This window comes from Mus musculus, chromosome 12 (assembly GCF_000001635.26).
Source record: "Mus musculus strain C57BL/6J chromosome 12, GRCm38.p6 C57BL/6J".
In the NCBI taxonomy this organism is placed as follows: domain Eukaryota; kingdom Metazoa; phylum Chordata; class Mammalia; order Rodentia; family Muridae; genus Mus; species Mus musculus.
The window spans coordinates 31231326-31375504 of NC_000078.6; the positions used below are offsets into that span (position 1 = coordinate 31231326).

At 44.2% G+C, this 144179-nt stretch overlaps 2 protein-coding genes, 1 long non-coding RNA gene, 1 other non-coding gene and 1 pseudogene across 6 annotated transcripts; 2 read left to right on the forward strand and 3 right to left on the reverse strand.

Annotated features, from left to right (window-relative positions):
• Positions 1-9444: 9444 nt before the first annotated feature.
• On the forward strand, positions 9445-9654 carry Gm6993 (annotated as a pseudogene).
• Positions 9655-27310: 17656 nt separating this feature from the next.
• On the reverse strand, positions 27311-33767 carry Gm32899. The gene is made up of 2 exons (XR_381427.4): positions 33685-33767; positions 27311-27531 (listed from the first exon to the last, which is right to left on the reverse strand). It is a non-coding gene; the product is annotated as a predicted gene, 32899 (long non-coding RNA).
• On the reverse strand, positions 27608-27737 carry Gm24613. The gene has a single exon (XR_003950328.1). It is a non-coding gene; the product is annotated as a small nucleolar RNA SNORA65 (small nucleolar RNA).
• Positions 33768-33820: 53 nt separating the features above from the next.
• On the forward strand, positions 33821-98319 carry Lamb1 (laminin B1). Of its 3 annotated transcripts, none has more exons than XM_006514992.3 (34): positions 33821-33837; positions 34155-34276; positions 35366-35541; positions 37732-37867; positions 41105-41178; positions 47137-47325; positions 47411-47474; positions 51232-51434; positions 54301-54421; positions 56091-56279; positions 56554-56733; positions 56878-56990; positions 58017-58096; positions 66301-66436; positions 67488-67646; positions 68599-68726; positions 68882-69005; positions 69681-69885; positions 71237-71380; positions 71579-71810; positions 73265-73428; positions 74442-74666; positions 75650-75864; positions 76625-76721; positions 86939-87308; positions 88594-88778; positions 89573-89814; positions 92137-92340; positions 92851-92995; positions 94845-95052; positions 95243-95384; positions 96320-96496; positions 97785-97944; positions 98032-98319. In XM_006514992.3, the coding sequence occupies exons 2-34, from the start codon at positions 34240-34242 to the stop codon at positions 98166-98168; spliced, it is 5361 nt and encodes a 1786-aa protein (XP_006515055.2). In that variant the 5' UTR covers positions 33821-33837; positions 34155-34239; the 3' UTR covers positions 98169-98319. The 3 variants fall into 3 exon arrangements, with proteins under 3 accessions (XP_006515055.2, XP_006515056.1, NP_032508.3); XM_006514993.1 differs by lacking the exon at positions 33821-33837 and adding an exon at positions 33914-34019; NM_008482.3 differs by lacking the exon at positions 33821-33837 and having other exon boundaries at positions 33968-34276.
• Positions 98320-100236: 1917 nt separating this feature from the next.
• Dld (dihydrolipoamide dehydrogenase) lies at positions 100237-120146 on the reverse strand. Its single transcript, NM_007861.5, has 14 exons — positions 119976-120146; positions 118272-118350; positions 113498-113577; positions 112050-112118; positions 111419-111488; positions 110053-110153; positions 109539-109682; positions 108955-109056; positions 104141-104331; positions 103288-103458; positions 102542-102731; positions 102100-102237; positions 101014-101103; positions 100237-100917 (listed from the first exon to the last, which is right to left on the reverse strand). Exons 1-14 carry the CDS (start codon positions 120012-120014, stop codon positions 100852-100854), a joined length of 1530 nt encoding a protein of 509 aa, NP_031887.2. The 5' UTR covers positions 120015-120146; the 3' UTR covers positions 100237-100851.
• Between the last annotated feature and the right edge of the window lie 24033 nt (positions 120147-144179).

A 144179-nucleotide genomic window follows, 5' to 3' on the forward strand; every position in this document is an offset into this window, starting at 1 on the left:
AATTAGGGCTCACAATACCAAAGTAGCCCCCAAACCTAAACTGAAATGTCATAGAAATGGTCCTGGTTGGTTAGTGTCCTCAGATGCCTGACAGTGGCAGGCAGAGATGTCCTCTGAAGGACCTTGAACCAAATCTCTAAGAATCAAAGGTATAGAGTATGACCACTCAACAAAACACAGGATACAGTCAGATTTGCAAAACAATTAAACAAGAACTATAGATATAGTCAGTGGGGGGAAAGAATCAAACATAAATGTTCACTAATGTTGTATGGGAAAATGTGGATGCCAATGTATCAAATATAATCTTTATTCAAACAATGGATACATTAAATTGATAAAAATGAATAAACTAGAAATATATATGTATATATATATTCATTCATCGATATGCATAAACATATAAATATATATTTAAAAATATTCATTTTACCCATTTTATGCATGTGTGTCCATTGTGTGGGCATGTGCAATTGTGCATGAGGGTGTACATGCACATGCATGCACATACATGTGGAAGCCAGAGGTTGATACCACTCATCTTCCTCAATCACTTTCCCTTTAACCTCTCTCACAAGAACTCACGGATTCTGCTATGCTGGCTGACCTGTGTAAATTCTAGTGGTCTTCCTGTCTTTACCTCCCCAGCAGAGATTATAGCCACACAAAGCTTTAAACGTAAATGCTAAAAATCCAAACTCTGGCCCTCGAGCTGAATGAACCCCCCACCCCACTCAACCTACCACACAAGCATAGTTGTGAATTAAAATGTTATACAAAGTGTCCAACATTATATTTTGCATAGCATTACAACTTCTGGCCTGGTGTGGTGGTACACACCTTTAATCAGGAGGCAGGGGAAGGTAGATCTCTGTGTTTGAGACCAGCCTGGTCTACAGAGTAAGTCCCAGGACAGCCAGCCAGATAGAATGCAACTGTATCTCAAAACAAAACAAGCAAAAAAGAAAAAGAATACTTCTAAGTACACAATATGGTTAGGAATCCTGCCCAGTCTAATGCTGCAGGAGTACGGAAGAATGACAAGAATGTAATTCAGCAAAGGGGCTGGCTGCCTTGGGGTGGGGAAGCAGGAGATAAGGTGGGAGCCCCTCTCCTGGGGTTTGTCTCTTTGTCAGAGCTATATTCCTAAGCTGGCTAGTGGGGACAGATATTTGTCCTGGCTTTTGTTGTTGTTGTTGGTTGTTTGGTTGGGTTTTGTTTGTTTGTTTTGTTTTTTAATGCTTTGGTATAAAATGGCTTTGTTTGGTTGCTTTGGTTCATAAAGAGATTTAATTTTCTTCTGACCTTTAACCCAAGAACAGGTTAGAACTCAAGCCATGAAGATGAAGACTCAGATGGACTTAGCAAAGTCCGAAAACCAACCACCAGCCAACCAAACCACCACCACCACCAGCAGCAACAACAAAAATGAGCAGAGAGAGCTCAGAGAAAATGGAGTCTCCCTGGGGTGGACCATGTGGGACAGGAAGCAGGAGCAAGCCAGCAGGGTGAAGGTTCAGGCTGAATCTACTGCTTGTTGGCTGCAGGCACTAAAAAGTTCATTGCTTACCAATGTCACCAGGACCCACACTGCCTTTTTGCTGTCTAATCCTTTAACTCCAGATCCTTGGGCCATTACCCCAAATTTCCTTTATTGCTGATTCACACTAAGTGGTCTATGTTCATAGGTTGCTAGTATAGGGAGGATCTTGTGGGCTGGAAAACAACAGCCTCTGACCAAGCCTTTTGGGATGTTTCCTTCCCACCCTCCTGTCCTAGTATGCTTAATGGTGTTCTAGTCACATAGTCCATCTGACCCAGTTTTCCTAAAGTGCATACTTCAGTACTTTGTGTTATTAATCTACATTGTGTGCATCTGCCCTTTGACTCAATCCCACAGCATATAATAATAAGACTGTAAAGGAAAGTCACCCACCGAAGAGCAGATCCAGTTACAAGCATTAGAGTGAGTTAATTAGCTGCCTGTGGAAAGTGTCCAGTCATTTAGGTTGCTGAAAGAACCTATCAACTCACCTTCTTAGTAGGGAATCTTTGGTTGGCTGTGTGAATACGGTAACCTACACAAAAGGAAAAATGTTGGGGGTTTTATAACCGGTCTGTTCCCTTGCTTAGAATTCCTAACACGCGGGATAAACTTTCCATTGCCTGAGGAGCTGGGAACATTTGCTACATTGTTACAAAATAGAATCGAGAAAGGGGCTTTCAGATCACCTGCTTCCCAGCTCCATCCTCTGTACCGAACTCAGCCTTCATTCATCTTCTTGCCTCTAGGTTATAGCTGTGCACCCCTCAAACTCAGGGTCGGCCAAGTGTGCGGTGTGCACAGGCTTATATCAAAGATGTCTCCTGGAATTGCAGCAGAGCTACATGCCGCCTGCTCCCTGCCTTCCTTCCTGTCTCCCACCTTCCCACAGTTCTTTTACCATTTGCCAACCAAATAGTATATCCTGCTGCTGCTAAGCCTTCATTGTTCCCTCCTTCAACCTGGACTCGCAACTGATTATAGAACTGAACCAGAGACTGGCCAAGCATTCTGTGTTCTTCCACTATAAAATACTGAAGGACACAAACAACTGGAGCCCAATCGATGGCGCTTCAATATGCAATAAAAATCAATATTTTATAACTAAAACATTTACTTTAACTAAAGCTGGATTTTTTCCCCCAAAACTGTTTTTTAAAAGTATACAAATAAAAGCACTCTTAGAAAACACAAGAGACCAGAAAACATCTGTGTTCTGGACTACTGTCTCATCTAAGTAATAGGAGACTCTCCATGCGCCAGACAAGTTTTATAAGTCCTTTCTGATGATGGGGTATGGCTCTGTTACAGGAGTTTGCTGAGCTGAAAAATCAGTATGCTCTTCAACATAAGACAAGCTCTATGGAGCTGACCAAAAAAAAACAAAAACAAAAAAAACAAAAAAAAAAAAACTTATGAAGAGTGAGACAGCTTAAAGATGCTTCGGAGAGAATGGCTAGAGATACAGAGGACAAGATACGGAGGATAACAGGTACCTAGCCTTTCACCCACACTCCAATCTGATGGTAAGTAACATTGTAATATCCTATCCTATCTCTCTGCTAAAACTTACATTTATTTAAATTTATCATTAACATGACTTCGCCTCAGATAAGTCCACTGAGGAGTAAAGTGTGCATTCATCTTGTGTTTGAAAGGCTGTAAAGTCTTCCTGTCCTTGCCACCATCAGAAAGCAGCAGCCATGGCCCCGGGCTACCCCATGGCTGTGGACTGCTTAACAGGGGCCACAAGGTGACAAAGAACATCAGCAAGCCAGCACTGCAGGTGCCTCACCTAGCACACCAAGTCTGTGCAGGACATGATTCGGGAGGTGTGCGGCTTTGCGCCCTACGAGTGACCCGCCATGTTGTTGCTCAAAGTGTCCAAGAACAAGCACTCAAGTTCATCAAGAAGAGGGTGGGCGCACACATCCGCGCCAAGAGAACGTGGGAGGAGCTGAGCCACGTGCTGGCAGCCATGAGGAAGGCGAAGGCCATGAAGGATTGATGCACACACTCCCCTCCCCCACACCCCCCAACGATCCTTCTGTACAAAAAGAAAAAGAAAAAAAAAAGAGCTGTAAATTAATGAGCCTCTTGCATGGGTTTATGTGGTAAGACTTGAATAAGAACCTGCCTTGATTGGTCAGAACTGCAATTCACATGGGTCTCTTTAAAATGTCCTTTCTTCAACTTAGTATTCCCAGCTAGAGTTGAGACATCTCAAGATTTGTTTGCTCGTGAGGTCAGAGACATCACTGAACATGTTACAAAGCACAGGGCAGGACAAGGACTGGAAACGGAGCCCAGTAGACTGCTGGCTAAGCATGTTAGAAGCCCCGGTCCAATGTCCAGCACTGCATAAAACAGCTGTACCATGTAGGGTAGAAGCCGAAGGATCCCAAGTGCAAGATCATCCTTGGCTACATGGCAAATGTGAGGCTAGGCTGGCATCCAAACAAACAAAACACAGGGAAACTCCTCAAAGCAGACAGTGATGCTGACGGTGCCCGTAGCAGTGAGGCTGGGACACCCAATGGTCTCACCTATTATGATTATTTTCTTTCTTATGGGAAAATAAAAGGGTGGAGGAGTATCTATTTTGCTTTTCAAATGATCTTAGGCATGAATCACCTAACAGAGTATAACAGAAGGAATTATACTTTTCTGGAAAAAAGATTTTGATGAAAATGGAAACCTTAATTAATGTATGTAGATGATAGTAAGTAGTAAGCACACAATGAATGAACAGAAGAGAGCAGGGCTGTGGGCATGGTTCCGGCAAGTGTCTCTTAACTAAGAGTGATGATTCAAGGTCAGATCCTGAGCATCCACGGAAAGCCAGGCACAGAGAGTGTGCCTGCAACCGGAAGTGGGAGGGGGCAGCCTAGACAGCTCTTTAAGTTCAGGGTCAGTAAGTGAACTTGTTGAAAACAACAATATTAGTAAATAACAAAAGAAGAGACCTGATGGAGACATCTATCCTTCACAGCTATGTGTACGCCAACACACACACACACACACACCACAGAGATACCTATGCAAAGGAAGGAGACAGAATCTTCTTTTCCATACTGATAGCCATGATTTTTCCCGGTAGTCCTAGAATACTTGAAGAAAGAAAAAAAACAATCAAATGAGTACAGTGTACTGTTTGTACTCGTGGTCGTGTTTATTGTCTCCCCAAACTTTAAAACTAACAATAGTTTTGCCGGATGAGCAACTCTCAAAATATTAAATTAGATAGGACTCCTTTATTTTAAATGCATGTTTATTACAGAGTGAGGATTATAGCCACTTACATCATTGCTACAACACAGATAAAATTAAAATGCACCATAAGTGTGGGGTGAAACTAGGGGAAAACTAAGGAATACTAAGCTATTAGCATTAATTATTTTAGGTGAAGTGGACTGACATTTACATTTATAGAGTTGTCTGAAATGCAGTGTTTCTGTTTTTTTGTTTTGTTTTGTTTTGTTTTGTTTTGTCTTTAACCATTTCAGCAGTTTCCTAAAATGTTTTCAAAGCAAACGGTAGGAAAGGCTCAAGAAGGCAGGCAGGGTCAATCGAGGAGACATTGTACCTTACATTGTAGCCAATACCATGAAAGTCAGCTCAGATGTCCTCAGACCTTAGTCCTCACTACTAAGGCAGAAACATGTGAGGCATACTTCTGTCTATGTTTCATGTCCAAATTGCTTCCTTTCATCTGTATTGGCAGACGTTTGCAGTTCAGGAAATGAGGCTGGAAGAGAAACTTAAACTAGTGCCCCCTCCCACCCCCCACCCCCAGCATCTAAGGGTCTCAAACTTCTCGGGGACCTGAGACAACACATTCCACTTCCTTTTCTTTTTTTCTTTAAGGCAGCTTATACAGCTCAACAAAAAATAGGAAAATAGAGGAGAGATTTTTCCTGTCTTTCCCATCCTGGGATTAGAGAAGGGCTCACGAGTCTCTTAGAAGCAGATGTTTTCAGGGCTGCAGCCAGTCCCGGCAAGAGACGGAAGGCATGCTCGCCATTATCCTAGGTGAGACGCTTAAAACTGAGTCATCACTGTTTCACTACTCACTGCATAGCAACAGCCCAAGGTTGCCTGCTTAAAACAGCAGCGGTGTCTCTTTTGCCAGTGGGATGCCTGGGTTGTTCTGCAGGAGCCATCTGGAGTACATGAATAGATCAGCCAATGGATCAGAGGACCAGTCAGGGGCTGACCTAAAATCCAAGCGTGACTGGTTCGTGATCCCCTGAGGGTGAGCACAGAAGATGTAGAGCTACAGGCCCCCAGGCCCAGCAACACCATTATCCCCGCTTCCCCTGGTCAAGGCAACTCCTAAAGGCAACCCAGGTTTTAAGAGGCTAAGAGTGGGAAAGAAAAATAGATTCCACATCTTCTCGAAAGCTCTACATTTTTGTTGCCTATATTTATGTATTTGTGCATGCCTGTGGAGGCAGGAGAGGTATGTGTGCCACAGGGTGCATGTGGAGGTCAGAGGACAACTTTCGGGAATCAGTTCTCTCCTACCATGTGCTGGCAAGTGCCTCTGTGGGCTGAGTCATCTTGCTGGTTGTGTGTTGGGACTATGAAGGTTATAAAAGAACCCAGGGAACTGGATAATGGAGCCCTGTGAACCCTGGTATTTCAGGAAGAGCTAGGGCTGAGAGAGAAAAGAGCTGCCGGGTGCTGAATGGGGGTGGAGGCTGCGTGCTGGTCTCAGTATGACCCCCTAGCCAGCACAGTCCTCCAGCTGGATGAGCGCATACACAGAGGTAGAGGAAGCTGGATGGTGTCATCATGGAGGTTGGCTTTCACACTGAACAAGATGGAGACTGGATCTGATAGGGGGATAAACGGTAGCCTGCTCAATCAGGTCGAAGTACCCGGTGAAAACTCAGGGGTGTCTTTTCAAACATTGTTTGAAAGGGTCTAGTCCCCTTTTAACTCCAAATGACCTACTCTGGAGAGTGTCTAGTGACAGAGCACTCAGTACTTGCACGCCAGCTTCTTGGTCTTGAGTAGCAGTGGCTACCATTCTTTTTTATATTCAGACAAAAATCTTCCTTCAGCAAACGTTCACCTGCTGCTCTTCAATTGATTTCTTCGGGATGAGAGAGATCATGTTCACTCTGGTTTCTAAGCTGCCTTTTTAAGTACTTGCAACAGCACTCCGTCTCAGGCTAGGGATCTTTTTTCTCTCCACAGGAAACATCATGACAGCATTTGTTCAGAGAACAGTTTCCGATGCTTCAGTAGCCGGTTCCACATGCTAGTCTGACAGTCACTCCAAACTTGTCTAGTCTTGGGTGTTCTCTGAACAATGAAGCGAGGACATTTACTGTCTTGCTTTTGGAAGGTCTACTTCTACCTACAGTTGGCATCCATTGCTGTCTATACTTCCTGTATCCCTTATTCTGTAGGTTCTCCATTAAGGTTTATTAGAATTCCCAAGTAATTGTTGAGTGAAGAATAAGTGAATTCATAGATGGGTAGATGGATGGATCAATTGATAATAAATTGATCGATGAGTATGACTACATTTGAAAAAAAAAAAAAAGTCAGGGTTCCAGGACTTCCACACCAGTAGGACATTTCTCAAAAATTGAAAATGTCTAAAGTTCACATGTTCACTATTAAGTTAAAGTAGTAAAAACATGGGGCTGGTGAGATGGCTCAGTGGGTAAGAGCACCTGACTGCTCTTCTGAAGGTCCGAAGTTCAAATCCCAGCAACCACATGGTGGCTCACAACCACCCGAGATCCTGATGCCATCTTCTGGTGCATCTGAAGACAGCTACAGTGTACTTACATTAAATAAATAAATAAATAAATAAATAAATAAATAAATCTTTTTTAAAAAAGTAGTAAAAACATAACACTTTAATTTGGAAAAACAGCAACAAGCGACATGGGCCTTTCATTTCTTTGTGTGTGTGTGTGTGTGTGTGTGTGTGTGTGTGTGTGTGTGTGTGTATTTGAGTGAAGATACTGTCGCTGTCTTCAGACACACCAGAAGAGGGCATCAGATTCCATTGTGAACCACCATGTGGGTGCTGGGAATTGAACTCAGGACCTTTGGAAGAGCAGTCAGTGCTCTTAACAGCTGAGCCATCTCTCCAGCCCCCGGGCCTTTCCTTTCTAAACTGTGGTTCTGAGTACTCTGTCTCCTCCCTCAGGGTGTCCAGGTGACACTGCACAGGAGACTGGAAGGATGAGAGTTCAGAATGGGTGGGGTCTGCAGGACCCTGGTCCAGCTGGGAGAGTGTGTGCTGGGGGTGGGGTTGGGGACTGGCTTCTCTGAGGAATTCGGTGTTCCAGCTCTAGCTCTCTTAGACAATATTCAGTGAAACAGCTCGTGGGCATACTCTTTGGGGTGATGAAAGGCTATATCTGAACCTTGGAGGGTGGGAAGCAGTTTTCAGGGTGAATGTAAAACCATTGGCTAGAGTTTAAAGTACTGTGAATGCCTCATTTGCATGGAGAGTTATTTCAGGAATCCCAGATACTTGTTGGACCAGTTCTTGGGGGTGCAGAGGGAGTTGAACCTGTAGGTTTGCCAAGGACTGTGTGACATTCGTCAGGTAGAAGGTGGGGTGTCTGGCTCCCCACATCAGGCAGAGAAGAGGAAGACCCTCTAAGAAAAGGGAGTCATCCATTTTGTGCCAAGCTCAGAGGAGCTATCCAGGTGGACATGATAGACCAAGACCTTAAGTATCGAGGTGCAACGCTAATCAACTCGAACCATAAATGGCATCTTTAAATGCCTTTTGATACAAAAATTTTAGACTAAAATGTCAGTTTTCTCTGATTTATGGTATGAAAAATTTTGAGAAGTCTGCTGTAAAAACATTTTATTATACCCACTGAACCAAAACACATCACGAAGAGACACACAGATCTGTGTTTATAATGATAAAACCCAGGAAGGGCCTATGAAGCAGGCATACATCACTCTTTCCATCTTCTTGAAAGATGGAAACTCTGAAGAGTCAGAAAAGAAGATAGAAATGTGGGTTCTGAGCAGACAAAAGGCTGACCTACCGAGACAACTGGGAAATCAGGTTGTCGCCATCAGAAATGACACTGTTGAGAAAGGAAACATGTCACCTGCTATAATTAGGCAAAGTCCAGGTGCAAGAGCTTGTGACTGTGCCTCTGGCTTCCTGAGCACAAGCCTGAGAGCTGTGGCGGGGCACAGAGGTCAACCTCCTCCCTGTCCCCACCTGGACTGCTCAGCGTGGCTGGAGGAAAAGACTGTCAGAGCAAAGTCATATCAATGTCATTTCATGACAGAAGGAGACAAAGAGTGAGGTGGTCTCTGGCTTCCAAAACCTTCTTCTCTGCCTTCTTTTCTTTTCCATAACTTAAAATAATTGGTTCATCTGCCAAGTAAAACTCTAAGTAAATTCTCTGTTTACCAATAGTCACTGCCATTAAGTGAATATAACATTAAGTAATGATGTTTAATGCTAGGAAGAAACACATGCCCTGGCATGCACTGACTTGTGTAGTTTTCTGTTTATTCGGATTTGCTTTTTACTGCTAAAACTTTAATCTAAATTAAATGCATGAGATTCAAAAATCTACCTCGAATCACACTTCCCTATTCACTAATCCTCTCAACAAGAGGATTCCATTTTCTCCAAAAAGGCACTGGGGCAATATTTTAAGAACATAAATACTGAACTACTTTTCGGAATTTTATATACATATATATACATATACATACATATATATATATATATATATATATATATATATATATATATATATATATATAATCTGCTGCTTTAAAATGAAGAGTAGCAATCCTGTTCTTATTGGTTAGTATAAAAGATTGGACTGGAGGAGGTGAGCAGGTCATGGGCCAGCCTCACGCTGCTGCAGCACCACAGGAGGCACATGGCGGGCATGGCAGTTCGAGCATGGAAGCTGATGTCCTGGCTCGACTACCAGTACCTGCTGGTCACTGTGCTCTACATGCTGGAACCTCCAGTGCAAACTGTGTTCAATCCGATGCTGGTTTCTGTTGTTGTGGCACTGTATACCAGCTACGTCTTCGTGCCCCAGAACAGCATGACAATACTGCATTACCTTGAAGTTGTACAGTGACAAAGATGTGACCAGGATCCAGAGGTTCCTGGGGAAGATCCACCTTGTGAAGTTGGAATGAGACCTCATCAGATTTGTTGCTGCTCGACAGATGTCAACATAACCAACCTCAAAAATACAAAGACTAAAAACTTCCAGAGTAGGACAGGAAAAAAATTGTCCTGGCTCATGTGTTATGTTCTTTCTTTTTGATTTTAACAGATGCTCTTATATAGTAGCTCTTATCTATTTAACATTGTAGTCATTTGTACTTTGCTATCAGTATTTTCTTAACCTTTGTGACTGTTTCAATATTATTCAGTGAAAGCTTTTCTTATGTAACTTTGGGTACATTTTAATTGCCTTCTATTTTTAAAACCTAAGGTCAATAGTTGAGTTAATTTTACTGTTCTTGCTATTATATGTCATATACATCTGGCTGGATATATTTCTACTTTTGACCAAAGTTTTGTAAGAAACAATACAGAATTTGGGGATGGGAGGGAGGATACTTTGAGAACTACTTACAAAAGATTCATCTGCAAACTTGAACTCAGGAGTATAGTTTTAGCTCCAACAGTGTTTGCACTAAAACTATTGAAATGTTTCTTAGTAATGAAAAAGTAAAGATCTTGCTAACATTAATTAATACAATGAACACTTTGCCTTTTAGGTATTAAATTCTTATGTGGATTTATTTCCAACCAACTTTGATGATTCCTGTGAGGGTGAGTGATTGGTGGTGGTCTTGTGTGATGCTAAGGTACACTGTGGAGCTTTTCATAGAAGGCTTATCAGTTCCCCACGAGGCAATACTGACAGTGTATATACTTCAGAGTCAATTTGATGAGTGTAACAGCTGCTATGAAATGCAATTGCACATTGTGATATGATACCGTGAGACGAATTGTTCAGAATCATAGCCAAGAGAAATGTAAACTTGCTTTAAAATCCTTTCACTCTTTGTATTTTTTAAAAGTTTTTTATTCTTTAGATGTAAAATGACTACTTAATTTTTTATGTAAACTCATTAAATTCAAAGAAAAATGTAAAAAAAAAAAAGATGGGACTTTCTCATGTTACAGTGAGTCTATGGTTTCACACTCTTTATGATTTTTTGCATGTCGGATCTGTAACAAAGCCCAGCAGTTCTGCTTGGGCATGTAGCCCTTCAGAGGGATTAGCATAGGCAGTTTGCTCTCAAGTTAATATATGCCAACATGGACATATGTAGGAAGACAGCTGGAGCCGTTACTACTAAGGACTGACTTATAAAAATGGGACTTAAAAACCTAACAAGGGTCTTTGAGAACACTAATAACTATGGAAATTGTTAGACTGTAGGCGATGAAGGAAAACTGCATAATCTGTTTTAGGGTCTGTGGATCCTAAAGAACAGATGGAAAGCTGTCTACAGAAAGGACTACCCAGAAATTTCTCTTCAAGTCTACGTTGTAGAGCTTCCCTATCCGGCATTGGGATCTACAAGCCTCCACTGAAAGATTGTGCAAAACTGGCCCAGAGAGTCAAAAAGTATGACTGCCATGAAGTCTGATTTTAATCTTCTCCCTTCCCCACCCTTCTCCCTCTCCCTCTCCCTCCTCTCCCTCTCTTTTTGTCTCAGTTAGGATTTCTATTGCTGTGATGAAACACTATGATCAAAGGAAGCCAGGACAGGAACTCAAGCCAGGCAGGAACCTGGAGGCAGACGCTGATGCAGAGACCATGAAGGGATGCTGATGACGGCCTTGCTCTTCATGGCTCGCTCAGCCTGCCTTCTTATAGAACCCAGGACCACCAACCCAGGGTGACTCCACCCACAATGGGCTGGGCCCTCCCCTATGAATAACTAAGAAAACACCGCCTACCCCCAAAAAGAAAGAAAATGTCCTTCAGCCACATCTTATGGAGGCATTTTCTCAACTGAGGACCCTTCCTCAGCGATGATGCTAGCTCGTGCTCAGTGTTGATTGGAGTGGGGATCGTGTGCAACCGCGATGCATGTAGAGGTCAGAGGCAACCTCAGATGCTGATCTTCACTTCCCTTTGCTCGAGTCAGAATCTCACTACTACCAGGCTAGCTGGCCTGTGAGTCTCCTGGATTCTCCTGTTTCTGTCTCCCACCTCACCACAGGAGCACTGGGTTGCAGACCCACAGTATCTGGATTTACATGGCTCTAGGGGTCCAGACTGGTCTTCACTCTCACATGGCAAGTGCTTAACCCACTGAGCCATCACCCCAGATCTAAGTTGGTTTGGGTTTTGGTTTTGTTTTTTGTTTTTTGTTTTTTTTTTTTTTTTTTTTTTTGCTTGGTTTTTTGTTTGTTTGAAGATAGGGTTTCTTGCAGCCTAGCTAGCCTTGCGTCTTGCTATATAGCCAAAGATGACCTTGAGCTTCTGATCATCCTGCCTCTACCTCCAGAATTCTGGAATTACAAGTCTGTGCCACCACATCCATGTGGCTTGTGGACACAACACAGAGCTTTGTGCATGCTGGGCAAAAACACTCTGCCAAGTGAGCAAGATCCTCGAACCTCAAAAAAAAAAATCCATATTCTTTACTCCAGTGGTAAGGATGGAATCCACTCTAGCGTTCTCATTAGGACACCTACCTTCACATTGGTATCCCATTATAGACAAGGTGATAAGCATTTTTATTTTAAAAACAGTTCATTTGCAGTGGCACTCTTCAATTATCCTGATTTTACAGGGATCAAAGTCTACATGAGAATCGGTCAGAGTATGGGAAGGGTTAAAGAGTTTCTGTTTGCTAAATGACAAAACTACATAGTAGCCGTGGAGTTTTGCAAAGAGAGCAACAACCTGATGATTGACACCAGAGGCTGATCTCTGACTTCCCCACCCACTCACACACTTGTGCATACCTACACATGCATGCACCTGCGCACACATAAACACACCCACAAATGGTCTTAAGGAGGAGGATAAATCAGAACAAAGAATAGTGATGCATGTGTTTGGAAATGCCACAGTAAAACCCATTGCTTGATATGCTAACTTGAGTAAAAACAATCTTAAATAGAGGGGTGACAGTTTTGTAGATAATCCACTACAATATTCTGTATATTAAAAATGAAAAGAAGTCAATTAAATATTATGTTGCTGCCTATTGGGTTTTTAGTTGTGAGAAGGAATCAACTGAAAGGATTTAATAGCACACAAAGCCGAAGAAATGGCTAAAGAAAGTGTAGCCAAGGAAAACTGTGCATCTGGGAATATGGCCAAGGTCATACCAGGCCACCAAAGATGGTGTCCTGGCTTCTCGCTGTCTTCTCAGTAACTTAGAGCTGCTTGGGCCACTCATGTCACTGTTTTCTAACTGCACATTCTTGAGTATCCAGTTGGCTGAGCCTCCATCTGTGCCCTGGTGGCTCTTCTGGCTTTCATGGCAAAAAGGAATATTGCTTCCACCCATCTTTGGAATCCTCCAAAGAAAGATTTAATGGATGCCTGACACCTACAAATTTACAAATATCATTGGGGCATGATGGTATCACCTTTAATTCCAAGTACGAGGAAGGTAGGGGGACAGAGCAGGCAGGTCTCTGTGAGTTCAAGGTCAGCCTGATCTATAAGACAGGTTCCATAATCAGTGTGTGGGGGTGAATATATATATATATATATATATATATATATATATATATATATATATATAATTTCCCCTTAAAGTCCATCTGTTTGACTTCTAAATAAATTCTTATGCCATTTTCACTTTTAAAATAAATAAATGCTCCCATCTTCTTCCCACCATAGCAGATGTAGAAAAGCCTCAGTTCAGCATGGATCTGGGATCTCCTGTGTTCTAGCTTGCTTCTCTCTTGCTGTAATAAATGTCATGCCCAGATGCAACTTGGGGAGGCAGGGGGTGGTTTGGTTTACACTTCAAGGTGACAACCCATCACTGACGGAAGCCATGGCAGGGACTCAAGCAGGAGCAGAGGCATCCCCGAGGGCACGTGGGTCAAATCTTGGTCCCCAGCTATGGCAATGTTAGGAGTTGGTGAAATCTTTATGAAATGGGTCACAGTTGGAAAAAGTAAAGTCTGGGAGTGGAAATGGGACAAGCCCTTGGAGGACATACCCAAAGCCAGACCTTCCTTGTCTTTTTCTTTTCTTCTGGCTTCCCTAAGGTCAATAATCCTATGCCATGCATTCTGCCGTGATGCACCGAGCCACCACATCCCCAAAGCAATAGGGCAAAGCAGCCATGTGAGCAAAAGGGGCTTTTCTTCCTTTTAAGTTTTTTTATCTCTAGCATTTCATTAGAGTAGCAGAAAACTGATTAACATACACCTATATACTATAAACTATTAACTGGCAATATGGTTAACATATATTTTAATCCTTCTACAAAATAAGTTACTCTCATTGATATGCATACATTGTCTTTGTCTCTACTTCAAGTATTCTAATAGTCTCCTAATTTTGACAGAAAAAAAAAATTTTTTTTCTCCTACACTGGAGGTCTGATGGGATTAACACAGAGATGTCTAGACAGATTCTGAGCTTGTTGGACCAGGAATGAATGAGATGTAGGATGGGATAGCCAAGGTCCAAGTAGTAGCCAGATTCAAGGTCACTGAAACTGACAGGTACAGTAGCAGGAACAAGCAATGATGCTGAACATGGAAGGTATAGGAGAATGTTCTATGACCTTGGGAGCTCACAGGCCATGGGAGGACTGGTAAATATGCAGGACCCCTGTTACGAAGGCCAGGGAAAAGTATGCAACCCAGCTCGTCACATCAGAAATTCCACATGAAGATCAGGAAACAAGTTCCCCAAGAGACAGCCGAGCCCCTCAGGATGACTCTGCCTGTTGTAGGTTAGAAACCTATCCAGGCAGAGTAGTGAAGAGCCAGGTGGCAACAACCAGGCAAAGTTACTATAGTGACACAATGGCATAGCGGGAGACCAGGACACATTGTGTGGTGTGTTTGTGTTTGTGTGTGTGTGTGTGTGTGTGTGTGTGTGTGTGTGTGTGTGGAGAGAGGGAGAGGGGGGGGAAAGGGGAGGATGGTGGTTGCATGCAGCCTCGCATAGACTCTGCCCAGCCTCCCAGCAGGAACGAAAGGACCCAGCTGGGAACTTTGCATATACAGCAAGTTACAAAGTTACAAAGGTGTGAGCAGACTGGTGAGAAGCCCTTGGGCTCCTCCTGTAGCATCCTGGAACTAGCACCAGGCAGGGAGAGCATCAGAGAGAAGGGCTTTGACTAAAAAGCTTTAGACTGACTATCTGGAGGAAAGCCACTTATCAGGAGATGGATGGGGTCTTTGGTCAGTGGATGCTGCCAGCTGTGATGATTCAGGAGGAGTTCTTGGTACATAAACACACTGGGGTAGGGATGCTCTCTCTTGCTGAGTCTCTTACAGACTGACCCTTCCATGCAGATCAGCCTTCCTGGGCAGAGAGCAGGACTAGGGAGAAAAGAGACTCCGTGACTCATGGGTTAAATCTCCCTTGGACACTGCAGGCTTGTATGTGAGAGGGAACATGCCTCCCACTCAAGCTGCATGATTTGATCTCTTGAAAAGCCAGAGCAGCATCTTCATGCGTACGATGTTAGGGGCCTCAGATCCTCTTCACTCTTCCCTGTTTCGGGGGAGGGAAGGATGGTGGACCTAGGGCGAGGCAATCTGTACAAATCCTGCCCCTGAAGCAGAGGCTCTGCATTTCCTTCAGCTGTAAAATCCTATCTAGTCCCCTTCCCAGGGTGACTGAGCTAATTCGTGTGATAGGCTTTGGGGAGAATGAGGAGGTCTGAGCTCCTCAGCCATCAAGATTGTTACACTGTGTATGGAACTCACACCCAGAGTAGCAGACTGCCTGACCTATTGTTCTCATAGTCCCTGACTCTATCTCTCCAGTCTAACAAACCAGCCCACATAGAAAAAGCCCTGGAAAACCACAGCCACTGCATTCAACTAGTGTAATTAATGAAAGCCTCTAACCCTCTCCATTGTCCTGGCTGACGTGTCTAAGCAGATAGTAAGCTCCAGGATAGCCCAGGGTATGTGTTCAGTCACGTTTTTCGGTCCTCCATAGAAGTGAGATCAGCACAGAGCACTCTAAAGCAATGGTAATCATTTAGAGAAATTGATCACAAATTGATGCAAGCCAAGCTGGCCTCAGACTGTCAATGAACAAAAGTACAGTTGACTGTCACACGAAACTGGTCATCTTACGAGTTAGTCCCTCTAAAAGTGTACACTGAGAGCTATAAAGACCTTTCTCTCAGCATTCAGAGACAGTGTGTCAAATGTGTATGAAATGTGTAAGACAAGAAAATTTCCGGGCTGGTGAGATGGCTCAGCGGGTAAGAGCACTGACTGCTCTTCCAAAAAAGGTCCTGAGTTCAAATCCCAGCAACCACATGGTGGCTCAAAAAACCATCCATAACGAGATCTGACTCCCTCTTCTGGAGTGTCTGAAGACAGCTACAGTGTACTTACATATAATAAATAAATAAATAAATAAATAAATAAATAAATAAACCTTTTTTAAAAAAAGAACATTTCCTCATCACAATAACTATAATTTCTTATAACAAAATTTTAAAACTTTTGCATCCCTTTGTGTCCAAGAAATTTTTACACAACCCTAGGGATATAGGTCCATAGACAGTTACAAAAATATAAACATTTACTGATAATAAATCTTAGCAAAATTAATATTAAAATACTACTTTTGTATGCATATAATCTTACTATTTATTAGAAATAAAAGCAAATTTATATAGACAATAATATTCCCTTTCGCATAAAGAACTAAACGGGAGCTTGAGGGATGATGGCTCAGTGATTAAAGCACTTGCCACTGGAGCATGACAGACTGAGTTTGGGTCTGCAGAACCCACAGAGAAATCTAACCACAGTAATGCAGGCATGTGCAGGCCCAGCAGATGAGAGAGACAACAAGGGCAGAGTGGCTGGAAACTCAGCAGCCTGGTATATACACCAATGAGCAAGAGAGACCTGTATCCCACTAGATAGATAGGTAGATAGATAAGTAGGTAAGTAGATTGATTGATGAATAGATAGATAGATTGATAAATAGATAGATGGAATTTGAAAATGTCCTTTATCCTGGGGCAGGGGATGTGAATCAGTGTACTTGCCTACAATGTGCAGATCCTGGGCTCAATTTCAACTACTACGCACCTGCAAAATCATGATGACGATGACACTATCACAACAATACTGTTTTTCTTGTAACTCCTTCTAGTTCCCAACCAAGCCCAACCACGTTCTTATCTTGCTCCTTTTCCTTTTGCTTCCCAGATCTAGCCTCTTCCCATAGCACCGGGGTCATCCTCCACTGCTCTGTATGTTAAGTTAAACACGCTGTTGCTGTTTTCCAGTCCATTTGACCATAAATTAGAGAGAGCTGCTCCCTGGGGAAGGTCATGGCCTCAGACAGGCTCCAGCTGTACTTCCTGGGCTGAGTTTATTGAGCCAAAAGGATGGAGAGCTGTTGCTTTCCATTCTAGCAGCCTCCATCCTGGAAACAGATTGCCCTACCCAGCAAAGAACAAGAAAATTCAAGGGCACATCTAAAAACATTTATAAATATAAGGGCTTATATTTACACATAATTATAGGATCTAATGTAAAATTTACATATGCATAAATCTGATATGCAAGCCTCTCAGTAGACTTTAGCCAGCAAATGTTTGGTCAAGTCTCTGTGTGCATCGGCTATGGGTACACACTCCTTTTTGAACCACTCCTCCAAAAAAAAAAAAAAAAATGATAAGATGCTTTCTCGTTCCTATTCACTGGACAGCTAATCAGACTTCTTTGCAGCCCTAATTCTGCCGAGTTGTGGGAGTAAAGAACTTGAGAAGCCTAGCAACCGAAGGCCTCACAGGCATCACCTGACACAGCTTTGAACTTCAGGTTCACACTCCCTAGGAGGCCTCGGCTAAAGAAAGTGATCTTAAGGCCGGCCACAACTTCTGCAACAGAAAGCAGCACCCGCTGGTCCGTCGGCACTGAGCGAGTATCTCTCTACTGGAGAAAACCTGATCCTACATGTCATCTCTTACTTTACTCACTGAATGGTAAGAGGTCCGCTCAAGAGCCTTTGCTTCTCTAGGAACCTGTCTCTCGGCTTACCCTGCCACCCTCAGCGACACAGTTGACTCTACCAAGCATGCTTAATCGGAATGCAGAGCTTCTGACCAGAGAAACCAAGTGCTTGCCTTGTGATTGGGTCATCCTGGGATGACTGTAACAGGCAGGTCTTAAGGTTCCACCTCACAAATGCAAAAGGCTAGTGGACACAAAGGCTGCGCGTTATCCTCCCTGGACAGGTGACCACTGACTGATGAAGCATAGTACATACATTGCATTCCAAAGTTCACTCCAGACATCCTGCCCACGGCACCAACAGTGTAAAAAAAAAAAAAAAAAAAAAAAATCTAAGCGTTAGTACAGTTAAATTGTTTATCTCCTTTGAGGTGCTGGGGATAAAACAGTTTTCATGCAGGCTTTTGAGCCTCTGCTCCCAACAGTGAACACTAAGATTTTTAGCTCACAACACATTCACAGTGTGGGAGAAAGAACCCTTAAAAATCTAGTGGCAGAGGGCTGGAGAGATAGCTCACTGAGAGTACTGGCTGCTCTTGCAAAGGACCCAGGTTTGGTTCCCAGTGTCCACATGGCCTCTCACAACTGTTTGTGACTTTGGTTCAAGGAAATCCCATGCCCTCTTCTGGCCTCCTCAGTCATTGGGCATGTGTGCGGTGCACCTTCATACTGTGGTGTTTTGAATGAAAATGCCCCCCACAGGCTCAGAGGGAGTGGCATTATTTAAAAGGTTTAGGATGTGTGGCTTGGTTGGAAAAGGTATGGTCTTGTTGGAGAAAGTATGTCACTGGGGGTGGCTTTGTGTTTCAAATGCTTAAGCCAGATCCAGTAGCTCGCACCCTCCCTTCTCTCCTCTCTCTCTCTCTCTCTCTCTCTCTCTCTCTCTCTCTCTCTCTCTCCTCTCTCTCTCTCTCTCTCTCTCTCTCTCTCTCTCTCTCTCTCTCTCTCTGCCTCTCAAGGTCCTCTCCAGCACCATGTCTGCCTGCATGCCGCCATGCTTCCCTGCTCGACACCATGGACTAAGCCTCTGAACTGTAAGCCAGCTCCAATTTCATGCTTTCCTTTATAAGTGATTAGAGACATTTCCTATTTGTGTGCTGTTGTTTTCTGAAGAAGGGCATGTTCTTAGCCGGGGTCCCACACACAGCTGGGCAGTGGTAACAAGGGCGTTGTAGTGGGATAGAATGTTACTTTGTTTAATGTTACTTTGTATCCCTGCTCCTAGGACCACACAACACTGCTTTTCTTTCCTTCCTTCCTCTCTCTTTTATTATTACTACTTCATGTGTGTCCACCCATGGTGTGTGTGTGTGTGTGTGTGTGTGTGTGTGTGTGTGTGCGCGCGCACGCATGTGGGCAAGCACACCTGTCAGGACACACCTCTGAGAGACAGTCCTTCCTTCTACCTTATGTGGGCTGTGGGGGTTGAGTTGAGGTCACCAGGTTCATAGGGTGAATGCTTTTCCCTGCGAGGCATCTTGGAGGTCTCCCACTGGAGTCTTCTTTCTTCTTTCAAGACAGCCTGAGCTTTTAACTGGCCTTGGACTCTAGTAAACAGACCCAGAGACATACAGCAGGTTGTTTTCTTTATGTAACTGACCGATGTTGTAAGTTAAATAACGTGATAAATTTCACAGAAAGTAATCTATTTTAACTTTAATATGTATCTCTCTCTTGCTCTCTCTCTCTCCTTCTTGCTCTCTCCCCCCCCCCTTTCTCCCTCTCCTCCTCCCCTCCCCCTCTGTGTATTAACGCCATGTATGTGTGATACCCAAGGAGGGCAGAAGAAGGTACCAGATCCCCTGGAGCCAGAAGTACTGGTGATTGTGAAACACCTGACATGAGACTGGGAACCAAACTTAGGTCCTCTGAAGATCAACAAGGACTCTTTACCACTGAGCCATCTCAAGAAAAGAGAAAGGGAAATACTAGCTAACCAAACAAAAATACTTTGTCTTTGAAATGTAATTGAATAAAATTGTATATTCTTTTGAGATCAGTATGTCTTTTGAGAACATGTAAACATACATACATTTTTAGTTTATTAAACACATTTCACAAAATTATTTTAAAATTTTAAAATATTTAAAATGTAAAAGCAATATTCCATGTTGCTTTTAAAAATAGGATTCCATTTATAACTAACAAGAAGGCAAAATTGTAAGTATCAAGTTTTATGTTACTTGTATTTATGCATTTATTTAATAAAATCTATTTGATTGTGCAGGAAAACCACACATACACACATACATATACACATTCACACACAATTACTAAGAAAAGTACTTGGTTAAGAACAGCAGCTCTGAAGACGAAAGGATGAACTATCCAGAGACTACCCCACTGGGGGATCCATCCCATAATCAGCCACCAAACCCAGACAATATTGCATATGCCAGGAAGATTTTGCTGAAGGGACCCTGTTATAGCTGTCTCGTATGAGGCTATGTCAGAAGTGGCAAATACTGAAGTGGATGCTCACAGTCATATATAAGATGGAACACAGGGCCCCCAATGGAGGAGCTAGAGAAAGCACCCAAGAAGCTGAAGGGGTCTGCAACCCTATAGGTGGAACAACAATATGAACTAACCAGTACCCCCAGAGCTCGTGTTTCTAGCTGCATATGTAGCAGAATATGGCCTAGTCGGCCATCATTGGGAAGAGAGGCCCCTTGGTCTTGCCCAGTACAGGGGAATGCCAGGGCCAAGTAGTGGGAGTGGGTGGGTAGGGGAGCAGGGCAGAGGGAGGATATAGGGAACTTTTGGGATAGCATTTGATATGTATATAAAGAAAATATCTAATAAAAAAAGACAAAAGGCACAAGTTTTAGCAAGTCTTGATGTCAAAATAACATTTTAAATATTTAATACATATATTAAAATAAATATAGCTTAAAAAAAAAAAGAACAGCAGCTCTGGCTGGGCATAGCGGCACATGCCTTTAATCCCAGTACTGAGAAGGCAGAGGCAGGTGGATTTCTGTGAGTTTGAGACCATCCTCGTCCACAGAGTGAGTTCCAGGACAGCCAGAGCTATACAGAGAAACCCTGTCTCCAAAAGCAGACACACAAATGAGAAAGGACAGCAGCTCTGTATCGTGTACACAAATCTCTAGGACCCCAGCAGGAATCCAGATTGTGACTCTGTGAGAGAATTCAACTCTTGAGTCTCAGTCTCTTGAGCCAACTAAAGGTATCCCTTTCCTCTGATCTCTCCGGAAAGAACTAGATGTAGACTTTAACTGGAGCCTGTAAATCTGACAGCCAGGCCAGTGTTTGGGAATTCCAGAGATTTGTGCCATGGGAAGAAACTCAAAGCTTGGGAAAGCTGTATAAACACTCTCTATCTAGATAAACAGCTGGGGATCTTTATGACATCCAGGTTCAGCTTTGTGTTGGTCTTGCCGCACCATGACTCATTTAAGGAAGGCAAATTGTGAATGGGAAAGACAGCGCAGCCAGGATTGAGAGGACAGCTGCTTTCACTGGAAACAGAAAGTTAACAGGTTTTATAAGTCAGCATGAAAAGCAACCTCTTTACACGTGACTGACCTAGGTATTGTGGTAAATATTATTTGAGGGTTTCTACCCCACCTTAGATCATTCGGTTCCCAAATAAAAGATGCAAAACCTTTATATTTATAAAAAGCCTTAAAGCACTAGAGCTGGTCAGATATCAGCCTTCTGTGCTATTTTTGTCTACTTCCCTGTCAATAACACCGAGATATCATTTGCCATGTTCTACCTGGGCCACTCCTGCTCCAACAGGCTGGCTCTCATGGCCTTGTGCTCACCATCCACCTTAGCAAAAGTGACGCCTTCCTTTTTCCTCTGCTCTCTTGTGGTCTCTGCCTCGACCCCCAGCCTAGGAACCAAAGCCTGCCTCTCTTCTGCCCAGCTACAGGCAGGCAGCTTTATTTAACCAAAGGTTTAAATTAAGGAGCAAGGTTTCCACAACAAAGGCTGGCCTTCATGAGAATTTACTCATCTTGAGGTAACTAGCTAGACCTTGGGATACAGATTTTAACATTACAATACAAAGCAACTGACCAAAGTCTACACCTAGGTTTGGGGATTTTATGTGTATATTTACTTTATCATGCTGGAGGTAAACCCAAGACTTCGTGCATGCCAAACAAGTGTTCCACCCCGGATTACACCCCTAGCTCCAAACCTGAGATTGAGAATAATCACGTTTCCTCCGTTGTATTTGTCTTCTGTTCAGATGGCTGTGGTACTGGCTATAGAGCAGATTATTGCAATGTATAGATGTTTCTACACCTTATTTCCTTAACAAAATAGAAAACCTATTAACTTACCTTGGGGAAGCAATGCTAATATACAAGCAACATGAAAGATTTGAATATTTACGGCAACATATTTCCCAGAACAGGAGAAAAATCTGTCTCTACTCTACCACGTCTTTCTATATTTTGACTGGAATATAAGGCAAAGCATTTAGTTATCAAAAATAAATCATAGCTATGTTTACATTGCATTCAAACCAAAGCAGACCATAATACTCCATACTCAAACTCAAGTTTTTATTAAAAGAAGAAAAGAAAGAAAATAAAAGTATTGGCATTTTTAAAGGTACACCAGCAAGTTTTATTTCTTCTTTAACTTTACCTGGCCAGAAGACAGACTCTTCTTTCAGATGTGAACTCTCTCAATATGTCAAAGTCAACCTCACTTCTAAATATAAATGGTCATTTCTAAGCCAACACTAGAGGGAACTTCTTTAAGTTTGAAATAAAACACCATTAGAACATTTTCACTGCAGAAAAAAAATTAGGAAGTCAGGAAAAATAAGCAGGTATCATTCAATATTGGGGGACGATATAGAAAATTTAGGGGTGGTGTAAGTTTTTGGCTTATTTGCCATGTTTTTTTTACGTGTTTTTGTCTGTATGTGCCACCTGTATGTGAGTTCCTGTGGTGGCAAGGAGAGGGCATCTGATCCCCTGTAGTTACATCTGATGCTGGGAACAGAACTTGGGTCTTTTGGAAGAGTACTCTGCTTGACTGTTGACCCATTTCTCCAACCCCACACGTGGTTATCTTTAATCAACCACGAGTTAAGGATTTTTCCACAATTGAAAGCTATTTCTCTTTTTAAAGAAAACAGGTCTCATATTTCTAGGCCACTGTTGAGTATCCTATTATGTAGTTATTTGATATGAGCCACTAATGATGGACAGCTTGAATTAGTTCCAGTTTTTCTGTACTGAAACAACATTGTAGGCGTAATCTGGTGCGTTGTTTTCCCAATCAGATTTAAAGCATTTTAAACTAATATGTATTTCAGATTGCCTTCCTGGGAAGCATAGTTCAGTCTTGTGGTTTATGCTGTTGTCCTTGCGAATCTCATTACAGACACCGCAGCTAGTGCCTGGGGACACTGACTTACCATTCACCTGCTACAACTTGAGCTTCTGATATGACCAGGACGTCATTACCTGTTAGTAGCTTTCGTGGAGCCTATGTTCCCTTCATTACAGTACCGAGTCATCATTGAACAAATGTATGTTGAGTTCACAGTTTACACATTAGCAGCTCATGTATCTTGACCAGAGCAAACAATCTGTCTTTCATGTATCCTATGACATGAAGTGAATCTGCTCTATGCATTAAAAACTATTCCCGTGTATTGCTATGATGTGTTCTGGGGAAAGACTCATCTGTCAAAGGCTTCTCCAAAAACTTAATGGCCATAGCCATTAAGGCACTTATTTCCTCATCCCGAATGCTTTCAACAAATACCCGATAAGCATCTCTCAGGCCGCAGCCCTGTGTACAGCACTGTCTATTCTAAGATGCTCTCAGGGCACTTAAAACATAACACACAGGAAAACCGTATTCATACAATACCTGGTAAGTCGGCAGATCCTCACTGTGCAGCTGTAGTGCTCCTGTGCTAGCGCCAGGGACATCACAGCGAGCAACAGAGGTTAAGACTCCCGGATTTATGGTTCATCTGTTCTAGAACTGCCCAGAACATTTCCCTCCAATGAGCACGTGACCAGGTCCTTACTCTGCTTGGTGTAGGACTGAGCAGCTCCTGCACGTGAACAGCCAAACAGCCATCAGTGCTAGGCTGGCTGTGACATAAGGAGAAACTGGCTAGGCAAGAAAGAAGGCAGTTCACAAGGAAGGGTTGGGAAGAGTGGAAGCAGGGTTCTAGTTTTGCAAGCAGTGAATACTACTCGCCATAATGGAAGGTAAATCTGGGTGGGAGGGGAGGCCGATACATGGGGAATGTGGAGACCTCAGGGAGATTAAGAAACGGCCTGCACCCTGATGAAGGAATCTGAACTTTGTACCGTTTCACAGATAAGGAGGCTGATGTGCCTGGACGTGAGGGCACTTCTTAGTGACTGATGCCTTTTAATTCCATGGGTCTTTGGATCTGTATTTCAGAGTAAGAACTTAGCCTACTTCCTTCAAAGAAGAACAGATATTTCTACTTCAAAACAGACTTTCTTGTTAGAACTTTTCTTTGATTTTTACCAATTCAGACAAATACATTCTCCCTGCTTAAAAACGAAATTGCAAGGGAAAGGCCTCGACACTTAATGGGTCTCTTTTATCATCACGTTTTTGTATAAATGTTTGTTTTTAATTCACTAGTCATGTCCTTGCCTAACATGCATGAAATCCTAGGTTTGGAAACAATATTTACTTTCTAACATTACTTTTTAAGATGGTAATCTTCGCCTTGAGCCATTGTTTATTTTCCCAGTAATATACACACTAACGTAAATCTGGTCTTGCTTATGAGTAGACCCTCTGCCACTGTATATAGCAAAGTTACTGGTGCTGAAGAAATGGCTCCTAAGCAATGCTAGCTGGGCCACTTACTGTAGACCTATGATGCTAGCAAGGTCGGCAGAGCTTCCAAAGCTAAAGATCAGCCAAATAGAGATGACGTCACACTCTTGGGTCAGGGGAGGGACCTCTTTGTAGATGATTGGATTCTGGGCTGACCACACTTGATGATCTCTAAACAGAACCACTTAGAAGTCAGTGAGTCCCGAACCCTCACTAGAGTGGAGGAATTTTGTTAGCTATGGTGAAGAGAACCAGCATGCCCAGCGTCATCCTGGGATAGCAGAAGGCCAATATATGAAACAGCACCTAATCCTGAAGTGAAACACAGGAGTGACTGTTTTCTGATGTGATAAAAATGCATCCACTGGGCCGGGCTGGGCTGGGCTTCCTCGGTCTGATTAGCAGCCTTAGCAAGAACAAGCAGGGTACCTGTGAGGGATTTCCTGAGGGATAGACCTTTCTTTCAGGTGAACTGTGGTTAGTCTTGACTCGCCTAGATGGCTACGGACATTGAGGTGGGAAAGGACACAGGACTACCCATGACTGAGAAAGGACACGGCATCTACTAACATTTCCATCACTTCAGAAACACAATGGGGGCCAAGATCCTCTTCTCCCAGGTAACAATTTCTAGACTGGGAATTAGAATGTGTTCCATGAGAAGCCACAAATACTTAGCACAGTGTTCATCTTGCCAATGAGATCCAGTTCCTGAATGAGCCTAGGTAATAATTAACAACCCGGAGCTCCACATGGGTCTAATCTACTCTCTGGGTTACAAACCTGTCACGTTGAGCCTCCAGGACAAAGACATGCCCTGAGCCCAACCAGTTTAAACCATAGGCAGGGTTTTTTTTTTTTTTTTTTTTTCTTTTTAAATTCTGTTTGCATTTCTTAGTACTTACCCTGTGCAGTTGGAGCTGTGGGGAGCTGGGGAGGGGAGGACTCAGGTGCTTATGGGAAGCCGGGCCTTGGCTTTTCAAGTAAAGACAGAATCTGGATTAAAATGCAGAGTTAAAGAAAAATACAAACTTTAAATACAGGAAATATGAAACTGCAGCTTCCTCTCCTCTGGCTTTTATTGGGTTTCTGAATCTTACAGAACTGGGAAAGACAGGCCACATCAACCAGAATAAAAATTTTGGAAATGGCCCTTAAAATAAAAATCTAGGTGGATTGTTTTAAAAGATAGCATCACTAAACTTCATCTTAAGTTGCTTTTGCCCTCTACAAAACCTAGCATCCGACATGGAATTAATACTCAGCTGCCTGCTCGATTTCCTGAGGATGTTTTTCAGTAAACATGGTGAGTTTCTTTTGAATAAAAGCAAAGATAGAACCTAGGGACCTTGAAGGCAGGGTTGATAGTTGTATTCACGTCTTAAGTGCTCAGCTGGCTACATTTATGTTAATCCTGCTATGAATCTATTTTAAAGTTGTTCTTAAAAGAGCTTCCTCCAGCTATCCAGCCCCACCTTAGACATCAGACCCTGTGACTTATCTCTAAAGAGCCAGCTCAGCAACCAGGTGCCCAAATCCACAACCAAAGAGGAAACAGAGAACCGAAGAAACTCGCCCCCCATTAATAGGGTTTCTATGGTGTTCTTGGTAAACATAAGATTAGAACTTTCAGCTGGGGTTGGGGGTGATAGAATCTACTGTTAGGTAGAAGATGTGAAGGTGGGCTGGAGAGATGGCTCAGCTTGTGGTGCAATCAGGAAAACAGGAGTTCAGACCTCAGGATCCACATTTCCAATTTCCAGCCAACTCCAGCCCATCCCTGTAACCTCAGCCCTGTGGAGAGCTAAGGCAGGGGAATTGCTAGGGCCTGATAATTTCCGGCCTAGCAAGAAAAATGTTAGCTCTGAGCTGGGGGGGGGGGGGAGGGAGGAAGAGAGAGAGAGAGAGAGAGAGAGAGAGAGAGAGAGAGAGAGAGAGAGAGAGAGAGAGAGAGACTTTGCCTCAAATTAGCAGGCAGAGAGTGCTGGAGGGGGTAGCAGCTTCTTCTACTCTCTACAATGTAGAATCTACATGGACACACAGGGTCCAGTACTAGCACACATACTGCACACTCACACAGATGCATCAATCAATCAATCAATCCTTCTTTTTCTTTTTTTTTAATTAATTTATTTTTTTGCATTTCATATGTTATCCCCCCACCCCATCCACCCTCCGACTTTTCCACATCCCATACCTCCTCCCCACTCCTCTGTCTCCACGTGGATGTCCCCACTCCCCACTCTACCTGACCTCTAAACTCCCAGGGGTCTGCAGTCCCTTGAGGGTTAGGTGCATCATCTCTGAATGAACAGGAAATCCTCTACTGTGTGTGTGTTGGGGGCCTCATATCAGCTGATGTTTGCTGCCTGTTTGGTGGTCTAGTGTTTGAGAGATCTTGGGGGTTCCAGATTAATTAAGACTTTTGGCCCTCCTACAGGATTGCCCTCTCCTCAACTTCTTTCAGCCTTCCCTAATTCAACAACAGGGTCAGCTGCTTCTGTCCATTGGTTGGGTGCAAATATCTTCATCTGACTCAGCTGCTTGTTGGATATTTCAGAGGGCAGTCATGATAGGTCCCTTTTTGTGAGTGCTTCATAGCCTCAGTAATAGTGTTAGGCCTTGGGACCTCCCCTTGAGCTGGATCCCACTTTGGGACTATCACTGGACTTTCTTTTTATTTATTTATTTATTTATTTATTTTTTTTATCAGATAGTCTTTTATTGAAATATTTTCTTGTTGCTTCTTAACTAGCTGGGCACTCCACTGCACCACTGTTGATGTCATCTATGATGTCATGAGGGTGGCGGCCATCCACATTGCAGCCCACAGACTGTGCAGTACCCAGGATCTCCTTGATAGTTTCAGAAAGTTCTCTAGCCAAAGACCGGTGTCTCATCTGCCGGGCAATGTTGGCAATCTCATCAAAAGTAATGTTCCCACTGTGTTTAACTGCAGAAAGAAAGCACAGGGCCTTTTACAGCTTCCCCTGTCTTCTGAGATCATGGTTCCATTTTACCTATCGCTAGGTTGTTCCCATGCTTTCGGCACAGAGCCATCCACATGTAGGACAGCCCTGTTTCCTAAAAGCTGGGGCTTACTGTCAGCTCACCACTGGATTGCACCAGCCAACAATACTGGTCAGGTGCAGTGGCGGGTGGCTGGTTATTTATTTTTTTAAGACTTATTTATTTTACATTTGTGAGTACACTGTCACTATCTTCAGACACACACCAGAAGAGGGCATCAGAACCCATTACAGATGGTTGTGGGCCACCGTGTGGTTGCTGGGAATTGAACTCAGAACCTCCGGAAGAGCTAGCTATCAGTGGTCTTAACCACTGAGCCATCTCTCCAGCCCCCATTCAATCTTTTTTTTTGAAAAACAAAAATAAAAGAAAATTACTCTGGACTGGGTCTTGCCATCTTCTTGTAAGTGAAACGCAATGGGTATGTAGACTTACCAAAGCCCTCAAAGCTTAGATGGAATCTGCAGCTACTTCAGTGGCTGGTTTAAAGAAAGCAAGCTGCCGAAATCTTAAGCTAAGACCAAATTTATTTGTCACTCCCCCGTTATACATCCAAACATATTACTCAGCCTAGGGAATACATCTGGCTTAGGTACAGCGAAATCATGACACTTCAAGGTGGTCCTAAAGCTACACCTGCTTCCTTCTGTGTTAACCCAAGCTCAAGCAGCCTCCTCCATTGCAGGCTGACAGCCACAAAACTCTAAGTTACAGGGACTAAGAGGCAGTTTCTTCCCAGGAATTCACACACACACACACACACACAATCTCAGTCACTGCAAAAATGTGAGCATCACAGCCATCTCTGAGCCACTCACGGGAAGGAGGGAGGTGGTAATGGCTGACCACCATTGCCACCATTGGAACATTTAGGTTGGAATGGAGAGTACTAGTCCCTCATGGCAATCCAAGGGAAGTTACTAGAGGAATCGACTTAATACAAACACAAGCACAAACAACAGCTTCTACTATAAAGTCTATCGCACTGTGTACCATGACCCCCTGGTGTAGTTTCCCTATGACAGAGGGTAACAGTAATGTGCCTGTGTGTCTTTAAGCAGTGAAAACAAAAGGCTATTCAATTTTATTTATTCATCTGACAAATGATATTCAATATCTATAATACACTAGAACCCTTTCCCTAATGGGAAAGCAAAGTTGGACAAAGTACAGACATAGTCTTCAAAGAGTTATGGGGGACACGACCATTTAGTACAGAACTGTGGAGTGCTGATCTACATAGTATACAGGGGGCAGAGTGCTTACTTTTCTGTTCCTGTGATGAAATACCATGACCAAGGAAAAAGGAGTTTATTTTGGCTTAGGGTTCCAGAGGGATAAGAGTTTGTCACGGTGGGGACCTCGGCAACGAGCAGCAGGCATGGCCGTAGGATCAGGAAGCTGAGAAATCACATCTTCAAACCCAATCAGGAAGTAGAGAGGGGGAACTGGAAGTGGGATAATGTGCTTATAGCCACCTGTCACCTCATGTCTTTCTACCTGTCCACTTTGTTCCTAGAAATAATGATTCTGAGACTTCTCACACATGAATAAACGCTTAGACAAAAGCTTTGGCTCTATTCCCTGACTAGATCATATCTCAATGATCTATTTTATTCTCTTCTCAGCATGCCACGTGGCTGGTCATCTTCTTCTCAGTTTCACGTGTTTGTCTCCTCCTCAGAGTTTGGGGCAAATCTCCTTCACATCTGATTCTATTCCCAGAAACCCTCTCTGTACCACAACTTCCATTTTCATCTTTGTATTTTCTGTCTAAGCTGATAGGCCAACAGCATTTTATTGACAGGTGATGCTTCCATACAGTACAAGAGATTCTCTCTTCAGGGTGAGGCTATGGGATCGCAAGAGATATATTTGCTCCTGCAAGACCATACTTTCAAAACTTCTCCCGACAGGATCAACTGGGGACCCAGGGTTCAAATGCTTAAGTCTATGGAAGCCATTCTTATTCAAAACACTTTAAGGGGTATGCACAAAGGTACTCTGAGACACCCAACTCTTGCCTTCCAAAGCAGCAACACATTCAGGAACTGAGGAAGTTGTAGGAGCACAATACACAAGAACTGGTTTGTATGTGAAATCTGGTATTCCTGCAATGAACTAAGTCAGGTAGTGTTGGTTTTGTTTTTTCCCTTAATCAGCTAAAGTGGTATTATTCATATTATTTTCTTGTAAAAGCAGACATATAAGACTTAAGAGCCGAGCGGTGGTGGCGCACACCTTTAATCCCAGCACTCGGGAGGCAGAGGCAGGCGGATTTCTGAGTCGGAGGCCAGCCTGGTCTACAAAGTGAGTTCCAGGACAGCCAGGGCTACACAGTGTGTGTGTGTGTGTAAGGAGGGGGGTTCAATTCTGAATCTCCAGAAATACACTTCAATCTAATTTTCAAAGTAGCCAAAATCCAAATACTTTTCTAAAGAACAAGCTTATGTAAATAGTCAGGTTCTCCGATCTAAAGATCAAAGCCTTGAATGCAAAGTCCTCGCTGCCTCACTGTTCATCAGAATGTAAGATGATGCACACTTGGCATTTAAATCCTGGGAAATGAGATGACCTGGAAAGTGGTTCTGGGTGGAAGTGTTTCAAGTGGGAATAATACGTGCCTCCAGGAGATACCTGCCCCATATTTTCTCAGACATAATAGGCAATAATCTGCAATCCCACCTGCCCATTCCAAATCGGAGAGTTCTCCAGGGTGGGTATGAATGAAAGTGTAGCTGGCCAGAGTGAAGCCCTGAGCAGGCTGATTACCAAGATAGCCACTCCTCCCAAACTTGCAACATTTTCAGGAAAAAAAAAATGAAGTTGTATATACTTTATTAAGCTGCAAGAATTTGTTCATGTGTAAAATTCGAAAGTATTCCTAAAATGAACTCAATAGGGCAGGGACGTCCTCCTACTAGAAACAAATTCATAGTAGGTAACTAGACATATATGAATTAAGGATGTTTTTACAACAGAGACTAGTCTTAACTTTGATTCAAACCCTGCTTACTGAGCACCTCTCTGGTGGACCTGGTGGTGTGCTGGCCAGTGTCTGGGTGGGTGGGGGAAAATGTGGTGCTTGTCCTTGCTTCATTGTCTCCTGGGAGAGATAAGCGCATAAGCACATAGTTGGAGCATTGGGTCACAAACACTGCATCTGGCTTAATGCTGGAAGAGGGAAAGGCTGTGCAAAAAGCCAAGTGGACGTGCAACTCCGTCACCATAGAGGGCACATGAGTAGTCATGAGGACACACACTATAGCTTTTAAACAAGAGAATGATATGATGAAGGCTATGATTCTGAAGACTCCTGAGAGTCCTGGGGAGGAGCTAACTGGAGAGGACAGGATCTGGAAATAAGAATGCCAGGGCTGGGGGTGGGGGGCTGGGGAGGCAGCTAGATGCTAGGAAATCAGAGCAGGACCTCATGGTCAGGTCAAAGGAGTTGCTGAAGGAGATGTATCCATGATTTGCGAGCTGGGCTGGCTTCATTGACATGTTATTTATACCCTCTGCTGTCACTGTCATTATTAACAATAACGGAGTTCCAAGTTTGTTTCCCTGCTAATCACACCAGGACACATGAAAGTCCCCGGCTTTCTAGGTAAGGGGTGAACCACGGCACCAATACTCCAAATGACAGTTAACTCATCTTGTTGTCTGAGGGTGGGTGGAAGGATGAGCTCGGTTGTGCATCAATTTTACGTGCCTGTTCATAAGCAAAGTGGAGCCACTTGGTGGCCTGTTAGAAAGTTCTGAGTCAGATAAAGGATACAGATGTGGACAGAGAGGAGGACAAGGGCAGTTGGTGGAGCCCCTGGATGTGGATGACCGTGTGTGAATGGAGGCAAATAGAGAAGATATGACCTTGGGGAACACTGGTGTTTACCGGATCAGAGATGGCAAAGAGAAATAGAAAAGGTCAAATCCTGGGAGAAGCATCCGAATTGTGTCCTGGGCGCCCGGACGGAGGAGTCTCAAAGAGGGAGGGTGTGGTCATTTGAAGCATATGTCCCTACAGGGACAAAGAGGACCATGGCGTGGGTGTGTGAGTGTGTGTGTGTGTGTGTGTGTGTGTACACTGCACTGCACTGCACTGCATTCAGCTGAACAAGCTAAGAGCCATGGTAGAGATGGAAGCAGGCAGGATTGTGGTGGGGCAGAGGTGGAGCTGTGAGGAAGCAGAAACCCTAAGGACAAGAGCCTGGGCTACAGAGAGGAAGGAATGGAAGACAGGGGCTGCACGGTGCTCCAGGGCTCCTTTCACGGCTAGTTAAGATGAAAGAGATCCAGCAGCTTTTTATATGAGCATGTTGCTCTTAGCAGAGAAGAGGAGGCAAGTCTGAGGTGGGCTCAGTGAGCTCCAGATTCAACGAGACACTGTCTCAATAAATAAGGAGGATAACGGAGAAAGATACCAGATGTCAACCGATGGCCCCCACGCACATGCGTCACACGCAAGCGCAAAAACCCTTATTTAGTTTTTGTTTTTAGTAGTGTTGGTTCCTGTGAGCGAGGTGGTCAGGAAAGCAGCCAGTCTCTTGAGAGTGTTGAAGGTGGCTGACCCTTTATAAAGAGAGAGTTCACTGACCAGGGGCAGGGGGCCAGCAGGACTTGTCTGCTACTGTAGCAAAAGCCAGTCTCAGAAAAGAGGAGTTGTGGGCTGGAGAGATGGCATTGTGGTTAAGAGCACTGACTGCCCTTCCAGAGGTCATGAGTTCAATTCCCAACAACCACATGGTGGCTCACAACCATCTGTAATGGGATCCAATGCCCTCTTCTGGTGTGCCTGAAGATAGCAACAATGCACTCATATACATAAAATAAATAAATCTTTAAAAAAAAAAAACCACCAAAGTGTTAAAGAAAGGAAGGAAGGAAGGAAGGAAGAAAAGAGGAGTTGAATGTCACCTGCAACTTGGGTAGATGTAAACCAATATAAAACTTTAGTTCATGGCCCTAAAGGTTGAGCAAGGAGCATAGGTTGGCATTATATTATTAGACACCCATTGCAGAATGAAACCCTTTCGACTGTAGGGTACTCTCAATCCCTGCAGGCTGTGCAGCCAGCCGTTGGGAATCCCAAGCATCTGCGGGGCCAAATACTGGAGAAACTGCATCGGGGCAAGGGCTGATTTGGAGAATAATTAACACAGGTTTCTAAACTCCAAGAACAGCGAACTCTATGGTCTAATGATTATAAACTTCCCTAGGCCCAATTTCGTTTCAGCTGAGTTAAAAACTGACCAATCAGCCGCTTAATCCCTTCTCCTTGTGATGGCTGGAAAGCAATCACACCTGACTAGTCTAACAGCTGACTTAAGCTCCCTCATTCCAGGGTCAGACTAAGGAACACTTAAGGCAGACAAGTTGGGCTCTTACAAAGGTTTGGGGTCTGTGGTCCCCAAGCTCTTTTTCCTTTCTAAGGTTTCCCCAGTGACAGAGACCTTCTGTTTACCCCCACTTAACCTTGAAGCGCTATGAGAGGCTTCCTTAGAGCACCCCCCCATTTCCCCTCCCTGCGTGCTTAAGGTGGTTGCAGGATTCTGTTTGTAGTGTGGAGAAGGGTGTCTCATCAAAAATCTCCAACTTCCTGGCTGTGTCAACCCTTCCACCGTGAAGTGGGAAAAGGAATTCAAGAAATTACCCGGGATCAGGTAACACAGGTTATTTTGTGTATATTTTAACAGAAGAGAATTCAGAGCTATAACCCCCTGGGTACCAGAGATTATAGGTACGTCCCGAATAAATTCGTGCGCAAAGAATGTGCAGCCACTGGTGTCCTTCCTATGAAATAGGAAGACACCACACATGTAGCACCCACCCACGCAAAGCTCTAGCTCTTTGATCCTGAGTCGTGGTGTAAGGATGCTTATAGGAGCTCAAGTTCCTAAGAGCCAGACAGGTTGACCCTTTTTCTAAGGGCTTAACCTAGCTCACCTCCCTCTAGCGCTAGTTGCCAGAGTTCCTAGCCTTGGGCACATTTCGTGACTCACTTCTTATAAACGTAAATGTATAAGTCCGCGGTAGGTCCTACCGGCCCCCTTTGCCGGCCGATCTACACACCTACCTCCGGGACCAGCCCCGACGCATCCCTCCCCAGCTTGCTCCACTTGGGAAGCGCGCCCAGAAACGGACCCGCCAGCCCACGCTGGGAACTCAAGTACCAATGCCCTACAGCTTCAGCAGACGCTGCCTTAAAACAAAAGAGGCGCCTGGGGAGGTGGGACCTGGACCTCAACCCCCACCCCTAGCCAACTTGCTGTCCTCCGCCCCCTCCGCCCCCGCTCTCCATGTGCGCATGAGCAGAGACGCCTCCCTCGGTTCCTCCCTAGGCGAAACTTTCTAATTCCCTTCTTTGGGCCGGTGGGCTGCCAGGAGCGGGTTGAGCGCTCGCCCAGCCGGGTGAGGAGAACAAAGTAGTTAAGCGACTTGACCCCCTTCCTGGGCCCAGCCCCCGCTTCCGTGGGAGCGGCAGGAAATGGAAGGGCCCCTCTCCTCTCTCCCAACATTTGCCTTTTCTCCCCGCTACCTCTCCAGAAAGGAAGACCCGAAGAAAAGACAGGCAGCTTGCCTGCTGCGTCCTCCTTCCCGTGCCGCGTCCCCTCGTCTGCGAGGACTGGACATGGGGCTGCTCCAGGTGTTCGCCTTTGGTGTCCTAGGTAACTCAGTAAGGGTTGGGGGGAGGGGTGTGCTCCGGCATTAGGGAAGAAAACCCCCAAACCGGTTTGCCCCCGCTTTGAAGGCAGTTTTGGGGGATCGGGGGAGAGAGAGTGGTTGGAAATGACGCCGTGAGATCGCCACCGCTCTCGCTTCGGTGGTGGCCAGGGACCGCGCACGCGGAGCTCCGCGGACCCGCATCCACTGGGTTCTGCGCACAGAGCTCGCGCTCCTGCAGGTTTCCGAGGTGATCGCTCCAGGGCTTTGCACCTTTTACCAGTTAAACGCTGTTTCCCCACTGCGGAAGGCAGGCTCCCTGCTGTGGCTGGGCAGACTGCGGAGGGTCCTGGAAAAACCAATTACGCACAAAAGTGTCGGGGCCCAGAGCAGGCTTCGACTTGGGAACAGATTGGAGCCATGTGGCTTTAATTAACCATCCTTGTTTGTCTCGGGGTGGCACCATGAACAGTTGGGCCGGGTGCTTTGCTGGAATGGCGAAGCGTTGAAGCCACTACAGAGACACACCAGTCGTCTCTAGCTCAGGGCTTCTGTGGCAAACGCGGTGCCTCACCCGGCGCAATCGCCGGTGACCCTGGCGCGTGCACGCGGACATATTTTTGTGCCCCCCCCCCGCCCCCAGACTAACCACACTCACACCGAGGATGCGCGCACTGCCATGTGCACGCGGGTTTTCATTAGCGGGTGTGCAGCGCTTGGCAGGGTCAACCTCACTGCGCCCTGGTCCAGGCACTTCGAAGTGACCGGATCACTCTGTCCACCTTTCATAGAGGGGTAGATCAGAGTAGACAAAAAAGTCAGTTGTATTTTCTGGGTGCTGCGCTCAGCTGACTGCTAGTCAAACCTAATGACGATTCTGAGTCTTTTTTTTTTCTTTCATCCTTCTGTCTTTTCCTTGTCCCAGCTTTCCAGGCCTTTTCTGCGCCTATCTCTCCACCGTGTTTTTTCTATGTAGTCTCCTTTCTTTTTAATCCTCTCTGTCTGCCCCTCCTGCTGTTTTCTTTTGCCCTGGCTTGTCGGTTGCTTTTTTTTTTTTTCTTTCTTCCTAACCTTGTTGCTTTTCTTTTCTGTAGCCCTATGGGGCACCCGAGTGTGCGCTCAGGAACCGGAGTTCAGCTATGGCTGCGCAGAAGGCAGCTGCTACCCTGCCACTGGCGACCTTCTCATCGGCCGAGCGCAAAAGCTCTCCGTGACTTCGACATGTGGACTGCACAAACCAGAGCCCTACTGTATTGTTAGCCACCTGCAGGTAAGACACGAGTCTAGAGAATGCATTGTGGGCTGCATCCTCCTCCTGGCCGATCAAAGGGGCTTGCCCAGGAGACTCCACATCCTGCTGTCAATCCAGATAGGAAGTACAACCAGCAGAGGAGCCCCGGGATGAAGCCAGTAGCTCAGTCCCAATCTCCATTTGCACAGTCGCACCCGCCAAACATTTCCTGCCACCTAACACCACCATCAGTAGGAGAAGCCCGGGGCTGCAGATGAGCTTAGCCTCTGTCCTGTGCCCTGTACGGTCCCCTGTATTTTATTCTGTTGTTATTTATACTGTTTGATCAAACCCTTTTGAAATTGTGTATTGTAGATGGTTCAGTTCTCTTCTTGCATTGTTGGTGTTGGGTTTCCATCTTTGGCTTGAGTATAAGGACGCCCCAAGCGCTGAAGTCTTTTCGAGGTGATTCAGTCAGGATCAGACATACTTCCTTACTGAAAAATGCCCTGGTTGTCATGGCATCATCATAGTGGAAGACGGAAATGAAATTAATGAGGGGCATATGCTTCTAAAAGTGGTCTCAGGTTTTAGATTTCATTGGCCATGTTTAGATAAGAGCTAATGTGAGTTTTATCTCCACCACCGTCCTCCCACCACCCCTACCTCACTCTCCGGGGAAAAATAAAAAGAGGCTGGAAATGGAATGGGGCCTCTGACAGTAACAGGTGTTAGTCTGTGGGTGACCTGGGCTTTGCACATGTAATATAATGGCGTCACAACATGGCCAAGTGGATTCCACTCCTTTGCTTCCAGGTTTATCCAGAGCTGTCTAGACTGCTTCCTCCTGATTAGAGGGAGGCTATAATTAAACTTTTTTTTTTTTTGTAGTTCTGGTAATTGTTCTTCAGAACAAGTTTCCTTGACTACAAGTTAATGAAGGCAATTCATGTTACCTTTTCTAATGTTAGCATTTTCATTTCTCCTAAAATGTCTTGCTAACATTTACTTCAGAGGTCAGAGTGCTCTCTGTCCGTGAGTCACCAGATCCTGAAATCAGCTTCGTCCACAGTGAAAACTTCACTTAAAAGCAAGGAGCGCCAGACTCCCCTGTTTGTATGATTAGCTGTGACACTGTAGAATGCTTGTCTGAGATCTCAGGATCTCCCCTCTCTGTGAAACACTGAGGAGTAGAGAATGAAAACATGGTACTGTAGTTCCTGATCCCTTTGTACCCCAGCCCTGACTGCCCCAGGGGTCCTGCCCCATCCCCCATCTTTTGGTGAGAAGTTAATTAAATAGATGCAAATGTTAAAGTACAGTCTATATTGGCATTGTATTATCTCTGACTAAATTCTGATTATAAGATGTGCATTGGTCTGTAGCTATTTCATGCTTAACATCATTTTTAGATGTAAAAATAATCAGTATTCTAGAAAATGTAGGCACAGAGCCAAGCTCCAAATGAGAACAGAAGTCCTAAGTGTTGTTTTTGGTTCACTGTGACATGCTGTGAAGAGGAGAGATCTTACCCTAGAGTGGCTGTGGCTCCCATTTAGAAAAAAAGAAAACAAGAAATGAATTTACTTCTATGGAAACCAAAGTCTGTCCTCATTCTAGCCTGTGCTCATGTGGGATCCTCAGAAGTGCCCTCCGTTCATGGTGATCCCAGCACAGGACTTCCTGCCCCAGATACTCTGAGCAGTTTGCAGGTCAGCCTGCTCCCCATCCACCATCCTTGGATAAAGCAGAAGCTAAGAACCTGGTCCTTCAGGATGCGTTTGTTCATCTATGGTTCCTGCCTCACGTAGGCTTTAGAAAATCAGGCAGACAGTTTTGGGTTTTGTTCTTGTTTTTGTTTTCCTTTCCTTTCCTTTTGCACTATGTCAGCAAAAACTCTCCGTTACCTCTTTTGCATGTGACTTCTGAGGAAGCTGCACACAGAGATCAAGATGTAAGCGGAGACATTTAATTTTGATTAAATTAGTAGCTTATGGAAACAATGCCCTATTTTACTCTTGATCTTAAGTTGCAAGAAAGGAAGAAATAGTTTTCTGGATCATTTTGGACAGTTCAGTAAGTTTAAAAGTGAGAAATAGGCCATATATTATATAATTTTTCCACATTCATCTTTCTTGAAGGTGGTCGTCTGTTTTCTGTTCTGTGGATTTAATGACTTTTTTTTAAATGACATTGTTTCATGGACCCATGCTACTGTTGTGCTTTTAGGAGGACAAGAAATGCTTCATATGTGACTCCCGAGACCCTTATCACGAGACCCTCAACCCCGACAGCCATCTCATTGAGAACGTGGTCACCACATTTGCTCCAAACCGCCTTAAGATCTGGTGGCAATCGGAAAATGGTACGTGATGCCTGTGGGAGCACGTTCCTTGGAGTGTGCCTGGGAACTGGGAAGAAGGTCACATGGGTATTTGTGACTGTGATTCGCTTCTTGGTTCTCTGATTAGAGCCCTTGACAGAATTACTGTCTGGAACACTCATCTTGCTCAGTTAAATCTGACCCTCCGTCCTGGAGTTTGTGCCCTGTTAGGAAGCAGCCTTTGATGCTAGACCAAAGGAGTTTGCGTAGGCCTCACCCTGTGGGGGCTTCTGGGGACTGTGTGTGTGCTGAAGGGAGTCAGGGGAGAGAGAGAGAGAGAGAGGAGCGAGCATGGGAAAGCTACACACCTCAGGCCTGTCACAGGCCTGTCACCTTTTTTTTTTTCTTGTTACCAGCCCTCAAGGAAGGGGGTGGATAACAAAAACAATGCATAGCCCCTCCCCCACCTTCCAGCCACAGAAGATTCATGAAACAACTGATAGTCCCATAAAATAAGAACTGTGACAAAACTGGGCAGCTTGCCTCCTTGTTTAGCAGTGTTGTGAGTGTAGCCTATGCAAATCAAACAATCAGATATGATAATGTTGCTAGAAAACCATGGCTATGTGAAATCTAGGGAACAAAGGTACAGTTGGTGAACCGGTTACTTAATTCTGTAGCTTGGATCTTAGTAGTTTTTTTTTTTTTTTAAAAACAACTTGTTGCTTTATATGAAACACAGGTTGGCTTCAAACTTGAAACCCTCCTACCTCAGTCTTAAAATTGGATTCCCAACCTGAGACTGCCATGCATGCCGGACTTCATTACATCCTCTTATTTTTAAAATTATAGGAGCCCTTGTACTGAACGTAAGCTTCCATAAACAACCTGGAAACGGCTAGATCTGCTCATTAGGTGTCATGTATCTTTGGCTGGCACTTGTCATTTTCCCACCCTGTTATGAGGAATTCCTTTATGGCTTTCAGTAACTGGCAGGTTTTTTTACAAGGACTCGGATTCTAGTCTAGTTTATTGGTCAGTCTTTTTTTTTTTTTTTTTTTTTTTTAAATATTTTCTTTTCTTTTTTTTTAAGGTTTATTTATTATTATACATAGGCACACTGTAGCTGACTTCAGATGCACCAGAAGAGGGCGTCAGATCTCATTACGGGTGGTTGTGGGCCACCATGTGGCTGCTGGGAATTGAACTCAGGACCTTTGAAAGAGCAGTAACTGCTCTTAACCGCGGAGCCATCTCACCAGCCCCTGTTGGTCAGTCTTAAGACTCCTATTGGATACAAACTTTGCCTGAGAGAGAGATGGGCCCTCTGGAAGCATGTGGCTAACTTTTCAGAATTGGTAGTTTCTACAAGGGAGTACACTGGCGTGGTTCCTTGTGAAAGAGGACTGCCCACCTGAGTCACAGAGGTCTGCAGAAACAGCTTCAGCCTTTTCGTGAGCAGAGTCTAGGCGCTCTTCTCGACCTCTCACGCTCTGGAGCGATCCCTGCAATGAAGTAGAAATACATTGCATTGCTTCCGGGACATTGGGAGGGTGGCCCCATTTTAGCTAAAAAATGTTAAAATGGTTTTCGATGTGGTTAAAGGTTTTCTTAATGATGTCAGGAGTTCATTCATTTCAATAGCTTTGAGGGGAACAAAGGGACCCAGATGCCGGAAAGATTTTGCAAACAGTGGGGCCTGAGCTCTGTCACAGAGAGAAGATGAGATTAGACAGATGGGGTTTGGCATCCAGAAAGTCACCCATTGTTACTATACCTTGTCATCTCGGTTGTCTGATAGCTCACAATGGAAGACTCTCTGTGATTCTGAAGTTATCTCCTTTCTGTGTGTTGGGCGGGAGCTGGGCGGTTAGAGGGTGAGGTTGAACCCAAGGCCTCGGGCTCAGGGCCTGGCCTGGAATCCTCAGTGACTTTTCACTCACTCTTAGATATGACAAGTCACACACCATAAAATAATCTTGGTCTCTTCTCTGTGGATTTTGTTTCTTCCCATAAATAAGAGGAAAACCCCAAACCACCCTACTTTATCAGGCTGTGAATCTGAAAGGAATGCGCTTTGGGGATACCGGTCGCAGTGCCTTTGTTACAGGAATGTTGCTAGTCTTGCTTTGTGCTTTACCTGGTTTCATTATTTCTCTCTTAGTTCTGAACAAACATCACAGGTTTTCAAAAGCCTAGAAGAGGAAAAACGTATAGTTGCTCAGCTAATACTTCACTCAAAAGGAACTGCCCAGCGTGGTTTTGTCCGACGGTTCTTTTTAGCGAGTTAGATAAGGCTCATTGCTATGATTGCCCGTGTTTTTCTTTAGCATTCCAACTAACTCATATCCGTTCCAGTGACCACTTTTTCCCCCTCGGTCGGCTTGGCCATTTTCCAGCAGGCAAGTTTATTTCAAAAGGTCCTACTGACTTCCTGAGAATATACCAGCTGTAGCATGATTCATTCTGACACATTCCTGTCTTCCAGACTTCTTTGCTTGGGAGGATGGGCCCCGGGGGCATCTCCTTACAGGGACTGTAGATCAGTCCTCTTAAGCCAGGGCGGCTTCTGCGGGGTCTCTGGGGGGTTAGGGGAGGAGCCTCTTCTCCCTGGAATTCCAGTGGCTTTTTTAGTGTGTTCAAGTGGGTCTCTGACCCTCAGGGCACCATGCACCGTACAGCTTTGTTTGTGCAGGCTTTTCCCCTGGAAGGGGAGAAGTTTGTGTTTGTTCAGGGACAGGCTGAGTTATCTGATGGGTTCTTTGCCTCAGAGGCAGAAGTGTATAGTGGAAGGTCGCTTGCTTGCACCAAGGATGAGTTTCCCTGACTTGGCACGCGTCACCAGGTGTGATGCTCACCTGCTTTCTTTGCTGTCAGTTGGGGGGCGGGGGACATGTAATTATTTGTATTTCTTCTGTGTCTTTGCAGACTGACCCCCTACTGTGCACTGCAAGTGTGTGTTGGGGGAGGGGGTGCCTTTGGCTTGGAGGGTTGGGGGCAGTGGGTGTGGCTTCCCGAGCAAGCAGTATTGAGAGGGGCCTTCTGCCAGATGTCTGCGGCAGTGAACAGATCCAGTAAGCAGAACTCCAGAGTGATTTATGGAGAACTAAAGAAGTGCAAAGGATGCCCCCTCCAGCCCCACCCTCACACTAATAACTTCAACTCCAGTTTTAAGACACAAGGGGAAACTTGTATGAGGGGTTTGAGGACCATTTAAGAAGCTGTTCAGAGGTGTTCCCCGTTGGTCTCACCATTTCCTTTACTGCTGTAAAAATGCAGGTGTGGAGAACGTGACCATCCAACTGGACCTGGAAGCAGAATTCCATTTCACTCATCTCATCATGACCTTCAAGGTAAGGAATCCATGCTGTCTCGGATGCAGGCTCCAGAGCTGGGCGACTGCCACGTCCAGAGACAATGTTTCTTATGAGTTGGCCTAAATGAGAACTTAAATGTTAATTGTTGTCCTAAGTTGGGATAATTGTGTCCCTTTCAAAACAGGGACATGATAACTGCCCTTCACATGTGCTAGCTTAAGTAGATTCTTCATCCTAATTTATCTATAAACTTTTAATTAGAGACCCCTTTCTTTCTCCCATTGAGAAAGGCAGCACTTGACTCCCTTCCAAACCACGATAAAACATTTGCAGAGTGCATCTCCGATCCTTCATGGTTAGAGTCTACGGCTGAATTTGGTAACTGAAAACAAAGTAATGTTTCAAGTCTTAGGTTCCAAGATTTTGCCAAAACTGGGGGAAGAGTTTTACAGTTTCTAAAGAAAAATGCATGCCTTTTTGAATGCAGTTTTTTTTTCCCCCTCTCCATTTTTCTTTTCAAGATGTAGAATGACTCTAGGACTAGGGAATGTCTCTATACAAAGTGCCTTTGTTGCTGAAGCAGCTGCCTGAAAATGACAGGCTTCACATGGCTCAAAGTACACGTTGGCACACACAAAACTCATGATTTAATTATTGCTCCCCAGATGAAGATCACCTTTGGGTAGTTTTCAGTTGGAGTTGGGGACTTGCTGGCATCCTCTCAGATTAGGAAAAGGGGCGGAGGATCAGTTTACCTTGCTGGCAAGGAACCATGGAAATCTCGCTTCTGTCTGGTACCCAAGTATGAGAAGCAGAGGAGGAGCAAGGGCAGGCGTGGGAGTCAGAATGCAACTAGGAGGGGCATCAAGCTCTGTGGTTCCCAGGCCTCTGTACCTCACCCCTTTGCTGTCCCCCAGTGGTCCACTGTGACTGATGGGGCAGGCAGGGTGATGGAGACACCAAATGCAGCAGACAGTGGTTGGATAAGGGCTATTACTAGCTTATCAGGGACTCCTTGCTGCCTGCGGTCTCCATTCATGGGCCACACTACACCTTAGTGGTTAAATTTAAACTCTGTCCCACATGAAGATGTCATTTTTATGTTTTGTGACCTTTAAAATATTTACAGTCCTCTTTATTGATGTTCGTGGCACCATCTTACTTTGGAGAGAGCATCTGCTACACAGACATGGATGGCTCTGAGTTCATTTATGCTCAAAATCCTTAGAGTGCATATTCTGTGGAATAGTGGGCCAGAGATGAGATTCTGTTCTACACCTAGGTGCTGAAGGTTAGTCTGAGAAGGTGCTGAGGTGTGGACTGTAGGTACAGGATGTGGACCTCAGCATGAAGGACAAGGTTCATCCTTCCAGGTTCCAGCTTCTGTGAGACAGCAGGACCCACGCCAGAGCCGCGTTTGCCATGCTCTGGGCCGGCTAGTCTGTTAGCTTGTATTGTGAGAAGACTTTTCCTTGGGAAACAAAACACGTTCATCTACTCATACCCCAGATAGGAAACCCCTGACAGACCAAAGTACCCGTGCTGATGCTACCAGAATCCAGCGCATTGGTGAACCAGTGAGTTTTATTGGAGTTACAGGAATTGATGGGAAAGTAACAGTTACTTATAGAAATGTGGGTGAGGGGTTACTTACAGGAGCAGAAATGACTCAGATAGTTGCAACTCCAAGGCCCACTTCAGCATTGATGACAGCTCACAAAAGCTGGGAAACCTGGAACCCTCTGCACAGCCTGCAGGCCACTGAACAGGTTAGAGAGCGTCCTTTCTGTGTGCCTCGGTTGATCTAAACCTCTTTCAGGCAGCTCAGCTAATTACTGCTTGTCTCATAGTTGGTTCTGTCTGAGAGTTTTCTTTGCTGCTTGGCTTGCTCCTCTCAGCTTATATTTGGGACCTAGAGAATCTGGTCAGTTTCAGGGACTTCCTGGAGCTGTTTTGAGTTGTTTCCCTTCCTGCTCAAGGAGCTTCCTTCAGGATGGAATCTTTAGTTTAAATCTTGGGAGGAAAGTATTACATAACAGCCTGGCATAAGGAAGAAACTTCAGGAGCGGAGACCAATCGTACCCTTTACCTGGGCCAGGAGGGGTGAGAAAGATTTCAGAGGGAAGATATAAAGGAAAACTGCCATTGGTCTGAGAACAGTGACCTTTGCTGTGCTCTTTGGGCAAGGCTTGTTCAATAAGTACTGCATCCACTTGTTTCAAGGTCAGGGAGGTGAAGAAAGTAAGTATGGAGAAGCAGGTCCCAGTCAGCAGGACCTCAACTCTTTGCTGAGGAGTGGGAACTTCATAGGCAGTAGGGAGCCACAGACTTGGAGGTCACAAAAATAATTTTGCAAGGAAACCCGCCATGATGGCACCAAGCCCGAACTTCAGAAGTTGGGTCTCGGTGGGTTCAAGACCAGCCTGATCTATATAGCAAGTTCCAGGCTAGACTGAGATACATAACCACAACGGGTTTTGTTTTTGTTTATTTTATTTTATTTTATTTTATTTTATTTTATTTTTGAGCTGTAGATTACAGGGCATTTTAAATTTCCAAATGTCAGGAGCTCACCGGTCCTTGGAACACTTGACTGTGTATCCACATGCTTCTATACCCCACAACGCTTTGCCCTGGCTGCTCTGAGAACCGCTGCAGAGAAGAGGAGGCCCCTACTTCCTGCGAATGGTTGCTTGGGTGCTTTAGAATCTGAGGCTGACCTTGAAGTGGAGAAGGCGCGGAGGCAGGTCAGGGGAAGGAAAGGGTTGTGTCCAGGATAGCCGGGAAGTTGAAGTCCTTAGGAAGATGTGGGTCTCCCTAGCAGTACTGTAAAGGAAAGCGGGGACAAAGATGAAGAGCTCATGTTTATCCTCAACCACTCTGGCTGTGGAGGTGGCTGCTTACGAGGTGGATTAGCTTGTTTATATGCATGTGCCAGTATGTTGTTGTTATAGACAGATGTTTCCAGTCTCTCCTGGTTATTATGCGTTCAGCGGTCCCTGTGCAGCCCTAGAAGGGGCCCGAGAAGGTTGGTGACTAAGTACGGCGGTGGGAGTGGGGAGAGGCTTCCGTCCTTTAGGTGAAGTGTGTGGTTCCGGTTTCCAGCAGCTTCTTAACTCCACAGGAAATTGGATGACTGGGCAGGGTCCCTTGGGATTTAGAAGTTTCCAGAAAGTGAGAGACAAGGCAGCACAGCCAGGACAAGCAAGCTTCTGTGTGTTTCTTCTCTGCTGTCTAAGGATGCGGAGATATCTGACTAGGTGTGCCCCGCCCAAGCCTCTTAGGCCTTCCCAACTGGGAGCGTGGCCTCATGGGATTGGCCATGCCTGCACACCTGCCAGTCCAGGTTCCGATGGTCAGAGCAGCTTCTCCGTTCCCCTTCTAAAATCCTTAGTCTACAGTTCTCTGCAGTTTGATAGAAACATCGTTTTCTTCTGCCTTGCCTCCGTCAGGCAGGGTTATCAAGGATGCTAGCAAGTAGGTTAGCAGATTTTTGCTAGTTCCCAACATCAGGCTCTGTAAAAGCTCTGTCTGCCAAGTGATGATCTTACTTAATTCAGGAATTCATATTTACTTAAGCTCTGTTTTCTAGGCTGGCTGAACTTTCCTTTGACTTTTCTCCACGGCAATCTGGCTTCCTCTTCCTAAAGTGCGCACAGCATGTTCATGGCTGGGAAGCATCTGCCCGTGGCCCATTTCCATCTGCATTCTTTCTTACGTTTTACTCTTGACTGTGTCCTTCATGGCCTCCTGAAGTCCTCGGTGTGTTTTGAGGGGTTTGTCTTGTTCCTATTCCTCCCCAACCTTCTGCCTGTTCGCTTTTCTGCTTAGGCCACTGGCTGGGGAGGAGGAAGGTACGCATGCGTGAGCACACACTCGGAGCTGAAGCGAAAGGTGGTGACTGTTGCCGGCTCCTGTTCTCCCGTGTCCAGCCTGTTGGGCATTTTCCTAGAGTGCTGGCCTTTCTCTTGCCATTGGCTTTGTTGGAGGAAATTCAAGTATTAAGTGATCGCAGTGACTCCCAAATCCACACTGCAAAGCTGAATGCCATGCCCACATATGGCTGCCCTCAAACGAGGTTGAGAGGCTCGCTGCTCGTGCCATTTTCAGCCCAGCCACCCGTGCTTTGGGGCCTATCTGCTTCTCCTCTAAGATCTAATAGATCGAGTGTATGTAACTCAGTGCAGTGTGCTGTCACTAACAGGACAGTAGACTTCATCTCTCTCTGTCCATGTTATACCTTTAGAGTGTGAGACCTTCTTCATCTTTTCTTTGGTTCCTCTGCTTCTTGTCATCTTCCATGTTTAATGACAGTGCTGTCAGAGTTATTTTCTATGTATAAGCTTTCATTTTGTTAGGTCCCATAAATCTTTTAGTGTTCTCACTTATATGGCAAAAAGGCAAAGAAAGTCTGTTAGCATGTCAAACAGTAATGCCCCCCTGTGCTGCACTGGGCATTGAACCTGGGGCCACCCAGAGCTGAATCCCCAGCCCGAGATCCAGTTTGATGTCATCCCTCTGAAATAGTCTCTGGTTTTTGTTTTTCCTTTAAAACTACTTACTTTTGTGGTACAGTATGCATATCAGTATTCCCCATTCTTATGTGTACCACTCAGTGATGTTAGACATACTCAGGATAGCGCAAGACTATCACTGCTGTCAGTTTCCAGAACTTTGTCATCACCCTAGATAGGAACTTGAACTAGTCACTAAATAGTCACCCCTGCTGTCTCACCCCTCTTCCCCATGACCCCTTTCCATTCCCATCTAAAACCCTAGGTGTTTCATATACATGAAATCATAATATTTGAAAATGTATATGGCTTATTTCACTTAGCACAGTGCCTTCAAGGTCCTTGTATGTTACAGAGAGTATGGCATCCCTTCCTTTTGCAGCTAAATTAGTCTATTGTATTTATCACATTTAGTTCTTTCATTAATTTATCTACTTATTCACTTTATATCCCATTATACAACCCCTCCTTCCAGCCCTACCACAGTTCCTGCCCCCTTTCTTCCCTCACCTTCTCTGAGAAGGCAGAACCCCCACCCCCCACCCCCAATCACTCTCCCATCCCCACCCTTGGTACATCAAGTCTCTATAGGACTAGGTGCATCCTCTCCCACTGAGGTCAGACAAGGCAGCCCAGTTGGGGAATGGGTTCCACAGGCAGGCAACAACTTGAGGGAGAGCCCCTATTCCAGTTGTTGGGGGACCCACATGAAGACCAAGCTGCACATCTGTTACCTGTGGGGGTGGGGCAGGAAATCTAGGTCCAGCCCATGCTTGCTCTTTGGTGGATGGTTCAGTCTCTGGGATCCAGAGGGTCCAGGTTTGTCAACTCTGTTGGTCTTCCCGTAGAGTCCCTGTCCCCTTCAGGTCCCTCAATCCTTCCCCCAACTCTTCCACAAGACTCCCAAGCTCGTCATTTGACTGTGGGTCTCTGTGCTTATTCCATTGGCTGCTGGGTGGAGCCCAGAGGACAGTTACTCTAGGCTCACATTGTGTTCTTTACCAGCTAATAGGCACTTTGGCTGTTGCCATTCTTGGGCTAGTGTGAGTAATGCTGCTTGTTTTCTCACATTTCCTGTGATGGTACTGTGGTGCTTGACATATTATTGTACAATGACTATGATTTTTATGTGTGTGTGCTCCTTATTAAACTGTGTGTAGCATATGGATGTTATATAAGCCACAGGCTATATCATCTATGGAATGATTAAATGAAGAAGTGAGAAAGCAAGCATTCAAAATTAGTTCTCTCCTGGGCATGGTGGTTAATATACCCAAGTGTGTTTGCTACAAGGGCCTGTTTATAATCAGCTTCAAGAAGGAACAGTTTACTGGTCTACCAGGTGGTTGCTACAAGTGCGGCCTTTCAAGAACAGTCTCCACAGAAATACCAAGCACACAGTCAGCTTAGGCACACAGGAGGGACAAAAGGACAGAGTAGCAAGCAGAACCATGGAATGAGACTTTCCTCCTGCTTTTAGACATTCCGCCCAGCCGCCATGCTGATCGAGCGGTCTTCTGACTTTGGGAAGGCTTGGGGCGTGTACAGATACTTCGCCTACGACTGTGAGAGCTCGTTCCCAGGCATTTCAACTGGACCCATGAAGAAAGTGGATGACATCATCTGTGACTCTCGATATTCTGACATTGAGCCCTCGACAGAAGGAGAGGTTTGTATGCCTCTGATTGAGTTCTCTACTTGCTAGTCTGCCTTTTGATCATTGCAAAAATACCAACCCTCTGATCTATTTTTAGGTAATATTTCGTGCTTTAGATCCTGCTTTCAAAATTGAAGACCCTTATAGTCCAAGGATACAGAGTGAGTTTGTTTTGAAATACATGCTTTGGTGGGAAACAGTACTTACGGAGGGTCTCATCCTACCCAGTGCTGTGTGGCCCGATATCTTGATACTCAGTCCTACATACACCTAGATCTTCTTCCTTTCTTTGTGGTCTTCCAAAAAAAAAAACCCACTTCAAATTACCAGTAATCAGGCTTCACTGATAAGAAACACATTTTGACTATGTCAGCAGAACTCCAAAAATCAGACTGACCATGCCACCTTCTGTTTTTGATGCTCAGTATATAAATTAGAGTACAGATTAAACTGCTGTAATCAAACACCCCCTAAATATAGCTTCTGGAATAAAATAGATGTTTCTTTTGCTTGTATGAAGTCAGCATGAGGGATGTTTAATTGTATGTCTGTGGGTATTTTACCTGTATGTATGCGTACCATGTTCATGCCTCATGCTCTCGTAGGCCAGAGGAGGGCATCTGATCCCCTGGACATTGGAATTATAGAGAGTTGTGAGCCACTGTGTAGCCTGGAAATCAAACCCAGGTCCTCTGGAAGAGTGGCCAGTGCTTTTAACCACTTAGCCATCTCTCCAGCACTTGGAAGGATTCTCAAAGAAGAACTACAGCTCAGTTGCCATAGTTAGTCGCACTGTATAAAATACAAGATGCTATCCAGTTAGATTTGAGTGACAGATGAATAACATGTTCTTTTTTAGTACCCTTGTAACATTTTAACTGGCACAAGTATACCCCATCTAGTATTTATGGTTTTATGGTTAGTATGATTTTTTTTTATTGTATGCTATTTAGGACTGACACTAAAACTGAGGGTTTATCATTAATTCTGTTTAATTGAGCATCCTTTATTACTTACTGAATCCGACAGTCCTAGCTATGAAACTCTACCTCTTCCTAGGATTGTCTACACTAGCAGAATTACCACACTGTCGCTGCCCTAATTCTGATCTGTAGCGGTCAAGAATAAAGATAAGGCTTGGAGGTTGTCATATCACTTCTGTGCATTGCTATAATTAGTCTCCTAGCTAGAGAACAGAAGATACTTGGGAAATATCTCTGGCAAGATGGCCTGTGCTCTGCTAAAACTCTTGGCAAGAGCTCTTATCCACAGGCGATGGGAAACAACCAATACTGAGAAAAATCCGAAGTGCCATCGTGACAAGGAGATGTAGCAAGGTGAGGCCCATGTAGGCTTTTGATGGGTGAGAACACCGAGTGCAGAGTCGTGCATACCAGGTGATGGGGCAGTGAAATGGCAGGTGATTCTGGAGCTCATCTGATACAGTTCTTAGTTCAGGGGCTGGAGAGATGGCTCAGCCCTTGAAGGCTAGGCTCACAACAGTTCTTAGTTCAGTGCTCTCTTTGCTGTTCAACAGTTGCTTGTTACTGCAGGACTACTTGTAAATAAATCTCAGGAAGCAGAAGCAAGCTCAATGGCTTTCAAGTCAGACCAAGTTTAAACTGGGACTCTTGTCATAATGTAGCTCCATGACCTGGTGACTTAAAACTTTTCCATTCCCTCTTCCCCCATCTTGACCTGGAGACAGAAATACCAACCTGAGGGTTGCTTGAAGGAAAACAGGTCGTATAAACGAGCAGCCCAGTGTGCAATTGGGTGAAGCTCTGGGTACTGGTGATGTTGACTCTGCCAACAGCTACAGCTTAGGGCTTGCATTGAGACTGTCCTGTCAGAGTGAAAGCCATAGTGTCAGGGTGCCGGAGGGAGCTAGCCTCCCTTGTTCGGCCTTGCTATGAGGTTGCAATCAGTCCGAGTAGAGACACGTCTGGTTTTTGTTGGTCTTTGTCGGCTGTGTGCAGCCCTATTTTTAACCAAGGTCTCATGGAACTTCCACACTTGCAACATGGGAGATAAAAGTAGAAGAAAACCCAGGGGATGTTTACAGAGAACAACTTACATTAATTTTAGTGTGGCCCAAACTATTCAGGGTCTATAGTTCATTCATTCATTCTGTTGTAAAAACAATTTTTAATGGCATGTCTCTGCCGACTCTGAACAAGCCACGAGGCTGTTTCTGTAGGTCTCAAAAACTGGTAGTGAAAGATACCCACATTGGCTCCAGGACAAATGGCACTGGAGTCCCTCACAGGGCTCACCTGCTCTGCAGGTGAAGTGTGTGGTACCAGGAATGTATTCAGTTCATGGCCTTACATTTCCCTGGCTTTTGTTGTTTGGTGGCATCTGGAGACCTGTTTCTAGGAACTGCCCATGTTAGCTGATCACGCCTTTGATTTACTTAGTAATCAAGGGAACAGAATTTCTATGGCTGGGACCTTGGAGACTCACTTCAAAGGGATGTGCCTCTTAGAAGAGCAGGCAGCCTGAGGCTCTGTTGTTGCTCCTTATGTCGGGAGAGAGTGGGGAGCTCTTTGCTCCTTGGAGGACTCTATGAAGTTCAAGGGTTTCCAAATACTCCAGCTGCCCTCCACGTTTGTTTTGCAGCCTCTAGTCAATAGTACTCTCTGTGCCGGAGAGGTTTGCAGATGTTGCTGTGACAGCTGCCATTCAGAGCAAGATTGTGGGTTCTTTGTTTTGTATTTGATTTTTACAAAGAGCCTAAGTTTAATGCATGGACTCTCCCTTTCCAGCCCCAGCCATTTCTATAGTCTTCATTGTAAACTGTGCACGTGTTAGAACTGTTTGACGTGTTCATTTGGCGTCTGAAACAACCTGACGTACTGGGCTGCTCCCGTTCTGCCTTGTATCCTAAGCTGACAATATGCATTAGCACAAACACAGTTCAGGTTGGCAGGCGATTTCAGAATTCAGAGAGCAATGAGAAGCAGGCAGGTGGGCTGACCAGATCTGGTGGGGTTCACTTCAGTAGAAGCTGCTTGGCTATTAAGGAAAAACCACCTGAGTAGCAGGTTGATTGGCCCTTGGTCTATTTAGTTATATAGAATGTGTCCGACATCTCCTCAAATAAGCTTAGACCTACAGACCTGGGGAGGAGGAGAAAAGCGTAAAAGAGGACAAACTGATTATTAAGAAACTGTTATGTAGAAGAAACAATGTGCCTGGCAACCTAGAACTAAGCCCCTTTGTCTTCATGTCGCTATACTGAATTAATAAATATGAAAATGTTTTGCAAAAATATGTAGACTACAATGTTGCTTAAAACTTGCTTGAAAGAGGCAGTTGTGAATTGGAGAGGGATCTGGGGAGACTAGGGAAAAGATGGGGTGAGGAAAGGGAGGGATAATAGAAATACAGTACACATTTATGCTGTTTTTAAAAAGTACTGTAAGACAAGCTTGGTTGAGACTTTCTTCCCCTACAAAGGTAGCTTTTCTCTATTGTTAAATCTGTTCCTGTAACTTGTATTTAAGTTGAAGGAACTTTCAAAAAGTGTTTTCTCATTCAAAAATAAACCCAACTGCTCTGTTACAGTTAGGATTGGCACTCAGGATAAATATCCTTTTCTACCTGAAAATAATTTCTGACTTTGACAGCAGGGGCTGTGGGAGCCAGAAGGTCTGGAGTATTTTAGACTAAGGGGCCGTGGGTTCTGGAACTCCGTGGTCGTGACTAATCTGAGGAGATAGTGGTGGCCTTCCCTGTTTCTGGAGGCTGTCGCCCTGTGCTAATCTTACATTCATCATCTAGTTCATTCAGGAGGGGCAAAGTTTACTTGGGCCTCTGCCATTTGTCCAGTCCTTCACCTAAAAGAAAGAACGTAGAATTGCTACAGCATGCTTGTCTGTCTGATCAGACCTTTCCTCTTGGTGACCTCTGTAGATCTATTAAAAATCACCAACTTGAGAATCAAGTTTGTGAAACTGCACACCTTGGGGGATAACCTTTTGGACTCCAGAATGGAAATCCGAGAGAAGTACTATTACGCTGTTTATGATATGGTGGTTCGAGGGAACTGCTTCTGCTATGGCCACGCCAGTGAATGCGCCCCTGTGGATGGAGTCAATGAAGAAGTGGAAGGAATGGTAAGTGTCTGGGGAGAGCTTGTACTGGAGATCTGGAATGCAAGGCAAAAAAACCAAAAAAAAAAAAAAACAAAACAAAACAAAAAAAAAAACAAAAAACTTGTCCTTAAAGCCTGTCACAGTATTTTTTTTTTTAGGGGTTTTAATTTACCAAAATAGACTTTGCTTTTTGCGACCTGTTGGTGGTTGAATGCAGATTTTCCTCTCTTGGAGAGTTGCTTAGGTCATGAGAATGTGTCCTGAGACTGCTAGTTTCTTAGATCCTGAATTCGTTTTTGGACTTTATTGGGACAGGCTGGCTGTTGTTGACGTATTTTATTTGCCAAGGATTAAAAAGTTGTCTAAATAACAATCCAGACTGTATTTCCAGTAAGAAAGATTAAGAACCACAAGTATCCAGTCTTCATGCTAGCAAGAGCAAGGTGGCCTCAGCCCAGAGAGACTGGAAGTTGTAATAACCCTGACCCAGAGTCGTCACTTAGAGACCAAATGGAGTTTTCTTTCTGTCCTCTCTGTAGACTTTCTTTCTTTGCCATTTTCACATTGTTTGCACATCAACTGTTTCGAAATGTGAGATTTCACTTCCTTGCCAACTGTTTGACGTACTGCTAGTAACCGTTAACTGCCAACTGCTAGCAATGTGCTGCTAACACAACTACTAGGTTTTGTCTAGTGGTTGACAACAAACTAGAGTCCCCTGGAAAGAGTGAACCTCCATCAAGGGATTGCCTCATCACATAGACCTGTAGGCAAGCCTGGGGGGCATTTTCTTGATTGGTGGTTGATGTGCGGAGGGCCTAGCTCACTGTGGGAGGTGCCACCTGTGGGCAGGTGATCTAAAGAAGGCAAGCTGAATGAGCCGCGAGACTCAAGCAGCATTCCTTCATGAACTCTGCTTGAGCTCCTGACCTGACATCCCTTGGTGATAGACTGTGACTTGGAAATGTAAGCCAGATAAACCCTTTCCTTTTCCCAAGTTGGTTTTGGTCAGAACAACAGAGACGTGAGCTATAGCAATTAGAGAAGCAAGGGTATTATACTCTAATCTACTTAAGTGGCTGCCAGAAAAATTCCTCGAACCCTTAGGAATTTAATACCAGACAGAATTCTGGAGCTCACAGGACTCTGCCAACCTTGAAAAAGACCTAAAAGTTAGTGGTTAGTAAATGAGTAACTAGTGGTGGGCATTGAAACCCAGTCCCTACCTCTGCCTCAAGCACCTCCCCATAGTCTCAGAGCCTCTCTGGGTGACAAGTATACCTTGCTTATTTGCTATCTGTCTCTTCAAGACTTGTTAGTCTTTGTCCAAAAGGGTGCAAGATCCAAACACTCTGCCCTTCTAAAACCTCTGCCCACCCCTTTCCTCCAGCTGAAAGTCTTCATGGGTAAACAAGTTGGCTTTTTAACAGCCTGGAGGGAGGGATGTGTTTCTAATCAGTACATCTTTCTGAGAATTCCAGACAGACTTGACTTTGCAGCGTAGCAAAACCTTTGTGACCTGACACCAAGCCATTCTCAGATGCTGGGTGTCTTGTGTGGGCTGGGAGACTGTCTGCTCTTCAATTCAGCATGACGGCTGGCCAAGAAAGGATTTTGAACTCCACCTAAGTGCACTCCTGTCAAGGCAGGTGCAGGAGAGGAGGGACCTGTCTGTCCTGTTCCCGAATTCCAGGCAGTAGAAATGAGGGTTAAGGTGGAGGGCTTATGTATGTGCGCGCTTGCTTGGTAGAAGTGACGTACTGCAAGGGTCTTCAGCACAACTTGCCACAAAAGGACATGCAGTAGTGTACCTTAGGTCTTAAAGAAAAATTAATTTGTGTCTTTCTCATAGTTCCATATCTTTACTTGAAGGAAAACAGATGGTAGATGGTTTTAAAAAATGGTTTTACTTATGGTTAAGAAAAATTAAGAGCTGGGATTAAAGGGGAGAAAAAGCAGAAACCTTTCAAGGAAAATGATGGCTTGGCGCAGAGGAGCGCGCACATTCGTTAGAGCCTGTTCTCGCAGAGCAGTGCGTGCTGAGTGCTCCACTAAGACCTACAGGTTTCTAGTACAGTAGCTTTCAGAGGTTATTCTTAAATATTACTACACTTTGAAATCCCTTTATTCTGTGTGTATGTGTGTCCTCACACATGTGCGACTGAGTTTGTATGGAGGTCAGAGCATAACCTGAAAGAGTCAGCTTCTCCTAGCCACATAGGAATCGAATGTGGGTATTCAGGGCAGTAGTTTTTGTTGTGGTAGTTGTTGTAATTCTTAAATAATTACTTGTAAATTATTTATTTTAGATTATAATTTATCTCACTTCACTCTTTGCCTCCTTCTAAAACCTTCTCGCTCTCTTAAATATGTAGCCTCTTTTTTTCATTAATTGTAGTTACATTTGTGAATGTGTGTATATGTATACATACACGTGTGTGTGTGTGTATCTATCTATGTATGTATATTCCCAAGTGCCTGAGTACAGCCTGCTCAGTCTGTACACTGTTAACTTGCCTGTGTGTTTTCAGGACTGATCATTTGGCATTGGATAACCAGTTAGTGTGTCCTTCCCTGGGGAACACCAGTTTCTCCTGTTGTCAGCGTTCCTTAGTTGCCTGCAGTCCTTTAAAAAGGGAATTCTTAAGTTGTTAATTTTGCTCATTCGATTCTTTGCATTGATATTCAGTTACGTGCCCATTACGTCATAGAAACTATCCTGGAAACAAGGATGATAGCCATCAACTTATATGGCTAGAACTTGCTCAGTTGGGGCTGAGGATAAAGCCAGTCCTCACCGTGAGGAGGGCCTATCGTCGGCTGACTGGAGAAAGGGTGGCCATTCGTAGCTTCTGACTGGGCCCGTGCTGGTTGGTTACCTTCCCAGGTTCACGGGCACTGCATGTGCAGACACAACACCAAAGGCCTGAACTGTGAGCTGTGCATGGATTTCTACCACGATTTGCCGTGGAGACCTGCTGAAGGCCGGAACAGCAACGCCTGCAAAAGTAAGTTGTCAGTGGGAGGGCTGCTGGAGGCCGGGGTTCCAGGCTCCGTTTCCTGGGGAGCTGCGGTCTGCAATTGCACTCTTTGCAGAAGGGAGGAGGATTGTGTCGTTCTCCTGGCTGTGTCTGTTCCAGAGCTGTAATATGTATGCACTGAGGCCAAGTTAAAAAAAAAAATTAGTATGTTTGGCATTGACTCGGGGAAATGGCAACGGGGTGTCCATGATGTTATATCTGCCTTTAAGACAAGAGGACGACAGGGCAACTGAACGGCAGATACGGTGCCTTTCATGCACTGAAGGCTTGGTCCCCAGCTGGTAGCACTATTGAGAAGTAATTGGGTCCCCAAGACAGTCACTCGATCAGTGGGTTAGTTCACTGATGACTGGCTGACTAGGTTAGTGGGTTAGTTCACTGATGGGTTCCTAGATAACTGGTTGTCTAGATTAGGCCTACTTGGAGGAGGTGCTTCTCAGAGGTGGGCCTTTGATGTTGCTTCTTGTTCCCAACCCTTTCTGATTGTTCTTCTGCTTCCTGGCTGCGGTTCCATGCCTTTCTGCCATCACATTCTGCCTTAGCGCAGAGCCAGCAGTGAGAGCTAGCCAGCTGTGGAGTCTAACCTCTCAAAACTGTGACCCCAAGGAAACCCTCCTTGAAGTCATATTCCTCAAGTGTTTTGTCACAGGGAGGGAAGAAGTCTGGCTCATTGTTAAGCTGCCCATGTGCCTGGAGTACAGGATATGTCACCTGCCTGTCACTGTCATCCCCCCCGACATCCTGTCATAGTCTTCAAATACGAAACCCCAAAAGGCTTCTCTAGGAATACATCAACCTGCAGAGTAGAGAGGATGTCAATCAGTTTCTACCCTGGGCGGGGCCAAAGCTACCTTCAGGGGAGTGGCATCCCTCCTAGCCAAGTAAATCAACATAAAGCAGGAAGGATCCATCAGACCGAGGTCACTTGGCTGTGCTGTTTCAGATCTGTGGGAAAGCAGAAGCATCATAGAAGAAGATAGCAGGGTAAAGCAGGGAGACAGAGCTTTCAGAGGTCACCCCAAGGACCTACTCTCTCCAGCCAGACCACACCTCCTACTTACCACCATCTTCCAGTAAGGCCTTTATGAGTCCATCAGGGGACTAAGCAACCCATGGACCAGGGCCTGCATGATCCCATCATTTCCCAACCAAGTCTTTTACACATGAACCTCATCCTGATTGGGGATTTTGTCCAAGAGTTTCCCGTTTATGATAACAGTATTTGTTTATTTATTTGGATTTTTGAGACAGGGTTTCTCTGTGTAGCGCTGCCTGTCTGCCCTGGCTAGTTACTCCATAGATCACATTGGCCCCAGACTCACAGATCTACCAGCATCTGCCTCCCGAGTGCTAGGATAAAGAGTGTGAGTCACCACGGTCCAGCCTAGCAATATCTGTTTATTATATAGAGTCCACGTTTTAAAAGTTGCTAACCTGATTTGAGGTCTTCGTCAGGATCAACGAGAAAGGCCAAGCCCTGTCTCATCACCAGAGGCTTCTTGCTGTTTGACTCACACACACACACACACACACACACACACACGCTCTGTTCAGTGAGCTTCCTTCCCGCCACATCTGCCCTGCATTGGTAGACAGGTTTTAAATTCTTGTTCTTGACTTTGGTCTTGTCACACAGAATGTAACTGCAATGAACATTCCAGCTCGTGTCACTTTGACATGGCAGTCTTCCTGGCTACTGGCAACGTCAGCGGGGGAGTGTGTGATAACTGTCAGCACAACACCATGGGGCGCAACTGTGAACAGTGCAAACCGTTCTACTTCCAGCACCCTGAGAGGGACATCCGGGACCCCAATCTCTGTGAACGTACGTCGGGAAGTGCCGCCATTCTTGGGGCTTGCCTTCTTCACTTCTCACGCAGGATAGTTTGTTGTTAGCATCCTTCTCTTGGAGCACAGGCTCTGAGCAGCGTAGCCTGTGTTGTAGCTAACTGCTGTTTGGGATACTGGGAGGGGCATTTTCTTGCTAGCTGGGTCTTCAGTTCTCTTGCACTGGATTTGGAAGGTAGAAGAGAGCATACGTGTTTGTGCAAAAGACAGCCTAATGTCTAGTGTGTGTAACCTGGACTTGTTCTTCCCAGCATGTACCTGTGACCCAGCTGGTTCTGAGAATGGCGGGATCTGTGATGGGTACACTGATTTTTCTGTGGGTCTCATTGCTGGTCAGTGTCGGTGCAAATTGCACGTGGAGGGAGAGCGCTGTGATGTTTGTAAAGAAGGCTTCTACGACTTAAGTGCTGAAGACCCGTATGGTTGTAAATGTAAGTCTGTGTGGGGAATTCTCGCAGGGATGCAGTTCCCATTGATGCTGCAATTCTAAGGCTAAACCTCAGCTTTGGACTAACTCACTCGGTTTGTGTTTCTTTGCTTCCTTTTGTTTTGTTTTGTTTTGTTTTTTCATATAGCATGTGCTTGCAATCCTCTGGGAACAATTCCTGGTGGGAATCCTTGTGATTCTGAGACTGGCTACTGCTACTGTAAGCGCCTGGTGACAGGACAGCGCTGTGACCAGTGCCTGGTAGGTAATCCTGATCTCTGCAGATGAGAAGGTAGTGACTCTGACATGTTTGTTTTGTTTTTGAGGTAGGGTCTCAGTATGTAGCCAAGGCTGGCTTTGAACCCACAATCCTCCCGACCCTGCCATCCAGGCCCTTGTATGTGCATACCCCATACCTGGCAGATGAGGAATGTCTTTCCCATTTTTATTTTTTAACCCATAATTTTTACTTTTACATTTTAATGTTAAGGAGAAAAGTCAAAATGAGGGATTCTAGTGAATCATTTGACAAACTGCAATGAATGCTGCTTATGAAGACAAGTGAACAAGTCTGTCTTTTTTTTAATGGCATTGCTAACAGCTGGGTAAGGACATGAGTTAGGACTTGTTAGCTTCGAACAGAAACAGGTCAACTTACACTGTGAAAAGTGTTTCAGAGAGGTGTCTCAGGAACTACTAAAAATGTAATATTCCTAAGCTAGTGACCTCACTTCTAAGGCTCCTCATGAGATCCTCAGAGAACTGGACAAAGGGGCATTCCTGATAGACTCATTGCACCCTTATTAATTATGGCAGGAAACTGTAATCGATAGTGGGGAAAATGGTTGCCTAAAGTTGGGGATTTCCATACAATGTGATATTCAGTTGTGGAAAATGACATTAATGCAAAGAAGTGTTTACTTCATTGCATTTACAAACAAAACAGACTCGAGGTGTGAATAACACTTTATGTAGGAAAAAATTTCATCAAGACAGACAAAAATTTGGAGGAAGCACACCAATAATACTGGCCGTAATTGTTCTTTCTGCCAGAGCCACTTGAATGAGGAAAACCGATCCCTGTCTGCTCACTCCGAGCCAGGCAGGCCTTTCTTTCATGTGGCACAAAGCTGAGTTTCTTTAGTAAGATTATTCCTACTCCGGGTCTGTTCCCTTGGTTGGAAGAAATACTTGGGCTAATCCAGGCAGGCTGCAGCTTGTTCTTTGCTGAGTCTCTTGTACAGCCAGAGGAGCCGTCCTTTACACGATTCATCTTCTGATCTGCAGCCGCAGCACTGGGGTTTAAGCAATGATTTGGATGGGTGTCGACCTTGTGACTGTGACCTTGGAGGGGCGCTGAACAATAGGTAAGTGGAACGTCATTTGAACTCTGACCCAGGCGCCAAGAGTTCAGGAAGTCTAAGGTTTTGTAGTCCTTTAAGAAAGTCTTTTCATCTTTGGCTTGAGTACCTGCCAATCATTTTTCTTGATGATTTCCAGGGTCGGTGATAGGCTGGGAGAGTGAGTTTTGAAATCTTATATGTTGGCCCAGAGATGGCTCAGTGGTTGCAGAGGACCCGAGTTTGGTTCCCAGCACCCACATAACTGCCTATAATTCAAGCTCCAGGCTCCAGTGTCCTCTTCTGGCCTCCATGGGACCTACACTCATATGTGCATGCACACACATAGACACAACACACATGTACATAATTAAAAACCTCAAAAAAGGATGATTTATTTATGTATTTATTTGCTGTGAACCATATTTAATAGAACTATAGAAATAGAATGAAGGTATGTTGATGTTAGAAATGTGGCAGAAGTTTACATTTGAAGATAGAATTAAGAAAGGCCCATACAATAAAAGCAGAATATAATCAAGTTAGCAACAACTGTTTATTGATAGTCTCTGTTTCTTGTGATATGACCAGTGCGTTTTTGTTTGTTTGTTTGTTTTTTGGAAGTTAAGTTCTATGTATCATTTGCTTATTGTTTCATATCTTGTTTTGTTTTTTTTTATCTAGGAAATTTGTCTTGTTTTTTGTTTTGTTTTGTTTTTAAATAACCCTGTTAGTTTTGTAGTTTTATTTCTACATATCTCTTAAAGTATGGAAGCCACGCCTGGCCACAGTTTACAGAAGAATAGTTTGGCCAGTTCACAGAGCTGTAAACTGAAATGCAAACACATTTATTTCCTGTTCTCTTTTCCACGTTTCTCCTAGAAGCGCCACTATGAGCAGCTTCCTGTTGCTCACTGAAACTTACTAGGAGAGTGGAGTATGCCTGTTGAAAATTAGTGTTGTTTTCTTCTCATCAGCTTTTGAATGATGTTAGGCTTTATCTGTTGTTTTTTTTTTTTTTCTTTTTCTTTTTTTCCGTGTGTATGTTGTGTGCATACATGTGCACATGTGTGTGGCAGCCTGAGGTTTGACACCGGGAGTCTTCCATGAGCACTCTCCCGCTTCATCTCCTGAGACGTGCACTCCCGTCAAACCCAGAGCTCACCTACGTGGCTAGTCAGTCCCCTTAGCCAGCTCGCCCAGAACCCCCTGTCTCCCACTCAGGAGGCGAGGATCCCAGGTAGGTTGCCACACACTGACAATAGGTTCTGGAGATGCAAATTCATGTCCTCTCGCACAGGACAGAGCCCTGTGCTTCTGTTTTAATAGACAATTTCAAAGAGAAAACCAGCCCGTGATTTTCTACTTGCCTTTATTTTCATTGTGTCCACAAGTGTGCACACACCGCAGCACACATGTGAAGGTCAGAAGACAACTGAGGGAGTTGAGTCTCTGACTCCAGTGTGGTGCTCAGGTCATCAGACAGGGTGGCCTGTCCTTTAACCTGTGGAACGATCATAGGTTAAACATGTTACCAGAAACTTGCAAGGTTTCCATTTGTAAAACCTTTGTCTTACACTCATCCACATCTCTGTTTGCTATAGTGTTCGTATCTGTCAGGTGGGAAAACACTTGGTAATTTCCATCTTCCCTTTTTAAATGTGCTTCAGTGAAGCTCTCTGAAGACATGTCTTGATGAGTTATCAGTGATGAAACTGCTGAGCCAAATAGCATGCATGGTTTCATTTTCAGAGAGTGTCCTATTGTTCCAGACAGATTAAAGCAGCTGATTTCCCTTCTGTCTGTCACAGAAGCACTGGCTCCCCTGGCCCCAGCCTCGGCTAGTAGCAGCAATTGTTTCTCATTAATTTAATAGATGGAAAATAGATTCTCATTTGGTTGTGAGAATCTTTTCATTTTTTTTTCTTTATAACTTAAATCGGTTCACAAGTGTTCACAAGGTTTACACATTATTTTTAGTTCTTGAAATATGCTAGTGTTCTTGGAATTGATAAAACGTGTGAATCACTATGGAAATATATAATATGTGTTTAGCCGGTTGTTCTATGTCGTGGGAGTTGAGTTAACCACAATTGAGTCCAAAAAGAACTCTGGTCTCTGTCACTGGATCAGACTCAACATCTGGTGGGGAGAGTGTCAGTGACTGCAGGGACAGCTGTTTCCCTGTCCCCTCAGTCTTCCCTTAGAGAACATGCTGATTGTTTGAGCAACCTTGGTGTGCTCAGAACTTGACTCTCTGACAAGTTCATCTCCAACCTCATCGTCTGCTAGGAAGGCTTGAGACATGAGATCTCAAGAAGGTGTTCTCTGTGGTCTCTTTATTTGGGTTTGTTCTGTTTCAGAGTGTACTGGGGATGCAGTATGGCCTATGGCCTCTGGAGTACTCTTTTCTTAGAAACTCCTGAAGGGGAAGCAACTGAGATGATTTGATTCCATAGGTGTAGGGAAGGCAGGCTCTGGTCCACCAGTGTGCAATCCTGTCTCCTCCACTCGCAGCTGTCAGCCCAAGTCCTTCCTGAACAGATAGAAGTGGCCACCATAATTCAGGAATGCCTGGTGTTCCTTTATCCTTCATGGTCTCTGTTTCCTTGCTTTTTTCTCTATTGCACATACACTTCTGGTCTTGGTCTTCACTCTGGCCCATCTCAAACACCAGAGTATGTTCATCAAAAAACTCTTAGTGAGACCTTGAAAGCAGATGGTCCCCTGAGCTAGCAAGAGTGACAAGACTCACTGTTCTGTTGGGGCAGGGTGGGGGGCGGGGTTCCGCCTTTATAGATAGATACCTTCCAGCCCCGCAGCCCTACAGAGTCCTGTGGCAGTCACTTTCAGGAGTTGCTTAGGCTTGTCACTTAAACTCTGCACACACGTGTGTAGGTCAGAAGATAAGAGGGCAGTCTTCAGTATGCCGTGTCTCTCCCTCCACCATTAAGATCCTAGAAATGGATTTCAGATCAACAGGCACTCTACCCACTGATCCATATGACCAGCCGCCCCTCTCCCTTTTCTGTGGACACATAATACTGAATAAAGGTAGATTGAGTAAAAGAACTTGAGAAGCAAAAGGGTTTTAAGATGTAGTAACTATGTACATACTTCTTAGGTGAAGCATCTCTATGACTCAAACACCCTCTGGTTACTTTAACTAGGGGCAGAATCAAGTAAAAGATGCTTTAAGACATTTTGTACAGCTAGCCAAGTAGGATTTGAGTTGTACAGTAAAGACTTAGTCATCCATGGCTAGTAAGTAATGTTGACAATCTGAATTTTTAACTATTTCAAGAACTAAGATCTAATTGTTTTAAGTGATCTAACCAAAGCCAGGTTAATGAATTTTTGTCCAGACTGTTTGCTTTAATGAATGAATAAGCACTAGTGGCAATGGTTGCTAGACAAACAGAACTTTAAAATATCTCTGTAACATCCTTCCAAATGTTCTAGGTTAAATGTTGGTCCTTGGGTCAACCCTGGGCATCTGGCCTGTGGCCTGCTATGTCTTGGCAAGAGCTCAGAGCTATAGTTTCCGTCCTCCGTTGTGTCTTAGAAGGTGTATGCTATTTTAAGTTCTCAACATTGCCCTGATGTTCTTTTACATTTATTTATATTGCTCCGTGTCTACCGTGGCACCAGCTCTGTGAGGCGTGCAGACGCTCCATCAGCGGGGGTGTGTCTGTGTGTGTGTGTGTGTGTGTGATGAAATTTACCAACTGTGAAGCTAGAGCAGAGGTTACTAGACACTTTCCTCAGCTCACTAAATAACTGCGGTCTATCTAGCTTTTCGTTAGGTGCTGTGAGGGATGGACACTAAGGTTTAGGATAGCCTGCCTTCCTGTAAGGAAGCATAGTTGCGGTGGAGATGATGCTACCCAGAAGAGTGGGTAGTGTGGTCTCCCAGGTGAACCAGCTCTTGTTTGGAATCAATCGTGAAGGAGATAAAGGTGTTAAATACAGCCGTTGGCTCTGACCAATGTTGCTTTTTAATACTTTAAAAGTTTTCATTGTTAATAGAGAAAAGCTGGACTTGAACTCTTCCCGCGCATTCATTTGTAACTGAAAGCAATTATGTTTCCATTAGAACTTTTAAATGTCTGCATTTGTGAGAAATCTGTGCTAACTAATCTTAGCCTTGACCTATTGGGAAACCGAGAGACTGTATTAGTTTTTGATTGCTGCCAGAACAAATAACCACACTTTAGTGGCTGAAAACAGCATAGATTATCTTGCGGCTGGGTGGGGCAGCTGTCTCTAGATTACAGGCACACGCTGGTGTACTGCACTGCTTTCGAAGGACAATAGGGGCGAAGGTTTCCTGCTTATTCAGGTTTCGGGTGGTTTCCTTAAAGTTGCAGAGTGATCCTATTTTCTGCTGGATGTAACAGAAAGGCAAGGCTGTTCCCAGCCTCTAAAGGCATCCACATTCCATGATTCACGACCCCCTTCAAGCTCTTTCCTCAAAGCCATGACACCAGAGCTTTCTAACCCACTTCTCTGAGCCCATGTGGCTGGACTGAGTCCACCTAGATAATCCACGACCGTGTCACATCTATTTCAGGCTTCCTGCCCTTCATCATATCTGCAACGTGCTTTTTGCCATGTGAGGTCACGGACCAGCAGGTCCCTGGGAAGATAAACGTGGCTCAGAGCCTTCATTTTCTCTTATGTCATCTTTGTTACTGAGTGAACAAATAGACTCTATTTAGGTTACAGGAAAACTTGTCATGGGAGTGTGAAAACCCATATAGTGTTTCTGACAGGTGATGTTTGTTTGTTTTAATATAGACTAGTAAAGAATTTGGGAATGAGTTTTGAAAGCAGAATAAGGTTGATAGCCTTTTAGCTGGGAGGAAAAAGGGTAAAGGCAGGGACTGGTGAGCCAGAGGGTAAAAAGGTTAAGGGGTGGGGAAGGGTAGGTCATAGGGTAAAGGTTAAGGGTCAAATTTTTCTACTTCTTTGCTCTCCTCATTCACATCTTTCCCCTGCACATGAGAAACATCCTCCAAGCTTCAGGGCCACATCATCTAGGAAGCCTCCCTTAATCTTCTCCATCAGACACCCAGAGTGCTTTGCTCCTGGCTACATCTTGTCTTAGTTAATTGCTTCATTGCTTCTCTTCCCAATTAACTTCTAAGTTGAGGAGTGAGACATTCCTCGCTGCTCCACCCCATATTATTTACCCATAAATAATGGCCCCACCCAATGAACGCAGGGGTTGATTCAGAAGCAAATTAGAATGGAGTCAGAGCATGGGGCACCCATGCCAGCACGTAGTTTCCAGGGACAATATTTGTTCAGTAAATATTTGCTGAAGAGTACGGGGAGTGTGGCTCGTCTGAAAGCACAGGGCCGTGCCAGGAAGACTAGCAGCTGTTCTACAGAGCATGGGCTGTGGTGGAGCTGCAGCAAGCCAGGCAGACGCATCGTCCCTGGCATGACTAGGTGCAGAGAAACACTCGTGGGGCCTGTGGAGGCAGGGCCGTGGGGAGGCAGGCTGGGTAGTGATGGTTAGCATGGGAGAGCTCGGTGTAGAAAGATTTAGAATATGGTGGTATCATGACCTAAGAGAGGAGGCTGCTAAGTGCAGGGACATCTATCTTGAGATAAGACTTACATGTTTGGTTTGAGAAAGAAGTGTTATCTCACACCATGAGAAAGGATTTAAGCTCTGAGTGTTTAAGAAAGAAGGAGAAGGTGGTGCAAGTGAGGGAAGGAGCCGAGGCTGGAATTGCATAAGTGGAATTACAGCAGTTGGGCTCCTGAGCTGTAAGGATGAAGAACATCTGTGCGGAGACGGAGACAGCCCGGGGAGGCTCCGGAGACAGGAGTGTGGAATTGAAGCTCTGCTTGTCAGTAGCGGTGATTCCACTCTGTCACGAGTCTTTGTGATCAGCCACAGAGCTGCGAGAAGCAAGGTCTTTCTAGATCTTTCCTTGCGATCGTGTCTTCCTGGGATCGTTGTTCATTTAGAATTGTGCAGCCCAGAAACAGTCTCGTCTGTTCTCATCGATTTTTTTTTTTTTTTTCTAATGAGAGTGGGAGCTAGTGGCCTTTGGTGGTTCATGTCGTTCCTCGGGACACATCTGCAGTAGAGGAAGAGGGTCAATATGTATGCTGCAGTGTCTGGTGACTGGATTTCTGAAGAGTTGTTGGTGGCCAGAAGTGCTGGATCCTAATTAGAACAGGCTTTCCTTTCCTGGGAACTGGTTCTGTGGCTTTAAGAACTCCTAGTCCTGCGGGGTAATGACTTGTGGTGCAAGGGAGGGTGTCCACTGGCCGGTGACAGCTGGGTGAGATGTTTCAAGCAAGCTGGGGCCTGTTCTATGCTGGAGCTGCAGCTTGCCTGAGGCTTGAGGTCCCCTAAACTTTGGGAGTGGGCTTAAGTAAGGCTATAAATCACATTTTGACTTTTACTGCAGTGGAAATGGATGCCTGAAGCCAGGTGTGGGATTCGGTCTGAAATCCCAACAGGCAGGCTGAGGTAGGAAGATGATGGTGACTTCCAGACCAGCATGAGCCATTTTCTGAGACTCCCATCTTAAGGAAAATAAAACCAACAAGAGGATGCCCATCTTTGGGTTTCATCTGACTTATAAAATACTAGCATGGGAAGAATCAAAGAAATATAGAAACAAAAAACAAAAGCAACAACAAAACAAAAAAAGAAATATAGCAAAGGAAAACATAAATATATCAGTTTATACAGATAAATTTATTATCTAAAATAATAATATATTGTAAGAATTTATCTACCTTAATCTCTATTTTTTTCTAACTTTCCTTCATTCATTTGTCCACCCACTGGGCATACTCCCTGCATAGAGCACTAGGCTTGGGTGGATGTGGGCAGTTAGGCGTGAAAGCCCAGCCCCAGCCCTGAGGTTTCCAGTCCAGCTGCTGGTTAGAGATCTGCTAATGATTAAGATAAGGGAGAAAAAAAGCAACTGGGTTTTATATGCAAGTAAGGAAGAATCACATTCTCAGAACGAGTGGTAGGAGGAAACTAAGCCTTCTAGAAGTTGGTCTAGGCTCCGAGTAGGACCAGAAGGCTCAGTGCCTTCACTTTAGGGAAGTGGCAGGCTTCGTTGTAAATAGTAAGCCTACAGAAGTCAGTGGCACACACAGAAAGCTTGAATTGTGGACTGGACACTGTTGGTCAGGAAATAAATACCACAGCAGGAAAGTTGAATCTGTAGACACTCTGCTAGGATAGAGAGGTCATCCAGGCTAAAGGGACAGTCCGAGCCAAGGGAGGAGTCACAGTCACTAGTGCATTGAAAGTTGCAAGCCCTGCAGCTTGGTTGGTGAGGTCTGGGTTGACAAGGGTGAGATTTGAAGGTATAGCCCACCTGTGCATTGTGTCAGGAAATAACATCCTTAGTGCTTCCTAGAAGGGCAGTGAGGGGTAGACATGTGAAGGTGTTGTATTGAGGTTCGGTATTTGACAAGAATACCAATTAGAAAACTGGCCTTTGCTGACCGAGAGAACATAGCATGTCCAGTGGAGGGGAGGAACGCAGAAGTTGGTTCTTGGTGACTCAGTGTGGGGTGGGATGTCCTCAGCCCAGTGGAGAACACAGGAGGGAGGGAGACCTCTTTGGATCCATTGTTTTGAGGACTGCTGAGTCAAAGATGCCCATCAGGGAGTTGGGTATTCAGATACAAAAGGAATTGTAATTAAAAGCAGAAGTGGCCTAGGAAGATGTCTGGGTGGTTAATAGCACCGGCTCTTCTAGAGGAGCTGGGTTCAATTCCCACATGGCAGCTCACAGCTGTCTAAACTGCAGTCTCAGGGAATCCAATGCTCTCTGCTGGCCTTCTCCAGGACCAGGGATGCATGTGGTACGAACATACATGCAGGCAGAACAGCCATATATATGCATAAGATAAAGGAACAACAGCAACAACAAAGCAAAACAGCGTTTAAGATTCCAAAGCAAACAGTTTTGCAGTGTCTGCAGAAAGTGTTGATGTGGTGTAGCTGGAGCCTAAGGGAAGAGAGGAGAGTGAAAGTCCAGGCCACACAACACTCAGGATGATGTGTTAGTCAAATTTGGGATTTGTTTACAGATATTATTTTCCCCTGCATACTTTATTGTTTGAATGAAATATGAAAATATTGGCCCATGACAAGCCCAATAGTAAACTCAGAAGGACTTGTAGTGGGTTCGTCTGTGCCTACCGTAAGCCCTAATGAGCGCTTGCCTCCTCCTCAGCTGCTCCGAGGACTCCGGCCAGTGCTCCTGCCTGCCCCACATGATTGGGCGGCAGTGTAACGAGGTGGAGTCCGGTTACTACTTCACCACCCTGGACCACTACATCTACGAAGCCGAGGAAGCCAATCTGGGGCCTGTAAGTAGGGGAGCTTCCGACAGCTTGGTGGAGCAGCACTTTGGGGGTAGGGGGGGAGGGCAGGCTGTCAGGGGATACAAGTGCTTCATAAAGATGTCACTTAAGTATTCTTTTAGATCTTGTCAGCACGGAAATAAGGGTGAAGACATGCTGTGGTATTTAAATGTGAGTTGATCTGGAATACACAGGGAGACTTTGGAGAGTTCTCTAATAAGGCTTTTGGTTGGTGTGTCTATAAGAATAAGAATTTTCTATTCTTCTCTGTATTTGTGCTCCAGAGTAATTGTAGATCTGACATCCTTTAGACCCAGATATACTTTGCTTACCACCCCAAACTTTACTGATGTTAATGTATGCCTGGTCCTTACGCTTAACTGAAGCTTAACCGAAGCACAGCTGCCGTGGAGACTTTTTCCCACGTGACATGTTGACCTGATCATCCTCACAGCATAACTTCTGACTTGCAATAAGGAAGAAAGAAACTGCCAGAACTCTTAAAGTCCTAGGCTGCCATCCCCTGATACTCTGTAGTCACCAGTTCCTGGGCATGTTCACAGAGAGTGCCTCTTGGTGAGGACTTGGTGGTGGCCAATAACTGTGAATATTCTACCAGAGTGGACTTATCATTAATTAGGGAGGACTCACCAGCATATCACACTGCTTTTGTGTACTTGGCAAGAGGGAGGAGGAGAAAGAAGGGACTGCCCAGGACACTGCACTAGATGCTGGAGTATCTTACCACTTCCAGACATGCTCAGAAGCCAATGCGGTTTTTTTCCCCTTTGTTTAGCCACTGGTATGTCATGGAAGGTACATCCCAGACTTTCGGCTTCCATCTCCAATGTTCCGAGATGACTCCAACAACAAATGTAAAAGCAAACCAATTACTTGTGTTTTCGAGAGGAAAGAGTAACAAACCTAAAGACTTACTATCTTCAGGGAGTTTGCAGCTAGGAGACAGAAATGGTTTTGAATCTTTGGACTTTGGCTGTGAGGTGTAGGTGAATTCCATTTCGTACAAAGAATAACTAGTGTCCTCTTGTCCCCCCAGGGAGTCATTGTGGTGGAAAGGCAGTACATTCAGGACCGCATTCCTTCCTGGACAGGACCTGGGTTCGTCCGGGTGCCTGAAGGGGCTTATTTGGAGTTTTTCATTGACAACATACCGTATTCCATGGAGTATGAAATCCTGATTCGCTATGAGCCACAGGTGAAGAAAGCCATCAATATGCATCATGGTGGAAGGGGGGGGGGGGTTCAAGGGATTGTAACTAGAAAAACACTACTCCCAATAGCTTCTAGAACATTCTGTGAAGACAAGTTTGCATTGAAATAGATAACAGCCACTGTTTTCTCTAACCTCCTCCATGCAACTTTTTGAATCCAGCTTCTTATTCAGCAGTCTCCTGTTAGGCCCCTAACCTGGCTGAGTTACGGAGGTAATGATGCTGTATCAAAAGCTTTCCTCCCCCTGAACATCGCTGCCCAATGACTGTTCCCCCTAGTGTAGTAAAAGGCCAAAAGTGACATTATAACAGAAAAAAGTGGCACTGGGAGAGTCATGTACAGGGCACGGAGCCAGAGCTTCTAGAATATTCCCTAAAGACCCAGATGCAGGGCAGGAGTGGGAATTCCCAGATCTAGGCTTATTATGATGAGTGGGAATTTTTGTTAACTGGTTTTTGTTTAGTTTTGTGTTTTTCTTTAGGGACAGGGTCTTGCTTTGTATCTGAGGCTAACCTTGAACTCAAATCCTGCCTCATTCTCTTGAGTGCCGGGATTAGAGATGTATACGAAGCGCAATAGCCCCTAAGGAGAGTTTTGATCAACTGATCCAAAGGGAAGAAAGGAGATGTGAAGAGGGGTTTGCTGAGAATCACTCTTAGTGCCAGATACAGGAAATGGCCAGAGCTGCTCTTGGAGAAAGGACCAGGGTCAGAAAAGGCTGTCTTGAGCAGGAGGTGGTCCTTCCGTGAGCCTTACCGGGAGGAAGCAGGTGTTAGTCGGGTCTGCAGCTGGGTAGTAACAGAGGAAGCGTTAGGGATGGAAAGCAAACTGTCTGCTTTCTAATGACTCAGTCACTGTGGAGAGGTCCTCCCAGTTGGACTGACCACAGTGGGCTCGCACAGATACTCCTTTTGATTCTTTGTTTCCTGTTCTAGCTGCCGGACCACTGGGAGAAAGCTGTCATCACTGTACAGCGGCCGGGGAAGATTCCAGCCAGCAGCCGATGTGGTAACACCGTTCCCGATGATGACAACCAGGTGGTGTCCTTGTCACCGGGCTCAAGGTCAGTCGATGGGGTCTTAGAGACTGAGTCACTGGCTATGGAAGGCCCTCTGTTGGACGATCACCATAAGCTCTTGTTTTTTCTTCCTGTTGCTATTCTTGGGAGCTTAAACTTTGCTTTTTTTTTTCTTGTGTTTCTCCCTTGTCTGGGGGCAGATACGTTGTCCTCCCTCGCCCCGTGTGCTTTGAGAAGGGAATGAACTACACGGTGAGGTTGGAGCTGCCCCAGTATACGGCATCGGGCAGTGACGTGGAGAGCCCTTACACGTTCATCGACTCGGTGAGTACCAGGCTCCTGTCAGTCAGAGCCTAGTAGAAAGTACCGAGCTGCCACCCCAGTATTGTGTGGAGGGACAGAGCTGGGCAGGGAGGCAGAATGGGCCCTCTCTGCCTCTAGAGCTTCTTTGTCAATAGCAATAGGGTGAAAGTTCAGATCCCATTTCCTGGTGAAAATCCTTGCCCAGAACCCACCAGTCCTTGAATGTGAAAACCTACCAATTCCTGAGCATAAAAGTCCTACCAATCCTCACCGTGGAAATCTCTTCCCCCCAAATCCCTATATAAGCCTGTCTCCTACCCCGTTACCTGCTGCTTCTCCCCATAGCAGAGGCAGCCACCTTTTGGCTCCCTTTCCTTCAGAGTTGTGAACAGCTTCCTCTGGGTAGCCTTTCCCTCTCAGAGCTAGAACACTTACAATAGGGTTCTACTTTTCTGGGTAGGTTGTGTTCAAACCACTTCCCCACAGATCCGTGAACCTCTTCAGCAACAGTTGTTTCAAATCCCCCCAAGCAGTATGAAATCTGTCTCAATATTTTCTGGACAGAGTATGTATGACTGGGAAGGGTTCTCTAAGTCAGGAGTGTCATTAGCTTCTCTTCCCAGCGCAGAAGGCTGTTGTATGGTTTTGGCATGGGCACATCCATGGGATCATTGTGTTATTCTCATTCACTCGTAGCTTGTTCTCATGCCCTACTGTAAATCGCTGGACATCTTCACTGTTGGCGGCTCAGGCGATGGGGAGGTCACCAATAGTGCCTGGGAAACCTTCCAGCGCTACAGGTGTCTGGAGAACAGCAGGAGTGTGGTAAAAACACCCATGACAGATGTCTGCAGAAACATTATCTTCAGCATTTCTGCCTTGATTCACCAGACGGGCCTTGGTAGGTATTGCTTGAGCCACTGCAGAGGCTACAGTTAGAGTGTAGTTACAGAGCCAGTGTTTCTGACACCAGGAGGTACAGTGAGTGGGGTACAAACCTGTACTTCCTGCGAGGCAGCTTGAGGACATGAGATCTTAACCAAGTTTGCCTTTATTATTATAAATGTTTTAGTTGGCCTTTTAATCTCAGTACCCAAGACAGAGGCAGGCAGATATCTGTGAGTTTGAAACCAGCCTGGGTCTGCATAACAAGTTCCATCCAGGACTTTATAGTAGATAGAACTTTGTTGTGAAAAATAAAACAACATGGAATCCTCATTAAAGAAATTCACAAAGAGGGGACCGTGATGTGGTTTAGCATACACGCTGTTCTTGTAGAGGTCCCAAGTTCCGTTCCCAGCACCCACACCGGGTCGCTCACAGTCGCCTGTAACTCCATTTCCCAGGCATCCAGCAGCCCTGCCTCCATGGGCCCTAAACTCATGGTGTTCTTAGCCATACCAACATACACATAATTAAAAATAATAAATCTTAAGTGTACACGTGAGAGGTGTTGGGTTTTATAGAAAGATAGGAGGGAAGGAATATGTTTAGTGTAGGTACTGTAAGGTGTTGGGGAAGAGGGTGCCTCTGCGGTCCGTGCGAAGGCATCCCTTCCCCCTGAGGGATCAGCCACGGGATGGCATAGAATAGAATAGAGTTTATTCAGGGAATGGGAAAGGGGAGTTGAGGTGGTAGAGACAGAGAAAGGCAGAGAGAGTAGAGGAGTAGAGGCTGGCCATGAGTGCGTGGGGAAGGGGGGAAGGGAATGGAGAGAGAAGGGGAGCTGGAGCAAGAGGTCAGAGCGAGAGAGCAAGAGAGAGAGAGGAGGGGGCGAGCAGCCTCTTTTACAGTGAATCAGGCACACCTTGCTGTTGCCAGGTAACTGTGGGGCGAAGCCTAGACTAAATGCCAACAAGAGGTAACTAGACACACTGTATGAGGATGTAGCCTGTCTGTAGGCTGTGAACATTGAGGACTGAGAGTCCGGGAAGCATCAGCTAATGGAAAGTTTTCTCTAGGAAAGATCAGACCAGCTTCAAAGGTCACAGGAGTTTAATGTCATCAGAGAGTTGAGTTCTGGAGCTAAGGGGAGAAAACTGTAATGACTTCCTGCCTAGAAAAGCGCTTTGATCTGCCAGGGCAGCTGGTTGGTTCTCTCCCAGTCAGCACAGGGGTGATGTGTTTAAACCGAACTTTTCTGAGCCAGAGTAGGGAAAGGGTCAGGGCGTGTTGAGGGAGAGACAGGGCCAGTTGCAAGGAGGTGCGATGTTCTGCTCCTGCAGTCAGCCTAACTGCTCTCTTCCCTGCAGCTTGTGAATGTGACCCCCAGGGATCTCTGAGTTCTGTGTGTGACCCCAATGGTGGCCAGTGCCAGTGCCGTCCTAATGTGGTTGGAAGAACCTGCAACAGGTGTGCCCCGGGCACCTTTGGCTTTGGCCCCAACGGATGCAAACGTAGGTGTTATCGGAGACTTTGTAATGAATTCCTGTGATGGTCCCCGGGGGGGGGGGGGGGGGGGGATTCCCTGGCTTTCAAAAGCAGAATTCTGCTCCGAACCGGATGGCATGAGCCCTGAGGCACAGTGAATGTGGCTGGGCACAGGTGACGGCACGTCTGTCTAGCTAATGAGTTTTTGTTTGCTTTGTCTGCAGCTTGTGACTGCCATCTGCAAGGGTCTGCCAGTGCCTTCTGCGATGCGATCACTGGCCAGTGCCACTGTTTCCAGGGCATCTATGCTCGGCAGTGTGACCGATGTCTCCCTGGGTATTGGGGCTTTCCCAGCTGCCAGCCCTGCCAGTGTAATGGTCATGCTCTAGACTGTGACACAGTGACAGGGGAGTGTCTGAGCTGTCAGGACTACACCACGGGCCACAACTGCGAAAGGTATGTGGGCACCACCTCGGGAAAGTCAAGATAATAGAGTAGGCATGTTGACTCGTGGGACAGAGGCAAGAGTATCGGGAGTTTGAGGCTATCCTAAGCTACATAATAAGGACTTGTCTCAGAAAGAGAAAAAAAAAAGAGAGAATGACATCATCTTTGGCGAAGTAAACATTATCCTAGAAACCACAGAATTAATCTCCTGAAGACTCCAAATAGCGCTTTCATTTTTGACTACCCCAGCATTTTCTAAAAGCTTACTCATTTATCCAGTACGTATGTGCATACCTGGCTGTGCCAAGCTCTGCTTTGGTGCTAGAGATTCAGCAAAGCACAGCCACCTACAGTCTGCCCTTTGGGAGTTGCCCTGCAATCCAGCCTTGGACCCAGGAAACCCCCACACTGGTGCTTTCTGGCTTGGATGAGAGTTAAGAAATCTTCTTGTCTAGTTCGGGTTAAAGCAGAACCCTCATCCAAGTTGGACTAGTCACTTTAAAAATGGCTTTGTTATTGAAAACATTGTATGCACCCAGTTTCCTGGAGACATAAAATGTGCAAAGTAACGCAGGTCTCCTGTTGGCAAATGTTAATTTAATAGTTACCATGGATACAAAACACCACCCTAGGTGGATTTTAAGACAAGGACGTGGGGTGTGCCTTCAGTGATGCAAGCGGTTTCTCTCAGTTCATTTGTAACGTGTGAAAGTGCGTGCTGCCTTACATTGTCCGTTACAGACTGAGAAAGACTTATTCTAGGGCCTGCTTTATGGGGTAAGAGTTATTATACTGCCCAAAATAAAGATAAATAAATACCCTCTCCCTCAAAAAACTGGATGTGATATCGTATTGGTTAGAGTTTTGAAAGCTACTAATATCCATCTTCTCTGCCCAGGTTTGGAACTCAGGGGTCACATCTGTAAAGAGCATTCCTAGCAGCTGTGTTGGGTAAAAGCTAGATAGCAGCATGGCTTAAACCTGTGGCCATGAGCTTGCTAACATAGTGTGTCTCCTCTACTTCCCTCATTTATCATACTCATGAACAGGCTAAGGAGAATAAGCCATGTAAACAGAAACCGATGTCCTTAAGGCAAAGAGAACGTAAAGTCAGAGGCCCAGGGCAGGTAGGCAGGCTGTAGCACAGTGAGGTCCACGTGGAAAGTTACTTTCTGAGGGACAGTCAAGGAGAGCGTCACACTAATTCAGAGGTGTCACCCTAAATGCATGGACTTGCAAGCATCTCCCACAGAAGCCAACATCAGCATCACCAGGAATCTTGCTAGTCAGAAGATTTGGTAGAGGAACCCAGCAAACCTATTGAAACAAGTCTTTTGTGGGATTCTAACTAAAAGTTAAGAATGGTGGTTGTTCATGAAGAATCACGTCCTCCAGCAGAAGAGAGTTTCTGAGCCTTTTCTTATGACTGGGCCATGGCTCATTGTGTCCTACACCCATGGCAGGTGCCTGGCTGGCTACTACGGTGATCCCATCATTGGGTCAGGAGACCACTGTCGCCCTTGCCCTTGTCCTGATGGTCCTGACAGTGGACGACAGTTTGCCAGGAGCTGTTATCAAGACCCCGTCACTCTCCAGCTTGCGTGTGTTTGTGATCCTGGGTACATTGGTAAGTCATGCACTTAAGAAGCAAAGAGGCAGGAGACGATGTGTCTCTGAGTTCACTGTTAGGAAAAGATGAAGAGCAAACCAGTTAAATTCACATAAAACTTAAGGGACTCACGACGATCTTGCCCTTTACCTGGTAGCACGTGGGGGCAGAGTCGGTCCTTAGATATAGAAGATAATGGAGTTAAAGCAACAGGATCACCAGCATTTGAGCGCATGATTCTCCTTAGGAATAATTTCTCACTTTTAAATACAAGTAAAATTAATTTCCTTTTAAATTTTTTCTTCTTATAACCTGACCTCTAGCAAATGTCTGGGAGCTACGAGGTGGCCCTGCGCTAGGCTAAAGAAAAGACCATATGGACAATTGCCAAGAACAGGAAGGGTCATAGCTGAGCACATCCTGCCATGTATACTCAGTTATCTGCTAATAGTCAGTGAAGTCAGCCATTTGTGTGTGCGCGTGCGTGCATGCGTGTGTGTGTGTGTGTGTGTGTGTGTGTGTGGTGTGCGCGTGTCTGTGGGGGTGGGTGGGAGTGGGAGGGTCCTTTATTCTAGCCATGAAGCCGCTGATCGACTGCTAGATTGGCTATGCACAGCCCGAGAAATACTTCATGCATGTATGTGATTTTAGGGTTTCTTAGGAAACTGGCTCAGCCCTGAGGAGCTCAGTTTCCTGGCTGTTCCCAAAGGATTCTTCCGTTTGTGTCTAACGCTTGGGTTAGGGTTCTAACACCCAATTACACATACATGATCACATCTCTGTTTAGCTCCTAGCCTACTCCACCCAATATGACTAGAAGCTAAGGGTCTCCCACCCATTGGGCTGCAGCCTCTAAGGCTACCATAGCAGTGTCGGGGAGCACAGAACACTTTTCCCTCACAGCGAGAAGCTGTCCCTCCTCACTGAGATCACAGACACGGGACTTAAAGGAGTGAGTCAGTCCTTGGTTGCCCCAGGACTGAAATGCAGCGGACTATCTGAACATTTTGCTTGGTTTTATCTTCCCTTAGGCTCCAGATGTGATGACTGTGCCTCTGGATTTTTTGGCAATCCCTCAGACTTTGGGGGTTCATGTCAACCATGTCAGTGCCACCACAACATTGACACTACCGATCCAGAAGCCTGTGACAAGGAGACGGGACGATGCCTCAAGTGCCTGTACCACACAGAAGGGGACCATTGCCAGCTCTGCCAGTATGGGTACTACGGCGATGCTCTTCGGCAAGACTGTAGAAGTAAGACGCACACTACGGCGGTTCTCACCCCACCCCCACCCCCACCCCCTCCTCCTCTTATCAGGATTTTGTTGTTGGAGTGCTTATTTCACAGGGAGAAGCCCTTGTTCAGTGAGGCAAAATGACACATTCAACAGATGAAAGATGAGACTGAATTTTTTTTTTTTAATCTCTAAATCCTCATTCTCTGAGCAAGACAAGTCTCAAGATGTGGCTCTGTGCCAGGGGAAATTGTGGCTGTCATCAAGATAAATGCCAGGCAATAGAGGGCATGGAGATGTGTTCTTCCCACGTGCTTGCCAACTGGGGGGTTCTTAGAGACCTGGATTCCCACTGTGGGTGGCTTCGCCTCTCTGGTGTCATTGGTGGAATCCAGCCTCTCTCCTCAGGCAGAGACAGAAATAACAATGGTAAAAGCTTTCTTCCAGACCTTATTACCTCTGTCTTATCAGGAGATCAGCCAAGCTTTCTGGCTGCGAAGCCCATAGGCCTCTGCTTTTATTTATAAACATGTGGAATGTTGGGGACTCGCAGGACTGGATTCCTTAAAGTCTTTTTAGCTGATAGAGTTTCTGGCTCCTGCTTCTGACATAAGGCTGTGCTTGCTTCCTGCTAGGAGTTTAAAAATCACTGGATGTCTCAGTTTGCATTGGTGCGTTTTTTTTATAATTTCCAGTTAAATTTTGAAATTTTGAAATGACTCCCATTTGAGTCTGTGTGTCATGAAAACACACAAGCAAGCAAAGTCGGCCATAGCTTGTGCGAACATGTCCCCTGTCCGGGAAGCGCCAGATGCACAGTGTGTATCATGAGAACTTCTAAAGGATGGTAATTTTAGTGTTTTTACTTCCATTTTTTTCTTGCACGTCAACATTGAGATTTAGGGAAGGAAAGGTCTTGGCTGTTTAGATGGCGCTAACTTCTGCGTGCTGTGTATCCGTGATGTGACCAGACTTGAATATGATGATGTTGTTCTATTTCAGAGTGTGTCTGCAATTACCTGGGCACGGTGAAGGAACATTGTAATGGCTCTGACTGCCACTGTGACAAAGCCACTGGTCAGTGCTCGTGCCTTCCCAATGTGATCGGGCAGAACTGTGACCGGTGTGCGCCCAACACCTGGCAGCTGGCTAGCGGGACTGGCTGCGGGCCCTGCAATTGCAATGCTGCGCATTCCTTTGGGCCATCCTGCAACGAGGTGAGGGGCTGTGGCCAGGGGATGCCTCTGAGAGGCTCAGGTACAGCTAGCCCATCTGGTGACTGTCCCATTTGGAGGAAGGCCAGAGTGTAGACTGGCTGTTAGTCCTTGCTTGTCCTTCTTGGCTGAGGCAATATGTTGTGCACAGAACCCTCATTTAACCCATTCATAGCATTTCAGTACAGTGTCCAGCCATGGATGCAGACTCAAATGTCATTTTTTTCCCTTTTCTGACCCTCAAATCAAATAGCTCTTATAGTCGCTCAGCTCGGAAGAAACTACATAGCCGCCGGGCGTGGTGGCGCACGCCTTTAATCCCAGCACTTGGGAGGCAGAGACAGGCGGATTTCTGAGTCTGAGGCCAGCCTGGTCTACAAAGTGAGTTCCAGGACAGCCAGGGCTATACAGAGAAACCCTGTCCCGAAACCACCTCCCCCACCCCCACCCTCCCCCCCAAAAAAATTACATAGCCATTTTCAGGATTGCTGACCCAGGCTAACGTGCCAGAGTGAGATAAGCCAGGGGTGGTCTAGGATTGATGTCAATCTCTGAAACTAAGGTTGAAGATGCAGAGATGCTACTGTGCCAGAGACTATTCCAAGCCCCTTGTAAGAGAACAGCTAGGAGGTGCTGGTGTGGCACCCTCCCCCGTCTACATCACAGGCGCCCAGGTTCCACGTCTGCCATGTAACTGGGTTGGGGCAAGTTACAGCTGGCTTCTCCACGGAGACCACCTGACAGGTCTGTGTTTGGACTGCAGTTCACAGGGCAGTGCCAGTGCATGCCGGGCTTTGGAGGCCGAACCTGCAGCGAGTGCCAGGAGCTCTTCTGGGGAGACCCTGATGTGGAATGCCGAGGTGAGGCCAGGCTCCATGCTGATGCTTTGGTTGGGTGGGCCTTAGGTCCACAGGGCTTTGGGTAGACTCTATAAAGTGTAGTCAAAATGACATCACACATTCATGCTTTTTTTTTGAGGGGTGTGGCCAGAACTTTTAATCTAGCCTTGTGGATAAATGTGTCTACTAAACAGAGGATGTGCTCAATTCTTCAGCCTCACACCAAGCAGGCATTTGTCTTGGCACACAAACAGGCAGGGACATGTGCACATCCTCTAGTGTACACAGACACTTTTTGTTTGTTTGTTTGTTTGTTTGTTTTTGAGATAGGGTTTCTCTGTGTAGCCCTGGCTGTCCTGGAGCCCACTTTGTAGACCAGGCTGGCCTCAAACTCAGAAATCCGCCTGCCTCTGCCTCCCAAGTGCTGGGAAACAGACACTTTTTATAGTCATTGTCAGCAAAGTGGAGCTATGTGGTCATGCCAGCCAATTGATTTGTTTCTTTCTCTGAACTATGTACTGTGGGCGGCTTCCTTGGTCATACATGTACAGATACGGTCATACATGTACAGATACGGTTCCTCGTTAAGTTCAGCCTGTTACACAACTCAAGCAGACTCTGACAACAGGGTGCTAATACAGTGTTCACTCCAGAGACTTGGGGTGGGGGTGTGATACAGAGCCTTGGGTGAAGTGGATATGGCTGGGGTTCCAAGTCTTAATTTTTGATGCAATTTAAACCCAGATTCTCATTTAGGCTGATAGAAAGGGGACTTTTTGTAATATTTCTGCTGGGTGTGCCTGTAAATGCTAACACATAGGAGTCTGAAGTAGGAAAGGCAGAAGTTCTGGGCCAGGCTGGTCAACATAGCAAGAACCTATCTTAAAAAGCAAAAGCAAACAAGCAGCCCAACTACTAAACCCCATGAGTTATAAGAATTGCTTAATTTTTATACTGATACCGTCACTTTCACCAGGCAATTGATTTTATAAGCTGCTTAAACTATCTCCCATCCATCTCGCCCTTTTTCTTCCCTATTTTTAAGCATATCTTTGGGTAAATATTTCCTATGGTTCCTTACATTCTCCTTGGTATGTTTTTCTTCTAGGTCCTTGTTTAACTCAAAATATAAGAATAGCCTTTTCCTCTCTTGGCTACAATAACAAGAAATAAGAGGTCTCCAGTCTGTCGCTAGCTCGTTCAGCAGCCGACAGGAGCTGGAGCCTTAGCAGCAGGAGAGGGAAATGGTGGCTGGGACCTGAACAAATTAAATTGCTTCTGCTTTTGATTTTTTTCAGTGAGGCTTTGCAGAGGGTTTGAATGGACATCTTAGGTCACAGTCTGTTTCACACAGGAATGATGTATTGCACCCATCGATAAGTGCATTTCCTGTGATAGGTCTTTAATCCAGATGTGGTTTCCTGGGAAGGTTCGACTTTCCACTTCCATTAGCAGGGCCTGAAAGTTGTAGGACCAGCCACTCTAACCTGCCCAGCCACCTGTTCCCTGTGTATTTCCTTTTCCCCTTTAAGATAACCAGACTCATAAACTAGAAAGGTCATTATGCTGGGGTGGTCCCAGTGGCTGCAGTGCACCAGGAAGGCAAACAAATGGAGTGACCCATGGCAGAGAGTGGGCTTATGGGGCCAGCTGCCTGATTTCAATTCATGCGGAGCCTCCACATCAGGAGAAGAGAGTCCTGGCTCTTTTGCCTGCATGCACCTCTCTCAATATGGTTTTCATCTTTCTTCTTCTCTAGTTCTGCATGGATATACACATCTTATACATGTATAGTTTTCAATATAATACACATAGAGTTTGCTTCTACAAGTTTAATCTCAGATCTTTCCACAATTTCACCCTGAGATTCCCACCCCTTCAGCCCAACACTAAAAAGTTTTCAAAGACTGATAGGACCTGAATGTAGAGATTCTATCTCTCCTTGCTTCCTCCTAAACCATCCCATCATTCCACCCTCTTTTTCAGACGTTTCCTGAAGTATTAAGGTGTAGGGTAAAAGTCCTTGATCTGCCTGTCTACATTTGGCAGTTTGGTTATAAAATGTCACACTTTCTTGAACATTAAGGTCTATACGGTCTTGAACATTAAGGTTTCTCCTCAGTCTCTGAGACTAGACAGGGAAGGGGAAGGGGGTTAGAAATTTGTAGAAGGGAGAACTTAGCTTGACCACCGTGATGGCTTGGCTGCTGCTAGTACTTGGTGTCCGGGAGCTGAAAATCGTGTTCTAAAGAGCATAGGCCCCATTCAGGCAGGCCTTTAAACAAGAGTCTATTAGGCCCCCAATGCTGTTGAGACTCTGTGAAAAATGCTCAGACTTTACAAAGCCCCCAAAGAGAAGACTGGAAAGTGTAGGGTTGGGAAAGGGATTCATCGCTAGCCCTGGGGCTATGTGTGGCCTGGGTGTTGACAAGGCTGAGGACAGGGACTGCTACAGAATAAGACATAGCTCAGGGTTCTGTTTGTACTGGAATGTTTGACAATAGGAGGACCCCAGAGGGCAGCAAGGACAAGAAGTGCCCCCGGGAGTTAAAAACCACACTCTTCTGGTTGAATCGCCAGATATATTTTCAGTTGAAATGTTTGTTGGAGGGCACAAATACAGACTTTCTGCTGCCAAGAAACAGTGTGCTTATAGAAAGACTAAGGTCATAACCAAGTAGTCTCCTTATGGGAAAGAAATGTAGTTATGTGAAAGACAAATGCTCGGAGCTTCCAGCGTACAAACGGTTGAATGTTGCAATTGTCCAGGCAGCGTGGGGCTCTTGGCCTATTGTGCCAAGTCTGAACAAGCCCACCACTGTGCTGGGATGGAAAGTCTCATATAGCCAGTGCTGAACGAGCTGGTTCAGTCTACGGCCTGAAGCTTTGTTCCGTGCCCTGCAGGGGTTGGGGTCACAGGAGGAATCTTTCTGTCCATTCATTGATGGCAGAGGGAAGACCGCAGTGCCTGTGTAGGGCCACAGGCTCCCTGAAAGGTCAATGGCTTTCTGCTTGGCAGAAGTGCAATGTCAAGGCGTAGGTGAGGGCTTGGGGTGGTGGGCTGGGGGACTCTGTACCTCAGCACTTGCCTCCCATATGGGAGGACCCATTTCTCAACACCACACGAAAGAGAGGGGGGGGGAGGGGGGAGAGAGGAGAGAAGAAAGGAAGGAAGAAAGGAAGGGAAAGGAAAGAAATGCCATACGTTCCTTGCCTCCATATTCATCTTTAGAATGCCCACATTCTTTTCTTGGGGTTGACATTTCTTCCACAATGGCTCCCCTTCCTGCTCCATCTGCTCTTTTGAGATAAGAATTCATGTAGGCCAGGCTGGCCTCGAACTCCTTACCCTCAAGTTTTGACTTCCCAAGTACTAGAGTTACAGGCGTACACTGTCAAGCCCAGCCAGTTGTCTTTTTACTGTTATTTCCATTGTGACTCAGGAAATCAGACTACATTGGAGCTTTTAGAGAACTCTGACTTTAGTTAACAAAAAGTCCTATATAATCCTAATAACATTAATAAAGTTTTACCCTTGACAAAATAAGCCAGTTTAAGCCGAATTAAAAGTATAAAAGCAGGTTTATTGGGGGCAGCTCTTGGGCGAGCTCACTGGTCTCAGAAAATGAGGCCAGGAAAATTACCATGCAGACTGGAGAGAAAGACACAGAGACAGCACGGTAGAGAAGAGGGGGTTGGGGTATCTGGAGTAGCAGGAGGGGCCTTTTATCCACAGCACACACATCTGGCACACCAAGAGGCCATGGATGACATGAGCAGTTGCTAGGTCCCTGAGGGCAGGCCAGTGGAGTTGGTTGTATACTGAAAAGGTTAGGTGTCCTGTGGAACCTAACAGGCATGTGACCCACAGAGTGTGAGCTTTGTATTCATCTCCTGATAGGTTGTCTATGGTGCCTTTGATGTTCCAGTGCCCGTCTCGATAGTTGGGACAGGCAGGACCCAGCAAAGCCTAGCGTGTGGACTCTCCATCTCCACTTAAAAGCTCGTGGAGCAGAGGCAGGATGGGGGCCGAATCCACTGTCCTTCAGCTTTCGTTACAGAACTGAACTTTTATTGCCAAGGCCGACAACAGGAAGGGACAGGAATGTCAGAAAAATGTAAGCTGCATCTAAGAGGATGAACGTATTAAGATTCCCTTCCTATCAAAGCAGCTTTTAATATTGGGGGCTGCTATGGCACACATAAAGTGAATGAAAAAAGGAAATAAAAAGGAAAGCACGCAAATGCACCGAGGTGTGGTGGAGGAGGAAGTTCATTTTAGATAAAAGGGAGCGAGGAGGCAGAGACATCTAGAAGAGTCCATTGTGGTCGTGACCCTGAGCCATGCAGGGAAAGGCAGGGAAGAAAAGAGAGAGGGAAACCAGGTTTGGCAGCTAGGAGGCCAAAGGTACCAAAAGGGCAGATCACCAAGATGGCTGGGTTGTACGGGGAAGAGCCTGTGGGGGAAAGGCAGCAGAAAGTGGGGTGTGCCAGCCATATCCTGTGACAGTAAGAACTGAGGGATGCTGGAAGAACCTGGAGGCCAGGTCCCCTGTGGTATGCCACATGGGCACCTCAGCCATTTGTCCCAGATTTGAACCTAATAACAAGGAGGTCAGTGGACGGCTTAGAGGAGTCTGTTCAGTCCTTCGTTCATGCGACTTCTGGCTATTAAACTTGTGGTCAGCTCTGTATTCCTGTCCTTTAGTGAGATAGGAGTTTTCATGCAAACTCTTTGCAAGCAAGCCTTTGGCCTTGTGGCATGGGCTGGGCCATGGTAGGAAGTTGGAGCCACAGGTAACCCACGACCTCATTTTCACATTGCATCATTTCTGTGTTCAAAACCAGAGTTCAGTTTCCAAGCACGAAGGTGAACAACAGTCTTATTAGGTGTGCAGTCGAAAGTGAGTAGGCGAGACCTGATGGTATACACTTGGAGGCAAAGACATGAGGCTGAGGAACTCAAGACCACTCTTCACTACATAATGAGTTTAGACTAACTGGGCTCCATGAGACCTTATCTCAAAGGCACTTCTTCCTAAACCAGAAGCACTTAATGGGTTATTTGGGGAAAACGGGGCATGTAAATTTTCAGAGAGTCTTTTTAGTACTGATCACTTCTTAGGTATATACATAGTCTTAATTTTATGGATGACAACAAATAACCTGTGCAGATGAATGTAGCCTCCTCATCACTGCTGACAGATGTCAGGCTCAGAGGGTACGTAGCTTGCCCAGAGCCGTGCCTCTGAGGAGAGCGGAACTAGGGCCCTTGCTCTTGCCTCGTGCCTGGTGTTCCTGTTGGCAGCTGGCAATGAAAGAGAGAAAATGACTGTCCTCACCAGAGGGCAGGAACACCAGCCAGGTCATAGTATGCCAGGAGAAGGACCCTAGGAGACAATTTTAGCTTGAGTCATGAGGAGGTTCAGTTTTCCCAGATACTGAGAAGTCTTAATGCCAAGTTGGTGAGGGTGGCCTCTGTATAGTGGGCAGGGGAGACCCAGAGGAAAGGGGACGCTGTGAGGAAGCAAGAACCTCACATGTATGTCTAGCAACGGCCATGTAGGTGAATTCCCATTGTGAGCGCAGTGGGCTAGGGTTTTCTCTGGGTTTCAAAGGTACTGAAGTTGAGGCAATATTGTTTGTAAATTTACAGAAAAATTTAAAAATCAGAATAAAAAAAAACCCTTAGTGATAGAACAAAAACATATTTAGAAATAATAAGAGAGTTGGGTTTTTGTTGTTAATGGTATTTACTAGTTTTTAATACATACATGATTAACACTTTTTGCATTTTTTAATAATGGCCAGTTGGGTTACACGCACACACACATACACACACACACCTCAAATGTAAGACAGATTACATCCTTTGGGCTGGGCAGGTTTTATTCCCGGAACATTGAGACCTTAGCCATGGCAGCAGCTACCACGTCATCCAGGGCCATCCACCACACGTTCTTTTGGCACATTCTCAGCAGCTTAGTCTTTCTCCCTGTGATAGCAGAGAATGCTGCGGTAGTAGTTGCCAGCTTATACATGTTCTCAGCAGAGAACATGTGAGAGAACATGTCATCTAAAACGTGTAGCAAAATCTGTGGAAAGCAAAAACTGCTAGATGACATTCCTTCTCATGGTGCAAAACGATCCTTGTTTTGTGGGCTGTGTGAGCATCTCTCACTTCTTCAGTAGTGACAGATCTGCAGTGGATCTGCTTCCAGTGAAGGTGTGCATCTGTGTTTCCTCTGTGGCCCCGCCCCTTGTCAAAGGAGATATAGCTGTTAACTGGTTATGGACAAAGTCAGCATGGCTGAAATAGCTACAGACAGCAGATACCTGTGCAGTTTAAATTCTTCTCCCGTCAAGACTGTGGGCCACTGTAGTTCTAAATGTGTCTTAACACTGTTTAATCCCGTACGCAGTACTACACAAGCGTAAGCAATCGACAGAGTTATTTTAGGAGTCAGACTTAAAGAGCAGTCATTTGAGCAATAGCAGATCCTACCTAGAAGTGCAGACCTCATCCGCTGTCTGCCACTTAGAGGACCATGTCTGCATGTTCCTCAAATAGGCTTTTGTGGTTTGCTTGTTTTTAAGAGCAGCCAGGTCAGATGTATAATGGGTGAGACCCCCTGTGACTAGTTGACATGATACAGCCTATCTTTCATGCGTCATCACCTTCCATGAATCCACCTTCAGGTCTCTTTACATCATTCATCCTATCTGGATGAAAGGTTGCCCTCTCCGGTGTCCAGTTTGTCATAACGTTTTATGTACTCTTTGGGGTAGACACAAGTGTGTGCATGCATGTGGAAAGGGGCAACCTTCACTGCCCTCTCTCGGGCACTGTCTACCTTGTTTTTTGAGACAGGATTTCTCATTGACCTGGAGCTCACCATCAGTCTCTAGGTGCTGCCATTTCTGCCTCCACGGGCTGAGTTATAGCCTCTGCCATCACTCTGAACTTTTTTTTAGGGACCAAAAGTTGGACCCTCATGTTTATGCAGCAAGTACTTTACCTAATACACTTTCTCTCTGCCACCCTGGAGCACTTCTTAAGCCTCTACAGAGTATCACACCTCTGTGTGGTGTGTATGGATTCTGTGTGGTTTCCTTTTAAAGGCCCTTGAAGGTATCCAGACAGGGGTAAAACTCAGATAATCTGAAATTTATCTTACAGGTGATCCGTTAGCATGTTTCATATGGTCCCCCCAACATCCTACATGGTGTAGTCTTTTCATGAAAATTCAAAGAGGCAGCATGTATTCTTTCTACATACAGGAATAGAGATGTCCCATGTGCATCTTTAGCTGTGTTGGGAAATGCCAACCAATTTCTCTCTAAGGGCCGGTAGTTGAACTCCATTTACTAGGAGATCAGTCAACTGTTCAGAAACAAGAATTCTTAATGAAACTAGAGCCTGAAATGTCAACTGTTTGAATATAGCCATCATTTAGTGCATATTTGGTGGTGTCTCTGGCAGTTCCTCTCTTTGTTACTTAGTTTTGGACATCTGAGAAATACCCGTAACACTCTTATGTGTGCCTCTGGCCTGGGCTGTGACTTATTTACCATCAGCAAAGGACTTTCCCAGATGATATGCATCCTTGATGAGAAGTTGGATTTCTTGTAGACTAGGGGATGATGGTAGTCATCTGTTCATTGGTCTCTTCCTCTCTACTCAAGACTTTTGATTCTGTAATTTAAACATTTTCTTTACCTGCTCAGAATTAAAGGCTCTAACTACTTTTTTTTCAGTAGAAACTTTCTGTTGTAGCAGCTGCACTGTCACCAGCCCATCCAAAGGCCACCATTCATATGGCTCCTTTAACACGAGGTCATTTTGCTTCTTGTGTTTTGTTTTACAGTTCCAGGTCGTTTTGAGCTTGGGAGACAACTGCATGTTACCAAGTGAAATAAACTTGTTCTTAAACCTTAACAGCACCAGCTCTCTAGCCACAGTGTCATCTGAGCTCTTCCTGTTCACTTGAAAAGCTGACAGAGACTTGGCCAGGCCTTTCCCTGATTTCTCTGAGTTGTCACTACACATTCCCCTACAGTCTCCCACTGTGAAAATGATGTAAAGTGAAGCTTGGCCTTTGCAGTCCTCTGTGACTTTAACAAGCTGCTTGCCACCCCCACCCCCGGGGTGGCCTGGCTGGCCTGGAACTCAGCTATCTGTCGGCTGGGATTAAAGGGCTGTACCCATTACGCTTGGCTGAAATCGCTTCTTCATCTTCCGAGGGAAGAGAAGCTCACAGAGTGACTCCGGCATGAGATGCTTTTTTGAGGAACAGAGAACAAATGGTCCACAGATCATTCACAGCTTCAGTGACTTCTGGCTTGATAAGTCATTGCCCTCCAAAAACAGTAACAACAAAAAAGTTCTTGCTAGAAAAGTTGTGACTGGGGGTTGTTGGTTTAATTTTGAAATCCTAAAGTTTCGTTCTGAAACATGGACACACCCAGGAAAAGTGCGTTTCACAGTCCTGACGGTTACTAGAATGAGCTAAACTTTAAATTTTGAACAAGTTATTACTGGAAAATATACCAAAATAAGACCAAAACAAACACACACTCTCTTTCTGCCTTTATCCAGTGGAAATGTGATCAGGTACCTTGGAGCAGGAGACCACCAAACATGTAGGGACGGCAGGGACAAGGGAAGTGACTGAGACGTGTGTGTACCGGGTGGGAGCTTCCTTTCCTTGCCCTAGGACATAGGGGTTTGGGGAGAGACAAGATTTATAGCCTCCATCCATAGTTGTTCTAACTGTGGGGCTGGGTTCCTTAACCTTGTTGTTAAAGGTGATAGACAGGTAAGTGAGCAATGTAAAGCCCCCGTGGCAAGTGTCAGTCAAACCCTTCAGGCTTAGGTTGGAGATAAGTGGCTTGGGACTGATCCTGGATGATGTTCTAGGAGAAAACATTTAGGTGGCAAAGCATAGCTATTGATGTAGCAAAGGTTGGGTTTTGTGCTTTGTCACAGAGGCACTGTCACTTTAGCTGGCTATTTCTCATACTGACATATGCATACTGATAGGTGAAATGCCTCTTGAATGCTTATAGGTGATGTTAGGAGCTCATTTGGTAAAGGCTATTGAACTCCCGAATATAAGTTAATGTTTTGCTTGGTGCCATGTAGAAAAATGTTTTAAGATAGCTGTGCCTTGACCCTGGGAGTCCATGCTCTGCCTAGGGAAACAAGAGGGAAAGTTTGTCTTATGTTCACACCTTTACCCAGAATGGGCCAGAGATGCATGTAGAGACACCCTTTGTTGTTCAAACTCTACAAATTCTGGGAAAAGGCAAGTACTGATGGAAAGATGGTTCTCACCTGTGGGTCAGAAGTCTAAGCAGGGGTGAGAGGCATACGGATTGTAAGCAATTTCCGTCAGCTGTTGGCCAGAAGTGCTAGTTTTTCCCTGTGCCAGGCAGGACTTTACCTTTTGCCATTTTTGCCTCTGGGTAAGGTACCAGCAACATTGAGCCAGTCATAGACAAACTGACTTCCAGCGGTTTCCAAGATTCCTGCAGTCTCGTCTGACATTTCCATGAGTCGGCTGCTTATACTGTGAGGGTATTTAGATGCAAGGTGTATTGTCTGTGGTGGGAGCTTTTAAACCAGGAATTTTGATTTCTTCATATTTCCTTGAGATTTGGTTTTCTGTTGATCTTCCCAAGCACAAGGTACTTTGCTTGGTACTTTGCTTGGTACTCTGCTTGGTGAGCAGGTGGCTTGACTAGCTAGGTGCCGGTCCTTTAGGATGTATCTGCTGGCAAAGGATGCAGTCTGAACCATCTAGACTGCCTTGTTATGTGGGAGCTCAGATTTGGAAGCAGAGGTGGGATGGAGGCCAAGATGGGCTCTGGAGATGCAGAGTACTAAATCATTTCCTGGCTGTGAGACTCTGAGCAGGTCATATAATGTCTCTACCTTGGTTTCTACTCCACAGAAATAGTGTTAACTATTTTGCCCAGACACAGGGATGGTGTGAAGGTTGAATAATGTTACATACATGTTACACATACGCAATGCTTGCCACAAAAGAAGTGGTTAACAAGGCTTATCTACTGACTTTTTAAATTACCATTACTCTTAAGGAAGGGTCAGTGGGTTAGCATACTAGGGCAAGCCACTTGAAGCTCTAACAGTGATTTGGGGATATTAAATGCCAGATTTTGTCACTGAAGCTTGTGATGTCGTCAGTCAACTAGCATTTCTGTTTCCCTTCCAGCCTGTGACTGTGATCCCAGGGGCATTGAGACACCTCAGTGTGACCAGTCCACGGGCCAGTGTGTCTGTGTGGAGGGTGTAGAGGGTCCTCGCTGCGACAAGTGCACCAGAGGTTACTCGGGGGTCTTTCCTGACTGCACACCCTGCCACCAGTGCTTTGCTCTCTGGGATGCTATCATTGGTGAGCTGACCAACAGGACCCACAAATTCCTGGAGAAAGCCAAGGCTCTGAAAATCAGTGGTGTGATTGGTCCCTACCGAGAGACCGTGGACTCTGTAGAGAAGAAAGTCAATGAGATAAAAGACATCCTGGCCCAGAGCCCAGCAGCGGAACCACTGAAAAACATTGGCATTCTCTTCGAGGAGGCAGAGTAAGTAGTTAATGAGCCAAAAATCACTCACGAAGGCTTTTCAGTATTTGAAGAGCAAAGATTTCCTGGAGCGGTACGTCTGCTAGGTTTTCTAGTCTGTTACAGGCTTTGGGCCCCTTGTTTATCTACAGTGTTGTCTGTGAGCAGGGTAGATTGAGGCTCAGTGCTTGCAGCTGGACTGGACTTGAGGCAGAAGATCCATAGAGTCTCAGCTTTGCCATGTGTAAGGCTTTGAATTTGAGTGGCACATTGATTCCTGGCTCGCTCTTGCCATTGCCCTACAGCGTAATGCAAGGATAACACACTACCAGTTAAAGCCCTGAGAGTACGTCAAGTCCTAGGTTTACTTCAATCCAGTAAAAAATATTAAATGTATAGTAAAAATTGTTGATCTGTCCATGGATAGGCAGTAGGCACGTGCCTGCGATGGTGTTCACTTAGTGGAGGACAGGACAGCTTGCGAAGTCTTTTCCATCTACCGTGTGGGTTCTGGGGATCAAACGAGGTCATCATCAGACTTAGCAGCAAATAGCTTTTTACCTGCTGAGTCACCTCACAGGCTCTAGATAGATAATGATAATTTTATTACTTGTTTGTTTATTTCATTGTTTTGAAGACAGGATTTCTTTGTGTAGACCAGCCTGGCCTCAAACTCAAGAGATTCTGCCTGCCTGTGCTTCCCAAGTGCTGGGATTAAAGGCTTGTGCCACCACCCGCAGCCTGGACATTATTCTTAATTGTAATATTTTTGAGATCTGAAAAGAAATGAAAGCCTTTTTTGAATCAGTTCATTAATAAAAGTGAAACTCTGGGGAAAAACCATCACCAGGAAAGCCACTGCGTATATTCAGTGCCACCAAATCCTGTAACCCTTTTTAGTGCCTGTTCTCTGTGTTGGGTCACTCGTGGCATCCTCTCAACTTAAGGAGCATTAAATATGTGATGTGTGTCTGTATATTTGTATGTCGGGGGCTTACTGCAGCTGCCTACATTCAGAGCTGGTAGCCTGCACTCACCCTTGTTCATTTTATATCAGAGGCTTAAACTCCCCCCCCCCCCCCCCCACACACACACAAAGAGCTGAGGGTTCACTGGTATTTTTCTTCAGAGTATTTGAAGAAAAGGTGTTCGCTTCCGTTGTCTCTTTAGGAAGAAAGCTGAAACACAGGAGTATAACTGAAGTATAGTCTGAAGGTAGAGAGTGAGAGATTGTGCTAGTGGAGAACCCACAAGTAAGACTGACAGTGTGGGCCAGTTTTAGGTAAGCTTGCTTTTCTTTCCACAGGAAACTAACCAAAGATGTCACAGAAAAGATGGCGCAGGTAGAAGTGAAATTAACTGATACAGCTTCACAGAGTAACAGCACAGCTGGAGAGCTCGGCGCACTGCAGGCAGAAGCAGAGAGCCTTGACAAGACCGTGAAGGAGCTGGCAGAACAGCTGGAGTTTATCAAAAACTCCGATATTCAGGGTGAGAAATCTCAAACCTGGATAATAAATGACCCTGTATCTACCCACTTAATACTTTCTAAAAACAAACAAAAAAGTGTTCTAACAGTTTTAAATCTTTATTAATTGAGTCTTTGGCACAAGTGGGGCTTAAAGTTCTTGGTTTTCCAGTACGGGACCTGGGGACAAGACATAGTAGAGGCCCTACTGCATTAAAATGTGGTCCGTTTCTCAGTTTAACTCCCTGGCCTGTCCTTAGCCTCTGTGGCTACTAAAATATTGTTAATTCTGCAAGTCCTTTTGCATCTGAGATTACTGCTTACTTAGTAACTCAAAAATATTTTAATAATCAATAATGCAGGCTATATCATACCCTCCCCCAAAAGCAAAGGTGACATATGTTAATGACACAATTCCACAGTAGTCATTTTGTTTTACTAGGTCCCTATAGCCAAAATGTACTGTGTTCTTTATGTGTGTAATAATTGTTTGAATGGACCCAAGTAGATAAAGAGAAACAGTCACCTGGACACCTCCAGGCTCCCTGACACCAGGATTTAGATATTTGCCTAAATACAGAAATGGTGTGTGCATGATGGCTTGACTTCTTTCACACCAGTGCTTGACCAGGGGCTGATGGGACAGAAGAGATTTACTGTTCGTAACATGGAAACTCTGCTTCCCTCCAGATTTCTTTTCCCCTTGAATCCTAAAGCCAGTATAAATCAGGGCTATCAGATACCAAAAATGGGCACTGTTTGGGGAGGACCCAGGGACAAGGAGGTTAACTGTGGGCAATTTCGCTTCCTGTCCCAGGCGCCTTGGATAGCATCACCAAGTATTTCCAGATGTCTCTTGAGGCAGAGAAGCGGGTGAATGCCTCCACCACAGACCCCAACAGCACTGTGGAGCAGTCTGCCCTCACGCGAGACAGAGTAGAAGATCTGATGTTGGAGCGAGAGTCTCCGTTCAAGGAGCAGCAGGAGGAACAGGCACGCCTCCTGGACGAACTGGCCGGCAAACTGCAAAGTCTCGACCTGTCGGCTGTTGCACAGATGGTGAGGCTTGGCGTTTGCTCTCATTAGCTCTGGGTTTTTTGTTTGTTTTTTGTTTTTATAAAGAGACAAAGAAAACAGACACCTTCTGCCTTGCTCCAGTATTGCTGTTCGTAATCCTGTAGGGGTGACTCCTGAGCTCAAGGTGCTGGGCTCCACTGTCAGTTAGCCGTGATCAAGGCATGGGGAACAGAGCATGTGTGTGTCTCCCTGCCTGCTCCTGCCTCAACTGTTCCTCTGGGCAGCCCCTCCCCCACCTCCTGTATCTGCTGAGGGACTTGACTTCTGAAACTAGATCCTTTTTATAGTGTGGCCTTCAAAACAAAACAAAAACAAACAAAACAACAACAAAAAAAAAAAACAAGAAAAAACCTTGCTTGTTTTGCTTTGAACTGCAACATCCAAGTGGAAGAATTTAAAATTGTTCAGGGACAGAACCTTTTTCCATCGGTGTTTGCTAAAATGTTCCTTTGTTCCAGTAATATTACCTGGTAAAGCTTAAGGTCTGAGCTGGCCTCAAAGAGCAGATTAATTTCTTAGAAGCTTTTAAAAAGTAACTCTGGAGCCAGGTGAAATTGAGTAGTGAGTTTAATGAAAACCAGGCAGAAGGCCAAAAGGAAACCAAGCCAGGTTTCCCTGTGGTTTTCCTCTTCTTTTTCATGGGAGGAAACCTGAGACAACTGAGATATATTTTTATATATACACCAACATTATCTTCTAGTTTTTCTCAGCCTAGACAGAGGAATCTTTAAGAGTCAGGTGGGAAGAAAACTGGCAAAGACACTCATTTTATGGCCCTGGGCCCTAGGTACCTTGGATAGTAGCACCAAGTATTTTCAGGTCTCTCTCAAGACATAAGAGGGTGACTGCCTCCACTGTAGACCCCAGCAGCACCGGAGAGCAGCAGTCCCCACTCCTGTAGCAGCCATGTGTACTGGAGACAGGAAAACCCTTAACCATTCTGTACCTGCCATCGCCCCTCTTGCCCACGTCTGCAGTCAGAAACAGACAAGCGTGTCACCCATCCTGAACTGTGGTCAGTTTTTTTGGACACCTGCAAAGTTTAGGGGTTGGTATTATCTTCTGCTTTCAACAGAGTGGATCTTAAAGAGTGGGTGGAAATGGGTGTGGAGTGGCGGCACCCTCTCTGTGCAGGCTTTTTTTGTAAGACGTGGCTTAATGGTTTTTTTTTTCTCACTGTTTTTGTTTCAGTTATCCTGTGATTATTTCTGTAGGTTCTCAGCTGCCATCTTCTTGTGAATTGACTTTTTCCTCTTTGTGTTCCTCAGTACTTCCTGATCTTCACTGAGGAAAGCTCAGCTGTGCTGGCTCTCTGTCCTTGTTCATGTTTGTTGAAACAGAGCACATCCAGTGTGCTTGCCAGAGAGCTCGTAGAAAGCACTCCTAAGACTTTTAAGTTCGCATCTTGAGTGGGCTCTTTTTCTGCCGTAACACATAGAAGACAATTATTCCAACATGCTTATGGGCTGTAAACCATTATTGTGGCTATTAACATATTTGGGATTATAGGTACTTTACAAACATTTGAGCCAAAAGAGTTCACAGCATCTCTACTAAAAATACCGTCTTTAAAATGATACTTTTATGTTGGGGGTAGTCTGGTAACTGCTTTCCATTGCAGTACATCCTGCTTGTCTCAGTACAGTTTTCATAAAGTGCTAAGTATAACTTAGTTCCTGCACAACTCTTTCCGTATCACACAGAATGCCTGTAATTTCCCTGTTTGCATCTGTATTTCATAGTCATGTGCTATGATCTTTAGGAAGTTTCTGCTAAGGAAAAAGGACTGAGTGCTCACTAGCTGGATGGGGTGGTTGAGGGAACTTGAGATCTATTCCCCTGTGTTCACGCAAACTGTTCTTTCCCATCTGAAGTGTTCTAGCACTTTCCCTACTCAAATCCTACCCTCCAGCTTCCCTGTCTGTATTAAGTTCTCAGCTTTTCTCAATACACCTCCCCGACCGATGATGCAAGCTATGTCCAGGTTACATGCCAGATAGCAGGCCAAAATCACCAGAGTACTTGTTGCTGAGTCTAAACCAGCCAGGACGCTGAATTGGCAGAACTTGAGAAAGATCTGAGTTTGGGTAGATGGTATTGGAGATTAAAGTTCAGTGGGGGCGAGCTGGGTGGTTCACGCATCTCTGCACACTCTCTATTCCTGTTCATGTTTGTTGAAACAAAGCAGATCTAGTGTGCTGTACACTTTTTATGTGTCCTGTCCACCTTTGTCCTCTGGGCCACCCAGCCATTCTGTTGCTGACTTACCCGGAACCCCCGTTCCCAACCCTTGGCTTATTTCAGACCTGTGGAACACCTCCAGGGGCTGACTGTTCTGAAAGTGAATGTGGTGGCCCCAACTGCAGAACTGACGAAGGAGAGAAGAAGTGTGGGGGGCCTGGCTGTGGTGGTCTGGTCACTGTGGCCCACAGTGCTTGGCAGAAAGCCATGGATTTTGACCGTGATGTCCTGAGTGCCCTGGCTGAAGTCGAACAGCTCTCCAAGATGGTGAGTCAGTGGATGGCCTCAGGTTTCGCTGTTTGTTGGCTTGCAGTTGTAGGGAGGGTCTGAAAAGGAGTCAGTTCCACATCACTAAATTCACTGTCCAGTGTAAAGCTGATGTTTCTGTGTGGTCAAAAAGGTGATGGTGAGGTTCTTAATCACTTAATCAGACCGGGAATTTGCTTTCTCTCCATGGGAATAGCATGTATGTTAGGAGAAAGCAGCGTAAATCTTAGATAAGCCATATGCGTGAACAAAGTTGAGCACGGTTCTAGAGTGACATTCTCCTCAGTCCACAAGCTGTTTTAGAGCCAAAACACAGCTTTGAACACATTTCAAACGCTAGCCCTAAGAATATTGAACAGGAATGTGCATATTGAGTGCTTAAGTCTACATAAAAGCATCATATTTTAACAGACAAATTTGCTTCTAAGTTTGTTGCCATCAGCTTGTTTGACCCTGCTTTAGAGAGAGCAAGCTGGTTTCATAGATGGCTTATTTATTCTTCATGTTTAGGTCTCTGAAGCAAAAGTGAGAGCAGATGAGGCGAAGCAGAATGCGCAGGATGTCCTGTTAAAAACAAATGCTACCAAAGAAAAAGTGGACAAGAGCAACGAGGACCTGCGGAACCTCATCAAGCAGATCAGAAACTTCCTGACTGGTCAGTGGTGGCTCGGTTTTACTTGGACTTTCAGACATTGGTTCCTGTGAGATTCTGTTTGAGAGGCCAGAATTCCTGTCTGAGTTGTAGGTAAAATAAGTTTCTGGCAAGAAATAAAGTAACGGAAGAAGTTCAGCTTCATTTCAAGCTGAACGTGTAAGTGCGTGCCTGCAACCCTAGAACTTGAAAGGTAGAAGCAGCGTCAGTGATAAAAAGACGAGAGGAGACCTAGCCTGCCTTAAGGAAAACAATATGTGTGTGCATGTACGTGTACAAAGGTGCCCAGAGATGCCAGCGGGATGTCAGATCCGCTGAAGCTGTCCAATTGAATGCTGAGCTCCAAACTCTGGCTCTCTGATAGGGCTTGAAGCTAAGCCCTCTCTTTATTTAGCTCTTCCTTTCTTGAAGTATATGCTGTGATTTACCTTCCAAATGTTCTGCACTGCTGTACCTGCTGGGGCTCCTAAGCAGCCTCTCTAGAAGTGAAAACATTTGCTCTGAAAACTGAATTAGAATTTCTGTCTTGAGGACCTTGAAGGTGGTCTTCCTTTGGCAGTGCCCCCAAGGCAGAACCTAGCAGTTGGCATTTTCTGTGGAGAAATCTCTAGAATCTGGTTCAAATTTTAAGTTTTGATTATAGTACATGTTCTATCAATATGGATATTACTGGTGTAAAACACAGAAAACTCCCAACTGAATTAGAATTAAGAATTTATATCACACTGGGCAGTGGTGGTGCACACCTTTAATCCTAGCACTTGGGAGGCAGAGGCAGGTGGATTTTTGAGTTCGAGGCCAGCCTGGTCTACAGAATGAGTTCCAGGACAGCCAGGGCTACACAGAGAAACCCTGTTTTGAAAAACAAACAAAAAATTTAAATCACATAACAAGTCCAAAAGTAGTGTAAGTTCATGGGACTTTGCCTCTCCCTCTTTTGCCATATTAAGCCTATCAACTTCATTCCTGAGACAGCCCCATCATAAGTTACAGTCTGACATGGTAACAGTGGCTGATGAGGAAGAAGACGACCCCTCCCTCCCTACTCTTTTGCTAGCCCCTTTTTAGGAGGATAGAACCCTTTAGGCATTCCCATGCATCTCGGGCCAGGAATGAGTCACGGTCCATACATAGATGGCACTGAAAGTGGAACGTGCCTATAGAAATGGGCAGACAACGATTTAGTGCTTATGATTTATCTTGTCTGACTTTCAGATAGATATTCTGTTGACAGAAAGTAGAAATGACTAATAAAAACTGTTTTCCAGTGACAACTGGAAACAAGATGCGGAAGCCGTGACGTAACCATATATTTTACCCCGTTTAAGTGCTCTGGGGTCCATATTTATGTTCTTAGTCAAAAAATGAAAACACCATGGAGAGATCTGAGCTCCAGAGGTTTGCTGATGATGTTGTCTTGGCTCTTATAGCATTTAGTCCCTTCCAGAGTTCTCATAACTGGTAAGGAATATTGATACCTTTTTCCTTTTTGAGATAGGGTTTCTATGCAGTCCTAGTTATTCTCATTCACTTTGTAGACCAGGCTAGCCTTGGTCTGGGACAGTGTATATCAACCTCACTAAGTGTAAAGGTTTTTCTTCCCTTGCCGCCCCAGCTGTAAATGCTGGGCTCTTGTCTTCCATAACCTGAAACCACAGCTATACACATACAATATGCTGTCTGCCCTCTCTCCAGCCTGAAATGTTCTTCAAAACCTGCTTGGTTCCCAAACTCTGCTGGCATCTACTTCTCCATGAGAGGGGCTTGTCTCTAGCAAGGGTATGTCTCTTGAAGTGGCAGGTGCTTGCCATGCAGCTGAGTGAACCAGCTCTGTGGTCTTTGCTTTTCACAGAGGATAGTGCTGATCTAGACAGTATTGAAGCAGTTGCTAATGAAGTACTGAAAATGGAAATGCCTAGCACGCCACAGCAGTTACAGAACCTAACAGAAGACATTCGGGAGCGAGTTGAAACCCTCTCTCAAGTAGAGGTTATTTTGCAGCAGAGTGCAGCTGACATTGCCAGAGCTGAGCTGTTGCTTGAGGAAGCTAAGAGAGCAAGGTATCTGAATATACACCTTGGCAATCCAGAGCTGAGGGGTGGGGTGAGATCTGCTGTAACGAGCACACTGTAAGAGACTTCTTTATCTAATAAAGGGTCTTTCAAGTGGATATGCTTTCAAAGGAAATGCTGGTTTTCCAGTGGAAAAAATGGTTTCATGTTAAAAGCAGTTGTTTGTTCTTCTGCTCAGCAAAAGTGCAACAGATGTTAAAGTCACTGCAGACATGGTGAAGGAAGCATTAGAAGAAGCAGAAAAGGCCCAGGTTGCAGCAGAGAAGGCGATTAAACAAGCTGATGAGGATATCCAAGGAACCCAAAACCTGCTAACATCGGTAAGGCACTCGAGCTGGGCTGTATAGGGGGACACACATCGATTCCCTGTAACACTGCAAATTATCCCTTTAAATAAGTCAGAACTGTTTCTCTTGGCACAGGTGTTTTTCCCTCCTTTAAAATGTGTCACAAATTAAGCACTGTTGCTTAAACAATTTTATTAATTTTAATTATGTACATTTTTTCCAAGTTAATGTTACACTTAAGAAACTGAGAATCTTTGGTTTGATTTACAAATGTTGTCCTGTGTCCCTACCAACATTAGCTTTGATAAACGTTTTGCTAGTCAGTCAGTTTTGTGGAACATACATATCCCTGAAGCTCAGTTTTAGGGGAAACTAAGACAGTGTTGTCCTCCCAAGGAGACCAACTACAGGCATTTACCAGTTGCCCAGCTATCTTTTTCCTCTGGGGTGCCTTGCTATTTCTAGTATCCTGAGTCTTCACATCTTCAAGCTAATGCCCCATCACTACCAGAATCTTAACACCGAGCTGACAGGACTATCTAAAAAGATGGCTGGAGTTGCCAGTTTCCTCGTCCACATAATTTGCAAATCCTCCTCACAGCTGGCTCACTTGTGAATGTTCTTAAGCTAAACACAGCTGCGATCAGCAGAAAGTATGATGTGTGACGCAGAGTAACTGAAGCTGGGTAACTTCATCTCACCCAGCGCTTCTCAACATTCCTAATGCTGCGGCCCTTTAATACAGTTCGTGTTGTGGTGACCCTGAACCATAGAATTATTTTGTTGCTACGTCATAACTGTAGTTTTGCTAGTTATGAAACTATCTGACATGCAGCGCACTGGTTTAGAACCCCTCCTAAGCTGTCCCAATGCTGTCCGTGCGTCTGAGCTCGTGCGGACGAGCGTAGCAGCCTCCCTGCCCCTGCCCCTGCCCCTGTACTAATGGATGATTAACATTATACCGTTAGATTGAATCTGAAACGGCAGCTTCTGAGGAAACCCTGACCAACGCCTCCCAGCGCATCAGCAAGCTTGAGAGGAACGTGGAAGAGCTTAAGCGTAAAGCTGCCCAGAACTCTGGGGAGGCAGAATATATCGAAAAAGTAGTATATTCTGTAAAACAGAATGCAGACGATGTTAAGAAGGTAAGTAGATCTTTGCAACTTCATAGCTAAGGTGGTAAAACGGTAATTAAGTTTTTTTCCTTACCTTCCTTGACATTAATAAGATACAAACAGCCCAATGACCTATTTTAAAACAGAAGTCTTTTGGATAAATGAGTAAAGAATGGAATATGGGATAAAACTGTAAACATAGGCCCTTAGATCTCTACATGGGTATGAGTTTAGAAGAATGAATTATATCTGGGGTGTGCTCTAAAAGTATACACTAGTTATTTCTGTACTGTAGGTTCAGAGAGGACTTTTTGACATGGCAGTTAGCCACCCATTTGAGAATAATTTAAAGACAGGATGGGAAAAGCTTAAGAGTCCCTTACACAGAGTAGCTAGTAGGAAATCAAATTGCTACCTTTTCTCTCTCCTTAGAAGGTGATGTATTTAGCAAATTTATGTTTCACATATATATTTCATTTCTAAATTTACTTCCAGAGACTGCTTGTTAAACTTGGAAGTGAAGTTAGGAATGTTAAATCTGGCATGTAACCTAATTCTGATTTCTTCCAATTGGAGAAGGAAAAAAAAAAAGTTGCCAGGCAGTGGTGGCCCACGCCTTTAATCCCAGCACTTGGGAGGCAGAAGCAGGCAGATTTCTGATTTCGAGGACAGCCAGGGCTACACAGACAGAAAGGAGAGGGGAGGGGTGGAGAGAAGGGAAGGAGGGAAGAAAGAAAAACAAAGAAAAAGGAAGGAAAGAAAGAAAAGAAGGAAAAGTAATACTTTATAGCTTCCCAGTATAACATAAAAATAATTTCAGTGCACCTGAATTGGGAAGACAGGCAAACCTAAGAGAAATTCTTGCCAGGTCAGACTACTCTTTCCTGATCTTGGTTCTGTACAGTCTGAAGGCACAAATCTCCCAGACATTTTCATGGCACTGAGAAAAATGACACTATTAAAAATATCAAAGCTCTATATGGGGGGGGGGGGGGGGGGAAGCGGTGACCAGGCTGGCCTCAGACTCAGATCTCCCTCCTGCTCCTTAAATCTGGAATGCTGGAATGCCCAGATTTAAGTGTGTACACAACTAGCATCACCTTGTTTTATGTGTAGGCTACAGTGCGGACTTATAATTCCTAATTTTTCTTGCATTGTAAATTTTAAAAACAACTTAATATGAAGCCCAAGTACTTTGATATTCCTCTTTGATAAGAAGCTTGCTTGTCCGGAAAAAAGAACTGTCTTTCATCTAGGGCTCTTGAATGTAATTACTGACATACCCGTTTCATCTTTCTGTCTTAAACTCTATCTGCAGACTCTAGATGGCGAACTTGATGAAAAGTATAAGAAGGTAGAAAGTTTAATTGCCCAAAAAACTGAAGAGTCAGCAGATGCCAGGAGGAAAGCTGAGCTGCTACAAAATGAAGCAAAAACACTCTTGGCTCAAGCTAACAGCAAGCTCCAGCTGTTGGAAGGTAGGTCTTTTCTTCCCACTTACAGTTTTATAAAGGTGAAGGCTATAAGCAGTTCATACTTAACTTTACTTTTATTTCTCTCCACAGACTTAGAAAGAAAATATGAGGACAATCAAAAATACTTAGAAGATAAAGCTCAAGAATTGGTGCGACTGGAAGGAGAGGTTCGCTCCCTCCTTAAGGACATAAGTGAGAAAGTTGCGGTTTACAGCACCTGCTTATAACAGGAAGGGGCTGTAGAGGGGCTCGGTGACCAAGGTAAACCACACGCGCAAACCGAGGCAGTCATCTACAAATAACCCATCATCTATTTAATGTTTTTAACCACCTACTTTTGTATGGAGTTAAATAAAAGACATTGGTTTTGTATAAACATCCTATGTTTCTTTTATTGTTACTGTCTCTGTGGAGATGAACTTGTGAAACACTTTAGACAACACTAATTTCTCTTATGTGTATGAACAAGCTAAAAACACTCACCCATTTGTTAAGGTCAAAACGTTCCTCCAAAACTATATTCCTTTTAACCCCCCAGTGGGTATCCTAGGTAGACGTTAAGTAGGGAGGATATAGGGCTGCTTATGCCATTTCTAAGAACCCCAGCTTCTACATTTTATCATTTAGAATAGGGCCAGGGTTACTGATGGGCAAATTTTGGTGACTTAGGCCAGTGTAGGGAAACGTGATGTTCACGCCCATGGAGCAAAGCTACTCACACACACAATTTACACTCTTAGCTTTTATAGTATACTTTGGGTATATGCTAGGTTGTATCACTGACACAGCTAACTGAGGGGGGAACAGCCTGGCCTTTTTACACATTCTTAGATAGCCGTCAAGCCCCAATACTCAACACAGGTGTAAATGAAGCTGACCAGAAATAAACAGCTATAATTAAAACACGGCAACTTCTAATCTAAAGCAACTACTTCTCCCTTTTCCCTAAGAATCTGAGTACATACCAAGACCACCACACTGCTATGCTTGCAAAGACACTCCTCCCATCGCTTTCCCACAAAGCCCTTCCTTTTTTATATATAGTAAACTCAGTGACTAGGATCGCTCCTACAAGCTCCTTGCATATATCTCTACTCTCATACTTGATGAGAACCCTTCAGTTGCTGGGTTTGTGTAGCTATATAACTAGGAGATCATAAAATTGTTTTACTATTTCTAAATTCCAAACTTCCCAGAGAGGAGGGGGCATGCTTGAGACTTAAATCAACCATCACCCAACCTAAATTGACATTTTAGATTAAAAAATACAGTCTTCACTTCCACTAATGACACATTAGCACATACAGCACCAACTCTCCTGTTAATTGCAAATTGGGAACAACAAAAAACCAAAAACCATAAAGGTACTGAAAAGTAAACAACTTAGACTTGAGGCATAAGACAAAGGAACAATTTCAGCTGCAAACTGTTAAAAACAGTTTGGAGTTGAGCCAATTTAACTGATTTTTAAAAATTGTAGAGAGCCAGGCGTGGTGGCGCACACCTTTAATCCCAGCACTTGGGAGGCAGAGACAGGCGGATTTCTGAGTTCGAGGCCAGCCTGGTCTACAAAGTGAGTTCCAGGACAGCCAGGGCTATACAGAGAAACCCTGTCTCGAGAAAAACCAACCCCCCCCCCCCCCAAATTGTAGAGAGAAATTAATTATTTCTAGAAGCAACTAGAAGCAACAGTAAAGCCTCTGAATGTCACTGTCTTTCATGTCTTTACAGATAATTAAATGTTTAGCCTGTACTTCACATAACAATACTGGTAGAATCAATATTATCCCCACTTGGCTTAAAACTGTATCCTTTAAGTTGCAGTCAAGTGAATACCTTTTCTTTGTATATTTTTAAGTAGTTATCAATTTAGGAGGTATTCAATAAATCTGAAATGAAAAACTTAGATGTAACATAAAGTACTAGTGTTTAGTTCATTGCCTTTGTTGAGATACTCAGTCATTTTAACATTTAGACGTTCAATAACATCAATAAATATAAATTGTAGCACTCTTAAAAAATGGCCATTTACTAAGATTAAAAACATTACTAAGCCAAGGAGATCCACATGGAAACTACAGCACACAAGAGCTTCGCTTACCCCTTCAGCACAGGCTAAAGCACAGGTTAGTAGTTACTGTAAAGGAAATGAAAGGGCAGTGACCACACCAACAACTTAGTACTGTTGGACAGTGTGAACACTCAGTGCTGCAGATGCGACAATTCAAAATAAAAGGTAATCGGAGGTAGTGAGAATTAGGACAATCTTAGTATGCACTCAGAATAACCAGTAAATTAATATTTAAGACATGTTTATTTTGGTGTCTTCATTCCCTGGTATAATCATGAGTCTCCATTTAATACTTCTGTAGACAAAAATCTTCACTTAGGTAACATGTATTTCTACCTCTTAAACTGCCAGCAATTTGGAAGTTAAATAAATGAGAGAAAATCATTTTTATTTACATAAGTTGTTTGTACATATTTGAATCTTGTTCTAGTCATTGACTCGTTTCCAATATGAAAACCAAATTTAAAGTAAGTTTGCCAGTCTTCTTCAAGTTGTTCACACATATTTTCCAGCTCCTTCCTGTCAACAGATTCACCTCCACTAAATTAGAGGTAAAATCTATTAGTGCTAATTCAGTGAAGTTGAATCTCGTAGACAGTATGAAAACAGGTCAAAACTTTCCAGGATTCTTCTATATGTAGTTTTCTGTTTGCATTAATGCACTGGAACAAGATACGTGAAATATAGGTACATGGTTATTCCATTCTGTTCAAACCTACTAAAGATCTCCCAGAAGTTTCATAATTTCATCCTGCAAATTCTTGGAACTGGAAGATTATCCTGTTCAAAAATGTAATGTTGACAAAAGCTTCCAGATTTTAAGAAAAACAATCTTCTAATTAAAAGTTGATTGGTTTTCCAAAAGCTGCAGCCAAGTTTGCTTCTCTAAAAGCCTCTGATAAGGTCTGCAAGGGAAAACAATTCACAATTAAACATGAGTAGTTACAGATCAAAAGAAAACGGGGGTAGCCATTAAGCCTGTGTGTATTGGTAATAATTACCGGATGCGCATGGCAGACTCGAGCTATATCTTCACAGGAAGCACCATATTCCAATGCCAGGGCCGCCTCGTTCACCATTTCTCCAGCACCCTTGAAATGAAAAATTGTTTTTAAGGCAAAAGTAACTCCATGCTATGATTTAAAAAAAAAAAAAAAATCTGGCTTTTTCACAGTTTTTGTCTAAACCTCTATTATCACAACAGTTGAAGAAATCAGAAAAGTTTCCCAGTCAAGAAAACCCTAGGAGAAAGTCTGACAGGAGAAGCTTGAGCTCTGAAGCCACTTTGCTATTTTTATGTGTGTATGCTTGTCTGAAAAACAGCACCTCTCCCACAATGCTGTCAAAGTAAATATGAACAGTAAGTTTTAAGTCATAACAAGTGTCACAGGAAGAACTGTTAACTTTACTGTTGTACCATACAGCAGGGAAATAGACTTCAGACTCAGTGATGTCTAAGTCTTTCCTCAGGAGGCGACAAAAGTCTGGAAGCAGAGTGGTTACACCAAGAGCACACTATGCACGTGTCCAGGCCCCAAACTGCAAATGAAGCCTGGCCTACTAGGAAAAGGAGAGTGGGGCAGGAGAGATGGCACTGGCTGCTCTCGCAGAGGACCCAGGTTTGGCTCCCAGCAACCACATGGTAGCTCACAACTCTAGTCTCAGTGGATCCAAAGCTTTTTCCTAGCCTCTGTGGGCACTTTATGCACGTTGTGCACAAACATGAATGTAGGCAAACACCCATACACATAAAATAAAAATTTTAAAAGTTAATGAGCGAAGAAGAGCAGAAAGATGAGGTGAGAAAGGCAGGGAGGGCAGAGCACAGTGAGAGGGGTCAGCAAGGCTTCATCCCACCAGTCTGAGGTGTCAAACATCACTCGTGCACTAGTGGTGAACAGGCAGTATGCAAGTAGGTGATATGGCAGGCAAGACTGCAAGTGCTGTTGTGGTACCTGGCTAAGAGCAATGCACAAAACTCTCACTCAAATCAGCAATAGCAGAATAGAGACAACAAGTGTACCAAATTCAATCTATGAAATGATTCCCAGAGACCTTACTGAGGTTCCTCTGACTGTGATACTTACTGGTCCTAGAATATGTGCTCCCAGCACTCTATCTGTTGACTTATGTCCAAGAATCTTCACCATGCCATCTGTGTCAGCATTTGTTTTAGCTCTGCTGTTTGCAGCAAAGGGGAATTTTCCAATTTTGAACTCAATACCCTGGGGAGAACATAAATGAGAGCATATATTAAGCATTCTGTAAGTTTGTTCGCATTAGTGAAACCATCTCCCAAATGTTAAGGAAGAAAACCCCCTGCAAGTAACTGTTCAGGGCACACAGAATAAAATTTAGTGTAGGAAGAAATGTAAGCAAATATAAATGCCATTTGGCTGGATTCCAAAGCCAAATATACATAAGCTCTAATGTTCTACAGAGTTACCAAAGGCAAAGATATGCTTTCTAGTGACCGGTGCCATTAGTTTAAGCCCATGATGGAGTAAAGCTGCCCACCCTTAGGATTACCTCTTCTTTCAACTGTTCTTCCGATTTGCCAACCCAAGCAACCTCGGGGTGTGTGTAAATCACTGATGGCACACAATTATAATCAATGTGCACAGCACCGCCGGCCATCCCTTCAACACAGATGATGCCTTCATCTTCTGCTTTGTGAGCCAACATTGGACCAGCGACCACATCTCCAATAGCATAGATACTACCAGGAAAAGGAAACACACAGCAAAGGAAATTTAGTTATACCACAGAAGCATAGTCTAACTATGGTTAGTCACCAAAAGGTACAGTCAATCCAATCAGCTCTTTAGACACCAGAGCTAAGTATCTAATCTTTGAGCCATAAAAATTCAATTACTTATATTTAATTTACACAGTCTTATTTTCAAAACAGTATCTAAAATAAATTTATAATTATTGAAAATGCCCAACACTCTCAAGCCTGAGAGAGCTATGAGGATCACTAGAGTCTAGTTCAAGACTAGCCTAGACCACAGAGCAAAATTTCATCTCTAAATAAGATAGTTGAATAGCAAATAAAACATTTTCAACTAAGATATTAGTAATTTGAAAGGATTAATACAGTCTTTACTACTATCACTTTTACAACCTTGATCAAATTACTAGGGAAGAAATGCTAGTTATTCCTTTACAATATACCCGCCTCACCATGGGTCTGTTTTTATCTTTAGAGAGAGCCAAAAATATCATGCACATAACATTTTTAAAAAGAAAACATAGGTAATCATTCAACTTACTTTGGAATTTTAGTTTGAAATCTGTTATTGACTGGAATTCTACCTTTGGGATCTAGTTCAATTCCAAGCTCTTCTAGTCCCAAATTCTGAGTAAAGGGCCGCCGACCAATGCAAACCAAGAGTACATCACAAGTGATAACTTCAGCTTTACCACCAGAAGCAGCTTCGACACTGAATAACAAACAGTGTTAACTGTAAACACATACCTGCATCAACAGCTGAAAGGAGCCATGGCATTTCTAGTGTCTTTATTTCATTATACACACAAGTCATGCAAATTCTTAAAAGTTTATTCTTAAAATCTCATAAAACCAGGCAGTGTAACACAGAGGTAAGAACATAGTCTCATGGCTGAAGATGGAGCTTAGTGGTAGAAAACTTGCTTAGCATGCATGACAACTTTAGGGTTTTGTCCCCAGGACCTCAAAATAAACCAAAGATCTCAGAAAGATTCCATGTTCAAGCCTCTTACCAACTGTCTGATTGTGAAGTTACTTTGTTAAATTAGGTAAATATTTAAGGAGTATCAGATACATGTTATTAATTTAAGTAAACCATCATCAAACTCCCCATGTTCTAACAATGCTAAATGAAAATTTCTAAACACAAGGGACTTTAAATTTTATGAATATATGTATAATGAAAATTATCACAAAGAAATGATCTGATTAAATTTTGCATCAACTAATTCATAAATTTTAACTGGCTAATTTGATGGGCAATACTGTGTACTACGAAGCGTTAAGATAATTCTGAATTATAAAAAGTTTACACGACATTTACTAATCTGACAAGTAAGTACCTTTTGAGATAAGCAAGGATGATTTGCCAAAAACAAATGTATCATACTTACGACACATCAATTTTTCCATCTGACTTCTTGGTGGCACCAGTAACTTTTGTATTCAGTTTAAACTTAAATCCTTGCCTCTGAAGTATACGTTGAAAATTTTTTGATATCTCCATGTCAATTCCAATTCCACCCACATGACCCAAAAATTCAACTGCTGTCACATCTGCACCAAGTCTTTGCCAAACTGAACCCTAAAATTAATTTTTAAGAAAAGTAAATCACCTAAGTTTCCATAGCAACATTTACTAATGATCTCAAATATTGTAATATTTAGGGGGAGTTCTAGGGCTTAAAAGGAAACCCGTTTAGGATTATCTATTAGTTATCTATTCCACATTTACTTACTATAAGCCAGATCCATTGTGAATCATTAGGCATTTGTTACTAAACAATAAAATCTGGTGTCCCTGGGAACTTTACAATATGGTAGAGGAAGTCAACTGCCAATACATAAATTTCATGCTGGAAGATCATAAAGAGCTATAAGGAAGAAGAGAAAACAGATCCAGGGCCACCTTAGATAGCATGACTGCACAAGGCTTCCTTCCGTCTATGTAACATTTACATGGGAGAGTGAAGGAAACCAACTATAGCACTGACTGAGAGAAGAGTGTCTAAGGCAGAGGAGAAGTACATGGGTCCTAAGATTAAAGAAGTATGATGTTGATCTTGCCCTGGCTTCAGCTGTAAAGCCAGGACCTGCCCTGAACCTGGACTAATGAATCTCTCAGCCTTCATCACAGCAGCCTCTTTGTACAGTAGATGGTGACTAACACAGAAATACTGTACAGAAAAAATGAGAGGCTATGGTGCACCCAACTCTAAACTTATAGCACATCCCTTCCCCCAAGGCTCAGCAATCATTGCAGAAATTGGGACAGGAAGATTGTAAGAGCCATCAAACATTCATAGCAAAACAGTATTTGCTGACATGGCAGGGCAGTGCACACAAGGAACTCCTATCATAGTGGCTGTGACTGCATGTATAAGACCTGTACAAGATTAAGACCACCATCATCTTCGCATGGACATGGAGGGGCTGATAAAATCCCACCCCTAGATGAGAAGTTGCTGCAGAGGTTAAGTTTTCTACAGGAATGGAGTACCAAAAAAGCTATCCATGCTCCAGGAGATGGCCTTCACCCATGCACACAGCACTAAAGGGACTCAGTGAGTTTAGAGAGAATACACGAAGGTGACAGGGAAAGTGGTGGGAGGGACAGAGGAAAATCTGGAGTGGAGAGAATGGAGGGTGGATGTTATGAAAATATAAGTGTGTAAGAAAGTCTCAATTAAAAAAAAGAAATCTGAATAAGCCATTAAAAAAAAGATAAAGCAGATGGTAGATGTAAATCCTGCATGAGACGGGAAAGAAAAGAAGGTGACGGTGTGTGTGTGTGTGTGTGTGTGTGCGTGTGTGTGTGTGCGTGTGCGCGTGGGGTGTGCGTGTGTGCTCACAAGAAGGTAACTGGGTGTGTGTGTAGAGACATGTATGTGTGTAGAGACGTACGTGCATGTGTGTGTGTGTGTCTGTATATGTGGGTGTGCGTGTGCACATGCGCGTGCGTGTGTGTGCGTGTGCTCACAAGAAGGCTTTCTGACATAAATAGAAGCATGTGTCTGCAAGAAAATGCACCTGAGAATGTGACCCAGGTATAAACAGAGGCATGTTCAACTATAAATCAAAAGGAAAATAAACAGAAACTCAGGTGGCAGAGGCAGGAAGTCTGTTTAAGGCCAGACTAATCTACATAGCAAGTTCTAGGCCAGTCAGGGCTATATGAGACCTTCTCTCAAAAAAAAAAAAAAAAAAAAAAAAGGGGGGAGTGAGAGAATAGCAGGTAGAAAGCAGACCAAGTTTAAAGAAAGAAAAGAAACAAACGGGGCTGGCGAGATGGCTCAGTGGTTAAGAGTGCCGACTGCTCTTCCAAAGGTCCCGAGTTCAAATCCCAGCAACCACATGGTGGCTCACAACCATCTGTAACGAAATCTGATGCTCTCTTCTGGAGTATCTGAGGACAGCTACAGTGTACTTACATATAATAAATAAATAAATCTTTAAAAAAAAAAAAAACAAACACCACAGAACTGAGTCACTGAGAAGGCAGAAAAACACGTTATGAAGTACAAAGAAGAGGTGAAGCCGTCACTCTTAGGGAAGACGTTACTCCCAGTAGCAGGAAGAACAACAACAGGAGAACTGTGAGACAAAGTGCTTTCAAGTCTGGAGCATGAGCATGAGGTGAGGAGTCCTGTCCAGCCCACGCTTTTTCCTGCCCGTTACTCAGGAAGTCATGTAAGGGTAGGAGAGACAGCGTGCCAGTAAGGTAGAGCACAAGCGAGGAAGTAAGTGGCCATGGCAGAGGCTAGTACTCAGCTAGGGAAACAAAGGCTCTTCAGCCAGGCTGACACCAATCCGAAGGGTCTACTTTCCTGCAGGCACAGGTATCACCCAGGGGATCGCAGAGGAAGACTATTTTTCAGTATGTCAAGGGTTATCGATAAAAAAGAGAGACCAGTTTCAATGCTCAGAAATGATGAGAAAACAAAGATGCAGACTATAAAACAAAGGGCATACTAAAGACTAATGATTTACCTAAATAAGTTATGTTAGAAGAAAAGGTGTTATCTGTTATTACTGGCAGTTTTAAGCAAAACTCAACGACTGACCTGATATGTTATACCAAAACAACAACAACAACAGCAACAAAACAAATAGAAGTAGGTTTTCTGTTTTGTTTTAAGACTCATTTTATTTTACATAAATGGGTGTTTGCCTGAATGGATGTCTGGGCACCACGTACATGCCCGGTGTCCTCAGAAGCAAGAAGAGGGCACAGACTCTCTAGAACTGGAGCAATAGATAGTTGAAAGTCACCATATGGGTGCTGGGAACTGAACCTAGCTCTTCTGCAAGAGGTACTCTTGTGCTCTTAAGCACTGAGCTATCTCTCCCTTTTGAGATGGCTACCTGAAACCTTCCCAATCTTGTCCTTTTGAGTCCCTGATAAAATAGTATGTGCTGCTAACCATTAAGCTATCCCTCTAGCCTCCAAGAAGAAGTTGTAAGTCCCTTTCAATCACAGAGCAGCAAGAAAAGGAAAATCCAGGGGTCTGGAGAATTGACAAATGGGACCTCATAAAATTGCAAAGCTTCTGTAAGGCAAAAGACACCGTCAATAAGACAAAAAGGCCACCAACAGATTAGGAAAGGATCTTTACCAATCCTAAGTCAGATATGGAACTAATATCCAATATTTATAAATATATATAAAAAGAACTCAAGAAGATGGAATCCAGAAAATCAAATAACCCTATTAAAAAATGGGGTACATCGCCGGGCGTGGTGGCGCACGTCTTTAATCCCAGCACTCGGGGGGCAGAGGCAGGCAGATTTCTGAGTTCGAGGCCAGCCTGATCTACAAAGTGAGTTCCAGGACAGCCAGAGCTATACAGAGAAACCCTGTCTCAAAAAAAAAAAACCAAAAAAAACAAAAAAACAAAAAAAATGGGGTACAGACCTAAACAAAGAATTCTCACCGGAGGAATACTAAATGGCGGAGAAGCAGCTGAAAAAATGTTCAACATCCTTAATCATCAGGGAAATGCAAATCAAAACAACCCTGAGATTCTACCTCACACCAGTCAGAATGGCTAAGATCAAAAATTCAGGTGACAGCAGATGCTGGCAAGGATGTGAAGAAAGAGGAACACTCCTCCATTGTTGGTGGGAGTGCAAGCTTGTACAACCACTCTGGAAATCAGTCTGGCGGTTCCTCAGAAAATTGGACATAGTACTGCCGGATGATCCAGCAATACCTCTTCTGGGCATATACCCAGAAGATGTTCCAACTTGTAATAAAGACACATGCTCCACTATGTTCATAGCAGCCTTATTTATAATAGCCAGAAGCTGGAAAGAACCCAGATGCCCCTCAACAGAGGAATGGATACAGAAAATGTGGTACATCTACACAATGGAGTACTACTCAGCAGTTAAAGACAATGAGTTCATGAAATTCTTGGGCAAATGGATGGATCTGGAGGATATCATCCTGAGTGAGGTAACCCAATCACAAAAGAACACACATGATATGCACTCACTGATAAGGGGATATTAGCCCAGAAACGTAGAATACCCAAGATACAATGTGTAAAACACAAGAAAATCAAGAAGAAGGAAGACCAACGTGTGGATACTTCGCTCCTTCTTAGAATGAGGAACAAAATAGCCATGGAAGGAGTTATAGAGTCAAAGTTCGGAGCTGAGACAGAAGGAACAACCATCCAGAGACTGCCCCACCTGGGGATCCATCCCATATACAACCACCAAACCCAGACACTATTGCATATACCAGCAAGATTTTGCTGACAGGACCCTGATATAGCTGTCTCTTGTGAGTCTATGCCAATGCCTGGCAAACACAGAAGAAGATGCTCACAGTCAGCTATTGGATGGAATACAGGGCCCCTAATGAAGGAGCTAGAGAAAGTACCCAAGGAGCTAAAGGGGTCTGCAACCCTATAGGTGGAACAACAATATGAACTAACCAGTACCCCCAGAGCTGTGTCTCTAGCTGCATATGTAGCAGAGGATGGCCTAGTCGGCCATCATTGGAAAGAGAGGCCCATTGGTCTTGCGAAGATTATATGCCCCAGTACAGGGGAATGCCAGGGCTAGGAAGTGGAAGTGGGTGGGTTGGAGAGCAGGGTGGGGGGAGGAAATAGGGGGCTTTGGGGATAGCATTTGAAATGTAAAGAAAATATCTAATAAAAAATTGCCTTAAAAAAAAGAAAAGGAAAATCCTTCTTACCAGTTCCACACCAATTACTCCTGCCCCAATAACAACCAGCTTCTCTGGAACTTTTTTTAAGGATAAAGCTCCTGTAGATGACACTATAGTATCTTCATCGATCTATAAAAAGAGCAAAAACAACAGTCAGAATTACTTGTGAAAACCTAGTATGACATTATCTTGATGTCATCCAATAAAATTTTACATCATTTATTTGCTTTGATGCTATCTATAGATATATCACAACTTCTTTAGCATTCACAATGCTACTCAGAAATGTTATCACTTGACAGAGACAGTCTTGCTATGTAGTCCTGGCTGCTAACCCTGCTAACCACTGACCCCATAACAATCTTCCTTTCCTGACTCTGCCTCCCACATGCTGGGATCACAGACACTCACCACCACGTTGTTTACCTTTATGTTAAACTTAAATATATTATAAAGTGTTCTATATCTTATCATAATCACTACAAAATACAGAGAAGTAACTCTGCAATGCTAAATGGTTGCCAAATTAGTGTTTCAGTCAGCATTTATAAACAGCATAAACTTATAAAAACCTGCTAGGTTGTAAGAGATGAATCAGGAAGCATAAATACCGTGATTCCAGGAAAAGGAGTAACTTCTGAGCCCGTAGCTACAAGGATGTTTTTGGTATCAATAACCTGAGTGCTGCCATCGGCTTTTGTAGCTGTAACTTGATTCTTGCCGGTTATCTTTCCAAATCCATTGACGTGAACAACCTTTATAAAGTAATGTTTACAAATTCACAATGTTTCAATGTTTTCCTGAGTAACAGGAGTAACAGGAACAATACTCTAGGTAATACAGAACATAAAATTCCTTAAAAATATACAATGCATGTAGCAGCAAAACACTATCTCAGAGACAGGTGTTTAAGGGTAGTGTAATTTTGGATTTTCTTTTGGTTTTTATTCTTTATAGGGTTTGGATTATAATAAACGCATTACATTAATTTTTAAATGTTTTAGTACTATTATAAATTAAATCAATATCCCACAGCAGGTCAAGATCATAAAACATGGCTATTAGCACAAAGCAATTATTTCATGTATATGTAAAATAAAACAGATCTGAGCACTGGACACCAACCTTATTTTGTTTGAATAAGTGAGCAATTCCCCCTGTTAATGCTTTTACTGCAGAATGCTTCTGCTCCATCATCTTCTCTAAATTCAAGCGAACTTCTGGTACTGTAATTTGTTAAATAAATCTTTTCATTATTTAAACTATGGAAGCAATATGTGATAGTTCCCAAGATCTGAAAATATTCATCTTAATGTTGATAAGACTTTGAAAAAGATAGCATTCACTTCTAAAACTTAATGACTGTCATGACCACACCTAGCAAAACCACATCATCAGGTCAAAATAACAGACCCTATCAAGCACTGTTAAATGTGCATCTGTGCCAAAAATGCAGTCCAAAACAGAAACATCCTATTTTCACTGTGGCACATTCTACAAATACTTTATGATGGTTATTAGTCTGGAAGATAGATAAAGTAAAAATGACAAAGTAGAACATCACCTGAAATTATAAATAAAAACAAAGGTTAAAACTTCATGAAACAATAACAAATATATATTTGAATATTCCAAAATATGAAAAAGCATAATGAGTTTAATCAACTAGGTTTTAAATTCATTTAACTCAGAACATTAAAGCAACAATGTAATTCAACTCAACAGAACTGCAGAGGTAAAGACATAGCAATCAGTCCATGAAGTCAACACACAGACAGACTCTTAGACATTTCTGACTGACAAAGGCCACCAAGCTAACAGGAAAAGCTTGCCTATATTGCATGTTTCCTGACACTCCTATGTCTTCTAACATCAGGGTACTTTCACAGAGTGTGACATACCTGCTGTAACATACACACATCTAATGGACCTCCTACACAGCCTCTTTCAGAAACCTACTTCTGTAAAAAGAATGCCACAAAGTGCATTATGTCTGTCTTATGTATGTATTGTCAAATATGACTGGAGAAAAAGGATAAAAACAGCCCCCCAAAGACATGGTGACTGAAGACAAAACAAACTCCATGCAAATGTCATGAATGGTCTTCTCTCGGGCCTCTCTCTGTTCCCACTCCCTCTCTCTGCTCTTTTCACAGCTCAGGTGGCCACTGTCCACTCTCCTTTCAGTCTTACCTGCAATAGCACAGCAATCCGGAATCTAGCAAGTTATGAGGGAAACAAAAAACTGACTCTTCACTGACACACACACACACACACACACACCCCCAAAAAAAAAAACAGAACTTAGGAAAAAATGTGCAAAGGCATAGAAGCTGTGATGGTAGTCTGAAGTAAACATTCTATGTAAATCTCTCCAAATTTCAAGATTTTTATCTCAGTTATCCTTCAATAAATACCTGTTCACACACACATCAGTATTTACCAAGAAAGGTCAAATACATATGGTACTAACTATAAAAGGTATACTTACTTTCAATTCCCCTAGATGCAAAATCTTTTCCGTGGGCCATATGGTAATAATGAGAATTATTTAATAAAGCCTAAAAACAGTAAGGCAAATTTACCAAATATGCATAAACAGGCTCTGTCACAAGAAAGCACTTACAAAATTACATTTCTATTTAAAATAGTACATACTACTATACAAATTCATCTTTCCTTCTCACACAATTAACCTACGATAAATAATACTGACTAAAACGTCATAGACAAACAAGAATAAAAAACAAAACAAAGCTGCTATATTCTTTAAAAGTAAAACAATAAGAACACATTTCAAGGTGGCAGGTTAAAAGGGACCTGTTTTCACAGGCAAGAATTTTAAGAACAAAAATTTTACTATTATCTTTTCGGTAGCAATGGAAAACTAAAGAGAAAGCAAAAACAAAACCAGAACAAAAAAGTCTGGGACAGGAAGAACTTCCAGAATATATGACATTCAAGAGGGTGTCAGCAATAGAAGAGTTACACAAAAAAAAAGTCGCATAAACATCTTCAGATTCCTTATAAGAACTGTATTAGACTACAAGTTGGTCTCCGTACATCTCTGCAGTCAGCAGCTAATAAAAAGCAATCTTGCAGCGTGTGAAACGCATGCTTACCTTTGAAGGAATACAACCAACGTTCAAGCATGTTCCACCTAGTGTCTCATTTTTCTCAATGCAGACTGTCTACAATCAAAGAGAACATTATTTAATAACAGGTAACATGCATGTTTTATTTCACTAAGACTCCAAATATATGTCTTAATTGGTCTGTAAAGTAAGCTACTCAATCTGTTTCTTCAGACTCAAAGTGCCCTCTGAGGGCCAATCCTGCAGAGCCAAAGCTGCTGGAGCTCCATGATACAGGGCAACAACAGGATATCGGAAAGGAGTCTCAGTGAAAAGTCAGTATTGATGGTGTAGCAGAAGCCAGAGGCCTAGAAGCAGACCGATGATTCACTGCAACGAACATCTGCCAAGTAAAGCTGTGTGGACAGAAGGGTGAACTGTGGGACACTGGCACACAAGTAAAGATGTACAGACACAAGGGTGGACTGTGGGACACTGGCACACAAGTAAAGCTGTGTGGACACAAGGGTGGTCTGTGGGACACTGGCACACTACAGCTTCCACAAGATGGTTTTCTTTTTTTATTCTTTTTTCAATTTCTTGGGGGAGGGGGTTGCAAGGGCAGAGGAGGGAATGGAGAGATGAGTGGGATTGGGGTACATGATGTAAAATTCATTTGGAATCAATAAAAAGTTTTTGTTTTGTTTTTTTTTTAAAGAACCCTTTGGGCTGGTGAGATGGCTCAGTGGGTAAGAGCACCCGACTGCTCTTCCGAAGGTCCAAAGTTCAAATCCCAGCAACCACATGGTGGCTCACACCATCCTCAACAAGATCTGACTCCCTCTTCTGGAGTGTCTGAAGACAGCTACAGTGTACTTACATATATTAATAAAATAAATCTTAAAAAAAAAAGAACCCTTTGAATTTTATCATCTGAATAATAGAAACTAGGCTAATTCTAGAGTGAATTATTCTAAAAAGATTTTTGTCCAACATTACCATATTGTTTTACTGTTAACACTGTTATCTCAAATATATTTACAAACCAAAATGAAGTATTTCAGAAAAAAAATAGCTGGCTTTTCTATACCATGAGACTTCTACACTCAATAAAGCCCATCAATATCAGGTTTACAAATAATCAATAGTTAAAAAGAATAATTTCCTGAGCTTGACAGGTGGCTCAGTTGGTTAAGAGAAGTAGCCACTCTTCCAAGGGACCTGGGTTCAATTCCCAGCATCCACACAGCAGTTCACAACTGTCTGTAACTCCAGTCCCAAAGGATCGGATGCCATCTTCTAGCCTCATGTGGGCACCACATGCGTACAGTGCACAAACACACATGAGTGCATATAAAACATCCAAAGATAAAGATGTTTTTTTTTAAAATATTTTAAAAATTATTTTCCATGTGTTTACCTGCAAAGTATTTTGTGACTAAAACCAGCTTGGTCCATAATAAAACAAAGCAGCCTCTACTTCAGGTCTACCTTACCTTAAAGCCTAACTGGGCAGATTTGATGGCAGCAACATATCCTCCAGGGCCAGAACCTATCACTGTCACGTCAGCCTCAACTGTAACAAGAACAGATTGATATAAAATGGTAAATTACTAGCATTTACCAAAATACTCCAAATAATCAGCATGTTCAATATGCCATTATTTTGTTCCAAGATGTCTGGTGTACTCTGATGCATCTAAAAATGGCACAACATTTGAGATCCCACTTTTATCTTGTAGTCATTATAAGATATGTAAATACAACTAAGTCCTAGGTTATGAACCCTATCTATATCCAGCTGCTACTTACTGGTTATTGTATGACAGATGACATAACTCCCCTATAACATAAGGAGGGCAAGGATGACATAAGAGGTTCAGAAATAAACTGACTAGCCTCAACTATCTAGTTATTGACTCCACCTTTGGTATTATTCTTCCTTCTATTTAATACAATCACATTCTTTAGTTTCAACCTTCATATATTAAAATCACAAAAAAAGCAAAGCTTTCAACCATAATGAGGTGACCTTAGGTGAATAATTTGACCTGCTTCATTTTAACCGCTCATCTGCAAAATAACCACACACACACACACACACACACACACACACACACACACCTTCCTTTATAGTGAGAATACAGAATGTTGAGGGCTGAAAATGGTTTAAACTGTCACTAGCCTTAATCTCCAAGTTATTTTGCAAACGTCTCCAATAAATATGATATACTCACTCTTATTCCAAAGTGTTCATCATCTGAAATCTTAAATTGAAACAATTCACTTTCTGAACATAATCTCAAAAACTTTTATTAGTCTTTAAGAATAAAAGAAGGATTTAAACAATTCTATTTAATAACTATAGAACCTTAGTTGTATATGACATAAGTTCAAATAATAACTATACAACTCAAATTTTTTTTTAAAAAAAGATTTATTTATTTATTTTATGTATATGAGTACTGTAGCTGCCTTCAGACACACCAGAAGAGGGTATTGGATCCCATTACAGATGGTTGTGAGCCACCATGTGGTTGCTGGGAATTGAACTCAGGACCCCTGGAAAAGCAGCAGTCAGTGCTCTTAACTGCTGAGCTATCTCTCCAGCTCCCACAACTCAAATTCTTAAGTAAAAAAAAAAAAAAATTCAGTTATTTGAGCACCAAAACAACATATGAATGATAGTGATGATGTCTATAGTCCAAAGTTGTTAATGACCAAAGAAAATACATGTCAAGAACCTAAGGTGCTGGGTACATACCAAGCACTCAGTAAATGTGGCTTGCTTTCTTAGATCTGCCTCCCACATTCTCTTAGGCCAGACTTTAGAGAATGAGCATCTAGCCTCAGTCCCATTCTGACAGCAGCCTATATTACTACCCCTTGTGCCAGATCTGACAAGGCAGCTCAGATATAATTTTCTCAGTCTTCATTAATCCCCCTGTCTGTTACTCAAACAACTCTACCTTGCTAGGTATAGCACCTACATCTTTTCAGTATTTCTCTAATCTCTTCTCCCACCCCATTCTGCACATCCATTAATACCAAGCTTCAGTAGTCAATTACATGCATAGAATTAGCTAGCCTACATATACACACTATTTCATTATCTAGAACTACATACTGACAGCATGCATTTCACAGGCCAAACACTAAGCTCTTGGAACATATAGTCACAATAATTACCCTGCCTCTTATAATCTGATTAGAGAAAAATAAAAAATTACCAAAGTCCAACCAGTAACCACAATGATATTTAAAATAAACTTGACCCTATGATGGCTCTGCTTAAAACACCTTACTGATTCCAAACTTCCTATCTGAGAAATCAACTCTCAAACTTCGATGTGTCAGCACTATGACTTTTTTAGTAGTTTAAATAGACTATGCTTCTTTCTATATTACAATAGTCACCCATTTCCACATATCCCTCTTCAGACAATGTCTGGGTTTCTTTTCTTGTTGATGTGACAAAACATAGTAACTTAAAAAAGAGTTTATTTGGGATCGACCACAGTTCAAGATACTTTAAATCCATCATGACAGGGGACACCAGGAGCTTGAAGAAGCTGGGGACATCACATCCATAAACAGCGATCTCAGCTCACTTTCTCTAGTTTATACAGTCTAGGATTCCCTGCCCAGGTAGTAATCCCCTCCACAATTAAAATGAATTTTCCCAATCAATTAATGTAATCAAGATATCTTCAAAGGCTAATCTAACCTCATGGGTAAGTCCCCAGACTTTTCTCCTAGGCGATGCCAGATGCAGGCAAGTTGACAATTAACAACAGTCATTACATATATAAACAAAAAATCCTCAAGAAAGAATTATGTAACCATTTCCTATCCACATACAGAGTTCATAAATCCCTATCCTTAGCCACTGGACTGTTTACCATGATTACAAGTATCTGTTAGATGTCTGTCTTCCTCAGGAGGACTGTGAAATACAAAGAAGCTTAATTGTGTCTGTTTAGATCACTGTTAATAACTTAGCACAAAACAAAAAAACAGCACAAAACAAAAAACTTAGCACAAAAATTAAATACTTATTGAGATACTGAATATAATAAAACAGTGAATGAAAATATGATGTAACTGCAACGAATCTGTGTCTGCTACAAGTGAACTACATCGTCCTTATCAATAGGAATAGAACCTCACACAGCCTGATGAATTTGCTTTATAAGAATATTCAAACATCTCTTAGGTGTTGAAACAGACATCCTATACAAGCTTTGATTTCCTCAAGCTGGTCAACCAATACACGTCTACGAAAGCAGAATAAAAACAATGGGTCAAGTGTCAAAAGAATTCTCCTACTTCTCTAAGAGCTTCTCTATTCATAACACAGGAAGGCTAACAGAGAAGTGTGGCCAAAGCAGGACAGGCACTAGAACTTAAGACTGTCTGAAACAAAGCTAAGCCCTGCATGTGTCAGATAAGAGTACTGGCGTTTTAGCTGGTACTACTCTGTATGGTGACCATGCTGAACATTCTGTGATACAGCAACTGAAACAGACAGGACTGCAGTTTTCTTTTATTCAGTAAGCAGGCAGTGAAGACCAACTGTGCCACCTTAGGTACTAAAGAAAAATCAGTCTTTGCCCCAGTAAAGCTTCTATTTTTGAGAGGAAAAGTTATTAAGTAAACAATTCAGCTTCATGTAAGTGTATAAAATTACTATTTCATCTATCCTAAAATATACTAATTTTATACTTATAATTTGACAATGTCAAGAGACACCCCCCCCCGAACCCCCTGATTAAAGGTTACTGTCTCTTAGTTTGTTTTTTTGTTGCTGTGATCAACATCATGACTAAAAGCAACTTAGGGAAGCCAAGACAGGAAGGAACCTAAAGGCAGGAACTAAAGCAGAAGGCCTAGAAGAATGCTGCTTACTGGATTGCTTAGCTTGCTTTCTTATATAGCCAAGGCCTACCTGCTACAGTGGATTGCACCCTTCCACTACACACATGCCCACAGGCCAATCTGATGGGAAGAATTCCTCAAATCGAAGTCCCTTTTCCCTGGAGACTCTAGTTTGTGTCAAGTAGACAAGAACTAACCAGCATGGACTCACTCCATAAAATCTAAGTGCCTGTGCAAAGACTGAAAATAGGAGGCTCTGATTACACCATAACATTCTGTTACACGATATCCAAGGCTGTCCTCTCATCTCCACACCTGCACTGTGGCATGCACACAGGGACTCATACATGTACACACATCCTAACACAGATCAAAATTAAAGAATAAAATACCTTTTTTTTTTGTTGTTTTGTTTTTTGTTTTTGGTTTTGGTTTTGGTTTTTCAAGACAGGGTTTCTCTGTGTAGCCCTGGCTGTCCCAGAACTCACTTTGTAGACCAGGCTGGCCTCGAACTCAGAAATCCACCTGCCTCTGTCTCCCAAGTGCTGGGATTAAAGGCGTGCACCACCACTGCCCGGCAATAAAATACTTTTAAATACAAATTTTAATGGGTTCAGTAAATGTATCACTTCAGTACTTTTTGTAAGTTAAATACCTTATCAAAAACCCATTTATCCCATTCCAAGTGCTTATAAAAAAAAAAACCAAAACACCTATCTTTTATAGAAAATTCAAAACTTCAAGAAAGCATTAAGAAGGAAATTATACACCCCACAGCTCCCTTCTCTGTATATAATAGTAGTCTTAAAGAATTTCATTCAAGATTTCAAAAATCATTATCATCACAGCTCTGAAACAACCAACACAATCTGACCCAATAGACAAAATTAATTCTTAAAAGCTGTAATACATAAAAATGCTCAACTCAAAACCCACCTGCAGTTCTCCCTCACCAGTGGAGTAAAATCCATGCTGTCTGCCTAGAAAGACTTCGGTGCTGGGGTCCCTCGACCTCTCTGATCTTATTCCTTGGGTTTTGCAAGCCACCTAGTCTTCGTGCTTTTCCTGGAGGTTCCCGAATTAAGATCCATCTGAGGCCTTTCTCACTGAAACAACTTTTCATATCCTCACTCCCTCCATCTCCTCGGAAGGCTTTCCTGACATCCTCTCACGGACTCCTAGTAACCTGCTTTAATTTTCAGTTTCTTCTCCAAACACTTAGAATACTTACGTACTGTTCACCTTAAGAACGGGCTTGGCCATGTTTACCTCTCGTAGCATACAGGGTGTACAGACAACAGTAAACAAGCACACAGATTAACACTACAAGTCACTCTAACATTCACTTTCCTCAGCTACTCGGATTGAAAACTGCTGTTATCAGGTACTTACTTGGTTGATCTGCATAAGTTCTTAAAGGAACTGAAGAAACTCCTTGTAGGCCATGAGATATCCGATTGAAATGGCCTTTCTAGAATAGAAAAAAAAAAGACAAAAGAAATTTTCCTGTTAAGTAAAATATAATTTTTAAAACAGGCTGGCAAAATAGCCCGCTGGCTAAAGGCTCCTGCCACCAAGGGTGACTTCCCAAGTTTAATCCGTGGGAACTATATGGTGGCAGAGACCTGACTCCCAGAAGCTGTCTTCTGGCATCCTTTCATCCTATGTTGCACGCTCATGCCCACAGGCATGTGCACAAGTAATACATGTAATTTAAAAGGTCGATGACAACTGGGGCAAATGTATCAAGCAATAATACTAATGGACTTTCTCTGCCGCAAACAGGTATCCTACCAATTTCCCTTTTTTGTCCATAATATTAAACTTTCACAATCTTACCTTGCCAGGTCTGCCTTATTATTATGAACATTCAATGAACCATTTCATATTAAATCTAATAAAAATATATTTAATGGCTTACAGTTTTATTAAAACTTCAGAAAGCATTGTTAATTTTATTGCCAAGGATCAGTTTAGTATTCTAATTAAAATCCCAAAACTTTGAATTCAGGTATTTAAGTATTTCAATGATATTCATTTCATCTGTCATTCTGCTTCCTAACAAATCTACTTAACAGTCTGTAATCACTTATAAGATCTATAAAGATGTTCTTAAGCCACCAACTGGACTAGGAAAATGTACCAACAACGGAGTGGCCTCACATTCTGGAAGTCCCACAAATTGCATCATAATCTCACACTCTCTAAGCAGTGTGACTACCATTTCCTAAGGCCAGGGCCACATAAAGAAAGCACACTTCCAGCTCCTATCACAGCGAGTAAGCAATGGACAGCAGCGACAATATACTCTGATGCAGCAAGGTTTTTTACTTGAAGACAACTTCTGCACCTGAGATCAAGATATGCCAACCAAAGAGGAACAAAGAACTGTCTGTACTGAGAGACGCGGCTCACCTTCTCCCTAAAACAGTGACATTTTGCGTGTTACATTAACTTTTAAAGACACAGACGGCTCAGCCGTGAAGAGTCTCATTTCTGTATTGTCCCTAAAGTTATCCTGCTACCCTGCCACTAGGCCTCATACATTCAATTTGGCAGCTGTCAATTGGCAGGTGAAATGGGAAAGTTGTTTGGACGACAAACCGCTGCAATTAAAACTATAAGCCCCAGGGCCTGACTGATGGCAGGGTGCACTAGTTTAGAGACGTGAATGAAAACAGATCCTTGGAGGAGGAACTCGCGGGACGGTGTGTTGGAGCTGACCACGTCTGGGCCAGTCGGGCCTCAAGGTTACTTCCCCGCCGTAGGAGAGTAGGCCACCCCCCGGGTCATTAGGATGAGGCGAAAGGTAGGAAGGGGCAGGCCGCGCGTGGCAAGGGTCATTTACTCCTCCCCGAAACTGGGGGAGGGCCCAGGCCCCTGGACCAGCGTCCGGGTCGTGTGGGGCTGCGGGCAGTCATTCCGCAGCAGGGCCCTCCCGAGCCCGGGCTCGCGCTCCCCGCTGCCTCGGGAGGCCGCACCGAGCCGGCATAGAGGCGGGGCCGCGGCGGTTCCCGGCGGCAGGCCGCGTCCGGGCCCACAGCGGGCGTCTAAGTGCCTGTGGTCCAGCATCATCCCCTCGCGGGCCGCCCTCACCTTGGCCAAGGAGCGGTACACACGACTCCAGCTCTGCATCGTCCCTCGGTCCCGTCCCTCCAACCAGGGGTTTTCACCTCCGCTGAACGCCTGGTAAGACTTATCCAAGGTCTCCCCACCCTGCGCCTGCGCAACATATACGTCATCGCCGAGGAGCAGCGCGATTGGCCCGAAAGGCAGAGGCTTTCCGGTCGCTTCGTCGTGCGCTGTCGTGAAGGGCGCTGCGCTTTGTGGCAGCTGGGGAATTGGAGAACTGTTGCTCAAATGACTGGAGTAGAGTTGCAAATTATCCTTGAAAGACGAACTAGATAAATAAAAATGTTGTTTCTTCAGTAAAGCCCACAGAAAGTAAAGTTTAAATAGGAAAGGAAGAAAAGTTTGACAACTTGACAAGCTTATGGTTGTGCTAGATATTCGTGGGCAGTAGGCTTTATCTAGCTTTACAAAAACCGTATGAACTGTTTGCATTTTCTGGATGGAGCCCTGAGAGGTTAAAGAAAGCAAAGGAGAGGTAACTGCAGCTCTACGAACAAAGGCTTTGATTTTAACGGCTGGTTTACAATCTCTGTTCTCGAAGGCAATGGAAAGGATAGGCTTGAACCTTTCTTCACCAACATCCTGTTCTGAAAACTGCGCTAACAAAAAGTATAGAAAACAAGCTCCCTTCTATTTTTGTATTTTGAAAGCACGCCTCCCTTGTAGAAGAAACTAGAAGGGTTGGGATGGTGGGTGAGGTGTTAGGTTTTCATTGAGAGTGCACCTAAAAGATTGCTAACTGTTGTCTATAAGATTGAGCACAGAGCCTGGCGTGGTGGGCTACGCCTTTAATCCCAGCACTCGGGAGGCAGAGGCAGGCAGATTTCTCAGTTCGAGGCCAGGCCAGCCTGGTCTACAGAGTGAGTTCCAGGACAGCCAGAGCTCCCTATCTCGAAAAACAAAAACAAAAACAAAAAAAAAAAAAAAATTGAGCACAGAGATTTAAGGTCTGATACCACTTTGTAATAACAGTCTCTAGTTTAAACCTTAACTCTATACTTCTCAAAAGTTTACAGCCCAGGCACTGTACTGAACTCCATAGAGTTAGGGATTAGATGAATATTACTTCTTACCTATCTATGCCCATTTAGAAGGAAAAAGACATGAATAAATGATTTTTTAATGTTATGACGAAAGCTAGCTGTTACCAAATATTAATCACCACCACAACCCCTTTTTGGTTTCTTGAGAGAGTGTCTCATGTGTCCCAGACTGGCTTCAAACTCAATATAGAGCTTAGAATGACCTTGAATTTATAGTCCTCTTGCCTTCATCTCCTGAGTGCTGGGATTACAGGTGCCCACCACCATGTGTTGCTGATTGCTGGGAACGGAACCCAGAGCTTCTAGTATACCAGGCAAGCATTCTTCACCTGAGTTACATCTTAAGCCCTTGTTTTCCCCTTTCATAAGATAAGAGATTGTTCAGCTGGACAGATGGGTATTCAGAATAGCATTGTCTTTTCCGGGTCCCATACAGCTAAAGGTAGACGTATGATCAAATACTGGTCAATGATCTCCATTTATTGTTGCATCCAACTCGACCAGCAAGGAAAACGCAACCACCGGTTCTTCTTAAAGCAGTTTACTCAGGCAGCTTCTCTCTTCAAATCCCCCGCCTCTCGGGGTACAAGTGTTTTTATCCACTCAAGCCATAACCACGCCTCAACCAATCACCACAGGTCACATCACCTCACCAGGAAGGCTTGCTCAGCCAATCAGGGATTAAGGGCTAGCCATCCACCAAATATGGGCTTGTTTACTGCCTGGCACAGATTTCCGTCTGGGCTGGCCAGGGAGTCTGGAATGGCTTCCCACAATTCCCCCTTTTATATTCTTTTGAAGCAAGCTCCGTGGGTGAAGATAGAGGTCTGATCCCCAGTGTGCAGAAATAGGGGCCATGTACAGGATTGACTCTTAGGCTCACAGGGTTTTACCCAGAGCAACCCTGACCTGCTCCCATGCCGTTTTTCATGGGGGAAGAACACTAGGACACTCAACCCTCATGCAATCAGACGTACCTCCCAGAGATTGTCAAACAGCGTCCAGACTAACTTCTGTGCAGTGCTTAGCCTTACAACCCTGCAGAGCGATGGCTTCATTGTTCATTCTTCATGGCAACAAGCCAAATCTGAGGTGACTGCCCTGCTTCCACTGTGGCAAAAGCTTGCACCACCATGGCGGCAGTGTGGACCTGGGCATTCTGCAACCAACACATACACCATACACACAACATGCATGCCAAAACAAGGGCCACAGCAAGGGCACCTATCTCAGCCCATTCTTTCCTGATGCCAAGCCAGGATCCACTCGGGTAGAATTCACAGCGACAATCGCCGAGTGAAGCTCATTCATCTTGCCATCAAAATTTGCAGTCCAATTTCTTAATAGGAATTTCTTAACAGGATCAGCTTCTTCATTTTGACACTGTCGCACTATTCACTCTGGAACCCACACTGGCTCTGCGTGATTCTGTGGAAACATGCAAACAGACCCTCTCGCCCAGCCCAACACAGGATCTGGACCATTCCATGATCCTGTAAGCACATCCCTCCATTTAGCATACCCCAGATTACTGGGGCTGGTATTAGCATGTCGTTCAGCAGCAGAGCGACCTTCCTTATCCAATTGTAAACATTTTAAGGTAAAAAGAGCTAAGGAGAGTCTTATTTTTGGGGGTATGGCCATAGCCTATTCCCTGTCTTTGTTTTATTAATAATTCTTTTAAGGTTCTATGTGCTCGTTCAATGATTCCTTGGCCTTGAGGATTATATGGCAGTCCGTGTTTAACTTGTACTTCCATCTGTTGACAAAAAGACACCAGGGTTTTGGCAGTATATGCAGGGCCATTGTCTGTTTTAAGTTGTTGGGGTTTACCCCAAGCTGCCCAGGCCTCCAAACAATGCTGTATAACATGGGAGGCCTTTTCCCCTGCCATGGGAGATGCATAAACTATTCCTGAACATGTGTCAATGGATACATGAATGTATTTGCCAAATTCTGAAAAATGTGTCACATCTATCTGCCACACCTGTAGAGGGAGCAATCCTCTAGGATGCACTCCATAAGAAGGTGGGTGTTGAAACTCAAGGCAACATACACAGGTAGTGACTACATCCCGAGCTTGTGCTCTAGAGATTCCAAATTTTCTCTGCAGAGTTTTAGCATTAACATGAATTTTAGAATGAAATTGTAAGGCTAACTCCATAGGGGATGCTAAAAATATGAACTCCATACGAGTACAATTATCCACAATATCATTTCTCCTACTTAAGGGTCCTGGAAGCCCACTATGGGCACGGACATGTCCAATATATAATGGTTGGCGTCTTTCCCACAGCAACTTCTGTAATTGTAAGGCCAAGGCTTGGATGGTACTAGGAGCTTTTATTTGGCCAGCCACTTGTAGGGATAAAACTAAATTAAGTACATATTGTGAATCTGAAATTAGATTAAAAGGAAAATCACAATCCTTAATGACTTCAATAACTATTTGTAATTCCACCATCTGTGGAGTACAGGGATAATACTGCCTGACCACAGGAACTTTCCTCTCTACTATATATACTCCACATCCGGTTTTTGATCCATCAGTAAACACGTTAACTGCATCCTTAATGGGTGTTTTCCTCACCACTTGAGGGAAAATGACTGGATGTTCCTTAAAAAAGGTCATTAACGGATGTTTGGTATAATGATTATCAAATGGGCCCTCATTAATACAGGCTAAAATAGCCCACTCATCAATATTTGCTGTTAGGACCTTTTGCTGATACCCATCATAAGGGATTACAATAGAGCTGGTTTTTATACCAAAAAATTGTAAACAATGCTGAATTCCCAACAAGGCTAAAAAAGCCACTGTTGTAGGCTTTGTAATGATCTAATGTCCTCCCAGCGGATATTTTGGAATGGATCCATAACAATGGGCCTTCTTGCCACAATAATCCTGTGGGTTGCATCTCAGTAGGTAATATTATCAAAATGATGGGTAACCCTTCTCTACAATGCTGAAGCTGGGCTTTAATCAATTCTTCTTCCACTAGGGTAAGGGCCTTTCTAGCCTCAGGTGTTAGTTCCCTTTTGGAACTTAACTCTGAGTCTCTTTCTAAAATTTGAAACAGAGGTTTTAATTTAACATTTGGGATCTTCAAATAGGGCCGAATCCAATTGATATTGCCTAACAATTTCTGAAAATCATTTAAAGTATGCAAGAAATCAACCCTCAACTGTATCTTTTGAGGCCAAACGGCTGTAGGAGTGAACCTTGCTCCTAAATAGGACACTATTTTTTAACAAATCTCTACCCCATAAGGTAATGGGCAGCTCAAGCACATATGGTTGAAACATCCCATCATGCCCTTCCTTATCTTTCCAAGGGAGCATCCTGGCACTTATGTCTGGGCTCTTTGCATAGCCCAGGCCTGGTAATATTTGTTCTGACTCCTGAATCGGCCATCCTTTTGGCCAGTCCTTAAACCAAAAAGCAGTAAGAAAAATTACCCAAATGGCTAGAAAAAGAAAGTAATCCATAGATTGTCCCTAGTACCCTCTTACTTTCACTACCCTCTTACTTTCACTTTCTTGTCTCCAGAGCCAGAGAGCCTTATTGTCTCTTACCGAGAGCCTGTCTCTTTACTGAGAGCCTTATTGTCTCTTACCGAGAGCCTAATTGTCTCTTTACCGAGAACCTAATTGTCTCTTTACCGAGAGCCTAATTGTCTCTTTACCGAGAGCCTAATTGTTTCTTTACCGAGAGCCTAATTGTCTCTTTACCATACACATCCTGTCGACAGACCCTGACTGCAGAAAGTTCTGAACCTCTTCGGTGGGAGAGTCGGTTCCCAGGTTTCGGCACCACTTGTTGCGTTCAACTTGACCAGCAAGGAAACCACAACCACTGGTTCTTCTTAAAGCAGTTTACTCAGGCAGCTTCTCTCTTCAAATCCCCTGCCTCTCAGGGTACAAGCGTTTTTATCCACTCAAGCCACAACCACACCTCAACCAATCACCACAGGTCACATCACCTCACCAGGCAGGCTTGCTCAGCCAATCAGGGATTAAGGGTGAGCCATCCACTAAATATGGGCTTGTTTACTGCCTGGCACAGATTTCCGTCAGGCCTGGCCAGGGAGTCTGGAATGGCTTCCCACAATTTATTGCATGTTAAATTACTTCTGATAATCTTTGATGGAATAACTCTCATTGTAGTGTATTTAAACCAATTCTAAAATTTGATACTTTTCCAATTAAAAGGTAAACTCGATTTCACCTCTATTGAATATGGACCAACCTTAGGCAAATGTTTCTTCTAATGAATAGAACGCAGCAGAAGTGATATTAGGTGACTCTCAGGCTAGGGACAGAAGCCCTCTCCTCCTCTTCCTCCTCCTCTTCCTCCTCCTCCCCTTCCTCCTCCTCCTCCTCTTCCTCCTCCTCCCCTTCCTCCTCCTTCTCCCCCCCTCCCCCTCTTCCTCCTCCTCCTCTTTCTGTTCCTCTTCCTCATCTTACTCCTCCTGTTCCTCTTCCTCATCTTACTCCTCCTGTTCCTCTTCCTTCTGTTACTCCTCCTCCTGTTCCTCCCTCTCATCCTCTCCTCCCTCATCTTTCTCTACTCACTTCTCTCTCCTCTCTCCCCCTTTCCCTCTGCCCTCCCTCTTACCTCTTTTCCTCTTTTTCTTTCTCCTCCTCCTTTTCTGTTCTTTCTCTTGCTTCTCCTCCTCTCTGCTCTCATCTTTCTCTTATCCATCTCTCTCTCTTCTCTTCTCTCTTCCACTCTGCCCTCCTCCCCTCTTTTCCTCCTTTTTCCTCTTTCATCCTTACTCCTTCTCTCCTCCTTTCTCCCTAACCCCTATCTCTGTAGGCAGTTTCTAACCTAAGTCCTTTCAATTGTCATATTTATGAACAAAATAAACATTTTCATTGTTTTAGCCACTAAGCCTTTGGGGACAGTTTGTTGCACAGCAGTGGATAGATTAAACCCTTATGTGCTTCCAGCAGTCAGTGTAATTACAGCTGACTTTCCTTCCCATTGTGCATCTTCTTACTCTCTTCCTCTTCTTTGGTGCTATTAAAATATCTCTTTGTGGTGCCATTACCATTGCTGCTATTCGTTATGAAAGCAATGTTCACCCCCCACAGATGTTGCCATTCTGCCACCAAAGCAGGATGGACTATACAAATTTAGTTTACATAGAGACACAGCTTCCCAGAATAATGAATCAGGAATTAATTTCTCTCATATAAAAGTCTAAACTGGTATTTCTGGCAGATATTACCCATGAAGAAGTCCTTTAACGTCTCTTTTCTTTTGGCTCTGCCTTTATCAAGATTCTGCCTGGAATTTCTTGTCTCTAGATGGCGGTCCTAGTCCCTGGGACCATATAGCTCTGTAGCTTTACCTGATTCTAATGTACTTTTAAAATTACTAATTTGGGGGTTGGTTGACTTTATATCCTTATTCTCTCACTGGCTTCCTGCGACTTAACAGGCTAAAGCCGTTCCCCGCTTTTCTCCATTAAGAGGTGACTTTTGTATCTCAAAACCTGATTATAAGGTGAGCTATTTTATGACTGGTGGTGAGTGAAACCAAGCACAAAGATCAGTGGGACATGGGCCTCACAGAGACTGAACCACCAACAAAAGAGCATGCATGGTCTGGACCTAGGCTCCCTACACATGCATAGCAGACGCTGCTGCTTGTTCTTCATGTGTGTTTCCTAACAATTAGAGCAGGGACTATCTCTGGCCCTGTTGCCTGCCTTTGGGCTGCCTTGTCTGGCTCAGTGGGAGAAGATGTGCTTAGTTCTGCTGAGACTTAATTGTTATTAGACGCGTTCTCACGACCGGCCAGGAAGAACACCACAGACCAGAATCTTCTGCGGCAAAGCTTTATTTCTTACATCTTCAGGAGCCAGGGTGCAGGAAGCAAGAGAGCAAGAAGCAAGAGAGAGAGAAAACGAAACCCCGTCCCTCTTAAGGAGCATTCTCCTTCGCCTCGGACGTGTCACTCCCTGATTGGCTGCAGCCCATCGGCCGAGTTGACGTCACGGGGAAGGCAGAGCACAAGTAGTCATAAGATACCCTTGGCACATGCGCAGATTATTTGTTTACCACTTAGAACACAGCTGTCAGCGCCATCTTGTAACGGCGAATGTGGGCGCGGCTCCCAACATCTCCCCCTATCCTTTTAATAAGAGCAAATAGGCCACCCATATTAATGAGAGTGGAGATAGAGGTCAAATCCCCAGTGTGTAGGTAAAGGAGCCATGTACAGGATTAGCTCTTAGGCTCACAGGCTTTTACCCAGAGCAACCCTGACCTGCTCCCGTGTCGTTTTGCCTGGGGGAAGGGAACTAGGACACTGAACCTTCATGAAAGATGACATGTCTCCCTAGAATAGGCTCATATATGCCGCAGAGCCTTTCCATTGCAGTGCTTAGCCGTGCAACTCTCTCGGGCTGCTGAAGCACACTCACTCTATCCCGTGCAATGAGTCTAGCCTCATGGGATATAAGAGCTGAGTGGCCAGCGACCTATTGCCTAAGCATAGATATATCAGGGGAAGCTCCATGTTCTAGTCCTGCAAGCGCCTGGGCAATAACCACCTTGTCTCTCCTAGTTTAGGCCTTAAGCTTACAGACCAATCAAAGAAGCAACACTAATCCACAGCAAAGTGTATCTCCAAATAATATTAATCCCACCCATTTTTTAAAGAAAGAAAATGCTGAGGAGATCCAATTGGGTAATCCTTTGGTCAGGGACAGGTCCAAGCGCGTGGAGTTGACCTGAAGTCTCAATTCCCGAAGGGATCTGTTCAAATTCAGCCATCCAATTCTGTAACATATACTGAAAAAGACTTTTTGACAATTTAGCTGCCCTAGTAAATTTAACATACTGAATGGAAATAACACACAATCCCGGAAACTTTTGTTCACAACCCTGCTGAGTTATTTGTCATAATACATCTAGTTGTATCTGGACAAGATCTATGAGTTGATTAACCAGCATGAGACCTCTCTGTATCTTGACATTAGCTGAGGCCTGTTCATCTATGACTGTAGTCACTGAGGCTGACAAAGTGTTAATGGTGTCAGTCATCTGGACCTGTCCAGACAGAGCCAAGGCTGTCTGAATTAAGGCCAAACCCAGTTCCCAGTTAGTGGTAAAAAAGCAGGAGAATACTTGAGCATTATACATCACCGTCATTGGGAGTGGAAATGTCGACATTATCCCCCAACGCTGCTCTCTCTTTATTATTGACGCCCTGGACATCACCAAGACGAGGGACATTAGTATTCCCTTGGTCAGTCTGGATTTTTCGGGTGAGTCTTTCTGGTACCCAAAATGGGTTGTCTTCATTCTGTGGGAAAACACAGATAGCTCCCCTGGATCTTATCAAAATAGGATCCGGGCCATACCATTTATTATCAAGGACATTTTTCCATTTAACCATCTCATTGGGCCTATCTGGCTCTGAACAATGACGTTCAGCCGCAGTATGGCCATGAGCATCAATATTTAAAAAATTGAGTGTAAAGAGTGCCATAGACACAGACACTCTTGGTGCTCGGGGTACAGTCTCTTCAATTCCCCTCTTTTGTTTTATAAGATAGGCTTTGAGGGTGCGATGCGCACGCTCAACAATACCCTGTCCTTGAGGGTTGTATGGAAGTCCAGTCAGGTGGGTTACGTCCATCTGACGGCAGAACTGCTGAAATTTTTGAGACGTATAAGCTGGTCCATTATCAGTCTTAAGGAGTCTGGGTTTCCCCCAAGCACTCCATGCCTCAAGACAATGTTGAATCACATGTGAGGCTTTTTCTCCGGTTAACGGAGAAGCAAACATGATGCCAGAACATGTGTCAATGGACACATGGAGATATTGAAGTTTTCCAAAGGAAGAAACATGTGTAACATCCATTTGCCAGACCTGTAGAGGTCGAATACCGCGTGGGTTAATTCCCACATGAGGAACTGGCAAGAACTCACAGCAGCTTTGACATTGAGTAACAATGTCACGGGCTTCTTTTCTTGTCAAGGAGAAACGACTGCGTAATGTTTCAGCCGTCACATGAAAATTGTTATGAAAATTTCTTGCAGCCTCTACCGGGGATGATAGGGCAGCAGCCACCACTTTAGTGGCCTTATCTGCCAAATAATTTCCCAGAGCCATGGGGCCAGGTAGGCCTGAGTGGGCTCTAACATGAGTAATATAAACAGGAGATCTTCTAGATAACAAAACTAATTGTATCTGCTGAAAAATATTGGCAACTCTACTGGAAGGCTTAATCACTCCAGCCACTTCTAAAAGATTTACTGCATTAACCACATAACAGGAATCTGACACAATATTAAGGGGTTCTAAAAAGGTTTTTAAAACTTCTAAAACCACTAAACATTCTACCACTTGAGGTGAATTTTCATTATATTGTTTGGATACCACTTTACCATTAGCCACATAGGCACCTATGCCAGTTTTTGATCCATCAGTATATACCACAATCCCATTTTTAAGTGGGTTTCTTACTGTTATTTGTGGAAACACAACAGATTGATTTTGGGCAAACTGTAAGATTGGATGCTTTGGATAATGGTTATCTATTTTTCCTGAAAAGGAGGTAACTAAAACTGCCCAATCATTAGATGCGGCTGCCAAGGTTTGAACCTGTGCAGCGGTATAAGGTACAATTAAAAGATATGGACTTTGCCCAAAGTGGGTGATTGCTGCTTTTAGACCTTTAAGGGCAAGCTGTGCAATTGCATCAGGATACCAATCTATTATTTTAGCTGGGGATACGTTTGGATGGATCCACAACAATGGCCCATTCTGCCACAAAACTGCAGTTGGCAATTGTGCTGTCTTAAAGACACACAAACTGAAAGGCTGCGAATCCTCAATACGTTGTAATTGTGCATTCTGTAAGGCTTTTTCCACCTTTTGTAAGGCCTGGTTAGCAGCTAGAGTAAGAGTCCTAGGGGAGGAGATATGAGGATCTCCTTCTAAAATACCAAACAAAGGCCTTAACTCAGCGGAAGGAATCTTTAAAAAAGGTCTGAGCCAATTAATATCTCCCAACAGCTTTTGAAAATCATTTAAGGTATGGAGGTGATCTCTTCTTATCTCTACCTTTTGGGGCACAATCTTATCTGGGGACACCACAGAGCCCAAGAATTGTCCTGTATCAGAAATTTGGACCTTTTCTGTGGCTATCTGTAAACCCCACTGACTTAAAGTTTTAAGTAGAAAAGGATATGCCTTTTGTAGCATGGTAAGGTCTTTATGGCACAGGAGGATGTCATCCATGTAAAGGAGCAAAATTAAAGAGGGGAATTGTTCCCTCACTGGCAAAAGAGCTTCTTGCACATAAAGTTGGCACATTGTAGGACTATTGGACATTCCCTGTGGTAAGACCTTCCATTGATACCTCTTATCAGGTTCCATGTGATTAATAGAGGGGATGGTAAAGGCAAATCTGGGCCTATCCCTTGGACACAAAGGTATAGAAAAGAAACAATCTTTAATATCTATAATAATTAAATTCCAGCCACGTGGTAAGGCGGAAAGTACAGGGAGACCCCTCTGTACTGGGCCAAATAAGTTCATTTGCTCATTAATGGCTCTGAGGTCATGGAGCAGTCTCCACTTTCCTGACTTTTTCTTAATTACAAAAATTGGAGTATTCCAAGGTGAGGTAGAGGGTTCAATATGGCCTAATTTTAATTGTTCCTCTACCAGTTGAATCACAGCTTCTAGTTTTTCAGAGGATAGGTGCCATTGAGGAACCCACACTGGGTCCCCTGTTTTCCATGGTATGGGTCGTGCTGCCCCAATGGCCGCTAAGGAAAACCCAGACCCTGTCTGTCTTGGTTTCCATTAGGTGAGATGGGCTCTATCCTTCCCTGTTCTTGATGTCCTAACCCTTTTCCTTCTTTATAACCCATCTTTGCCATGATATTTTTTGCTTTAGTTGAATACCCTCCCGATGGGGCGTTTTCATTGGACAAAATAAGGCCCAAATGCTGCATAATATCCCTTCCCCAGAGGTTAACCGGGAGTGGGAGCACATAAGGTATGAATTTCCCTTGCTGTCCTTCAGAGGATTCCCACGTCAAGGCAATGGAGCTTATAGTGGGACATGATTGATATCCTAGGCCCTGTAATGAATGAGATGACTCTGTGGTGGGCCATGCTTTGGGCCACCAATGTGTAGAAATTATACTTTTATCTGCTCCGGTATCAAGGATGCCTTCAAACTCTTTTCCGTTAATCTTAAGGCGGAGCTTAGGTCTATCATTCAAAGATACAACCAAATAGGCAGAATCATTTCCTGAGGAGCCCATTTTCTTTATCTCAGGTCCTGCAGATTTCTCCCTGGTATTATCAGGGAGGAGCAGCAGCTGAGCTATCCTATCTCCTTTACTAATAGAAAAAACGCCTTTAGGGCTTGAGCACAGGACCTGTATTTCAGGGGAATGTTGACAATCCATAACTCCAGGGTGGACTACTAAGCCCTGCAAGGTGAGTGAACCCCGGCCGAGAATAAGGCCCATGGTTCCCGGGGGCAAGGATGGTATAGGCTCCACTGGCACCGGCTGAATACTCATTTGAGGCATTAATAGGAAGTCGGAGGCGGCACGCAGGTCCACCCTTGTGGGTCTTCCTGGGTCGCCTCTCTGACTGCTTCCTGGGTCCTGACAAACCGGTTCCCATATCTTTGAGGGCCCTGGGACCGAGGGCCCGATGACCCGTTTTTTGGCACATCAGTTGATTGACTATCAGGTGGGGGAAGGACTCTGCCCTTTATATCCCTCACAGAGCGACACTGGTCAGCTCTATGATAACCCTTGCCACACTTAGAGCAAAGAGTGAGAGTCCCTCCCTGTTTATCTGGAGCTCTGCAATCTTTCTTAAAATGCCCAGGCTTTCCGCAATTAAAACATGTCCTCTGATCATTTCTGCTCATGGAGCGGTTCTGAGATTGGAGGATGGCGGCCGCTAAGCCTGCATTGGTGAGAGGTCCCCCAAGCTCTCGACAGACCCTGAGCCAGTCTTGTAAGCCTTTGTTCTTTCTTGGGGCTATGGCCGCTCGGCACTCCTTTGTGGCTTGCTCATAGATTAGCTGTTCTATCAGAGGCGCAGCTTGCTCTGACTCTCCAAAAATACGCTCTGCTGCCTCTGTCATTCTGGCCACAAAATCTGAGAAGGATTCCTGAGGTCCCTGGATTATCTTTGTTAACTGCCCAGTGGTTTCACCTGCTCGAGAGAGCGCCTTCCAGGCCCTAATAGCCGTGGAAGAAACTTGGGCATAAGCTCCCCAATGGTAGTTTGTTTGATCAGCAGAATAAGCTCCCTGACCCGTTAACAAGTCAAAAGTCCAATCTCTCTGCTCTGGAGTCAAAGCAGCTGCGTTTGCTCGGGCCTGCGCTTGTGCAGCTTCGTGCCAAAGCGCTCTCCATTCCATATATTTGCCCATACTAGGGAGAGCGGCTTTTACAACCGTTTGCCAGTCAGCAGGAGTTAGTGCCATGCCGGCGAGCCTGTCTAACTGCACCAAGGTAAAATTAGCATTGGTTCCGTATTTACGGACCGACTCGGCAATTTCTTTAATTTGTAAGTATTCTACCGGAGCGTGGACACGCCCACCCTCGGCTCCTTCAAAGACCGGAAATGCCTGTTGTATTTTCCTTTGTTCCTCTCTGGGAATGAATGAGTCTGCGCACTGCCTCTCTGCGCACTGCCTCTCTGCGCATTGCTGACGCACTACGCAGGGCGGGGACTCCGCATAGGGCGGACCTTGAAGCCGACTGCCCTGAGGCCAATCAGCAAACTGGCCTTCGCCAGCCGCTTTTGGCTTTTTTCTTGACCAATTAGCTGGCTGGTAATGGGCTGCTTCTTCCTCCCAGTCTGTTTCCTCAGAGGAGGATTCTTCACCTGCTTCAGAACTACTAAGAGCTGGCTCCCTGAGCTCATCTAGTGACGAGTATCTCCTAGAGACCTCCGCTAATTGATCTTTCTTCTTTTCCCTTTTTCCTCTTTTTCTTCTAATCTCTCTCCAGGTATTCCTACCTAACCTTAACTTTTCCTCGGGTTCAAGACCCTTGGAAAGGCCTGTATACTTATTTTGTGTACCATATTTTCTCTTTGCTCCTACTCTCTCTCCCCGCTTTACTTCTGATAGCTTGTCCTGAATTTCATCTAGAATCCTCCCTATCTTAACCACTTGATAACATGTGAAAAGGAACAAAAGGGCTCCTAACACCAGAAAAAATTCAAGGCCAAACATATTCCACTTTACTTCTGATAGACTGTCTTGAATTTCCTTAGAAAGTTCAAGATCAGACTTACCTCGTAAAGCTGTACTCACTGGTACTCTCGTTCCCCAGCTGAAAAGTTCTGAATTCATACAGTTGAATCCTTCTTAACAGTCTGCTTTACGGGAACCTTTATTACCGCGACCCGCAGTTCTGGTTCTGGAATGAGGGATCTTCCTTGCGCCAGTCCCGAGTTTTTTCTCGTCCCGGAATTCGGCACCAATTGTTATTAGACGCGTTCTCACGACCGGCCAGGAAGAACACCACAGACCAGAATCTTCTGCGGCAAAGCTTTATTTCTTACATCTTCAGGAGCCAGGGTGCAGGAAGCAAGAGAGCAAGAAGCAAGAGAGAGAGAAAACGAAACCCCGTCCCTCTTAAGGAGCATTCTCCTTCGCCTCGGACGTGTCACTCCCTGATTGGCTGCAGCCCATCGGCCGAGTTGACGTCACGGGGAAGGCAGAGCACAAGTAGTCATAAGATACCCTTGGCACATGCGCAGATTATTTGTTTACCACTTAGAACACAGCTGTCAGCGCCATCTTGTAACGGCGAATGTGGGCGCGGCTCCCAACACTTAATGGGCTAAGGTGGGTTGGTACCTAGTGCATCTAAGCTCTAGGCCTGGTCTTCCAGTAACTTCTTCATTGACTTGTCTAGTTGGCATTCCAAATTCAGTGACCTCAGCTTGTTGCCATTCCCCTGAGGAAAATAGGACGGAGGAGTGGGGGAAGAACTGGCAGGGTGAGGTTGGGAGGAGAGTAGGGAAGGGGTTTCAATTGTGCTGTTAAGTGAATTAATTAATGAGGAAGAATCCAGGCATGGCTGTGCTAATAGGAGTGGGTGGTGGAGACTGGAGAATCATTGAAGATTGCTGGTGACCAGCCTAACTCCAGGTTCAGTGAGAAGTCTTGTCTGAATGGAATAAGGCAGAGAGTAATAGAACAGGACACTCAACATCCTCCTCTGACCTGTGTGCGGGCACGCATACACACACTTGTACCACATTTACACACCTACAGGAAGAAAGACAAAGGGGAGATTTTTCTTAAGCACTAAAATAGAAAGTTTGTTGATATTCGGGTCATGTGATATTTACAGGAAGAGATGAATAAAGATAACACTTAAAGGGGGGCTTATGAAGGAGGGTGAAAGAGGTGGCTTCCTGAGCACAATGCTAGGCTCAGAGAAAGTCCCGCCTGCTACTTGTTCAATTATTTTTAACTGTTTTTTGCTGAACAGATAAGATGGCACTGGGTGGAAGCTACACATCATCAGAACAGTGCTGAACACTGTTAAGTCACCTTACTGTGTAGCCTTTAATAGATGCTCCCCACTGCCTTGCTAGTTTTTTGGTTTTCTGGAGCAGGGTTCAGTTATGTGGGGTTGGCTGGCCTCAAACTCACATGTAGTCCCAGCAGGCTGTTAGCTTGTGACCTTTCTTCCTCAGCCTCTCAGTGCTGAGGTTACAGATGTGTGCTACAGCATCCTGCTAACGACCCCTTTTAATGTTTACTTTTTTTTTAAAAAAGTAAGCTAAGATGTTGGAGATTGGGATTATTTTAATCTTCTCTTGTGTCAGTATTAGCTGTTTTAAACACTCCACAGATGCCCTGAGGGAGCCAGTCATAGAGCAGTAGCTGTCACTGACTCCTGAAACACAATCGTGGCTCCTACAGGTACTGTCACACATACAGCTGTGTCAAATAGCAAGTGGTGATTTTTTTCGTTTCCTTCACCAGCAGTTTTCACACAGGGCAGAGTGGGAGATTTCTCTTGGCAGCAGAGCAGACCCATCTGGCTATCAATGTGGATAATCACTCCCCTTCTAATGTTACGATGTTAGGCCTAATAAAGGACTTCTCTGGAGTGTTCTGTTCTTGCCTACTTTTGATCTTCATCCTTAGTGAATCAGGGTGAGGGAGTGACAGGAAAAACAAGAATGATAACAGGCAGTGGTGGAGACAGGCAGAGGTTACAGTGCCAGCTGTGGTGGGAGGCAGCTGACGAGCTCCAGAGAGCAGCCAGGATGGAAACACAACAGGAGCTGAGGCAGGTGGCAAAGGGTGGCGGGAGTGACCAGTACAGAAATAAAAAGGCTGAAGAAAGATAAAGGGCTGTGTGAAAAGAGAAGAGAGAGTGCAGGCCATGGGGGGCTGGAAGAGTTCCAGAAAGCTGCTGGGCCTTAAGAGACCCAGGCTCAGCACACTGTTATTAATGATTGAGGATGGCAAAACCCTGAATCTAGCACCTGTAACACTTGCTGTCATAGGGCTGAGGATCCCAGCACCCCAGGGTGACACAAGAGTACCCTGCTGTAGGGTACTGCTCTCTGCTGCCACTACACCACATCTGCCTGAAGCTAGGGATCACGGGGCTGACAGTGTGGAGCACCAGTGGGCAACTACAGAATAAAACAATAAGACTCCAAGCCTCTGAGTTCAGAGGTGCACAAGACTTTGGCCTAACGCCTGAGGAAATATTGGCCCCTAACTCTTAGGATCTATAAGCCCCTGGGTCTAGCCATCAGGCCTCTAGGCCCTGGGCACTTAAGAGCCTAGTATTCCCAACACAACATTGGAAAAGCTTCTTACTCCTCCCACAATTCTTTGTGTGTGTGTGTGTGTGTGTGTGTGTGTGTGTGTGTGTGTATAGAATAGAGTTTATTTAGGATATGGGGAAGTGAGTTAAGAGAGTAGTAGAGGCAGAGAGAAGGAGAGAGTAGAGAAGTAGAGGCCAGCCGTGACCACGTGGAGAGAGAGAGGGAAAGGGGAAAGGGAAGGAGTGGTGACTCATGCCTTTAATCCCAGCACTTGGGAGGCAGAGGCAGGCAGATTTCTGAGTTCGAGGCCAGCCTGGTCTACGAAGTGAGTTCCAGGACGGCCAGGGCTACACAGAGAAACCCTGTCTCAAAAAAACAAAACAAAACAAAACAAAAGAGTAAGAGAGACAAGAGGGTAAGAGAGAGAGAAGGGGCCAAGCAGCCCCTTTTATAGCTCCCACAATTCTTATCTATATAGAAGAGAAACACCCAAGCCAGCTACAAGGCCTTGAAAGGCTGTAACACAAGCTTCACTGGGCAAAGACAGAACAGGAGATGCCCACATTGTGGAACTTGAGGAATCCTCAAAATGACCCTTGGCCCAAAATAGTTCTACTCCACCCAATCTCGCCCTTAATTCCTGTCTTGAAATCATCCCATTAAGAGTCATTTCTATTATTCCTTTTCCAAATGTTCTCTCGTAAGTCCCGGGGGTGGCTCCAAATTCCCCTTTGGGGAAAAGAGGCAGATAGAATGAGCATCCGTTGAGCAGATGTGCTGAGCGCTCTGCCAGAGGGTTTTTATTCTTTATTTATTTGGGATTTTGTGTAATGGCTTATCAGTGGATTTTCTTCTGGGTGGTTGACCAAGGAAATGAGATCTGGCTGAGTGAAGGACTAGTTCTGGGCTTAGGATGGGAGGAATGGGCAAAGCAAATGTCAGCTGTACATCAGATAAATGGCACAGACATAAAGAAAATAAGGAGCCAGACAGGAGGTCAAAGAAAGCTGGATTGGTGAAGTGTCCTGCCTTGGGCAGCCCTGTGTCTTGAGCATGAATTCCAATAACACCACACCTGGCTTTTACACGTGTGCTAGGGACCTGAATTCATGTCCCCAGCCCCATATTTGAGTGCTTTCTATTGGAACCACTTCCACTACTGGTGGAATTCATTACTAACTCCACTATGAAGCTCGGCTGGCCATCGATAGTTTTCAGTATTCCCAGCAGGTGAAGCAGGCACAAAATCGTAGCTCTGCCAATCAAAGCTGAGGAGACGGCTGAGTGGTGAGAGCATTCACTGCACAGATGTGGGAATCTGAGCTTAAATACCCAAACCCACACTAAAAAGCCAGGCCTGGTCCCTCACACATCTGTATCCTCGGCACTGTTGATGCACATAGACGAGACCATCAGTGGAGCTTGCTGGGCTGAACCTAGCTCCAGAGTCAGTGAAAGAGCCTGTCAGAAGGTCAAAAAGGTAGAGAGCAATGGAACAGGCTGCTTGATGTCCTTCATGTCTCTAGTCTTCATGGCTGTGTGTGTACACACCACATACACACACACACACACACACACACCACTCATGCACAAAAAATTAAGGGAGAAAAAGAGTGGTATGGTATGAAGGAATCAGGCAAACTTAGACCTCATGCGGACAGCAGCAGAAATCCTAGGGCAGGGGGCTCCATGTGGCAAGAACAATAATGGCTTATCCAAACTTCCTACGGAAAACCTCACAGGACATTCAGCTTCTGCCAGTGTGCTGAGGCCTACTTCTCAGGTCTTCACGTTGATTCTATAGTTATTGGATACCCCCACGTACCAATAAATCATTCCCTTTGTTCTTAAGTGAATGTGAAATGATCTCTCGGAAGTCATTTGCAACCCAGAATTCTGATGGGCATGCTACCACTTATTGAAAAGCTACCGTATAACAAACATTAAGTGAAATACTGCTCTTAAAATAATAACTGTAAGGCAGGTATGACTTAACCTTGCTTTATAGGAGAGGAAAAAGAAGCCCAGTGAACTTTTAAATCATACCCAAGGTCAGTAAAGGTCAGACTACACTGTATCTGCTCCAGCTCTTTCAACAAGTCTACACTCTGGTTCCTCAAGCCAGACACATTTCTAGTTGCTAAGCAACAGAGTTGCCTGGATTCCTTTGGGGGCATATGCACATGCATGTGGAGGCCAGAGGTTAATCTCTGGTATCTCTCTCCATCACTATCTATTTTATGTTTTGATACAGGGGCTCTCACTGACCCTGGAGCTCACCACTGAGTGTGTGAGCTCTCCTAACTGTAGCACAGGTTTACCAGGGTTAAATATCCCTCAGCTCCTTTGAGCAAAACAACAAACAAACAAACATCAGAAGAACAGGTCTGGTGGTTTTCAGACTAATTGCCACCTAACCCATTGTTCTGTACATCTGCTGGCTTTATTATACATCATCTCTTAAGCATTTCCCTTTTTCCTGAGATATTTCTCTTTCTTAGATTATTTTTTAAAGGAAAATTTGTATCAAAATGATAATCTGAACGGTGGTGATTGGTTGACCGAATCCGATGTTAACAGTCTAAGCCTGGAAGTGGGAATTTAGCCAAAAGCTAAACCTCCCAGGCACTCACCTCCCGGGAGGTGGCAGTCTTCCTCCACCGTGTGTTTACCTTATGGCCACTGAAGGGAAAGAGGAAGCTTCAAAGAGGAAACCCTGTGTGTTGGTGTTGGAACAGGATCACCATAAGACTTCAAAATAATTCCAGAATCAAAGACATTAGGCTACCGGTATGCCATAGTCTATAAACCAACAACTGCCAAGCACTGGCCGAGAATCTTCCAGGTTTTCACACAGAAGAGGATGCAAACCTTTGCCAACAAGTCCCCCTGATTTCAGAGAGGTCCGAGTCTTGCTGAGGAGATGGCCATCTTTGCAAGAAATATAGAAGTATCAGCCAGCGTGCCAGCCTGGGTCTTTCGCGCACTGGACTCGACCAGCAAGAACGACACTGCAACAGGATCCTTCTGCACACGTTTATTGGGAGAGCTTGATTGCAGAGGCGAAAAGACTTCGAGCCCAGAACTGGTGCTGCTTTTATAGGCCTAGGAGAGGCATGTCTCATACCCGGATTGGTTATGCACTAAGCCTCATTTGCATGTTCCTCATCTGATTGGCTACTCTCTCTCAGTACCTCACAGAGCCTCATTATCATACCTCATTTGCATGTCTCACATCCGATTGGTTACTCTCTTAGTACCTTACAGAACCTCATTATCATGCATCATTTGCATGTCTCACATCTGATTGGTTATACTCTCAGTACCTTACAGAACCTCATTATCATGCCTGGGCCAGGCAGTGTCTTTGCAAAAAACTTTACTGCATATGTACACATTGGTTGTTTGTCCAATCTTATGCATGGTGGCCAGCAGTAGTCAGTGCCACTCAGCAACGGCACATGTGGCTTCCCACACCTGGGCAGGGATTTTCATCCACCCATGCTACTACCCCTCCATCCTCCTCCACCCAGCCTTACCCACGCGACTGGCTCCTTCACCCCTTTTGACTTTTTTCATTTAAAATTTTATATGTATATGAGTGTTTTGCTTGCACCGATGTTTGTGCACTGTGTGTATGAAATGCCCATGGAGGCCAGAAGAGGGCAATAGATTTCTCAGAACTGTTAGCTGCCGTGTAGGTGAAGATCTAAGTGTCTATCTTTCGGAAGAGCAGCCAGTGGCCTTAACTACTGAGCCCCCTCCCCAACTGCCACCTTCTTAAAGCCTCACCCCAAATCCTCGTTCTCGGGGCAGGGCAGGGGGGGGGGGGGAAGGCTGCGGGGGAGGGGCGGCGGCGGGGGGGGGGGGGCGGGGCTGTCTGGACTACTCTCCAGCACACCTCTCTCCATCCTGTGTTCTCGCTCCCCCTGCCCTGGTGCTTCCTTCCCATGACAATTATCATCTCCTGATGTCCCATGTCATTAATTTTTTATCTTCATTTTTTTAAATTGTATGCCGCCACCAGCATCTAAGCTCCACGAAGGCTCTGGTCCCTGTCTCTCCTGTCCAGTGATACACCCTGGTACCTAGGCTAATGTTTTCCACAGGAAACACCTTTTAAAACTTTAAAGTTACTTATTGGAGGTGATGTGTGTGGTTCATGCGTAGGTCAGAGGGCAACCTGGTGAAAGTCAGCTCTCGCCTTCCACCATTGGGCTCTGGGAAGAGAACTCAGGCCCGTCAGGGTGGGCGGTAAGTGCCTTTACTCGATGAGACACGTGCCAGTGAGCCTCTTCCTCCTCCCCACCACCACCCAGATAGGTCCTAAACAATTGGCTTATGAATGAAAGTGAAAAGAGAGTACCATGATGGGCTGAAGTCCCTTGAAGGGTGGTAAGGATTTCATCAGATGCAGGAGATGAGAGTGGCCTCTGAGGCACGGAGGCCTGGGGGAAACAGAAGTAAGAGACATGGGCATAATAATTTCCAGAATGGTAGACAAGAAGCACTATGGCCATTACGATCAGGCCTGCAGATGGAAAAATTCTTTCCGCAGTTCCTTTGCTTGTGTCTGTCTGTCTGTCTATCTAAATGATGCCCTTCTCAATAATAATAATAATAATAATAATAATAATAATAATAATAATAATGGTGGTGGTGATGATGTGATAATGATGATGGTGATAATGCAAATGCTTTCATTGAAGAGTATCAGAAAAATTAGAAAAAAACTTACAAATCATGTGTCTGGTTCAGAAAAAGTGCTTAAAAACAGAATCTCTCCTTCCATGCCTATCATATCTGTGGGTGCTTGTCAGACAGGTTAGTTGAAGTGTTTACCAAATGAATCCTAAGTCACTTGACTTGAGTCTCTCTTTGCAAGTGTTCTGTATTGAGTCTTCTACAAAGGATTAAGGAGGTGGCTGTGAAGAGTGAGGCCTTCGGGGCTTCTAAAGATGGGTGTGTTTACACTGTGACTCCGAGCCGCTGGTGGAATTCTGCAGACACTGGCCATGGCCCGCACAGTGACCCTGGTGCCGACACCATCAGCCCATCACTTCTGGTAATAAAGTAGGAGACTTCTGCTTTTATAAGATTAAGCTGCTATTTGAAGCTCTTGAGCCTGATAAGTGATTAATGCCAACATCATAGCCAGGGTTTCAGCTTCCAAGCACGGCCATTTTTTTTTTTTTTTTTTTTTTTTTTTTTTTGTGGAATTTGAAGCAACACAATTACACTGTTGGTCGGCTCAATCAATTGAAAGAGCCAATCTGACTACCCCCTCAGCAAAGCGGAGATAAGAGGAGCTGGGGAACTGAAGTGTGTCTCTCATGCCATTTCCTGCCAGCTTAAGAAGGATTGCCTCTTCACAGTCTTTGTCCTGGCAGAATTAAAGCTCTCCAAGTGGAAAAGGCACTTGAGGGTAAATACCTTGAAAATGTGTGTGATTTTCCCCATTCACTATGCTTCATCTGATGTTCCAGTGAAGTGGTTCTCCCTAGCCACCGAGACACTGCAAGGAAAAATGAAGTTAAATTGATCAAAACATTAGGGTCACATAAGTAAATAAATGGATGTTGAGACTGGAAGATCATTGTTATGCACAGGATTAATGGAACTAGAGATAATGTAGAAAAATGGAAGTCTCAGAAAAACTATAGGAGGCTGGAAGAGACGGCTCAGTGATTGAGAGTACTTGCTGCTCCTGCAAAGCATCCCATTTCCAGCACCAGCATGGCAGACAACGACTGTCTGTAACTCTAGTTCCAGAGGATCTGACATTCTGATCTCTGTGGACATGCCATGCGCTTGGTACCCATACATGGATGCATGCAAAATGCTCATACAAATGATGGTGGCGGTGATGATGGTGATGGTGATCATTTCTAAAGGAGAAAAGTTATTATGTTCTTGACATGACAGGGTTTAAAGAGGAACAAAGGAGCATGTTTGAAAGGTAACTAGATGTAACTGGATGTAACTGGATGTAACTAGATTAAATGGAGGCAATGTCAGAGCTATAACTACTGTAGAAACACCACTATTCTTGGGGCTATTAAGTGGGTTTTCTAATGTAGAACTTCTGAATGACCGGTCTTAATGAAAGTGGGGGTTTGGATTGCAGGTGACTGCCACGATGCCCAGACCTTTATGTGGGTGTTAAGACCCAAATTCAGTTCCTCATGCTTGCTCAGCAAGGACTTCACCAAGTGTTCCATTTCACCCAGTCCCTTTGATGTCTATGTCTCTGAAGGAATTTCCTTAGAATGTCTAACTAAATATATTCCTATTTAATTATTTTCTGTAAGTGCACTAGCCAATTATTTATTTTTTAATTTTTAAAGGTGTACTCATCATACTTTATATGAGTAGATGTCTTCCCTGCATGTGTATATATGTGCACCGTGCCTGTTAGACTCCCTGCAACTGGAGTTATGAATGGTTGTAAGCCACCCTATGGGTGCTGGGACTTAAACAAGAGCAATAAGTACTCTGAGCCTCTGAAATATCTCTCCAGCCCTGCCAATTCATTTTTTAGCTTATCTTTTTGCTTCGTTTTGTAGGTTGGTTGGTTTATTTATTTATTTAGAGATGGAGGCTTACTATGTAGCCATAGCTGGTCTGTTTACTACATAGAACAGGCTGGCCTCAGATCTGAGTAGTCTACTTGCCTCTGTCTTTCAAATGCTGGGATCACAGGTGTGAGCCAGCATGCCTTTTTTTTTTTTTTTTTTTTTTTTTTTTTTTTTTTTGTCCTTTGAGTTTGTCTTTTAAGAAGGCAATTATAACCTGCCCGGAAACAATGAAGTTCTAACCCACAGTAGTAAGTAACAGAGTAGCATGTAGTAGCCACGGTGTGTACAGTACTACACAGAATGTTGGGAAGAATTTGCAATTTTGTTGCTCTTTTTACTCTTTGGAGAGTAATTTAAAATATACTTCAAAGAGACAAACTAGCATAATGGTCCCCCTGCACCTCTTGTCCAGTGTCAACAATGACTACATTGTGGCCAGTATTTCTTCAACTTGTCACTTTTGGGTGAAATTCCAGTCATCAAACCCTTCGTCCATAAGTAGTTCAGGATACAACTACAAAGAGGAGAGTTTTGAACCAGACATTAAAAAAATGAATTTAATAAGGCATTGTGTAAATTTTAAGATTTGTTTTATAATAACATTACAATGTTCTTCAAATATACCAAGCAGTGTCTTCACAAGCCACAGAGGTGAGAGTGCCATCCAGTACTTAATGGCTGAAGAAAGCTTGGGATGTAAGAGAATCTTCTCCATTTGTGTTCTTTTAAAGAAGTGGAAAATACACAGAAACAGAAACATGAATACTTGCAGTGTGTAGCTGACTGCCATGAAAGGTGGAGAAAACCCTGTGAGGGACATCGGTAAGATGATCCACAGTAACCCCATGAAAATTTCCTAGGCTCTGTAATGCATCAAAATTCCAAAAAGAAAGTCACTTCAAGAGCCTGTGAAAGAAGACTGCCAGAAACGTCAAGGGCTCACAAACGCCCAGCGTCCTTTTTGTTTATATGGTTGTGATATAATATAACCAGCAGAGGGCAGCAGTGCAGCAGTAACAGCAGCATCTGTGTAACCCTGGCTCCGCCCAGTATCAATCCCGCCTTCATTCCTGACAGCTCACACCGGTCATCAGGCCTTTCTCCTCTGACCACTCCAAAGGTGAGTTTGGAAGCACAGAGGAGTAAAGGTGTCTCAAGGATACTGTTTCTCAAAGGATGTCTCATCCCACCCTCCAGTGGATTGTGGTTGAAAACTCAGTTAAAATGATAGGTTTTGCTGTCTCAGAAATGTTGATTACATGTTAAAATAATAACATTGTATTTAATTGGTTAAAAAAAAATCAATCTCTCTCTTGCACACATGCACACACACACACACACACATCTTGCTGTGTAGCCTTCTCATAATCCTCCTGCCTAAGCCTCCCAAACGCTGTGTAGTGATTACATGTGTGAAAACACACCCAAGACCCCGTTCCTTTTTTACTTTTTAAAAAAACACATGACTGTTAGAATATAATTTATATATGTTGCCTTTATCTGTCTGCACGTCAGTGGCTATCAATTTATCTGTATTGGACATCTCTGCTCTGAAAACTACGGATGAGGTAGGCTGACTTCTTGACAGGCTTCAAATTGGCAGTTCAGGAGACTAGGCCTAAATCTTTGTTACTACGAACTGGGCAAGTCTGGGCAAGTCCAGGCCCTGCCCCCTGGCCTGAGGCAAGGACAAAGGGTCAGCCGCAGTTTCCAGACTTCCTCAGCAACAGTTTCC

Coding starts and splice junctions, on each gene's coding strand:
- Lamb1 (XM_006514992.3), top strand. CDS start 34,240: ATGGGGCTGCTCCAGGTGTTCGCCTTTGGTGTCCTAG. Junction 35,542..37,731: donor GTATTGTTAGCCACCTGCAG/GTAAGACACGAG, acceptor TTGTGCTTTTAG/GAGGACAAGAAATGCTTCAT. Junction 97,945..98,031: donor CAAGCTCCAGCTGTTGGAAG/GTAGGTCTTTTC, acceptor TTCTCTCCACAG/ACTTAGAAAGAAAATATGAG.
- Dld (NM_007861.5), bottom strand. CDS start 120,014: ATGCAGAGCTGGAGTCGTGTGTACCGCTCCTTGGCCAAG. Junction 112,119..113,497: donor CTGCCCAGTTAGGCTTTAAG/GTAAGGTAGACC, acceptor CTTTGATTGTAG/ACAGTCTGCATTGAGAAAAA. Junction 111,489..112,049: donor TTGGTTGTATTCCTTCAAAG/GTAAGCATGCGT, acceptor TACTGTTTTTAG/GCTTTATTAAATAATTCTCA.